The 143589-nt window shown below is 51.6% G+C and overlaps 1 protein-coding gene and 2 pseudogenes across 2 annotated transcripts; 1 reads left to right on the top strand and 2 right to left on the bottom strand.

Annotated features, from left to right (window-relative positions):
• Positions 1-59438: 59438 nt before the first annotated feature.
• On the bottom strand, positions 59439-60388 carry LOC146813636 (28S ribosomal RNA; annotated as a pseudogene; the record flags this gene model as incomplete).
• A 2049-nt stretch (positions 60389-62437) lies between these two features.
• On the bottom strand, positions 62438-63990 carry LOC146813635 (18S ribosomal RNA; annotated as a pseudogene).
• A 15541-nt stretch (positions 63991-79531) lies between these two features.
• PEX39 (peroxisomal biogenesis factor 39) lies at positions 79532-120231 on the top strand. Of its 2 annotated transcripts, none has more exons than XM_085610112.1 (2): positions 79532-79669; positions 117876-120231. In XM_085610112.1, exon 2 carries the CDS (start codon positions 117981-117983, stop codon positions 118338-118340), a length of 360 nt encoding a protein of 119 aa, XP_085466238.1. In that variant the 5' UTR covers positions 79532-79669; positions 117876-117980; the 3' UTR covers positions 118341-120231. The 2 variants fall into 2 exon arrangements, with proteins under 2 accessions (XP_085466238.1, XP_085466239.1); XM_085610113.1 differs by having other exon boundaries at positions 79578-79701.
• The last annotated feature ends 23358 nt before the right edge of the window (positions 120232-143589 follow it).

Here is a 143589-nt window from a genome sequence, read left to right as displayed (position 1 = left end):
TTTGATGCTTTTTAGGTCTCGCTGAGCCAGCGCATTCGCTGCTCTGCGAGACATTTAGTAGGTGGGTTTTGAAAGTGCCACCCCAAGCTTTGGCTGGCCTAGCACTTGCGTTTACGCGAGCGTGCACGCGCGCAGCTGCCATCTGTCTTTCACGGGTCATTAAGCGTGTGGACGCTGCAGCTGCTTTCACTTTTGCAGCCGCGCGCCCACTCGCTCCGTCCTGTCAGTGTCCATGTTGAAGACCGCTTGTTCTGTAAGCACATCTGACCTACATGATTGCTGAAGGCTGCTGCAAAAACATCAAGTTGTTGACTCCAGCAGTACCGTGAGTGGATGTTTTTATAACGAGTAATAGTGTTTACAGCAACAATTCTTCACAGCAACTCAACCGTTTGCCGTGGAAGAGTAAACGTTTTTCAGAATGGGAATGTACAACGCACGTCTTCCTAGTTGTTTACGGATTCTCCGCCTCTTTTCCATGATATTCGTCACGACAGAAAAAAATATATATTTATACGTTGGAATGTCACATGCAGCGTTATTAAAAGGGCGTGCGTTTGTGTACCGAGGCAGTGAAGAATCCTGCTCCTGTTTGCATTAATCACGCAACTTATATTTTCAGAGCCTAGAAGTAGCTAATGAAGAAATCAGCGCAGCTGTGATCGTGTAGAGTGTACCGAGGCATAAGAGTATGCCGAAAGTGTTTCACACAGTGAGCATACATATTGGCGTTGCAGATAAAAAAAAAAAAACATGCTGCATCCTACAGCTTGTGATATTGTGTTTCACTTTGTGTCGTGCTATGAAGACACACACACACACACACACACACACACACCCTCCCCCCGCCCCCCGTAATTTCAAAAGTATAATCACTCAATTACATTCAGCAACAGCCAAGGTTTCAGCAGTGTAGTTTTTGTTCGTTCTTCACTGACTTGTGTTGTAGTCTCTGTCGTGATTTTGTTCAAGCAACAGCCAATGTTTCGCCCACTGCGGCTCGCAGATCTGGAGCTTTTTCAAGGCAGGATGGTCATGGGAGGTGGTTCCTTGTAGGCATGTGAATACTGGAGGCCTCACTCCGTAAGCTGGGGGTGTCACAATTAGATTATTGTACTAAACGGATAAAATTCTCCATGAAAAGGTGCATATGCTGTTGATTAGTGGAAAAGCAGCAGTGAAGGCCTTCCTATTTCAATTGCCTCACAAGCTCTGCTTCTCAAACTGACCGCAATCCACTCAGCCCAGACCTCAGAATGCGCCCATATTTTCTGATACGTTTCAACCTTCACTGCTGCCCTTCCACTCTTCACCCGCAGATGTAACTTTTCTTAGTTACCTTTACCAAAGTCACCATCGAAAAACCCTTGAATTAATTGTTGCTTGTATGATATTGAATGTGATCTACTTGAGTGATTATCACAACTGAAATTCTGGTTGCTGCGTCGTAACCATGCCAATGCAGATGGACTCTCTAGGTATTTTCACTTAGAACATGAAGACTCAACTGCTCAAGGTTAGTTTAATGTCCCTGCGTTTGGGGGCCAGGAAGTTGTGTAGGAGAGTAGAATCTGCTTCACATGGGTACCCCCACTATTTGCTGGTGTTTCACTGTTTTCTTTACCTTAGTCTGGCTGTGCCCCTGCTAATCAGGACCCCAGCCTAGCTGCTTCCTCTCTAAAATGGTTTCCATGTACATTATGTACATTTCTAATTGGATTCTGGAGTGCCTTATAAGCCCCTAGTATATGGTATACTATGTACCTAGGGCATAGGTACCTCAGAGGCCTTCCAGGGGCTGAAGCATGTACTATGCCACCCCTGGGAAGCACTCTAAAATGACACCACAGGTCTGCTACTGCAGCCTGGGTAAGGTGGCGCTTGCACCCCTTACTGTGGTATAGGCTACCTAAATCACTACCCTTATACAGACACATATAAACCTATAGGCCACTCCTATGGCAGGCCTTGACAATCCTGAAAGCAGAGTGCTTGGTTTTATGTGAGAGGGTGCCCCTGCATGAGCAGACCCCTCTGCAGTGTTTGGAGTACCTCCTCTGATGCTGTTTGTGGTGCAGCCTGACCATATACTCTTAAGTGCATTAGAACCTCGCGGTAAATGCTAACTTTGGGATGGCTGCACGGAAACATGTTGTGTTTGGTGTCATATGCTTTGCAATACTACCCCCCACCAGTTCTAGCGGCGGGGGTAGCATTCCACCCTTCTAGAGGGAGAGACATGTTCACACTGGTCTAACCCGGTAAAGACTTTCTACAGCCGTGGCATCACAAAATGGATGCCACTGCCACAGACACGGGTCTGGCCTCCAGCAGGGGAGGCCTGGACAAAAGGTTTCCTGTCCCAGGGAGGTGTAACCACCTCCCCAGACAGGCAGATGTGTATTGGGGCTGGGTGGTAGCACTCTCTGGTGCATTGAAGTCCTGCACTGGGGGCACACTTGGTGTCCCTGTGCATAGTCCAGTTCAAACCAGTTGCAGGGGCTACCTGCCCCTGCTCTGGCATGAACATGGACAAAGGAAATGGGTGTAACCACCCCCTTTCCAAACCCTCCCATAGGTGAGTCCTTAGAGTATGTCCAACCCCCAAACTTTGTATAAGTGTGGGAACCCAGTCCTTGCGACTTTAGATTACCCTGGACGAAACTCTCCAACATATATCCTGGACCTTCGACGTTCTACTTTGACTAGAAGACTGAAGAAATCTCCCTTGGGGTCAAGGAGTGACTCCCCTGCTCGGCAGGCACCAAAGAAGCAACTGACCAGTCTGCATCGCTGAAGCTCCCGCCGGACGCCGAAGTCTTTGCATCACCAGAGGTGGATTTCCAGACTTCCCCGAGGCTACCCTGAGTCCGCAGCAAAGCTGAGCCCCGTGGCTATCATGGGTGACGTGGAACTGTGACCCCTGGACACCGTGATCTTTTGCTGATCCATCATCTTCCTGGTCTTCCTCAAAGTTGTGCTTTGGGCTCCGTGTAGCCCCAGCCTTGTGCACCTCCTGCACCGACGATTTCTGGCTTCCACTCCACGAGTGACCCGTGGGCCAGTTTCCAGTGCGACCGCTCGAGGCTCCTTTGCGATCGCTAGCCCGTTGGCTAGTGGGTCCCCATGAAGGCAACTCATCTTCTGTTTGGGCTTTCCTGGTTGCTCCAGGCGTGCCCTGACTTACCGTCGCTGGGTGAGTCCCCCAGACCTTGCTGGTCTGCACCGACGTCCTTTATCTGATTCCAAGTGACTTGCCGTTGCCAAGGCTTGTTGGGTCCAATCTGGTCGCTGACACCGCAGCACTCGACAGACTTCATGGGACAGCTCGAATCCAGCGCCTGGTCATCATCGGTGCCTCCTGGACCTCGTGGCTGAAGAGTCAAGACACCCGTCAACTCCCCTGAGGGCATTGGTCTATCGTGCCCTTGGTCACTGGTAAGTGACCCAGACTCTGTCCCCTCTGCTTTCAGGTTCCTTCCATCCTAGATCCGGGCTTGGATCTCTCCGGACACTTCTCCTCTTCACGGCAACAGCACTTCCTGAGCAGCTTCCATTGAAAACAGCGACGCGACCCGACACCATTTGACACCTATGCACCCGGCTTCCCTGGGTGAGGTAACTCGAGTACTCCGGTGCTCCCGTGGGTGTTGGCACCATCGCAGAAAGCATCTCCTCTCAGCCCCACTGCATCATGCCCTGGAAGACACCCTCCACTGCCCCCTGCAGCCCTCCACTACATTTACCTCGGACATCGATGAGGACCCCCTCAGTCCGTGTGGCCCTACCTCAGTGCACCGCAAGTCACCGTCCCGCGGTGGGTTGCCTGTTCCAGCCTCTGTGCATCCGGGGCCACTAACTCTGTGCTGGTCAGGTCCGGGACCCCTTCTTCTGAGATATTGGATGGCCTCTGAGGTGATGGCCCTGGGTCATCAACGCCATGTGTCTGTGGCCCTGCACTGTCCGCTGCCTCTGGCCTCAACTGCGGCCCACCAGGGCTCGCATATCAAATTAAGTGCTGACCGGCCCGGACGTCGCATCACCGCAGGAGGCACACGCCACCACCGCCAGGACCAACTCCAACCGCCATCTGCCAGAGTCGAAACAGTGGTACTGGCAGACTGACGGAGTTGCTCAGACCTGTCATGGATGCCATTGTCTGCCTGATCCCCTGCTCAGCACTCCAGGTGCCACTAACTCAGTGCACCACAAATCGTCGTCTATTACTGCTTTTGTTATGTGCTGTGGAGAGCTCACGCAGCAATGTCACCTCAGGCAGTGTGGGAGACCTGGGACGACGATGAGGAAGTTGATGCAGGTGTGACACCCCCCCACCCCCCACTGCGGCTGCATCAGGAATGTCCCAAAGGGACACAATCCTAGACATTTTCTTCACATGAGCGTGCTCAGCTCTAGTGCCACAACCTCAGAACACTGCAACTCATGGACACTTCTGTTTGCTCATTGTGTGACCTCTGGACTTGCTTCGGCTACCTCCTTGATGCTCTGCAGTTGTCCCTGTAATGCTGGTGTTGTCTGTTTCTGTATTCATAGTGTTCACTGTTGTATTTGTTGCCAGCACCAACAAGTCCCTGAGGGCTGGCTTGCACTCACCCCACACACATTCAGCACAGGCGTCACTGTAAGTGTGACCCTGCCAATAAAGGTGCCCGTAGCCAGTTGCAGAGACTCTCTGCGTGTGTCCGTGTTGTCATGATGTGTGCATGAGGGCCCCGGGCCCTACAACATTACATTGTGCTGTGTACAGCGGACGCAAAACATGTCATCGCAGACAGCGGATTAGAGCTTGGAGATGTAGCTTTGTCGTCAGCCACTCGATACTTAAGAGGGGTGTACTGGGCCGTCGTACGGAGGACCAGCGTGGGTGTGTGGATGGTAATTCCGGGGCTCTGGGCGTAGTTCAGTACAGGAAATGTGCAAATTCATGTGTCTCTGTCGTAGTGTAGGTCTCCTTTGTGGGGTGTAGGTGGTCCCTGATGGGACTTCGACACCCCGTATGTGATGTAGTTCGGCTTCCATGAGCTCTGAGCCCACCCGCACCTGTTCGGACACCTCCTTTTGACATTCTGACACCTGGCATTGGAATGCGATGTGTGCCTCGGTGAAGTGTTGGGAGCCAGCCGTGGTGGCGGGTGCTTCCTGCTGTGTGGTCTGTGCAGGGGCTGGGGTCTCCTCTATGTAGCTTGGCTGCCCTGCTCCTGGGGTTGGGTTGCCTGAGATGTCCATGAGCTGTTGTAGGGTGTCAGTGTCAAAGGTGTGGTGGTCGCCCCCGGCATCACTGATGGGTTGGCTGGTCTGACCTGCTGGAGGTGTTGTTTGTCCCTCTGCAATGTGAAGGGGAGATGCATGTTGACATTGTGTTGACATTTATGGTGGGGCATTGTTCTTGTAGACATGCAGACTGTGTGACAATGTACATTGTGACTCTTTGGGCGGGGCTGGCAATTTGAGGGGGGACAGTGGACATTTGGACTATGTGACGGATGTGAGGTTGTACCCGTACATATGCATCTCACAGTTCCCTGCTCTGTCAAATGTGATTGGCCTGTTTCTGCGCATGAGCGGACCCAGTTGTGTCCCCTGTTCTGCAGTGTCGGTGTTGCACTTTGTGCCACATTGTTGTCGGATGCGCTGTTATTGCAATGTGTGTGTGCTGCAGTTTGCCACAGGGATGAGGGACATGATCCTGGGTCATTGTGGGTGTGCAGTGTGCTACACATCGTTGGGCATGTGTGCCATTGTGCCCATCTCGCCCTGTCTCCCCAGTCCCTGGTCGTTACACTGTTGTTGTTGTTGTGTCAGGTCCTCTCGAGCTTTGTCCGTACTACCACCTCCTTGCACCGTCTCCACACGGATGACTGGCTTCCATTTCCTCCAGCTCCTCCTGTGGCGCAGGACTCCCAACTTCTGTCGCCGTTGCTGCCTTCCTGTTGGCAGCGGCTTTGTGCCTGGTTTAGGTTGTCACATCATGCCAGCGCCTCTTGGCCTCCTCCATTGGCCTCCTCGACACTCAGACTGCATTCAAGGTAGTCTAATTGTGAGTCAGTTGCTGGTTGTGTTCTGTCACCTCCGTGACGCTGATCTTGTTTTCCTGAGGACTGCACCCCGTCTTCCTCTTCTATTTTTCCTTGCTGGTGGTCTGTGGGGCCTGTGGGGTTCGTGTTGGCCTCTGCGCTCGGTCAGGGTGCATCCATGTTGCTACGCACTTTGGATTGTTTCTGGTGTGTTGTTTTTGTAGCTTTTATAGTGCATTTTCCCGCCAGACGCGTAGGATTTACAGGCCCGTCGCTGGTTTTCGCTGCTTTTTGTATTGCGATTGGCCTCATCGCAACTTTTTTTCCATTTGTGTTTCGCACTTTTGCGGCTTGGCATTGATTTTATTGCAGTCATTTGATGCGTTAACTGGGGACTATCGCATGGTGCCGCCGTGTTGTGAATACTTGGTTAACACGGCGTAAATTTCCCGCGATAGACTGCGATGTTGGAGATTGCGTTAAGTAACTTTTGCGATGGTTATCACACGTTCTTGAGAATATCCCCCAAAGTGTGATCATCCGTGTATGCACAAGCATTTTAGTGTCCGGTCAATAGAATAAATAAACCACAGTCCCCTCTCCCAGCAGTATGCCCCGTGGCATGCGCCCTGAAGATTGGCTGGGACAGAGAAGAGTATTGCAGCATTACTCTGTCTCTCCTCCCTGATTGCAGCGTTCCTAAATTACACCTGTTGGCGACCTAATAACGCTGTTAAAATACCAAACGGAACCAAATACTACCTCAATTATCTCAGCCCTCTGCCACAACCAATATCTCCAAAGCTCGAGCACCAAAATCATGTTGAGAAGAGGTACCCCGAAATATTGATTGTCTTGATATAACTCTTACCTACAAACAATATCTTTGGGGCTAAATTTTCTAGGGACCCTGGCCCAAGACAGACCTCCACCTTGAGAGAGCCCAGCGAGGTCCACAAGGCACACACCGGCGAAAGACAGACCTCCACCTTGAGAGATCCCAGCGAGCTCCACGAGTCACACACCGGCGCAAGACAGACCTCCACCTTGAGAGACCCCAGCGAGGTCCACGAGGCACACACTGGTGCAAGACAGACCTCCACCTTGAGAGAGCCCAGCGAGGTCCACGAGGCACACCCCAGCGCAAGACAAACCTCCACCTTGAGAGAGCCCCAGCGAGGTCCACGAGGCACACACCGGCGAAAGACAAACCTCCAGCTTGAGAGACCCCAGCGAGGTCCACGAGGCACACACTGGCGCAAGACAAACCTCCACCTTGAGAGACCCCAGCGAGGTCCACGAGGCACACCCCGGCGCAAGACAGACCTCCACCTTGAGAGACCCCAGCGAGGTCCACGAGGCACACACCGGCGCAAGACAGACCTCCACCTTGAGAGAACTCAGTGATGTCCACGAGGCACACACCGGCGCAAGACAGACCTCCACCTTGAGAGAGCCCAGCGAGGTCCACGAGACATACCCCGGCCCAAGATAAACCTCCACCTTGAGAGAGCCCAGCGAGGTCCACGAGACATACCCTGGTGCAAGACAGACCTCCACCTTGAGAGACCCCAGCGAGGTCCACGAGGCACACACCGGCGCAAGACAGACCTCCACCTTGAGAGAACCTAGTGATGTCCACGAGGCACACACCGGCGCAAGACAGACCTCCACCTTGAGAGAGCCCAGCGAGGTCCACGAGACATACCCCGGCCCAAGATAAACCTCCAACTTGAGAGAGCCCAGCGAGGTCCACGAGACATACCCTGGTGCAAGACAGACCTCCACCTTGAGAGAGCCCAGCGAGATCCACGAGGCACACGCCGGCCCAAGATAAACCTCCACCTTGAGAGACCCCCAGCGAGGTCCACGAGGCACACCCCGGCGCAAGACAAACCTCCACCTTGAGAGAGCCCAGCGAGGTCCACGAGGTACACACTGGCGAAAGACAAACCTCCACCTTGAGAGACACTAGCGAGGTCCACGAGGCACACACCGGCGCAAGACAGACCTCCACCTTGGGAGAGCCCAGCGAGGTCCACGAGGCACACCCCGGCGCAAGACAGACCTCCACCTTGAGAGAGCCCCAGCGAGGTCCACGAGGCACACACCGGCGAAAGACAGACCTCCATCTTGAAAGACCCCAGCGAGGTCCACGAGTCACACACCGGCGCAAGACAAACCTCCACCTTGAGAGACCCCAGCGAGGTCCACGAGGCACACACCGGCGAAAGACAGACCTCCACCTTGAGAGAGCCCAGCGAGGTCCACGAGGCACACACCGGCGAAAGACAGACCTCCACCTTGAAAGACCCGAACGAGGTCCACGAGGCACAAACCGGCAAAGGACAAACCTCCAGCTTGAGAGACCCCAGCGAGGTCCACAAGGCACACACCGGCGAAAGACAGACCTCCACCTTGAGAGATGCCAGCGAGCTCCATGAGTCACACACCGGCGCAAGACAGACCTCCACCTTGAGAGAGCCCAGCGAGGTCCACGAGACATACCCCGGCCCAAGATAAACCTCCACCTTGAGAGAGCCCAGCGAGGTCCACGAGACATACCCTGGTGCAAGACAGACCTCCACCTTGAGAGAGCCCAGCGAGATCCACGAGGCACACCCCGGCCCAAGATAAACCTCCACCTTGAGAGATCCCCAGCGAGGTCCACGAGGCACACCCCGGCGCAAGACAAACCTCCACCTTGAGAGAGCCCAGCGAGGTCCACGAGGTACAAACTGGCGAAAGACAAACCTCCACCTTGAGAGACACTAGCGAGGTCCACGAGGCACACACCGGCGCAAGACAGACCTCCACCTTGAGAGAGCCCAGCGAGGTCCACGAGGCACACCCCGGCGCAAGACAGACCTCCACCTTGAGAGAGCCCCAGCGAGGTCCACGAGGCACACACCGGCGAAAGACAGACCTCCACCTTGAAAGACCCCAGCGAGGTCCACGAGGCACACACCGGCGCAAGACAAACCTCCACCTTGAGAGACCCCAGCGAGGTCCACGAGGCACACACCGGCGAAAGACAGACCTCCACCTTGAGAGAGCCCAGCGAGGTCCACGAGGCACACACCGGCGAAAGACAGACCTCCACCTTGAAAGACCCGAACGAGGTCCACGAGGCACACACCGGCAAAAGACAAACCTCCAGCTTGAGAGACCCCAGCGAGGTCCACAAGGCACACACCGGCGCAAGACAGACCTCCACCTTGAGAGACACCAGCGAGGTTCACGAGGCACACACCGGCGAAAGACAAACCTCCAGCTTGAGAAACCCCAGCGAGGTCCACAAGGCACACACCGGCGAAAGACAGACCTCCACCTTGAGAGATCCCAGCGAGCTCCACGAGTCACACACCGGCGCAAGACAGACCTCCACCTTGAGAGACCCCAGCGAGGTCCACGAGGCACACACTGGTGCAAGACAGACCTCCACCTTGAGAGAGCCCAGCGAGGTCCACGAGGCACACCCCAGCGCAAGACAAACCTCCACCTTGAGAGAGCCCCAGCGAGGTCCACGAGGCACACACTGGCGAAAGACAAACCTCCAGCTTGAGAGACCCCAGCGAGGTCCACCAGGCACACACCGGCGCAAGACAAACCTCCACCTTGAGAGACCCCAGCGAGGTCCACCAGGCACACACCGGCGAAAGACAGACCTCCACCTTGAGAGAGCCCAGCGAGGTCCACGAGGCACACACCGGCGAAAGACAGACCTCCACCTTGAAAGACCCGAACGAGGTCCACGAGGCACACACCGGCAAAAGACAAACCTCCAGCTTGAGAGACCCCAGCGAGGTCCACAAGGCACACACCGGCGAAAGACAGACCTCCACCTTGAGAGATCCCAGCGAGCTCCACGAGTCACACACCGGCGCAAGACAGACCTTCACCTTGAGAGACCCCAGCGAGGTTCACGAGGCACACACCGGCGAAAGACAAACCTCCAGCTTGAGAAACCCCAGCGAGGTCCACAAGGCACACACCGGCGAAAGACAGACCTCCACCTTGAGAGATCCCAGCGAGCTCCACGAGTCACACACCGGCGCAAGACAGACCTCCACCTTGAGAGACCCCAGCGAGGTCCACGAGGCACACACCGGTGCAAGACAGACCTCCACCTTGAGAGAGCCCAGCGAGGTCCACGAGGCACACACCGGCGCAGACAAACCTCCACATTGAGAGAGCCCAGCGAGGTCCACGAGGCACACCCTGGCGCAAGACAAAACTCCACCTTGAGAGACCCCAGCGAGGTCCACGAGGCACACACCGGCGCAAGACAGACCTTCACCTTGAGAGACCCCAGCGAGGTCCACGAGGCACACACCGGCGCAAGACAGACCTCCACCTTGAGAGACCCCAGCGAGGTCCACGAGGCACACACCGGCGCAAGACAGACCTCCACCTTGAGAGACCCCAGCGAGGTTCATGAGGCACACCCCGGCGCAAGACAAACCTCCACCTTGAGAGACCCCAGCGAGGTCCACGAGGCACACACCGGCGAAAGACAGACCTCCACCTTGAGAGAGCCCAGCGAGGTCCACGAGGCACACACCGGCGAAAGACAGACCTCCACCTTGAAAGACCCGAACGAGGTCCACGAGGCACACACCGGCAAAAGACAAACCTCCAGCTTGAGAGACCCCAGCGAGGTCCACAAGGCACACACCGGCGAAAGACAGACCTCCACCTTGAGAGATCCCAGCGAGCTCCACGAGTCACACACCGGCGCAAGACAGACCTTCACCTTGAGAGACCCCAGCGAGGTTCACGAGGCACACACCGGCGAAAGACAAACCTCCAGCTTGAGAAACCCCAGCGAGGTCCACAAGGCACACACCGGCGAAAGACAGACCTCCACCTTGAGAGATCCCAGCGAGCTCCACGAGTCACACACCGGCGCAAGACAGACCTCCACCTTGAGAGACCCCAGCGAGGTCCACGAGGCACACACCGGTGCAAGACAGACCTCCACCTTGAGAGACCCCAGCGAGGTTCACGAGGCACACACCGGCGAAAGACAAACCTCCAGCTTGAGAAACCCCAGCGAGGTCCACAAGGCACACACCGGCGAAAGACAGACCTCCACCTTGAGAGATCCCAGCGAGCTCCACGAGTCACACACCGGCGCAAGACAGACCTCCACCTTGAGAGACCCCAGTGAGGTCCACGAGGCACACACCGGTGCAAGACAGACCTCCACCTTGAGAGAGCCCAGCGAGGTCCACGAGGCACACACCGGCGCAGACAAACCTCCACATTGAGAGAGCCCAGCGAGGTCCACGAGGCACACCCTGGCGCAAGACAAAACTCCACCTTGAGAGACCCCAGCGAGGTCCACGAGGCACACACCGGCGCAAGACAGACCTTCACCTTGAGAGACCCCAGCGAGGTCCACGAGGAACACACACGCGCAAGACAGACCTCCACCTTGAGAGACCCCAGCGAGGTCCACGAGGCACACACCGGCGCAAGACAGACCTCCACCTTGAGAGACCCCAGCGAGGTTCATGAGGCACACCCCGGCGCAAGACAAACCTCCACCTTGAGAGACCCCAGCGAGGTCCACGAGGCACACACCGGCGAAAGACAGACCTCCACCTTGAGAGAGCCCAGCGAGGTCCACGAGGCACACACCGGCGAAAGACAGACCTCCACCTTGAAAGACCCGAACGAGGTCCACGAGGCACACACCGGCAAAAGACAAACCTCCAGCTTGAGAGACCCCAGCGAGGTCCACAAGGCACACACCGGCGAAAGACAGACCTCCACCTTGAGAGATCCCAGCGAGCTCCACGAGTCACACACCGGCGCAAGACAGACCTTCACCTTGAGAGACCCCAGCGAGGTTCACGAGGCACACACCGGCGAAAGACTAACCTCCAGCTTGAGAAACCCCAGCGAGGTCCACAAGGCACAGACCGGCGAAAGACAGACCTCCACCTTGAGAGATCCCAGCGAGCTCCACGAGTCACACACCGGCGCAAGACAGACCTCCACCTTGAGAGACCCCAGCGAGGTCCACGAGGCACACACCGGTGCAAGACAGACCTCCACCTTGAGAGAGCCCAGCGAGGTCCACGAGGCACACACCGGCGCAGACAAACCTCCACATTGAGAGAGCCCAGCGAGGTCCACGAGGCACACCCTGGCGCAAGACAAAACTCCACCTTGAGAGACCCCAGCGAGGTCCACGAGGCACACACCGGCGCAAGACAGACCTTCACCTTGAGAGACCCCAGCGAGGTCCACGAGGCACACACCGGCGCAAGACAGACCTCCACCTTGAGAGACCCCAGCGAGGTCCACGAGGCACACACCGGCGCAAGACAGACCTCCACCTTGAGAGACCCCAGCGAGGTTCATGAGGCACACCCCGGCGCAAGACAAACCTCCACCTTGAGAGACCTCAGCGAGGTCCACGAGGCACACCCCGGCGCAAGACAAACCTCCACCTTGAGAGACCCCAGCGAGGTCCACGAGGCACACACCAGCGCAAGACAAACCTCCACATTGAGAGACACCAGCGAGGTCCACGAGGCACACCCCGGCGCAAGACAGACCTCCACCTTGAGAGACCCCAGCGAGGTTCACGAGGCACACCCCAGCGCAAGACAGACCTCCACCTTGAGAGACCCCAGCGAGCCCCACGAGGCACACACCGGCGCAAGACAGACCTCCACCTTGAGAGACCCCAGCGAGCCCCACGAGGCACACCCCGGCGCAAGACAGACCTCCACCTTGAGAGACCCCCAGCGAGCTCCACGACAGACACCCACACATTTTTCTTTTTCTGCTAATAATGCTCTGCAATTAAACCCTTTGTGTGTCAGAAAACCGGGTCCTTTCCCCAGTGTGCCAAGAAATCCCACACTTTGCACTGGGTCACAGCAAGCAAGCAGCAAGTAGTGTGCTAGCCGGGCTCAATGCTCTGCAGGGTTGGGTTGCCTGTCTTGGAAAAGACCTTGTTTGAAGAGTCTTATATCTCACGCTGGTTGGTTCAACTTTTGAGTGTGGTCAGGTGGCCTCCTTACATTATTCTGCCCGTTCTTGGCGTTTCACCACCTCTAGTCCAATCTAAATGTAAACGTCACGAAAGACCATATAAGGCTCGTCATTCACTAAGCGTCACCAGCAAACAGAGCGCTTCACCAGTCAGTCCCAGCTGCACTTTGAGGCTTATCAGATCGCACATGACTTTGTAGTCTTTCAGGCTGCGGGTTGCCCCACTTTGATCACTGTAAGCTCCAGCATGCCAAACTGTCGAGCAAACCCAGCGACTGATGTAAAGCAAACAGTGGGAGAGGGCTACCCAGTGGCCTACACACCCCATGAGGATAGATCGGTAGCATCTGCTTGGGGTTCTTACTGCCAGCATATTGCAGCCAGAAAGTGGGCTTAAACAGTGCAAACTGACCAGTGACACCAGATCCCGAGGCGCCGTGTCTGGAGCTTGAATCGAATATGCCTCCTCCCAACGCATTCCTTTTCCCCACAGGCGATTACAACGCATACCATTACCCCGCAAGTCATAACAACGACTTGCACTAGGGGGGACGATGGTTTTGGAATAGTATAATTTACTATTCCAACTCCAGTCTGTGTAACAGTAGGGAAGGTGTTGGATAAAGAATCCAACACCTTCTGCCCCCTACAGCAAGTCTTTGTTACGACTTGCGGGGTAATGGTATGTGTTGTTACAACGCGGTCGATGACAACGACTGCGTTGGAACAGCCTGCAGGGAAAAGGATTCATGGTAAACGATATTTACAGCTTGAATCCACCAAATAAGGGCAAGCCGCCCACCCCTAGCCGGCTCACACCAATTGCTCATCCCATAGCTTTGGAGCCACCGCCCTGGGCACTAGGCAAGCAGCGCAGTTTGTTCCCTGCTCATGCGCAGCCTCGTGTGCCCCTGAAATGCCCGGAAGCATTAAACCATTCAAGAAACATTGTATTGTATTGTAATTTCATTTATCCAGCACTTACTACCCCTGATGAGGCGTCAAAGCACTTTTTTGGTGAGTAGCACGCATTGTGAGGTGTATAAACCAGAACATAAATAAAAGGCACTGTCATTTACAATGCCACTAGCCCAAACTTGCATAAATGCGGCACCTATTACTTTGCAAATGCTTTTTCCAGCAAGTTGTTTAAGTTCTCAATACCTGCAGAGAGACTCAACAATGGCGGTGCCGCCTGCAGACTGAACCAAGGCTGGCGGGCATCTAGGCACTGCGTGGATGCGACAAACGTTTGTGGAGCACACTTTTCATGCAGGAGACGCCTACTGTGAGCATGAAGAGGTTTCTTCTGGTTCAGAGCCGGGAAAACTCAGGAAAATAAAGAAATGAACCTCGTGGCGAAAATCTAACAGCACCATGTGGTGTCCCGACCCTGGCTCGTGGTGACCCTGTAAATGGGTGACGGGAGGTCACCAAACAGGAGGTCCCACGTGTCAGTGGCATGCTTCATCTTCGGGTCTGCCCCTGAGGTCAGCGCCCCCCTCCCAGGTCAGCGCCCAGTGCAGCTGCACCGTTCGCACCGCCCTAAAGCCGGCCCTGCTTATATCACCGGCTGCTTCATCCTCGGGTCTGCCCCTGAGGTCAGTGCCCCTCTCCCCAGGTCAGAGCCTGGTGCACCCGCACTCGACGCACCGCCCCAAAGCTGGCCCTGCTTATGTCACCGGCTGCTTCATCCTCAGTGTGAGAAGGTGGCCTGATATATGCTGTCCACTAGTTCTAGTGGGCACCTTGTAACAGTCCAAACAACCCCTTATGGTGGTAGGTTAAAGACAACCTTTACTGAAAGCTAACCCAGTGGTAGCTATGGAGAGCAGCCTTCAGGCTAAGTCTTGAAGGAATGTAAAGCAGCTTGTTTTACCAGTCTATAATCTCTTGAATGATCAAATGAAAGGACAACCACACCAGGTATATATTCAAAATATATGTATTTAGGATAAAACACACCCCTCTAGTCTCTTTATGAGACTGGAGTTCAAAGTACTTAATTTACAAGTTAGCAATCAACAGTAATAGTACAAATACACGTTTGGGCCCTAGGGGCGTACCAAACCATATACCAGAAAAGTGGTATAAGAACCACGACTGAACTAGACACAAGGCCTAGAGCCTGTAGAATCGCTGGGACCCCAAGGAACCACCCAAGGTAGTGACACAGGGGACCCACGGGGACTGTGTGCAGTCTGTAAACACAACCGCAGGTTCCCGTTAGCTTCTATGGGCAATGTCGCAGTTGGAAATTTAAAGATTAGGGACACTTAGAATCGAGTCAGGACCAAACCCTTTTGGACGTAAGAAGTTCTAGGGCTAGCACCCACGAGAGAACCGGAGTACTCGAGTTACCTCACCCAGGGAAGATGGGTGCATAAGTGTCTTTTGGTGTAGGGTCGCATCGTCGATTACAATGGAAGCTGGTGAAGAACTGCTGCTGCCGTGAAGAGGAGAAGTGCCTGAAGAGATCTAGGATGGAAGGAACCTGAAAGCAGAGGGAACAGAGTCTGGGTCACTAGCCAGTGACCGAGGGCAGGATGGACCAATGCCCACAGATGTCGGGTGCTTCAGGAGAGTTGATGGGTGTCTTGACTCTTCATCCACGAGGTCCAGGAGGCGCCAATGACAACCAGGAGGTGGATTCGAGCTGTACCACAAAGTCTGTCGAGTGCTGCGGTGTCGGCGACCAGATTGGACTCAACAAGCCTTGGCAACGGCAAGTCACTGGAAATCAGAGAAAGGAATGCGGTGCAGACCAGCAAGGTCTGAGGGACTCACCCAGCAAGAGAAAGTCGGGGCACGTCTGGAGCCACCAGGAAAGCCCAATTAGAAGAGGAGTTGCCTTCGTGGGGACCTACTAGCCAATGGGCTAGCCATCGCGAAGGAGCCTTGAGCAGTCGCACTTGAAACTGGCCCACGGGTCACTCGTGGAATGGAGGCCAGTAATCATCGGTGCAGGAGGTGTTCAAGGCTGGGGCTACTCGCAGCCCAAAGTACAACTTCGAGGAAGTCCCAGAAGATAGTGTTGCTGCAAAAGTTCACGGTGTCCAGGGGTCACGGTTCCACGTCACCCACGATAGCCACCGGCCTCAGCTTTGCTGTGGACTCAGGGTAGCCTCGGAGTAGTCTGGAAATCCACCTCTGGTGATGCAAAGACTTCGGCGTCCGGCGGGAGCTTCAGCGATGCAGACCGGTCAGTTCCTTCTTTGGTGCCTGCCAATCAGGGGAGTCACTCCTTGACCCCAAGGGAGATTTCTTCAGTCTTCTAGTCAGGATAGAACGTCAAAGGTCCAGGATATATGTTGCAGAGTTTCGTCCAGGGTAATCTAAAGTCACAAGGACCGGGTTCCCATACTTATACTAAGTTTGGGGGTTGGACATACTATAGGGACCCACCTATGGGAGGGTTTGGAAAGAGGGGTGGTTACACCCATTTCCTTTGTCCAGTTTCACGCCAGAGCAGTGGCAGGTAGCCCCTGCAACCGGTTTGAACTGGACTATGCACAGGGACACCAAGTGTGCCGCCAGTGCAGGACTTCAAAGCACCAGAGAGTGCTCCCGCCCAGCCCCAATACACATCTGCCTGTCTGGGGAGGTGGTTACACCTCCCTTCGACAGGAAACCTATTGTCCAGGCCTCCCCTGCTGGAGTTTCGGTCAGCAGCAGGAGGCCAGCCCTGTGTCTGTGGCAGAGGCATCCATTTTGTGATGACAGGGCTCAGGAAAGTCCTACCAGGTTAGACCAGTGTGAACATGTCTCTCCCTCTAGAAGGGTGGAATGCTACCCCCGCCGCCAGGACTGGCGGGGGGGAGGTAGTATTCCAAGATGTTTGACACCAAACACGACATGTTTTGATGCAGCCATTCCAAAGTTAGCATTTACTGCGAGAATATAATGCACTTAAGAGTATATGGTATGGCTGTATCACAGAACAGCCATAAGGAAGTATTTCCGAAAGCTGCAGAAGGGCTCAGCCCATGCTTGGGCACCCTCTAACACAAAACCAAGCACTCTGCCTTCAGGATTGTCAAGGCCTGCCATAGGAGTGACTTATAGGTTTATATGGTGTCGTACGCCGACGACACCCAGTTAGTGGTGGCACTGAATGGTGAGTCCGCGTTGGACGCTGCTGCCTTTCAGGTCGCTCTGCGAGGGATCATGGAATGGATGTCTGATAACAAGTTGCAGCTAAATGCCTCAAAAACCGAGGTCTTAATCTTTGGAAAAAACACAGACCTCTGGGGCAACCAGTGGTGGCCTCCGGAGCTTGGCCCTGCCCCGACGCCCGCTGAGGAAGTCAGGAATCTTGGGGTGTGGTTTGACAATAAGTTGTCCTATATTCCCCACACCAAAAGACTGGCCGGGATCTGCTTTGGCACCTTACAGTGTCTCAGACCTATTTTTAAATTTTTTGACCCCATAACCAGGCAAATCATAGTTCAGGCTATGGTTCTAAGTAGATTGGACTATGCTAGCTCACTTCTATTGGGACTGAACAAAGCTGAGCTTCTTCGCCTTCAGCGCATCCAAAACGCGGCGGCCAGGATGCTGGTCGGCTTGCCGCGCTTCTGTTCCGCCCGTCAAACCATCCAAAATTTGCACTGGCTCCCGGTGGAACAGAGGATTAAATTTAAGGCACTTTGCATCTCTTTTAAAATCCTAAAGCTGTCTACTCCTCCTATTCTTGCCCAGACTATATCCCCTTATCTCCCTAACAGAGCTCTTCGCTCTGCAGGATCAAACTTGGCAGTTGTTCCCCGCTTCAAAAGAGCTAGAATGGGTGGACGCTCTTTTTCGGTGTTGGCTGCCTCACTCTGGAACACCCTTCCCCCTTCGCTTCGTTCTATCACCAACCTTCTTCCTTTCAGGAAATGTCTGAAAACTTTTCTGTTTGCCACGACTTAGCTCCTTCAGCGTATCCTGATTAGCATTCTCTCTCTGTTATGTTTTACCGTCTCCTTAGCGCCAGGACGCCACTTTGCTGCGGCATCTGTGCGCTATACAAAAAAGTTATAACATAACATAACATATGTGTCTGTATGTATAGGTAGATATAGGTAGCCTATACCACTGTAAGGGGTGCAAGCACCACCTTACCCAGGCTGCAGTAGCAGACCTGTGGTGTCATTTTGGAGTGCTTCCCAAGGGTGGCATAATACATGCTTCAGCCCCTGGTAGGCCTCTGAGGTACCAATGCCCTAGGTACATAGTATACCATATACTAGGGGCTTATAAGGCACTCCAGAATCCAATTAGAAATGTACCTAATGTACATGGAAACCATTTTACAGAGAAAGCAGATAGACTGGGGCCCTGAATAGCAGGATCCCAGTCCAACTAAGTCATAAACCAGCAAAACACCAGGAAAAAGTGGGGGCAACCATATAGTCAGATTCCACATTCCTACATAACCCCTCCCCCAAACGAAAGGAGATAAGGCTAACCTTGGCCAGTTGAGCCTTTATTGACTAACTAGCCATATAAGGAAGCACCTGCACTAACATAGTTGCCCCCTGTTTTATGGTCCACTGAGCTATTCCTCACCCTAAGGGCATTAGAGGATCTCCACCATGGGGAATTACTACCTGTGGTGTGTTTTGGCAAAGTGAAAGGCTGGTGAGGTGTCTGAGTAGAGAAGTGTGGCCCTAATAAAGTTGGCCCCAGCTTCCTCAGGTCACTTGTCACCATATGTGCCTCTCTTCCCATGACTGAGTTGCACTTTGCTCTAAGGGTCAACCTTTGGCTGCCTACAGCTGGCGGTTGGATCCCTTTGGGTGGAACACTGGAGGGGCTGGGCAGGTTTGGAGCCTTTTGGTCCAATGTTTGTCCTTGCCCAACAGAGTCCTTCTGGGGGAGGTCCCTACACAGTGGTAATGGGGATCCCTCAGGGGGTTGAGGAATTTTCACCTGGCATGGGGTACTAGCCTGGGAGCCCCTAACCTGCTGAGGGGGGGGGGGGGGTTCCTCTGGACAGGGGCCATTTGGGGGTCCACTGGCCTCCCTGACCTCTACAGCCCTGGGCTGGCTGAGGCAGGGTAGAGAGGGGCAGGTTACCTGCTCCAGACTGGGTACCACCTTGGAAGGTTCCACTGCCATCAGGGGTGTTGCCAGGCCAGACTACCTCTGGGGCAGTTCCTTCACAAGGGGTAGGATCAGTTCCCTGAGGAAGCTGACTCTTACCAATAGTCTGGGGAAAGAAGACTTTTCTTCAACCCTTGTGCTCTCTTGTGGAGCCCCCAGTGCAGGACTTCAAAGCACCATAGAGTGCTCCCGCCCAGCCCCAATACACATCTGCCTGTCTGGGGAGGTGGTTACACCTCCCTGGGACAGGACACCTATTGTCCAGGCCTCCCCTGCTGGAGTTTCGGTCAGCAGCAGGAGGCCAGACCCATGTCTGTGGTAGAGGCATCCATTTTGTGATGCCAGGGCTGTAGAAAGTCCTACCGGGTTAGACCAGTGTGAACATGTCTCTCCCTCTAGAAGGGTGGAATGCTGCCCCCGCCGCCAGAACTGGCAGGGGGTAGTATTCCAAAGCGTTTGACACCAAATACGACATGTTTCCGTGCAGCCATCCCAAAGTTAGCATTTACCACGAGGTTATAATGCACTTAAGAGTATATGGTCAGGCTGAACCACAAACAGCAGCAGAGGAGGTACTCCGAACACTGCAGAGGGGCTCTGGTCATGCAGGGCCACCCTCTCACATAAAAACCAAGCACTCTGCCTTCAGGATTGTTAAGGCCTTCCATAGGAGTGACTTATAGGTTTTATATGTGTGTGCAATGGTAGTGATATAGGTAGCCTATACCACTGTAAGGGGTGCAAGCACACCCTTACCCAGGCTGCAGTAGCAGATCTGTGGTGCCATTTTGGAGTGCTTCCCAGGGGTGGCATAAAACATGCTTCAGCCCCTGGTAGGCCTCTGAGGTACCTACACCCTAGGTACATAGTATGCCATATACTAGGGGCTTATAGGGCACTCCAGAATCCAATTAGATATGTACCTAATGTACATGCAAACCATTTTAGAGAGGAAGCAGCTAGGCTGCGGTCCTGATTAGCAGGGCCACAGCCAGACTAAGGTCGGAAAACAGTGAAACACCAGCAAAAAGTGGGGGTACCCATGTGAAGCAGATCCTACTTTCCTACACACAGATCCGTCGTAATCTGTTCCCACCTGTAAGAAAATATTTTTTGTCTCCCTCCTAGATCGTATGGTATTGCTTACCATTAAAACCTCCAGGAGCATTAGCTCCACCTCTGTCCACCTCTGGCATAGTTAGCTCTGCCTTTTCCGGCTCCTTGGTTGAGGTAGAAGGTACCCTGTCTGCTGTCATTCCAGCCGTTGTTACGGCAGGCTTGGCCTCTGTAGGAACCTGTCTAGAAAGCGCGGTCGGAAGTGACCCCTGCCTCCTCCAGCCCTGGTGAAAACATTCCCGGAAAAATCTTCTCAATGGAGGCCTGAACCTTATCAAGTGCTGAAAAGGTGGCTGCAAATGTATCCAACTCCTTAATGAATGGGTCATCAAACAAGTTACCTTTCACTATGGCCCTTGCTTCAGATGAGGAGAGCCCTCCTCCAGTCTCGGGTCTATTTTTAAAAAGAACAGAGCATCTGCTCTCAGCTGACAGGGCACAATTGGCATTGCCCAAAAGGCACATCGCCCGCTGTGCCCAACCAGCCACAGTATGTGTGGGGAAGGGTTTCCCTAACTGTTTAGAGTGTTCAGCCAACTCAATTTTGGTCAGAGGGCCTACCACGTCAAGTAGTTTGTCTTGACACACCCTCCCGAAGCTGTCAATACCCTTCGTGCGATGGGGGTGGAGCACCTAGAAGGTTTCAACTGGCTCAGGAAAACCATCCATAAGAGTGTGTGCATGCTTAAAACTTTACCCTACTGGGAGGATGACAAACCCAGAGAAAACTGCTATGAAGTCGCCCATAATCTTGACCCTGGTAGTGGGGTTCCCTATAAAGGGGAAGGTGAATCGGACAGGGACATCTCCTCCGAAGAGGATCAGGACTCTGGCAGACCGTGGCGCCCAGGATCCAACTCCTCTGAATCCCTGGGTGGGGACGGTGGAAACTCGTACATGTTTGACCCAACTGACATATACCATCCTAGGTCAGCCGAGTGGACCCCAGATCCGAAGGTTACCAAGTACGTGACCATCAAAATACGCCATCCCCTGGAAAAAGAGGTCATGGCAAGACACAGAGGGGAATGTCCTAGGTCATCACTGAAGGGGAAAGTAGGGGCCACCCTCAACACAGATGATAAGCTTTGCACCTTTTTTAGCAAGTACATGAGGGACCCCAAAAATGGCATTTATAGATCCTGGAGGGTGTGCCAGGATAAGCTCTTATATGTAGTGGGACCTCTCACTCAAATAATTCAGATGGTGGACAGTTCCAAAGATCAGGGGTTCCCATGTCCCTGGAGATAGTGGCTGGCTTGGCACAGAGGGCTATCTGCCCACTCTGCCAGTCCAACTGCGCTCTGGCAGCTGAAAGGAGGAGATCTCTCCTCATCGAGAGCCTCCAAAGCTGGGGGAGCTGGCTGCGTCTGAAGCAGGGCCACCGCTCAGGGCAACTTATTCGGTGAACCTTTTGGTCAAGAAATCAAATACGTTTGTGACCACCTTCTCTGCCCATGACAAGGCTAAAGCCTCTATAACAAGCATTGGCATAGCCAATAGGTCTCGCCTTTGGGAACTTATAAGTGTTTAGCCATGCAACAGTGGATGTTGTTGCACCAAGGATATTGTGCTGCATAACTAAACACTTATAAGGTTCCATAGGCGAGACCTATTGGCTATGCCAATGTATATACTGCTGGTGGGCCTTTACAGCATTATATACCTGTCAAATTCTCACAGTCCTTTAAGCAACTTAGTTTGTGGTACCGTAAAATACAGACGGCCTCACTTTAGTGCGCTGAATCCGCTCCTACACAATAGATCTGAAGGTAGGGCCTGTGGATCACCTCCACCAGTCTGCGTGAGATCCCTCAGAGAAGTCAGTCATAAACTACCGAAAAGTGCTGTGATGCCAACTACTAGCTCATTGGGTGCAATATAAATGGCAATTAATAACACAATAGCAATAGACCATTAGCAAACGCGTAATCTTTAAATAGCAGCTTAAAAACATTATGTAGTCTTGAAACTCAAGATCTGTTTTTTATTTTATTGATTTTATTTAATGGAATATTTTTAGGTCTCGGCTCGAAGGCTGCGCTTGTGCAGTCTCGATCCGAGATTTAATGACTTGGAGAAGAGGGGCTTGAACCCGCCCCTCTTCTCCCCTGTTCTCCATTGGCTGGCCTCTTGAATGCTGGCCAGCCATTGGAGAAGAGGTCCGTCATTCCGATTAGGCCACGTCCTTTTCGGATTCGGGGGCGTGTTTTTTTCAAGAAGTCTAATTATCTCCTCCAGCCAATGGCAAGAGGAGATAACAGAAAAACACGCCCCCGAATCCGGAAACGCCGCTGCCTTTCTCCGAGGCATTTCTGGCTGACCAAGGAGAAAGGCGGTGGTGTGCTTGGTAGCCGTCTTGCATGCGGTCGGGCTCATCTGCTGAGAGAGGCTCAACGTTAAGTGTGAGTCTACGGTGAGTTTCAGAAATCGGGTGGGGAAAATACACGTGTGTGGTGTGGCTGCTGTTGCAGGCAGGACACGCTCTACCGCCTCTGCAACCCATCCTGGTTCCATTTGCTTTGGTTTGTTACGCTTTATTTAGCAGCGCTTCATTACACAGCATGGGTACTTTCACTTTACATTTCAGCCCCGACGGAATGCATGGGCCCATGTTTGCTATCGTGGATGCTTTATTTGCACATACAGAGCTGCCCCGTCACGCTTCATCACAAAGCATGGGCAGATGCTTTTGTTATTTATGCAGGGCACAGCTTTCACTCTGGCAACCCTAGTGAAAAAGTGTACAAAGTGCTCGTGCTAGTGAAACAACGGCGCTAGTGACAACGTGAAAAACCACAACAGACGGCGCAAAAAGGCAATATATACAATACAAGGTCCATATAACAATTTACTCGATAGTATAATTGGTATTTTTCTTTGTTTCAATGAACCAGGTTTGTGTGCGCCAAGAACGTTTAGGCTGGTGGATAATGGTCGACGGCGTTTCGATCCTGTCAATTAAGGATCATCATCAGGACCTGGGTCGCCTAAATTGGGAGTGCTCTGTAAAAAACAATTACCGGATCAGAGCGGCGGTCAGGAGGAAAGAAGAAAGGAGAGCTGGGGCAGGAAAATGACAGGAGGGATGGGGCGTGTAAAAGGAAAGATGGTGAAAATGAGAAGGAAAGATAGGAAAAAACAAAAAGGAGGGGGGGGGTGTCGTGGGGGTGAGAAAAAGGGGGCGGGTGGGGCGGTGTGGCCGAAAAAGAAAGAAGGGAAAAAAGGGGGGGGGGGAGAGAAAGGGAGGCGGGACGGGAAAAAAGGGAAAAAAGGGGGAAGGAAAAAGCAGGGAGAAGGTAGAAGTGGAACAGGCAATGACTGGAAGCCTACCTTGTGCATGGGGAGAAGGCTGGGTGTTCAGCAATGGGTGAATGCTAGAATAAAGGGCACGGGGAGAAATACCTCCCTCGGATTTCTGTGGAAAACGAGGGATAAGAGAAATTTGAGAGGTGGAAGTGGAACAATACAAAGGAAAAGGAGGCAGCAAGGCTAAAAGGGACTCACCGAAGCAAAGAATTAAGGAACTTCGCAGGAAGGGCAACCGATGCAGGGGGAGGAACGGTATGCAGCCTAGGAAAAAAAGGGAAAGAGGGGGCAGGAAGTTACCGGCTGTACAACGGGGGTATGACTCAGAGCGAACAAGGACCATAGGAAGCTTACCCAAAGCTTAATGGAGCAGCAGTCAAGGATCTGGTCGCGCAGTCAATTGGCGATCAGCAGCAGAACAGGAATCAATACAGAGCGGGAGAAATTGACGCGGGGTCAAGAGGAGCCAACTACGTGTGCAACCCCTAGGTCGATTAGTGACAATGAGGTGAAGGACGGAGCCTCCTAAATGAAGGCGGAATGGGCGTGACGCGGAGCCGTCGTCTATAGGACGCCGGTGACGGGAGGCGGGGAATGAGTCAGCGATCTGGTAACTAGGGTTATGGGAATGCAGCCCGGTTGCTAAGGACGCTAGATACACGGGGAAAGAAAGGAAAGAAAGGGAAGAGTTGAACGGGGCTGCTGGGGATTGAACCAGCGGGGTAAATGACAGGAAAAGCAAAAGGGCAGAGAGGAGGGCAGACAAGGGGGAGAAAAGGGGTGAAAAGACTAGTTTACGGGTAAAAGGGCAGCATGGAAAAGGAGACAGGAAGGGGGCAAAAGACGAGGAAAGGGGGAGGAAACCAGGGAGAGGGGAAATCCGACCTTATGAACACTACAATTGTGGTAAACAACAGTGTTATGAAGACAAATATGCAAGAACAAACATCATGGAGAAAAAACTATTCATTAGTAGAAAAAACAAAGTTTTAAAACATGAACTACCATTCAGGGTAAGAGGGCAAAGAATTTCTGGATCTGTAAGGACATGGAGGAGACGGGACACGGGACACGGGAGTGCAGAATGGCAAGGATATGGTGTAGATGGCGCCAGGAGGGACTGCACATCAGGTGGTATAATGAATGGTACCATTCCACTCATCAATCGTGTTCAAGCCATGGTGTACAGAGTTACAACGAGTTATCCATTTGCATTCACTTTTGTCAAGGAGAGCTTGAAGGTTTCCTCCTCTGGGAGGCAGGCGAGGCTGGTCAATAACTTGCCATTTCATGTCCAGAGCATCGTGATTTTGTTCCAGATAGTGTGAGACCAAAGGTGCTGTAATGGTCTTACAGTTAATTCTGCTCTTATGTTGAATGATTCTTTTCTTAATCATCTGAGTAGTTTGTCCAATATAGACGAGATGGCAAGGGCACTCGATGGCATAGATCACATTCTGTGAGCGGCAGTTGGTAAATGTGTTCAGGGTATGTGATTGGTTGTTGAACTTAAAATCCTTGGTGTTGGTTGTTAATTCACATACGCTGCATGATTGACATTTGTAGTGGCCCAGTATGGGTGGTAAACCCCAACTCGAGGTGATGGTATTGGTTGTGGTCGATTTATTGGGCCAAGTGATGGCATGGACAAGATGGTTCGATAAATTGTTGCCACGTTTGTATGAGAAGAGTGGCGGTTCTTGGAAGGATTTGTTCGTCCGCAGCAGTGTCCAATTACGAGTAATAATTTTCTTGACCTGGTTACTACTCGGACTGAACTGGGAGACAAAAGGAATCCGGGAATTGGTTTTCTTAGGTTGAGGTGTAAGTAAGAGATCACGATGGCAGTACCATGCCCTCTTTCGAGCACGTGAAACCAATCTTCGTGGGTAACCTCTGTTTGTAAGTTTCTTGCATAGGACTTCCGATTCTCTGAAATAATCTCTGCGCCATTTGCAGTTTCTCCAAATCCGGAGGAATTGTACATAGGGTAGCCCATCTTTGAGCCCACGTGGATGATAACTAGAGTAGTGCAGCAGTGTGTTTCTCTCGGTTGGCTTCCGGTATAGTGATGTTCCGATTAGACCTTCCTCAGCGTGTATGGTCAGATCTAAAAAAGGCAAGTCATTGGTGGTTTGTTCACATGTGAATTTCAGGTGGGTTTGGGAGTTGTTCAACCATTTAACAAAGGAGGTCAAGGTGGCGGCACATCCTTTCCAGAGTAGCAAGACATCGTCGATGTATCTGCGCCACAGGGAAATTTGATGTCTGAATGGGTTGATGGGTGAGAGTATAAGGGAAGTTTTGAGTCTGTGAACAAAGAGAATGGCAAAATTCGGGGCGAAGCATGCTCCCATCGATACACCTTTGATTTGCAGGTAGAAGCATGGGTACTTTCACTTTACATTTCAGCCCCGACGGAATGCATGGGCCCATGTTTGCTATCGTGGATGCTTTATTTGCACATACAGAGCTGCCCCGTCACGCTTCATCACAAAGCATGGGCAGATGCTTTTGTTATTTATGCAGGGCACAGCTTTCACTTTAAAATTTCACCCTACCGGAACGCGTGGGCCCTCTTTTGCAGATGCTTTATTTTGCACATACAGCATGGCCGTGCAACTTTTTTTATTTATGCACAGACATAAGGCTTCTCCGGGAGTCTTCCCTCAGATCCCGGTACCAGACAACAATCTCCACAGCAAATGAAAAAGCAGTGACGACAGACTGGAGATCTGAAGGAACTATGGAGGCGGTTGACTAGGTCACGTGACCAGTTCGGTTTCTATTCCTCCCAACTAGTCTCTAAACTGCCTTCCCAGAAAATTGTGTGACTTGTGGTTCACAAGCAACAACACGTTATACAGGAGCTTCGAGTGCGAATTACAATCCCCAGGATGCAAAAGTGGCTCACTAGCTATAGCGTTTCTGCAGGTGCTGCCACAATGTGCAAGGGGTGGGCGTATTGGATGATCTTTGTACAGTGAAATCATGAACGGTAAATGTCTCCCCAGTGTTTCAAAAACGGGATGACAAAGTTTGTTTTCTCGCCATGAGAAGACAGCGGCAGAGTGGCACTACGCTGTTTTAGAGATTACTTAGAGGAATCATTGTTTGGTGTGCTTTGCTCTGAATGTTCGCTGTGGAGGTGCAGGTAATTTCTTTAATTACATGACAAAGGATTTAAGAAGAGGTTAGTGATAGAAACACGTTTTTACCCTTTTTCGAGCATTCAGATCTGTCTTCTCGCATTGCGCTGAACGCTCCTGTGTCTTCGGTTCGGATTCTTGATCGGTCCGAACTGCACCACCACTGCCCATTCAGCAAGAGAGGCGCCAGCAGTAGAAGTAGGAGCTAAAACAATATTATTCACCTCTTGTGTGTTTGTTTCAATGTTTTCGCGATATCGAATGTATTTTAAACCTCAGGCGTCGTTTGACGTTTGGAATCACTTCCTTCACAAGTACAGCTGTGCACGCCCACACAAATACAACATACCCACTCTGGATATGTAAGGGACAGTTTCAGCTCCAGGCATTTTATAGATTTGCTTTCCTCACCTTGCGCTGTATTTGCTGCTGTCGCTCGTCCCGAGAGAAAGGGATTACTTTTGATATTTTCCAATCACACTGTCAAAGAAACAAACCTATAGTAAAAGTAACCGTGACGTTTCGCGCAAATAAACGTTTGTGCAGCAGGTGCATGAACCTAAGTACGCGTCCACATTAGTGGAGAACTAACATTAACCTGCCAGTCTCTCTGATTGACAACAAATTGGTGTGTGAGCTTGTTGGATGCTATAAATATAATCTGGGGGTTGCATTGCATACAGTTACTGTTTCTAAATTCAAAACCAGCTACCAGCATGAAGATTACGTCAAACGTTCTTATTTTATGTATGGGATTATGTCATCGTAATTGGGTTTCGTGTGTGTGTAGGTGGCTCTGTGTGTGGGTGCAAATGCAATAGGTCTCGCATTTGAGAGTGATTAAGCTATTGACATTGTAAATAACAATTTCGTTTCTCTAAATGTTTTAATAACAAAAACATCAACAAAAATAATGTCATGAGCAATGCCAATAGCTCTAACTTTATCAATGCCGAGACCATTGCATTGTAAATGCTTGTTGTAGCGTGCTCGTAGCCGGGGAGCAATTTTCATCCGCCTGGGTTGTATGTGTAGGGTGCGCTTGCATAGAAGGCATTTACAGAATTCTCAACATACATAGAACAGGAGAACAGCGAACCAGCAGGCCCTCTCCGAATGCAGGAGCGCCTAGAAGGTGAAAAACGTATTCATCAAGTGATTGGTTCAATAGTGGCAGGCGCTGGATTCTTCTAGAACGTGTGAGTGCGCAGCAGCTGTTCACCAGAGCCTCTGTCGACAAAAGGATGTATGAAGGTAATGGAAAGGATTGCAAGGGCGAGAATACAGATATAAACGTGCGAACAGCTCACACTGTTGATCGTGAGAGAAAAATAATCTGTTTAAAACAATGCAACATAGAAGACATTTAAAATTGAAACATTAAAATGCAAACGCTACTGAAATGCACCAGAGAGCACAGGATACTTAAGGCGACCTTCACTAGCAATCACCAAGGAAACTATCGTACACAAAACAAACACATTAAGAACACTTTGAAGCAGGATTCCGGCTCCAATGGAAATGACACATCCTTTTAAAAAATAAAAATGCGGGATAAGTTCCGGACTCTTATTGGTAAAAGTGACACGGGTAGGTAACATAAATATTCTAATAAATGTGCGCATGGCATATGGCTGAATCAATACCAGTCCTGCTGTTCCAGGAATGGCCGGGCAGCCGACTTCAGGAGCTCCTTTGCTCCTAGCCAAATAATGTGGGTGACTTTACAGAGCCTTGGGGGTCTTTACAGAGCCTTGGGGGTCTTTACAGAGCCTTGTGGATCTTTACAGAGCCTTGTGGATCTTTACAGAGCCTTGGGTGTCTGTACAGAGCCTTGGGGGTCTTTACAGAGCCTTGGGGATCTTTACAGAGCCTTGGGGATCTTTACAGAGCCTTGGGTGTCTGTACAGAGCCTTGGGGATCTTTACAGAGCCTTGGGTGTCTGTACAGAGCCGTGGGGGTCTTTACAGACCCTTGGGGGTCTTTACAGAGCCATGGGGAACTTTACAGAGCCTTGGGGATCTTTACAGAGCCTTGGGGATTTTTACAGAGCCTTGGGGGGTCTTTACAGAGCCTTGGGTGTCTGTACAGAGCCTTGGGGGTCTTTACAGAGCCTTGGGGGTCTTTACAGAGCCTTGGGGGTCTTTACAGAGCCTTGGGGATCTTTACAGAGCCTTGGGTGTCTGTACAGAGCCTTGGGGGTCTTTACAGAGCCTTGGGGATCTTTACAGAGCCTTGGGGATCTTTACAGAACCTTGGGTGTCTGTACAGAGCCTTGGGGATATTTACAGAGCCTTGGGTGTCTGTACAGAGCCTTGGGGTCTTTACAGAGCCTTGGGGGTCTTTACAGAGCCTTGGGGATCTTTACAGAGCCTTGGGGATCTTTACAGAGCCTTGGGGATCTTTACAGAGCCTTGGGGGTCTTTACAGAGCCTTGGGGGTCTGGACAGAGCCTTGGGGGTCTTTACAGAGCCTTGGGGATCTTTACAGAGCCTTGGGGATCTTTACAGAGCCTTAGGGATCTTTACAGAGCCTTGGGGGTCTTTACAGAGCCTTGGGTGTCTGTACAGAGCCTTGGGGGTCTTTACAGAGCCTTGGGTGTCTGTACAGAGCCTTGGGGGTCTTTACAGAGCCTTGGGGGTCTTTACAGAGCCTTGGGGGTCTTTACAGAGCCTTGGGTGTCTGTACAGAGCCTTGGGGGTCTTTACAGAGCCTTGGGTGTCTGTACAGAGCCTTGGGGGTCTTTACAGAGCCTTGTGGATCTTTACAGAGCCTTGTGGATCTTTACAGAGCCTTGGGTGTCTGTACAGAGCCTTGGGGGTCTTTACAGAGCCTTGGGGATCTTTACAGAGCCTTGGGGATCTTTACAGAGCCTTGGGTGTCTGTACAGAGCCTTGGGGATCTTTACAGAGCCTTGGGTGTCTGTACAGAGCCGTGGGGGTCTTTACAGACCCTTGGGGGTCTTTACAGAGCCATGGGGAACTTTACAGAGCCTTGGGGATCTTTACAGAGCCTTGGGGATTTTTACAGAGCCTTGGGGGGTCTTTACAGAGCCTTGGGTGTCTGTACAGAGCCTTGGGGGTCTTTACAGAGCCTTGGGGGTCTTTACAGAGCCTTGGGGGTCTTTACAGAGCCTTGGGGATCTTTACAGAGCCTTGGGTGTCTGTACAGAGCCTTGGGGGTCTTTACAGAGCCTTGGGGATCTTTACAGAGCCTTGGGGATCTTTACAGAACCTTGGGTGTCTGTACAGAGCCTTGGGGATATTTACAGAGCCTTGGGTGTCTGTACAGAGCCTTGGGGTCTTTACAGAGCCTTGGGGGTCTTTACAGAGCCTTGGGGATCTTTACAGAGCCTTGGGGATCTTTACAGAGCCTTGGGGATCTTTACAGAGCCTTGGGGGTCTTTACAGAGCCTTGGGGGTCTGGACAGAGCCTTGGGGGTCTTTACAGAGCCTTGGGGATCTTTACAGAGCCTTGGGGATCTTTACAGAGCCTTGGGGATCTTTACAGAGCCTTGGGGGTCTTTACAGAGCCTTGGGTGTCTGTACAGAGCCTTGGGGGTCTTTACAGAGCCTTGGGTGTCTGTACAGAGCCTTGGGGGTCTTTACAGAGCCTTGGGGGTCTTTACAGAGCCTTGGGGGTCTTTACAGAGCCTTGGGTGTCTGTACAGAGCCTTGGGGGTCTTTACAGAGCCTTGGGTGTCTGTACAGAGCCTTGGGGGTCTTTACAGAGCCTTGGGGGTCTTTACAGAGCCTTGGGGATCTTTACAGAGCCTTGGGTGTCTGTACAGAGCCTTGGGGGTCTTTACAGAGCCTTGGGGGTCTTTACAGAGCCTTGGGGGTCTTTACAGAGCCTTGGGGATCTTTACAGAGCCTTGGGGATCTTTACAGAGCCATGGGGGTCTTTACAGAGCCTTGGGGGTCTTTACAGAGCCTTGGGGATCTTTACAGAGCCTTGGGGATCTTTACAGAGCCTTGGGTGTCTGTACAGAGCCTTGGGGGTCTTTACAGAGCCTTGTGGATCTTTACAGAGCCTTGGGGGTCTTTACAGAGCATTGGGGGTCCCTCCAAAACAACTGCAGCGTAGTTAACATATCAGGCTCATCTTTTAAAGCTGTGCTGCGAGCAGGTCCATGCCTAGGGCAGCGCCTCCCAGGAAGTAAAAGTCCTGCTGCCCTGGCACAGTGCCAACCCCTCACACACCCCTTGAACGGAGCAAGAGGAGGCAGGCGGCTCAGTCTCCCAGGAAGTAAAAGTCCTGCTGCCCTGGCACAGTGCCAACCCCTCACACACCCCTTGAACGGAGCAAGAGGAGGCAGGCGGCTCAGTCTCCCAGGAAGTAAAAGTCCTGCTGCCCTGGCACAGTGCCAACCCCTCACACACCCATTGAACGGAGCAAGAGGAGGCAGGTGGCTCAGTCTCCCAGGAAGTAAAAGTCCTGCTGCCCTGGCACAGTGCCAACCCCTCACACACCCCTTGAACGGAGCAAGAGGAGGCAGGCGCCTCAGTCTCCCAGGAAGTAAAAGTCCTGCTGCCCTGGCACAGTGCCAACCCTTCACACACCCCTTGAACGGAGCAAGAAGAGGCAGGCGCCTCAGTCCCCAGGAAGTAAAAGTCCTGCTGCCCTGGCAAACCCCTCATACACCCCTTGAACGGAGCAAGAGGAGGCAGGCGGCTCAGTCGCCCAGGAAGTAAAAGTCCTGCTGCCCTGGCACAGTGCCAACCCCTCACACACCCCTTGAACGGAGCAAGAGGAGGCAGGCAGCTCAGTCTCCCAGGAAGTAAAAGTCCTGCTGCCCTGGCACAGTGCCAACCCCTCACACATCCCTTGAACGGAGCAAGAGGAGGCAGGCACCTCAGTTTCCCAGGAAGTAAAAGTCCTGCTGCCCTGGCACAGTGCCAACCTCTCACACACCCCTCGAACGGAGCAAGAGGAGGTAGGCACCTCAGTCTACCAGGAAGTAAAAGTCCTGCTGCCCTGGCACAGTGCCAACCCCTCACACACCCCTTGAACGGAGTAAGAGGAGGCAGGCGCCTCAGTCTCCCAGGAAGTAAAAGTCCTGCTGCCCTGGCACAGTGCCAACCCCTCACACACCCCTTGAACGGAGCAAGAGGAGGCAGGCGGCTCAGTCTCCCAGGAAGTAAAAAGTCCTGCTGCCCTGGCACAGTGCCAACCCCTCACACACCCCTTGAACGGAGCATGAGGAGGCAGGCGCCCCAGTCTCCCAGGAAGCAAAAAGTCCTGCTGCCCTGGCACAGTGCCAACCCCTCACACACCCCTATAACGGAGCAAGAGGAGGCAGGCGGCTCAGTCTCCCAGGAAGTAAAAGTTCAGCTGCCCTGGCACAGTGCCAACCCCTCACACTCCCCTTGAACGGAGCAAGAGGCAGCAGGCGGCTCAGTCTCCCAGGAAGTAAAAGTCCTGCTGCCCTGGCACAGTGCCAACCCCTCACACACCCCTTGAACGGAGCAAGAGGAGGCAGGCGGCTCAGTCTCCCAGGAAGTAAAAGTCCTGCTGCCCTGGCACAGTGCCAACCCCTCACACACGCCTTGAACGGAGCAAGAGGAGGCAGGCGGCTCAGTCTCCCAGGAAGTAAAGGTCCTGCCGCCCTGGCACAGTGCCAACCCCTCACACTCCCCTTGAACAGAGCAAGAGGCAGCAGGCGGCTCAGTCTCCCAGGAAGTAAAAGTCCTGCTGCCCTGGCACAGTGCCAACCCCTCACACACCCCTTGAACGGAGCAAGAGGAGGCAGGCGGCTCAGTCTCCCAGGAAGTAAAAAGTCCTGCTGCCCTGGCAAACCCCTCATACACCCCTTGAACGGAGCAAGAGGAGGCAGGCGGCTCAGTCTCCCAGGAAGTAAAAGTCCTGCTGCCCTGGCACAGTGCCAACCCCTCACACACCCCTTGAACGGAGCAAGAGGAGGCAGGCGGCTCAGTCTCCCAGGAAGTAAAAGTCCTGCTGCCCTGGCACAGTGCCAACCCCTCACACACGCCTTGAACGGAGCAAGAGGAGGCAGGCGGCTCAGTCTCCCAGGAAGTAAAGGTCCTGCTGCCCTGGCACAGTGCCAACCCCTCACACACCCCTTGAACGGAGCAAGAGGAGGCAGGCGCCTCAGTATCCCAGGAAGTAAAAGTCCTGCTGCCCTGGCACAGGGGCAACCCTTCACACACCCCTTGAACGGAGCAAGAGGAGGCAGGCACCTCAGTCTCCCAGGAAGTAAAAGTCCTGCTGCCCTGGCAAACCCCTCATACACCCCTTGAACGGAGCAAGAGGAGGCAGGCGGCTCAGTCTCCCAGGAAGTAAAAGTCCTGCTGCCCTGGCACAGTGCCAACCCCTCACACACCCCTTGAATGGAGCAAGAGGAGGCAGGCACCTCAGTCTCCCAGGAAGTAAAAGTCCTGCTGCCCTGGCACAGTGCCAACCCCTCACACACCCCTTGAACGGAGCAAGAGGAGGCAGGCGGCTCAGTCTCCCAGGAAGTAAAAAGTCCTGCTGCCCTGGCACAGTGCCAACCCCTCACACACCCCTTGAACAGAGCATGAGGAGGCAGGCGCCTCAGTCTCCCAGGAAGCAAAAATTCCTGCTGCCCTGGCACAGTGCCAACCCCTCACACACCCCTATAATGGAGCAAGAAGAGGCAGGCGGCTCAGTCTCCCAGGAAGTAAAAGTCCTGCTGCCCTAGCACAGTGCCAACCCCTCACACTCCCCTTGAACGGAGCAAGAGGCGGCAGGCGGCTCAGTCTCCCAGGAAGTAAAAGTCCTGCTGCCCTGGCACAGTGCCAACACCTCACACACCCCTTGAACGGAGCAAGAGGAGGCAGGCGGCTCAGTCTCCCAGGAAGTAAAAAGTCCTGCTGCCCTGGCACAGTGCCAACCCCTCACACTCCCCTTGAACGGAGCAAGAGGAGGCAGGCGGCTCAGTCTCCCAGGAAGTAAAAAGTCCTGCTGCCCTGGCACAGTGCCAACCCCTCACACACCCCTATAACGGAGCAAGAGGAGGCAGGCGGCTCAGTCTCCCAGGAAGTAAAAAGTCCTGCTGCCCTGGCACAGTGCCAACCCCTCACACACCCCTATAACGGAGCAAGAGGAGGCAGGCGGCTCAGTCTCCCAGGAAGTAAAAGTCCTGCTGCCCTGGCACAGTGCCAACCCCTCACACTCCCCTTGAACGGAGCAAGAGGAGGCAGGCGGCTCAGTCTCCCAGGAAGTAAAAAGTCCTGCTGCCCTGGCACAGTGCCAACCCCTCACACACCCCTATAACGGAGAAAGAGGAGGCAGGCGGCTCAGTCTCCCAGGAAGTAAAAAGTCCTGCTGCCCTGGCACAGTGCCAACCCCTCACACACCCCTATAATGGAGCAAGAGGAGGCAGGCGGCTCAGTCTCCGAGGAAGTAAAAGTCCTGCTGCCCTGGCACAGTGCCAACCCCTCACCCTCCCCTTGAACGGAGCAAGAGGCGGCAGGCGGCTCAGCGCGCGTGGACCGAGGTCAGCTTTGGGTCTGCTTCCACCAGAACTTTAATTGTATCGTGTTGCACTTTGTAACTAGTCAGTGAGCCATCCCCTGACGTGGAGCGAAGCGCACTAGTGACAGCTAGCCTACCCTTTTCCAAGATGCGATGGCGCAGTGTTGAACATGTTCAATTTGAGTCAAATTGAAATGATGAAGATTGAGCAAATTGACATTTGACACCGATGTTTTTATAAATAAGCAGACTCTTCTTTCTAAACAGCCAGCGTGGCCAAACTGGGGGAGGCTAACAGTTGACCCTTAAGGCCTTCGAACAGTAAGGAGGTTTCACACAGAGTTTTACGGATCCCTCGTGCAGGACGCACACCCTAGACCACTGGTTTTCTCAAACAAGGATAGGCACCTAAAAGATTCAGAGGTAACAGAGCTTCTACAAAAAGGTGCCATTTACAGGTCAGGACTTCACCCGAACGAGTTTCTGAGCAATCTATTCCTCGCAGAGAAAAAGGACATGGGTTTCACACCCGTAATAACCCTGAAAGAGTTCAGTGAGTGGCTATTGTATCGCCCCTTCAAGATGGCGGGCATCCATCTACTCAGAGATTTTCTGCTGGCAACGGACTGGATCGTCAGGCTGTATCTCAAGGGCGCCTACCTGACAGTTCCCATTTACCCGCCTCACCGACGATTCCTACAATTCGCCTGGAGAGGGAAAACTTACAAGTTGCAAGCTCTTCCCTTAGCTCTTTCATCGCCCCCTGGTGCTTCACCAAGTTGCTGCAGCCGGTGGTAGACGTCCTGCGCATGAGGGGAGTACGAATGATTAATTACCAGGACGACATGCTCCTCATGGATCAGTTTCCAATACAACTCAGAAGCCATCTGAACATGACTATTCTACTACTCCAGGACCCGAGCTTCATCATTAACGAACGGAAGTCGGAACTGCGTCTTGCACAACAGTTGACGTTCCTGGAGTTACTCATTGATTCAATCTCGGCTTTCCTGAGCCTACCACCCTCCAAGGTATTCAAAGATCCGGAAGGAACTCAGAACAGTCCTACAAAGGGATAGAATCTCCTTGCAGCAATTGGCTCGGATTATGGGACTACTATCATAGTCCATACAGGCCATCATCCCGGACCCGCTTCATTACCAGGCCCTGCAGAGACTCAAAGCAACTCACATACGATGAGGTCTGACCTACTCGGAGCTTATATGTCCAACGCAGAAAGCCAGGATGGAACTCCAATTGGAGGATCGATCACATGGATGCCTGGAATGGGAGAGCGATCTTTTGGACCACAACGGACATCGCCATAGAGTCTGATACCAGCCGGCTAAGAGCCAGATGTGGAGATGTGTCGATGGGTGGAAGATTGTCGGAGGAGGAACTGCAGTTACGTATCAACTGCTTTGAACTCCTGGCCGGACCCATTGCCGTCAAATCCATGTGCCATGTTGCATTCTACTTCGGATGGACAACATCTCGGTGGTCCATCACATCAATCGATTAGGAGGCACCCGCTTGAAGACTCTTCCGAATCTGGGGAAGGATCTGGCAAAACAGATTTTGGTGCTGGCGGAGTATCTCTGGAAAAGGGGAACCCCTAAGTAAATGAAGGTAGAGCAGCAGGGGAAAATTCACAAGTAAATACAAAAATATCTGCTGTACCTATAGTTATTTTATAAATGCATTTAAGTCATTTTTTAAGACAGAAAAAACCACTCTATCTAGACCGTGTAGAGATTACAAAACACATTGAAATAGGGTATTAATCCATGTTTTAATTTTTACCTTAATTGAAAAAGACTTACTTAATGAATACGTAGAATTTATACATTACACCAACACTTCAACAAAACCAAGGACCTATTAGTCCTACAATACATTGGTACCCATGGACAATCTGTGATATAAAATTATTCACACATACTCATTCATACTAGGAAACATTCATACAATGAAACAAATGACACATACACCCTAAAAGCTAAAAGATGAACAAAATACAAGCCCAAAAGTGGTAGGCGAGTCTTCTTAAGTGTAAGGCATACACAGATGGATACAATAAAGAATGACATATGGTAAACAGGATGGAATAACAAGAAAATGTGTTCTTGTGGTATTGTAAGGTCTTAATAAATCTGTGTGATGAACAGTCCAGTTCAATACGCCGACGCGCGTTTCGGTGTAACACCCCCTTTCCCCGGGGCAACACCTTCTTCAGGGCGAGAAATTATTCAAATATAAGTTCCATGGGACCTACCAAGTGATAAATAAAAATAGTGAACCAAAAAGCTGCTTATTCTAAACATATACATTTGATAATACCGATTTTTCGTAAAGTTACAAATAACAAAATTCATCTAATCTGAACACTGGTCTAGATACATGAGTAGTTGAGCATTGGATACACTAATTATATTCTCGACGTTGCACACATGATAGAAAAAACATGTAACAAAATAACCAAAATACGAGAAAGACTGTAAAGAAAGACACAACAACGGATAGTTTTGTCACACTGACAATCAAAGAGATTCCTAGATGTATTACTTTAACTAGATACCGTTGCACAAAATCTGGTAAAAAGCATTTGGGTAGAAACAATAGATAAGAGATTAACTACGAGTTAGGCGGCCAACTGTAGTTTATACACACTGCATAATAATTTCCTTACACTGCTGGTCACTGTCACACTCACAAAGCGGCCAGGTCACTTGAAACCATGAACTGAGCACCTCTCTCTCTCACTTCATCCATCACGCTGCTAAGCGCTGTGTTTCATGACATGATAATCACACCTTGGTGGTCATCACGCACAACATGTAAACATTGTCCATATAGTTTCAAAATGAAGACAAAACACTTCCAGCGACACATCCTAGAGGGTGTAGCATGCTACCCCTGTAGGCAAGTGCTTTGGCATCCCAATGAGGGGTAGTGAGCGGTATATTATTGTTGCAATGGAATACAATTGGCAATTTGGTCCCAAAGGTCAGACCTACTAGCTTTGCTAATGCTTGTTGAAAACATTCTAGCAGTAACCTACAGTCTGTATGTATTCAATATTAATACTGTAACATTTATTGGTGTGCAATAAAGTTTGTTAAAAAAAAAACCTACAGTCTGTGTGGTATCGAGGCTCAAATACTCCTTTCAGACTAACCGGATACTTTTCAAAATCCCATATAAACCGCACTATAAGCTATAAATTGGATGAACATAACCGAATATCAAAATTAAGTTTGCAAAATGGGATTGACACGAAGCACCTGATGGGCTAAATGTTCATGGAAAATTCATAACCGGATGAATTGACACTGATTTGCAGAGGAATATTAGAGAGCCCCAGGGATGTTCTGTCCCTCCACCCCCCAGGATTACCTCGAGCATCTCCTAACCAGGCGGAGTTAAACCGAGCTAGGATTTCAGAAGCTGGCATCTGTTTGTCCCGCAGACAAAGAGCTATTCAAACACCCATGGTGTGCTCCAGCCCATCTTGAACATTTTACAAAAATTAAAGTTGAGAGATTTTCAGACGACATTTTTGTTTGCAAAAATGAAGGGAACATAGAAAAACCATTATGTTAGTGTTGTAAGTAAATAAACGGTATCTAAAAAGGTCTCACACAGAGGATGTATCCTTAGGGCTGGAGCGGTGGACCTCGAATCTGGGGAACCTGGCTCGGGTCTCGGCAACGACGCACAACATCCTGTGATTCTGGGCAAATCACTTCATCTCCCCGTGAAGAGCAAAAATGAATGTGTCCATCTGTAACGAAACTGGTGCTCATATAAAGCGCTCTGATACCTGATATCTAAGGGCCTAAACCGCTATATAAAACAAAAAAAGTAATCCCCCCTATTGCTCGGATCCCACAACCCGCCTCTATATCTCCAGGGACATGATGGCATAGAATTACATTCATTTGCAGAAGAAATATCGTAGTGCAGAACCGAAACCACTAACATTTGTGGCAAATATTCTTAGTTTTAACAACAGTACACCCGAGCTCTTCAAAGGATCCCTAGGGCAGAAACTCGAGCGTTATAAAGTAAGTTGTTTCAGGTAAGTCACGAGTGTGGCACGTGGATAATTGTGTATAGATGTTATTGAGGACGGGCACTGACTTCCCCCTCGTGCTGTCCAATATAGGGGTGCCTACTGCAAAAGGTCAGGGGCTGAATTGAGACTTGTAGGGAGTTTACACCCAGAGAGCAGCGTTTCATGGCCAGTAGGGTTTCGTGCACGGTAGAAAACAATTCAATAAAGTCCCATAAATAAACCAACAACAAAAGACAGAGTAGAGTTCACTTCTGCAGAAAAGATAACTCGCTTGGACGAAGATACATCCAGACAGTTGACTTCTGAGAGCCTGCACATCTTAGGGCTTGGACCATCCATCCTTGTAGAGATGCAATTCTGAGAGCCGCCTCAGCCAACACGCCCTTAAAAGCTCACCATGAAGGCCTTCTTCCTGGAGGTACTGACCTACTCACCTCCTTCACACGATCCGTAGATCTGTGAACCTCTAGGGCTGGAGTTTTGTGCCCTCGCCTGATTCGAGTTCTATTTCTGCTTTATGTCGTTCTACAAAACGCCGTCAGGATCGGCTCTTTCAAGAGCGAGTCACTGCAATCTCACAAGTTGTAGTGGCGCTGCCTAACATGGCCGTAAGTCGTGGATGGGGCAAGAAAGAGGAAACAGAGGGGAGGGAAGAAAGAGGGGCTACAGAATAGAGAGTGAAGAGAGGGCAGGAAACAGATGAGAAAGAGGTCACAGATGAGGAAAGGAAGAAAAGGATAGAGTGAATGTGAGGATAGAGGGAAGTGAGGAAAGAGGAAAGTGAGGAAAGAGGAAAGTGAGGATAGAGGAAAATGAGGAAAGAGGAAAGTGAGGATATAGGAAAGTGAGGAAAGAGGAAAATGAGGATAGAGGAAAGTGAGGAAAGAGGAAAGTGAGGATAGAGGAAAATGCGGAAAGAGGAAAGTGAGGATAGAGGAAAGTGAGGATAGAGGAAACTGAGGATAGAGGGAAGTGAGGAAAGAGGAAAGTGAGGATATAGGAAAGTGAGGAAAGAGGAAACTGAGGATAGAGGAAAGTGAGGAAAGAGGAAAGTGAGGATATAGGAAAGTGAGGATAGAGGAAACTGAGGATAGAGGGAAGTGAGGAAAGAGGAAAGTGAGGATATAGGAAAGTGAGGATAGAGGAAAGTGAGGATACAGGAAAGTGAGGATATAGGAAAGTGAGGAAAGAGGAAACTGAGGATAGAGGAAAGTGAGGATAGAGGAAACTGAGGATAGAGGGAAGTGAGGAAAGAGGAAAGTGGGGATATAGGAAAGTGAGGATAGAGGAAAGTGAGGATACAGGAAAGTGAGGATATAGGAAAGTGAGGAAAGAGGAAAGTGAGGATAGAGGAAAGTGAGGATACAGGAAAGTGAGGATACAGGAAAGTGAGGAAAGAGGAAAGTGAGGAAAGAGGAAAGTGAGGATAGAGGAAAGTGAGGATAGAGGAAAGTGAGGAAAGAGGAAAGTGAGGATAGAGGAAAGTGAGGATAGAGGAAACTGAGGATAGAGGGAAGTGAGGAAAGAGGAAAGTGAGGATATAGGAAAGTGAGGAAAGAGGAAAGTGAGGATAGAGGAAAGTGAGGAAAGAGGAAAGTGAGGATATAGGAAAGTGAGGATAGAGGAAACTGAGGATAGAGGGAAGTGAGGAAAGAGGAAACTGAGGATAGAGGGAAGTGAGGAAAGAGGAAAGTGAGGATAGAGGAAAGTGAGGAAAGAGGAAAGTGAGGATAGAGGAAAGTGAGGAAAGAGGAAAGTGAGGATAGAGGAAAGTGAGGAAAGAGGAAAGTGAGGATAGAGGAAAGTGAGGAAAGAGGAAAGTGAGGATAGAGGAAAGTGAGGATAGAGGAAACTGAGGATAGAGGGAAGTGAGGAAAGAGGAAAGTGAGGATAGAGGAAAGTGAGGAAAGAGGAAAGTGAGGATAGAGGAAAGTGAGGAAAGAGGAAAGTGAGGATATAGGAAAGTGAGGATAGAGGAAACTGAGGATAGAGGGAAGTGAGGAAAGAGGAAAGTGAGGATATAGGAAAGTGAGGATAGAGGAAAGTGAGGATACAGGAAAGTGAGGATATAGGAAAGTGAGGAAAGAGGAAAGTGAGGATAGAGGAAAGTGAGGATAGAGGAAACTGAGGATAGAGGGAAGTGAGGAAAGAGGAAAGTGGGGATATAGGAAAGTGAGGATAGAGGAAAGTGAGGATACAGGAAAGTGAGGATATAGGAAAGTGAGGAAAGAGGAAAGTGAGGATAGAGGAAAGTGAGGATACAGGAAAGTGAGGATACAGGAAAGTGAGGATACAGGAAAGTGAGGAAAGAGGAAAGTGAGGAAAGAGGAAAGTGAGGATAGAGGAAAGTGAGGATATAGAAAAGTGAGGATATAGGAAAGTGAGGATAGAGGAAACTGAGGATAGAGGGAAGTGAGGAAAGAGGAGAGTGAGGATATAGGAAAGTGTGGATAGAGGAAAGTGAGGATACAGGAAAGTGAGGATATAGGAGAGTGAGGAAAGAGGAAAGTGAGGATATAGGAAACTGAGGATAGAGGAAACTGAGGATAGAGGAAAGTGAGGATAGAGGAAAGTGAGGAAAGAGGAAAGTGAGGATAGAGGAAAGTGAGGAAAGAGGAAAGTGAGGATAGAGGAAAGTGAGGATAGAGGAAACTGAGGATAGAGGGAAGTGAGGAAAGAGGAAAGTGAGGAAAGAGGAAAGTGAGGATAGAGGAAAATGAAGAAAGAGGAAAGTGAGGATATAGGAAAGTGAGGAAAGAGGAAAGTGAGGATCGAGGAAAGTGAGGAAAGAGGAAAGTGAGGATAGAGGAAAGTGAGGAAAGAGGAAAGTGAGGATAGAGGAAATTGAGGATAGAGGAAACTGAGGATAGAGGGAAGTGAGGAAAGAGGAAAGTGAGGATATAGGAAAGTGAGGAAAGTGAGGAAAGAGGAAAGTGAGGATATAGGAAAGTGAGGATAGAGGAAACTGAGGATAGAGGGAAGTGAGGAAAGAGGAAAGTGAGGATATAGGAAAGTGAGGATATAGGAAAGTGAGGAAAGAGGAAACTGAGGATAGAGGAAAGTGAGGATAGAGGAAACTGAGGATAGAGGGAAGTGAGGAAAGAGGAAAGTGGGGATATAGGAAAGTGAGGATAGAGGAAAGTGAGGATACAGGAAAGTGAGGATATAGGAAAGTGAGGAAAGAGGAAAGTGAGGATAGAGGAAAGTGAGGATACAGGAAAGTGATGATACAGGAAAGTGAGGATACAGGAAAGTGAGGAAAGAGGAAAGTGAGTAAAGAGGAAAGTGAGGATAGAGGAAAGTGAGGATATAGGAAAGTGAGGATATAGGAAAGTGAGGATAGAGGAAACTGAGGATAGAGGGAAGTGAGGAAAGAGGAAAGTGAGGATATAGGAAAGTGAGGATAGAGGAAAGTGAGGATAGAGGAAAGTGAGGATATAGGAAAGTGAGGAAAGAGGAAACTGAGGATAGAGGGAAGTGAGGAAATAGGAGAGTGAGGATATAGGAAAGTGTGGATAGAGGAAAGTGAGGATACAGGAAAGTGAGGATATAGGAAAGTGAGGAAAGAGGAAAGTGAGGATATAGGAAACTGAGGATAGAGGAAACTGAGGATAGAGGAAAGTGAGGATAGAGGAAAGTGAGGATAGAGGGAAGTGAGGAAAGAGGAAAGTGAGGATATAGGAAAGTGAGGATAGAGGAAAGTGAGGATAGAGGAAAGTGAGGATAGAGGGAAGTGAGGAAAGAGGAAAGTGAGGACAGAGGAAAGTGAGGATAGAGGAAAGTGAGGATAGAGGAAAGTGAGGATACAGGAAAGTGAGGAAAGAGGAAAGTGAGGATATAGGAAAGTGAGGATAGAGGGAAGTGAGGATAGAGGAAACTGAGGATAGAGGAAAGTGAGGATACAGGAAACTGAGGATACAGGAAACTGAGGATAGAGGAAAGTGAGAAACTGAGGATAGAGGAAAGTGAAGATACAGGAAAGTGAGGATACAGGAAAGTGAGGATACAGGAAACTGAGGATACAGGAAACTGAGGATAGAGGAAAGTGAGAAACTGAGGATAGAGGAAACTGAGGATAAGTAGTGGGAGCAGGTTGGGAGCAGAGTGTGGACAGAGGTTGCAGAAAGGAGCGAGGAGGAGAGGGTGAATGACAGGGGGAGGGAGAGGAACTATCGAAAGTGTGTTGGTATGTGCGGGGGGGTATGTGAGGGAAATATCTGTTGTAGCCGCATTGGGCACCACTTGCATCACAGAGGAAGTGGAAGACACAAACCGGGCTTTTTGTGGATGCGTTATAATTTTAGATTTTCATTAATATAGCAATCATTGCTACCAGTAGCCTGATCCCGAACTGATGCTACCCCGCCCTCGTTTGTGCGCAGATGTACGTGTGTGGACAAGAAGGCTGTTGGTTGGTGTAGACTACACACAGAATCATAGCTGGTGTTTTGGGCGACTACCGAAGAGGCCTTCCAGCTGCAATGAACAGAGGATGTAGCAGCATACTGCAGACGGCCATCTAACGCCAATTATTCACAGGGACTCCAGGTGTTTCAGTCCTGGGTAGCACCGAGGAGCAGTGTTGAGGTAGCAGCACACGAAGGCTATCTTGCGATCCTGCCTGTATTTGACATGCCTGCAGGACAGAGAAACTAGCGGTGCAGAGAGAAGTGTATGCAACTAAATTGAGGTCTGACTTGTCAGGGTTTGAGGGAGCTGTAATGTGGCTCAATGTGCATTATTCAAGCCTGGTATATTAGCACCTTTATGCGCTGTTCATGATAGCAAGACACTTGCACAGGGAACAGCAAGCGCCACGCGCACATACGCTTGGTTTGTACAGCTTGTATAACAAGCATTGGCCACGAAAGTCATCGCGATCACGATCGCTGTGAAAGCGAAAGTGATCGCGATGACGCGCTAAAACACGCAAGGGATGCGCGCGCAAGCACGCGTGCTTCTTGCGCATTCTAGCAAGCTGGCTAAAAAGCTGGGGGGAAAAATGCAACCGCCGGCCACAGCTTGCGTCCCCGCGCACATGCACTGCAAGCTGTAGCCGGCGGTAGCATTTTTTGAAGCCCTCACTTACTAAAGTGTCTCCGAGCAGCGCATGCGTGCTGACTCAGAGAGACTTAAAAATGAAGTAATTCCTTTGACAATACAAGGTATTCCTGAGGACATAACTAACCATTGGTATAGAGGAAAGATGAGGAGGACTCGGGAGTAGAAATCTCTAGGAAGTATGGATGGCGTGTGGTCCACAACGTGTAGGTCGTCCGTGTGCTCACAGTCCAGTGGGAATTCTTACTCGGTATCGGGGAGCTGGTAGGTTGCACCCCTGGGCGTCTCAGAGCAAACTTCGGGACACCCGGGTATGCGCAGGGACCGGGCACACTGATGTCCATGCAGAGGCACTGCCATAACGTCAGTGAGTTTTGGACAAAACAAGTAAAAGAAATGTGGGGGGAAAAGGTCCTTCTGCCAAAATCCAGACCCTTTCATTCTACAATTGGATATTACACGGGGGAGGACAGGACAGCCAATATCAGTCGACGACTTGTGTGGGGAAATGGACGACTCCATATTTCTTGGCTGCCCGATTTTGGATGATCCAGACCCCAAGCGATAAGCTGATGGTGTATAAAAGACGCGGCCGCGGTGCACCGTGGACAGGCTGGCAGCCATCGCACATGATAACATGAGTGGTCGTGAACGGATACAGATTCGTTTTCTCGCCTGTGTGAGTGACCCCGTACCAGGACAAGTAACAAGAACGTACAGGAAAAATTTGTTCAACACACCTTGGTGGTGTGCCGCGTGCCCTGGCATAACTCAACCCAGGCAGTCGAGGTAATTACATCACGACCCTCAGAAGTGACAGGGGAGCACCCACTAGTGAACAGTAGAGGGGGCGGGGTCTGAGGGGGGCTCTTTTAAGATGATGGTAGGAAATCTATCCAGTTTCCTTCCCTTGTTCTATAACCCCAATGACTGGCATTAAAAATGCCTGTTATAGATGGTTGAGCAATATGTCCTACCCATGAAATAAATATATAATACGTGTCGTTGCAGACTTGGTTAATCAATAAATAATAAATAAAGCTGGTAAACTGTGTAAAGCTAAAGGTTTAAAAAAGTAATTAAGGAATCAGCCCCATCGCTGCTCGCGTGATTCACAACAGCCCATTAATAAATAAATGATGTGTACCCTCTCTTAGAAATCAATAGAGTCCCACGCATCATTTGGAAAACAAGTAACCAATACCCAGGCCTTGAAAGTGTGCAAACACCAATATAACACGTACTAGCTACTTCCTTCACCATTTGGAAAGTGCTTCAGTTTTCACAAGGAGTATAGAAAGTGCCTTTTAAATACCAACACCATATAATACAAATCTATTGGAAAAGATGACCCCTGTTGTCCACTGGAAAACCGAGTGTCCAGTAGACGCCTAATGGAAAACAAGGTACAGGAGTTATTTCCACAGTTATGTAAAAACAGAAATAAACAGCTACCTACAAGATGCAAACTGCTTTACAACTCTCAAACAAGCGTGGCAGCGAAGGAATGTCAGGAATGCAGCTGGCATCAGGCCGCGCTGCTGCTCGCTCCCGAGCACCCTAGGCCAGGGAAAAAAGAAGGCGGGATATGCACCCACCTTGGACCAATAGCGTTCTGTCTTTTTTAGAAAGACGCATGCACAGGTCAATTGCGGGTTAATAAAAAAAAATCACACGCACGAGCGTGTGTTCAGAGTTCAAAAGCCCTTACTAAATGCCCCACAGAGCAGCCCATGCGCGCTGGCTCAGGTGAGACCTAATCATGTAACAGTCCGTGACATCAGCCACATCATAGTTCTTCCTCTTCTTCACTGTAGGAAGTTAAGCACACGGGACCTCAATCCGCCTTTGAATCAGGACCTAAAAGAATGTAAAAATCATTAGACACCTCCAACTGAACATGTTATTTCCTATTTATAGACATTCAAAAGTCACAACTTTATCATCCTTCAGTAAATCACATGAATTGACATTAACATCCGTTAACTCTAGTCTATAAAACATTTGGGACAAATCCCTGCCTAGTCAGTACAAGAGCACATCACAATAAATAGAACTTGCAACGCCAAGTAATAACATCTAAACAACCAAAAAAGAATTACAGTTCTGTCTCTGAGTAAAGTCAACAGGACTTTCCTGTTAAACTCCGTATCCACCTCACTGTCTCAAGTTAGTAATATAGACATCCCTGTAACTCTTCCTGGGCGGGATAGCAGAGACAGCATGCTAAGGAGGGTGGGGGGGGATAATCCTCACCTGTTTTTAATAAAATTTGAAATTTTCCTTGATGTGACCTAGGAATTTTTTCATCGTATGTCAGGTGAGGATTATGCATGTTTAACCCTTTCGATGCGTGTGACGGAGCGGTTCAGTCATGCGCGTCGGTCGCGCTGTGCGGATGACAGAGCCGCTCCGTCACGGACCCACCCGCGCACGATCCCTTCAGCACAGCGCGGTAATCCACGCCGCGCTGAAGGGGTTAAAGTTTACTTACCCCCAGTGTGGCAGCGTCATAGATAGGTTTAAAATAAAACACTTTGAAGATGGAGTCCGAGGACCAATCCATCGCATTCATGATTCTTCACGTCCACTACCTACCTGAACAGCCTTGGAACCCATGCCGCCCCTAATCGAGTGAGCCCCAAAAGCAGGCATCGATGCCGGCCTTCGCCATGACCCATCTCAACCACCTGGCAATGGTCGGAGAGGACACCACTTTGAATAGTTTCTTGATGGCAATCAACAGTTGCCGTGTGTCAGGCTCTTCCCTCCAGAATCCTCGGGATTGTGCTGAAGCTCAAAGGGGTTCCACCTCTCGACGGCCCCAAGTCTGGAATGTGCACACACACAGACTATTGAGGTAGTCAAGTGAGGGAAGGAAAGGGAAGGAACAGCAGGGAGGGAGATCTGGACAAGGGAAACAATGAAACAAAAGATAAATACAAGGTTAGATTCCTGCGACACCTCTCCCCCTGTTGTAGTACGTGCACCTAAACTCACATATATCCTACCTGTAAAGGAATAAAAGGTTAGCGTTGGATGCCAGAAGAGAGTAGGGTGAAGGCAAGAAGTCCACATGGGCTAGTAAACAAAGGGAGACACTATGAGGATTACACTTAACATGAACAACATGCAGTTAATTTGATATACTGTTCTTGCTCTCTCTCGCTGACCTACCTAAGCCCTTCTGTGGTAGCTCCCGTACTTGTGTGCCAAGACAGTAGATACACCCTCGCTTCTGACTCTCTCCTGGGATAGGAAGCAAAGAACAACCAGTAGCAATTACAGGCACAAAGCAGGCGCGGTTAATGTCAGTCTTCACATTGCCCCAAAACAAATGTAGAAAAAACTGCCAGCGTTGTTCTCACTAGTCTTATTCAATCATAAGTTCCAACGTCAGTGGGACCAACGCTTGCTTCGGTTGTCCTTATGGCACTGTAAGACTTTTACGGTGGATTGCTCACCTTATATCGTCTTAGGTGTTACAAACAAGGAGAAGGGGAGAGGGAAATGTCGATCTCTCCGGAGTTATTTAGGCTGCTTCAAGTACAGCCACTGATTTAAATCGGAAAACACCTTCCCCGCAAAGAGGTGGCGGACCGCCAGCCTCGACCAACGGGAGAGATCGAGCTCGCTTCGTAAGCAGTGACCAGCAGTAAGCGAGTATAACAACAGCAGGCTCAGCACAGGAAAGCCTCTCCCGCATGAGGCTGCACTGTGCAAGCCTCGACCAACGGGAGAAACGAGCCTGCTTCACCGGGCTGATAACAAGGAGTTAGAAACACTGCCCACAAGAGACTCTAGTTTACGGACTCAACCAACGGGGAAGCAAAATGGCCAAAGAACACCTCTGGCCCTGTCAAAATCCTTTCTAGGTACCCATCGACATAACTGTGGACCCCCCACTCTTACCGCCGTAAATAGTAGCCAGCAGACACTGAAGACGAAGACTGAAAATGCTGCTACAGAATAATCGGCAGCGTTTGAGGGCTCCGCTAGTCTTTTACGTGTTCCGTGCGTACTGTTCGGAGCACGTACAACGTGCTTCTCAGGGCATGCCGGGACTTGTAGTTCATTCCAGCGTATATCGCGCGTGTGACAGTCAGCTCTTACCAGACCTTACAGATCCTGACACCGTGGCCCTGGAGGTTAAACCTCCATTGTGATGTCCTCATAAACCTTCTGCCACCTGACCACACATAACTTGGGGGCCTCTGGAAAAGCTGGATAAGATACCAACCTGGTACTCTCTTTGTCCTCCTGGACATGGTGAAGCTGACCCCCTCAGGGGTAAAGATTCTCGCTGACAGATCTAAGGCTCATCCGTCCGAAGACTTCTTACAAGATATAAGACAGAGTAACATAGCCAGCTTTGCTAAGATCTCCTTACTAGAAAGGTATTGGTGGTCTTGCCAGGAGTATAACAGGCGCAAATCAAATTGACATCCCAGAGGCCTGAATATAGAGTTATGAGATATCCTGATCTGGAGAAGCTTTCTTACCCAAGGATGTTCACCCACTTGAATACTGTTCACCGGCACATGGCCCGCTGAAATCGCTGATGTGAATGAGTTACTAATGCAATATGCCAGTCTTTCTTGGAAGAGCTCTGCAAGGAAATTCAAGAGGTCAGTAACACTGGTGCACAAGGGATCCAGGTGTCTCTCCACACACCAATGAACCATCTCCTCCATGCCGAGCTATACTTTTTGGTAGTTGCTGGAGCCCACGCCTGCTGGAGGAGGAATTCAACTCCTTGCGAAAGCCTGTCGTCTTTCCAAGTTCGCCTGAAATTCTCCATGCTATGAGAGGAAGATGGCCTTGAAGAACCAGAGGATGTGGATAGCCCAGGGGATCCGTCATAATCTCGGGAAACAATGGAAAAAGCACGGGAGCAGCCCATGCCAGCTGCAGAAGAGAAGGGAACCATGCCTAAGCTCTCTATACTAGTGTGATCAGTACCAGAGACGCCATCTGACGCCCGACTTGAGCCGCCACTCTCTGAATTAGAAGAAAGGGTGGGAAGGCGCAAGCATGATCCATCGACTAGTCCTGGATGAAGGCATCCACCGCCCCAGCTCCCGGATCTGGTCTCCAGCTGACATAACTGGGGAGCTGTGTGTTTCATCTAGAAGCAAACAAGTCCACCTGGCTTGGGACCCATCGTGCCATCAGAGCCTCAAAGACCCTTGGGTCAAGCCTCCAATCGCTGTCATCCTTGAAGTACCTGGAGTCTCCATCCACCACCAAGTTCAGAGATCCTGGAAGGTACTCACGGAAATCTGCAGTTGGAGGCAGTAGTGCCAGATGTCCTTGGCCAGATCCTCCAGAGCTTGTGAGCGGGTTTCGCCCAGCCGGTTGAGATACTGGACTGCTGTTGTGTTGTCTATTCTCAGGAGTACACAGCAGAATACATTGTCCCTCGAGAGGGACTACACAACAATCCTAGTAATTCTTGGCAATTGATATGAAGGCTCAATTCCTCATCTGTCCAGCTGCCTCCCATGGAGATCGTGCCACATCTGGCACTCAAGCCAAGGGGACTGGTATTCGATTCTATCACTAGATTCAGGCAGGAAACGAAAACCACCCGTCCGTTCCATGCCTCAATGTGGTCTATCCATCACTGAAGCTCCATCTCGGACCCTGGTGTCAGTGACACCAATTCCGAATACGTACAACCCCTCCGAAGATGGGCCGCCTTTAGTCGTTGAAGGGGCCTGTAATGGAAAGGCCCTGGAAAAATGGCTTGTATCGAAAAAGATAACCCAATGATCATGGCAATTGCCACAGGGAGATCCTATCCCTCCTGAGAACTTTCCTCAGCTCCTTCTTGATCTTTTGGTCTAGTAAGCTCAGAGTTGCCACTTTGAAGTCTATGTGAAAGCCCAGGAATGTCATGCCCTGCTGGGGATCTGAATCAGACTTCTGTTGGTTGATTACAAAACCCAAGTTCTGGAGCAAGGTAATGGTGGTATCCATGTGAGACACCAGAAGATCGTGTCATTGATTCATCAGAAGGATATTGTCGAGGTAGATGATCAACCTGATGCCCAGAGTCCGGAGATCTTTCACCATAGGTTTGAAGAGCTTCTTAAAGCACCATGGTGCCAATGACAGACTGGACGGGACGAAACCCGAAGATTCACCCTTTCTATTTGAATTGGAGAAACCTGTAATGTGGAGGAAAAAAGTAGTACAGTTAGGTAGGCGTCCTTGAGGTCTAGACACCCTAACCAATTGTCTTGAAGTAGAAGGTCCCTGAGGAGATGGATCCGCTCCATCTTGAAATGGCGGTATACCAGCAATTTGTTGAAGGATCTGAGGTTGATCACAGGACAGAAGCCCTTGTCTTGTTTCCCTGCCAGAAACAGATTGCCTAGGAAGCATCTGGGGTGGAGAGTGGATGATCGTATCGCGTCCTTGGCCAGTAGTTCCTGTACCTCTTGATCTATCAGAAACAAGTCCTGTGCAGTAAAATACAGTGGGCGGGGCTCTACTGACTGGACAGGAGTTCCGTAAAACTTTATGTGGTACCCCTGCACAGTCTTTAAGCACCCGACGTGATGTCTGCCCACTTGTGCGTGCACAAACACAGTATCCCCCCCAGCTGGAGAGGCAAAGAGAGGATGGGGCTTACTGTTGTAACTGCCACTGTTGCAGCCCCTTCAAGGGCTTGGTTGCTCTTTCCTCGCCCATCGCTGCGGGTGGGGTAGAATGTTCCTTGACGCCCATAATGCCAACCTTTGTTTCTCCTGGCCTGGGCTCTGTTAGGGCCTTGAAAGGACTGGTGGCCAAGGGAGTGACCCTTGCCTCTTCCGGCCCCTTCAAAAGCCTTCCCCAGGAAGATCTCCTACATTGATGACTGGGCCTTGTCAAGGGCAGAAAAGGTTGGGACAAACATCCCCAACTCCTTGACGAAAAGCTCCCCGTACAGTTTGCCCTGCGCTCCAGGACCCGCCTTCGTCAATGAGAGCTCTCCCAGCTTGGGGTTCAGTAATCGCGGTTCCATCAATCGAGAGCATGAAAGAGTGCCACATATCGTACCCGTGCGTTATCAAAAAGACGGGCTTGGGCGATAGCCTACCGTGTGTAAAGTAATACCTGCAGAATGAGAGCGTTTTAACCAGTGTTACAAGCGCTTGTATACCCACACAAAACGCAGAGTCAATAAGCTCCTGTACTACTTTTAGTCAGGATAAGGAAAACAAGCATTGGCAAAGCCAATAGGTCTCACAATGGCTTTGTTTTTTTTATTTCCTAATAAGAGTTGGCTTTGTAAATGATATACAAAAGTTGGCGCTGCGCTCGGCTTGACCTAAAAATGTAGGTGCACTGCTGTGTGCGAAAGGTAAAAGGTAAAATTAAATAACTCTATTTGAAATAAATGTAGTAGTAGGCTAGGACACATCCCCACAGGTCTATAGTTGATTTTCTCGCTCTCATTTTCCAGCACATGAGTATGTTACAAATACTAAAATTGTCCTTGTCAGAACTACCACTAGAACCCGGGCAGCTAAGGGAGCGCTGCCCTGCCTCAGTGTTCGACCGGGCTTCACCGAGCTACAAAGGTGCCACGTGCATAGCGGTGACAAAGCATCAAGGCACAGAACCGCGCTACTATCACTGAGTGACACCATAAATGAAATGTGCTTGTAATGAAAATGCCATTTAACCTTACTTATAGCACTGCTGCTGGCTTTCACACTGCTATATGCTCTATAAATATTCATGTTAACATCAGCCGAGCCAATATCGCGGCTTTCAGAATATCGACTGAATTTATGCGCTCGCTTTGACTTGTATTAACAATCCAGCAACAGCGGACCAGTGCAGTATTACACTCGCATTGCTCGAGGTATACAATGAAACAAAAAGCCATTCCTTGCAGTTTCTTTCTTAAATAAACAAGGATCATTTCTGGAAAGTTCCAGGATAGAATTTTAAATGGTAGCCTTATCGGTGCGGCTGGAGACTACACCATTCATATTTCATGAACTCCACTTTGGGTGAGTCAAGACTTCGAAGAAAAAAATAAAATACTAATGCCAACATGCTTTTCAGGGACTGCAAAAGCAAGTCTCTCGCGGAGGCAGATCTTTAGTGATGAAGAGAGAGGGAAACTCAGCAAAATAACCTCCCACTCTATTAGAGCGCAGTTAAACGCAATTTCACGTCTGTACCCACCTGTTTGTTTTTTTTTTGTTTTTTTTTTTACGTTTCTCATACATTTTTGTCTTTGGTAGGAAGCGTCAAATAAAAATTCCACTACTGTGAGAAGTTGATTTATGCTGTCCACTAGTTCTAGTGGGCACCTTGTATCAGTCCAAACAACCCCTTATGGTGATAGGTTAAAGACAACCTTTATTGAAAGCTATCCTAGTGGTAGCTATGGAGAGCAGCCTTCAGGCTAAGTATTGAAGAAATGTAAAGCAGCTTGTTTTACCAGTCTATAATCTCTTGAATGATCAAATGAAAAGACAACCATGTGAGAAGTTGGCCTGATATATGATGTCACTAGTTCTAGTGTACACCTTGTATCAGTCCAAGCAACCCTTATGGTGATTGGTTGTAAAGTCAACCTTATAGACCAGCTATCTTAGTGGTAGCATGGACAAGAGCAGTCTTAGGCTAAACTCTGTATGGCATGTGAAGCCAGCTGTGATACCATATATAATCCCTTGAATACCAAATGAAAGGACACCACAAACAGATATATATAAAATTAGAATGTATTTATTCCAACATATACCCTCAGCACTCTTTATGAGTTCAGAGGTCTAAGCACAACAATCTCTTAAGTAGCATACGTTAAGTTACACAGGAAAAATACAGTTAGGCCCAGGGGCCACGCAAACCATATACTAAGAAAGTGGTATGAGTACCACGTCACAAACAGGGAGTAGGCCTAGGGCCTAGGGAATCGCTGGGGCTACACTACCCTATCAATAGTTAGGAAGTGGGAGGCCCACGGGAGGCGTGTGCGGTGTGGAAACACACACGCGGGTTACATTAAAGTCAATGGGAATGTAGCAATTAGAAATAGGAAGAATAAGGACACTTCCGAAGTAACTAGGAGGAAGCAACTAAAGACTTAGACACTTGGATAGTCAATATCCACTGGAGCACCGGAGTACTCGCGTTACCTCACCCACAGGAGACGGGTGCATAGGTGTGAAGATGTGTCGGGTGTCGTCGCTGGATCCTATGGATGCCTGAAGAACAGATGCTGGCAGGCGGCCAGGAGGAAGCTGTCCGGTGGATCCAAGGATGGATCTTGAAGGAAGAACACCTGCAAGCAGAGGGGACAAAGTCTGGGTCACTAGCCAGTGACCGTGTGGAACCAGGAAGGAACCAGGTGATGTCTTGCAGAACACAGGTGATGTCTTGAAGCTTGTCTCTGCAGCTGCGTGGACCAGGAGGCGTCGAGGATGACCAGAACCAGGGTACGAGCTGTCCCACAAAGGATCTTGCTGCTGGCGGAGCCGACGTCCCGATTGGAGTTAACAAGCCTTGGCAAAGGCAACCCACACGGAAATGGAAATTCACTTCAGGTGCAGACCAGGAAGGTCTGAGGTGCTTCTCTTTCACAGGGAAGCAAGGGCCAGTCTGGAGGAGCCAAACCAGTGGTGGAAAGTCAAGGATTCGTTGTCACTGAGGCTACTAGCCAACGGGCAAGCAACCGGACAGACACGTCGAGCAGGAAAATGCAGAAGGGCCCCACGCAAACCTCGTAGAGTGTGGAGGGCTGATCTTCGGTGCAGATGGTGCTCGGGGCTGGGGCTTCTCAATCCCCAGAGCACAACTTCGAGGATGCCTTAGAAGCTGCGCTGGAAGATACTCGCCAATTTTCAAAGGTAGCCGGTCCCACGTCTCTCGTCGCCTCCACGGATCTCAGCTTTGCTGTGGATGTGGATCAGGGTCGGAGAAGTCTGGAGGTCAAGGCGCTGTCGGGCTCTGCAGTCGGTTCCTCATAGAACTTTGGGCAAAGCAAACGGCAGGTCGCTTGTTGGTGCCTGTTTGCACAGGGTGGCCGCTCCTTGGCCACAAGGGAGATTCTTCAGTCTTCTTGTTGTCGAATGTCGAAGGTCCAGAGTTTTGTGTCTAGTTTCAGTTCAGGATAATCCAAAGTCCTAGGGACTCAGCTCCCACTCTTATACTAATCTGGGGGGCTGGGTTACCTGCTAGGTCACGCCTTATGGGTGGGACCTGGGAGGGGGGTGGTTACACCCCCTTCCCTTTGTCCAGTTTCGCGCCAGGACTGGGGCTGGAGTGCCCCGGCACCGGTTTGAACCGGACTATGCATGGGACACCTTGTGTGCCCCAGGCAGTGTCTCGTTTCTTTCATCCCTCCCTGCCCCAATACACTAAGCCCTGTCTAGGGTGGTGCTAGCACCTCCCAAGGCAGGAAACCTATTGTCCAGGCCTCCCTCGCTGGAAGGACTCCCAGCAGCAGGAGGTCAGACTTGTGTCCTTGGCAGCAGCATCCATTTTGTGATGCTGGGGCTCTGGTTAACTTTAACCGGGTAGTAGGTTTTTAACATGTCTTCTCCCTCTAGCAGGGGGGAATACTATCCTCATCACCAGCAATGGTGTGGGGGTAGTATTCCAAAGTGTTAGACACCTTACACGACATGTTTTGATAAAGCCAAACCATAGTTACCATAACCGCAAGGATTATAAGGCACTTTAAGAGTATATGGTAGGCGATATCATAGAACAGCTATAAGGACATGGTTCCGAAAGCTGCAGACAGGCTCAGCTCATGCTAGAGCACCATCTCACATGTTACCAAGCACTCTGCCTTCAGGATTGTTAAGGCCTGCCATAGGAGTGACTGAAAGGTTACCCATGTGTCTATATATAAGGTAGGTATAGGAATACTATACCTAAGCAAGGGGTGATTACACAACCTTGCCCCAGCTGAGTGATCAGCCAGTTGTGTCATAATGGGAGGCCAGCCAGGGGTGGCATAATACATGCTGCAGCCCCTGGTAGGCTTAGGGTACATCCATGGTGGAGGAGTGTGGCTCAATGGTTAGAGCGGCAGACCCTGAAGCAGAGTTCTGGCCAGGGACCAGGGTTCGATTCCCGCCTCGGCGGGGCTCGGGCTCAATTTCCTCGGACCTGTCTATTCTTGCCTCGGTGCCTATTCTAATCACGGGCCCCACGCTGCAACTCTGGGCAATAGCTTGCTTAGCCTCCACACCGGCCCCAACAGCGCTAAGGATGCCTGGCTTCACCCTGGGGGTGCCCAGGAGTGGACACTTCACAGGGAAAGCCAGGAGGGGTTCCACAGCGGTATGAGTATCAGCGCCAGGAAACCGCAAAGGCGTCACCGCAAGGTGGCCGTCTGGTGACAGTGCGCTCTATAAGTACCTTGACATTTACATTTACATAACAATATTAGCACAAATACACGTTTGGGCCCTAGGGGCGTACCAAACCACAGAGCAAAAAAATGGTATAAGAACCACGACTGAACTAGACACAAGGCCTAGAGCCTGTAGAATCGCTGGGACCCCAAGGAACCACCCAAAGTAGTCACACAAGGGACCCACGGGGGCCGTGTGCAGTGTGTAAACACAACCGCGGGTTCCCGTTATCTTCTATGGGCAATGTCGAGGTTGGAAAATTAAAGATTAGGGACACTTAAAATCGAGTCAGGACCAAACCCTTTTGGACTTAGGAAGTTCTAGGGCTAGCACCCATGGGAGCACCGGAGCACTCGTGTTACCTCACCCGGGGAAGCCGGGTGCATAGGTGTCTTTTGGTGTCGGATCGCGTCGTCGATTACAATGGAAGCTGGCGAAGAACTGCTTCTGCCGTGAAGAGGAGAAGTGTCTGAAGAGATCCAAGCCTGGATCTGGGATGGAAGAAACCTGAAAGCAGACAGGACAGAGTATGGGTCACTTGCCAGTGACCGAGGGCAGGATGGACCAATGCCCACAGATTTAGGGTGCTTCAGGTGAGTTGACGTGTGTCTTGACTCTTCAGCCACGAGGTCCAGGAGGCGTCGACGAAGTCCATGAGCCGGATTCGAGCTATCCCACGAAGTCTGTCGAGTGCTGAGGTGCCGGCGACCAGAATGGACCCGACAAGCCTTGGCAACGGCAAGTCTCGTAAAATGAGAAGAAGGACGTCGGTGCAGACCAGCAAGGTCTGAGGGACTCACCCAGCGAGGGTAAGTTGGGGCACGTCTGGAGCAACCAGGAAAGCCCAAGCAGAAGAGGAGTTGCCTTCGTGGGGACCCACTAGCCAACGGGCTAGCGATCGTGAAGGAGCCTCAGGTGGTCGCACTGGAACCTGGCCCACAGGTCACTCGTGGAGTGGAGGCCAGAGATCTTCGATGCAGTCAGTGCTCAAGGCTGGGGCTACTCGGAGCCCAAAGCAGAACTTCAGGAATACACAAGAAGTCGATGTAACAGCAATAGTACGCGGTGCCCAGGGGTCACGGTTCCTCATCACCCACGATAGCCATGGGCGTCAGCTTTGCTGTGGACTCAGGGTAGCCTTGGGGAAGTCAGGAAATCCACCTCTGGTGATGCAGAGACTTCAGCGTCCAACGGGAGCTTCGCAATTGCAGACCGGACAGTTGCTTCTTTGGTGCCTGCCAAGCAGGGGAGTCACTCCTTGACCCCAAGGGAGATTGCTTCAGTCTTCTAGTCAGGATAGAACGTCGAAGGTCCAGGATATATGTTGCAGAGTTTCGTCCAGGGTAATCTAAAGTCGCAAGGACAGGGTTCCCATACTTATACTAAGTTTGGGGGTTGGACATACTCTAGGGACCCATCTCTGGGAGGGTTTGGAAAGAGGGGTGGTTACACTAATTTCCTTTGTCCAGTTTTGCGCCAGAGCAGGGGCAGGTAGCCCATGCAACCGGTTTGAACTGGACTATGCACAGGGACACCAAGCGTGCCCCCAGTGCAGGACTTCAAAGCACCAGAGAGTGCTCCCGCCCAGCCCCAATACACATCTGCCTGTCTGGGGAGGTGGTTACACCTCCCTGGGACAGGAAACCTATTGTCCCTGCCTCCCCTGCTGGAGTTTCGGTCAGCAGCAGGAGGCCAGACCCATGTCTGTGGTAGAGGCATCCATTTTGTGGTGCCAGGGCTGTAGAAAGTCCTACCGGGTTAGACCAGTGTGAACATGTCTCTCCCTCTAGAAGGGTGGAATGCTGTCCACGCTGCCAGAACTGGCAGGGGGTAGTATTCCAAAGCGTTTGACACCAAATACGACATGTTTCCGTGCAGCCATCCCAAAGTTTGCATTTACCGCGAGGTTATAATGCACTTAAGAGTATATGGTCAGGCTGCACCACAAACAGCATCAGAGGAGGTACTCCGAACACTGCAGAGGGGCTCTGCTCATGCAGGGGCACCCTCTCACATGAAAACCAAGCACTCTGCCTTCAGGATTGTTAAGGCCTGCCATAGGAGTGACTTATATGTGTGTGCAACGGTAGTGATATAGGTAGCCTATACTACAGTAAGGGGTGCAATCACACCCTTACCCAGGCTGCAGTAGCAGACCTGCGGTGCCATTTTGGAGTGCTTCCCAGGGGTGGCATAATACATGCTTCAGCCCCTGGTAGGCCTCTGAGGTACCTATGCCCTAGGTACATAGTATACCATATACTAGGGTCTTATAAGGCATTCCAGACTCCAATTAGATATGTACCTAATGTACATGGAAACCATTTTAGAGAGGAAGCAGCTAGGCTGGGGTCCTGTTTAGCAGGGCCATAGCCAGACTAAGGTCGGAAAACAGTGAAACACCAGAAAAAAGTGGGGGTACCCAGGTGAAGCAGATCCTACTCTCCTACAACTACCTTTTTTTGATCAAGAGATAAAAAAATGTTGCTTTCCGTTCACAATGACACTATTTGGCGTTGCTGTTTAAAAATGTGCATGTCATCAATTACTTGGGCACCGAACATTGGTTGTGTAGTTTGACGAATATAAATCAGAACAGAAAGTTTCTTGTGCACACTTAAACCACAAATATGTGCCTGCTCTAACCTCGTGAGGCACGGAAAAAAAGATTTTAACATTTTGCAGAAAAGCAATGAAACCATAGCTCCACACACCCGTTCTTTAATAGCAACAACGACTAAAACTAAACGCAGCTGTTAATGGTTCAAACATTTAGCACAGGCGCCTTGACGACGCTGTCCTGATTGGAAACCAGGTCTTCCAGAAAGTTGTTTAATTGATAATGCGAGTGTACACAGTAACCTGACCCACGAGGAATGCAGCTGCCATCCTGCGCGCCGCTGCTCGCTCCCAAGAGCAAGCCGCCGTGGGAGTCAACATTACAAAATAGGTAGGACAAGCGCCCGCCTTTAGCCATTCGTGTGCTTTCATTCTTGTAAGACAAGCAAAAGCCAATCCTATACATGGGGGAGGTCAGACCCACACGGAGTAGTTTAGAGTAGTTACAAGAAGCCTTGCAGGCAGCGCATGCGCGCTGGTTCAGGCTCGACCTAAAAAGTGACTTAACTGACACGAACCAGTGAAGAAAGAGGAAGGGCTGATGTTATATGGACTGGACTGTTACATGATTGGCTTATGGTCGCCATGGTTACTCTTATGATTCATGGGAGTTGTAGTGTTCGTGTAGTGGTGCTTTTACCTTTGAACGTTGAACCTGCTGTGTTAATAAAGGTGAAGAAAGTGCTGCATATCCCCTTGCCTCCTGTCCTGACATAGAATTGTAGAGTGTTCAGCTTCGAGGTCAACCGCTCTAGTCTTTAGGCTACCTCTCTAGTGGTAAGATGGCCGCCTGCCGGTGCTCACAGATCAGTCCTTCTTCAGTGTCGGCTGCTTTCTTGCCTCTCTATAGTGGTAAGATGGCCGCCTGCTGATGCTCACTGATCAGTCCCTCTTCAGTGTCGGCTGCTCCTTCGCCTCTATATAGTGGTAAGATGGCCTCCTGCCGGTGCAAACGGATCAGTCCCTCTTCATTGTCGGCTGCTCCCTCGACTCTCTATTAGGGGTGGGCAGAAAACTCCGCTCCACCAGCGGAGCGGCTAAAGCCAGCCACCTCGCTCCCCGGGCCGGTCCCTGCTTCTGAAAGCAGCCAGGCCGGGGAGAGCCTCCCCAGGCCCCGGTAGGCCCCGTCTCCATCGCCCGGACCCTCGGCTGGCTTGCAGGAAGGGGAGCTCCCGCACCCTGGGACCCTGGGATGGAGCACGAGCCCCGGGCCCAGTCCCAGCATCCAAACCCTAGCCAGGCCGGGGAAAGCCTCCCCGGGCCCTGGTGGACCCCCATCCCCAGTGCCTGGATCCTCAGCTGGCTTGCAGGATGGGGGGCTCCCGCATCCTGGGACCCTGGGACGGAGCACGAGCCCTGGGCCTGGTCCCAGCCTCCGAACCCTAGCCAGGCCGGGGAAAGCCTCCCCAGGCCCCAGTGGACCCCCGTCCCCAGCGCCTGGACCCTCGGCTGGCTTGCAGGACGGGGGGCTTCCGCACCCTGGGACAGAGCACGAGCCCCGGGCCTAGCTTCTGAACCCTAGCCAGGCCAGGGAGAGCCTCCCTGGGACCCGGTGGACCCCCGTCCCCAGTGCCCGGGTCCTCGGCTGGAACCAAGGAGGGTTAAGCCCAGGCCATGTCCTCTCTCCGCCGGCCTGCCTGGGGAGCCCATTTTACTTGACTATTAAGCCCTCTGGTGAAGGACAAAAATTGGAGCTAGCCTGGCCGGCCATCTGGCCACCCAGCCCGCAGGGCCATCTGGTCAGCTGGCCCGCAGGGCCATCTGGTCACGAAGCCAGGTGAACAGATGGCCCGGGATGGCCCTTGCAGTCCGGCCGAGGGTAGACAGGCGCTCCAAGGCAGCCGCTCGGGAGGCTCCTTCCCCGGGGCTGCCACTGCTCGCCTCCCTGCTCGCCTTGCCCGGGAGCAGCGGGAAGGGGAGGCCCGGCCGGCCCAGGCCATCTGGTCACCCTGCCGACCCACAAGCGATGGTGGTCCCCGTCCCCGCACCCTAGTGGTGCAGGGACGGGAGGGGGAGGCCCTCCTGCAGGCCCGCGTTACCCCCTCCGCATCCATCCAGCCGGCCCGGCGGCAGAGGGACACACCCCTGGATGTGGTGGAGGAGGGCTTCTGCGGGCGCCCATGCACAGCGAGACAAAAGCTTGGCTCAGAGGGTGACTTTCAATAGATCGCAGCGAGGTAGCTACTCTGCTACTTACGAAACCCTGACCCAGAATAAGGTCGTCTACGAATGATTTAGCACCGGGTGCCCCACGAACATGCGGTGCACTAAGGGCGATGGAGGCGGCCCCCTTCCGTCCGCTCTCCGGTCCCCAAGCGAGCGGCTCTACGCACCGGCCCCCCGAGAGAGGCCGGCTATCCCAGGCCAAGTGAGGCTCCACGGCACTGCGGTATTGTTACGGTTTAGGGGGGATTCTGACTTAGAGGCGTTCAGCCCCATTGGCTCCTCAGCTAAACACATACACCAAATGTCTGAACCTGCGGTTCCTCTCGTACTGAGCAGGATTACTAACCTGTCTCACGACGGTCGAAACCCAGCTCACGTTCCCTATTAGTGGGTGAACAATCCAACGCTTGGTGAATTCTGCTTCACAATGATAGGAAGAGCCGACATCGAAGGATCAAAAAGCGACGTCGCTATGAACGCTTGGCCGCCACAATCCCTGTGGTAACTTTTCTGATACCTCCTGTTTGAAACCCAAAAAGTCAGAAGGATCGGAGGCCCCGTTTTCACGGTCTGTATTCATACTGAAAATCGAGATCAAGCGAGCTTTTACCCTTCTGCTCCACGGGAGGTTTCTGTCCTCCCTGAGCTCGCCTTAGGACACCTGTGTTATCGTTTGACAGGTGTACATCCCCAGTCAAACTCCCCACTTGCCACTGTCCCCAGAGCGGGTCGCGCCCAGCAGGCACCGGGCCCTTGGAGCCAGAAGCGAGAGCCCCATGTGGCTCACCCCCCTGCCTCACCGGGTATGTGAAAAAACAATAAGAGTAGTGATATTTCACCAGCGGCCCGAGGGCCTCCCACTTATCCTACACCTCTCATGTCTCTTCACAGTGCCAGACTAGAGTCAAGCTCAATGGTCCCTTGGCTGTGGTTTCGCTAGATAGTAGGTAGGGACAATGGGAATCTCGTTCATCTATTCATGCCCGTCACTAATTAGATGACGAGGCATTTGGCTATCTGTACCACCTCGCGGTGGCTCATTCTGGGTTACTATGCTGCCCATCAGCGTCAAATCGGTTTTGCTTCCAACAATACAACATTTGTTCGCTCCGGAGTACAGCCACACTTTAAGCTGTCCTCACTGGAACTGGGGTCACATATAGGCCAGAGACAGTACACCCTCCAGTACTATTCCAACAATATAAAATTGTCTACGAACAGTCCTGTTTAGCAGGACATCAATAATCAATGCAATATGTAGTGACTATGTGTATGTAGTTATTTGAGACCTATTTTTATTCAAGACGTTTCAATAGTCTTGATGTACACATTTGTATCTAAATTTTTATAATATAAGCACACAACTATAAAAATACACATCTATAAATTGCACATCTAGTTGGAAAATACATCTCTGTAAAAATTCACATCTATAAATTCTTGTGTCAACTATTAACTATTATGTGACTGTTGAACCACATGTAAATATTAGTGAATCAACATTTAGGATAATACGTTTTTTATAAGAGTGACATGTGTGCTGTACGATAGTGTACGTCTCAGTGTTTGGCTTGAAATTTAATTGTCCATGAATACTTGGCACATTTTGAGAGTGTCCATTAAAGTAGTCAGGCAAACATTCTTCTTGAATGGGAACGACATTTGCAGACCAAGATCAGCCAGAGCAACATCATTACATTGAGGACTAATACCCCGACATCCGACAATAAAGCCATGAAATTTTACAGTTTTACAGTTGGTAAGATCTTTGATTTGCTGTGATAGATCCTGATAGTATTTAACTTTACTCTCATACGCTAATTCAAGGGAGTTCTGTGAGTTTTCATACCGAATTGAAACATCAACCACAACAGCAGTACCATTTTTGGTGAACACTACATCTGGTTTTCTTAGTTCACCTTGACTATTTTAGACATGAGGTTCCCTGTATGTCATCCACCCACACCTTTTTGCTCTATCAATTAGCAATTCCAACACTTTGTTATGCCTTTTTAGGTCTCGCCTGACCCAGCGCATGCGCTGGTTTGTTGAGACTTGTTGAGAGGGCTCCAAAAAGTGCTCCCAGGCCAGCATAGAGCTACAGTGCATGTGCGCGGGCCGCTTTGATGTTTGATCGCGATCACTTTCGCGGCCGCAAGGCCGCTTGGCATAGCCAATAGGTCTCACTTTTGGGACCTTATAAATATAAGTATTTAGTTATGCAACTGTTGCATGGCTAAACATTTATAAGGTCCCAAAGGCGAGACCTATTGGCTATGCCAATGCTTGTTATCCTTATGTCCTTGGTTTTAGGACATGCACCTAAAATATGTGAAATTGTTTCGCACCATCTTTGCAGTATCTACAAGTTGCAAATGTACGATTTCTTCCCCTAGTGATGGTTTCTCTAGTATATAGAACATTTGCTCTCAACATCAGCACAGCTATGTATTGATTTTCTTTTATTTTATTATGTTTGCTGATCCTAAAATTTGAGGCTGGATTACTTGCTAAGTATTTTATACCATCACCTTGGACAGGGAGATTTGCCCATTTCTCAAATTCCTCTTTCCTCCAATCATATGTTGCTACCAAATTTATTTCATGACTCAGAAATCTACTGTCTAAAATGTTGAGTTTGTGTGTTTTGATGATGCTATCAATTTTTTCATTGATTACTTCTCATGCATACATGAATGAATGAGTTATGTACAGATCTGGAGCTTCCATGAGATATAATAAGTTATTAACTTTGTTCAGACCAATTGTCGTACATAACTTTGGTATACTGAGGCCCCCAAAGAATCTTTTCGAATACAGGAGACCATCACATGTGTATGCAGGTAGGTGTAGAAAATGTTTGACATACTTTTTAATTGTTTGATCCAGAATGTTTAAAGTTTTAGCTTCTGTTCCTGTAATTTCCAGTTTAAATGACAGTTTAGGGATCAAATATTGACACCATATATCTATTTTCTGTGTGGGCTTAAGTGGTAGATTGTCGAGTTTTTGAGCCCAGTCAACAAGAACCTCATTAATTGTGTAGCGCGCGTGCAGCCCCGGACATTTAAGGGCATCACAGACCTGTTATTGCTCGATCTCGTGTGGCTGAACGCCACTTGTCCCTCTAAGAAGTTGGACGCAAACCGCTGGGGGTCGCGTAACTAGTTAACATGGAGGAGTCTCATTCGTTATCGGAATTAACCAGACAAATCGTTCCACCAATTAAAAACGGCCATGCACCACCACCCACAGAATCGAGAAAGAGCTATCAATCTGTCAATCCTTTCCGTGTCCGGGCCGGGTGAGGTTTCCCGTGTTGAGTCAAATTAAGCCACATGCTCCACTCCTGGTGGTGCCCTTCCGTCAATTCCTTTAAGTTTCAGCTTTGCAACCATACTCCCCCGGAACCCAAAGACTTTGGTTTCCCGGAAGCTGCTCGGCGGGTAATGGGAATAACACCGTCAGATCGCTAGTCGGCATCGTTTATGGTCGGAACTAAGACGGTATCTGATCATCTTCGAACCTCCGACTTTCGTTCTTGATGAATGAAAACATTCTTGGCAAATGCTTTCGCTTTGGTTCGTCTTGCGCCGGTCTAAGAATTTTACCTCTAGCGGCACAATACGAATGCCCCCAGCCGTCCCTCTTAATCATGGCCCCAGTTCCGAAAACCAACAAAATAGAACCGGAGTCCTATTCCATTATTCCTAGCTGAAGTATTCAGGCGACCGGCCTGCTTTGAACACTCTAATTTTCTCAAAGTAAACGCTTCGGACCGAAGGACACTCAGTCAAGAGCATCAAGGGGGCGCCGAGAGGCAGGGGCTGGGACATGCGGTAGCTCGCCTCGCGGCGGACCGCCAGCTCGATCTCAAGATCCAACTACAAGCTTTTTAACTGCAGCAACTTTAATATATGCTATTGGAGCTGGAATTACCGCGGCTGCTAGCACCAGACTTGCCCTTCAATTGATCCTCGTTAAAGGATTTAAAGTGTACTCATTCCAATTACAGGGCCTCGAAAAAGTCCTGTATTGCTATTTTTCGTCACCACCTCCCCGAGTCGGGAGTGGGTAATTTGCGCGCCTGCTGCCTTCCTTGGATGTGGTAGCCGTTTCTCAGGTTCCCTCTTCGGAATCGAACCCTGATTCCCCGTTACCCGTGGTCACCATAGTAGGCACAGAAAGTACCATCGAAAGTTGATAGGACAGACATCCGAATGTATCGTCGCCATCACGGGGACTTGCGATCGGCCCGAGGTTATCTAGAGTCACCAAAGCAGCCGGGCGAGCCCGGATTGGTCTTGGTCTGATAAATGCACGCATCCCGGGAGGTCAGCGCTCGTCGACATGTATTAGCTCTAGAATTACCACAGTTATCCAAGTAACAGATGGAGCGATCAAAGGAACCATAACTGATTTAATGAGCCATTCGCAGTTTCACTGTACCGGCCGTGTGTACTTACATGTGCATGGCTTAATCTTTGAGACAAGCATATTCTTCTGGCAGGATCGACCAGGTAGCCGCACCTGCTGACGGGGTGGGTTCGGGGGGCCGCGTGCCTATCTCCCCGACCGGACAACCTTCGCGCACACCTCCCTCTTGGGAGCCTGCTGGGAGAAGGAGCCCACCCGCCTGAGCGAGAGGGCTCGCTGAAGGGGTGGAGAGGTGCAGTCACATGGGTACCGGCAGTCCCAGCCATCTTCCCCGGAAGGGAGAGGCGAGCCGAGGCGCAGCCTGAGCGAGACACAGGGGTACCGGAGCCTGGCAGCAGTGGCACCCCTCGAAATGGTCGTTCTGAGCTGCTATGGAAATGTGCAGGACGGAGAGGAGTGACAGCGTGGCACACGGGGCCCACGAACCTGCTGGGCAGCAGCATCCGAGGGCCTGGCGCCACCCGACCCCTTCCGCTCGGGTCAGACCACTGGGGGCACGAGCTGCCGTGGCCACTCGGCCTTCGCTCTGCTGGGTAGGGTGAACGGCCTCCCGCCAGGCAGCAGGCCCTCGAGTCAGACGGTCGATGTGGGGAGGAAGCTCCTTGCTTGAAACAACAGCCAAGGATGGCCAAGCAGTCCATCCCTAAAACGGACCGAGAGGTCTGACTGACCCTCTCCCTAGTAATCCGGAGGAAAATGACCCCCCTTTCTTGTAATCCGTGCACACGAGGTGACAGAGGGGATCAAAGGTGCGAATGTACCCGACCTCCTGGAGCCCTCGCTGGGATCAGGGAGGCAAATGATCCCTCATCGGGACTTCCAGGCAATCTGGTCGCCCCATTGGAAAGCATTGCGTGCGACCAAATGGCCGAGGGGAAAGGTGCGACAAGATGGCTGGGACCGAAAGGACTCCCATCTGCCCGCCCCGAGTCTTCGCGGTAGGGCTCCCGCCTGCCCACGCAGGGTTCGGGGGCTCTGCTTCACATGAGTACCCCCACTTTTTGCTGGTGTTTCACTGTTTTTCGACCTTAGTCTCGCTGTGGCCCTGCTAATCAGGACCCCAGCCTAGCTGCTTCCTCTCTAAAATGGTTTCCATGTACATTAGGTACATTTCTAATTGTATTCTGGAGTGCATTATAAGTCCCTAGTATATGGTATACTATGCACCCAGGGCATAGGTACCTCAGAGGCCTACCAGGGGCTGAAGCATGTATTATGCCACCCCTGGGAAGCACTTCAAAATGACACCACAGGTCTGCTACTGCAGCCTGGGTAAGGTGGTGCATGAACCCCTTACTGTAGTATAGGCTAACTATATCACTACCATTGCACACACATATAAAACCTATAAGTCACTCCTGAAGGCAGAGTGCTTGGTTTTTATGTGAGAGGGTGCCCCTGCATGAGCAGATCCCCTCTGCAGCATTCGGAGTACCTCCTCTGATGCTGTTTGTGGTGCAGCCTGACCATATACTCTTAAGTGCATTATAACCTCACGGTAAATGCTAACTTTGGACTGGCTGCACAGAAACATGCTGTGTTTGGTATCAAACACTTTGGAATACTACCCCCCCCGCGCCAGTTCTGGCGGCGGGGGTAGTATTCCACACTTCTAGAGGGAGAGACATGTACACACTGGTATGACCGGTAAAGACTTTCTACAGCACTGGTATCACAAAATGGATGCCACTGCCACAGACACGGGTCTGGCCTCCTGCTGCTGACCGAAACTCCGGCAGGGGAGGCCTGAACAATAGATTTCCTGTCACAGGGAGGTGTAACCACCTCCCCAGACAGGCAGATGTGTATTGGGGCTGGGCGGGAGCACTCTCTGGTGCTTTGAAGTCCTTCACTGGGGGCACACTTGGTGTCCCTGTGCATAGTCCAGTTCAAACCGGTTGCAGGGGCTACCTGCCCCTGCTCTGGCCCAAACCCTCCCATAGGTGGGTCCCCAGAGTATGTCCAACCCCCTATCTTAGTATAAGTATATGAACCCAGTCCTTGAGACTTAAGATTACCCTGGATGAAACTCTGCAACATATATCCTGGACCTTCGACTTTCTATTTCAACTAGAAGACGGGAGAAATCTCCCTTGGGGTCAAGGAGTGACACCCCTGCTTGGCAGGCACCAAAGAAGCAACTGTCCGGTCTGCAACTCTGAAGCTCCCGCCGGACGCCGAAGTCTTTGAATCACCAGAGGTGGATTTCCAGACTTCCCTGAGGCTACCCTGAGTCCACAGCAAAGCTGAGGCCCATGGCTATCGTGGGTGATGTGGAAATGTGACCCCTAGACACGGTGAACTTTTGCCGGTACACCATCTTCCTGGTCCTCCTCGAAGTTGTGCTTTGGGCTCCGAGTAGCCCCAGCCTTGGGCACCTACTGCACTGAAGATCTCTGGCCTCCACTCCAGTTTCCAGTGGGACTGCTCGAGGCTCCTTCGCGATCGCAAGCCCGTTGGCTAGTGGATCCCCACGAAGGCAACTCCTTTTTTGCTTGGGCTTTCCTGGTTGCTCCAGACGTGCCCTGACTTACCCTTGCTGGGTGAGTCCCCCAGACCTTGCTGGTCTGCACCGATGTCTTTTTTCTATTTCCACTTGACTTGCCGTTGCCAAGGCTTGTTGAATCCATTCTGGTCGCCGACACTGCAGCACTCGACAGACTTCGTGGGACAGCTCGAATCCAGCTCCTAGTCATCGTCGACGCCTCTTGGACCCTGTGGCTAAAGAGTCAAGACACCCGTCAACTCACCTGAAGCACCCGACATCTGTGGGGATTGGACTATCGTGCCCCTGGTCACTGGTAAGTGACCCAGACTCTGTCCCCTCTGCTTTCAGGTTCCTTCCATCCTCAATCCAGGCTTGGATCTCTTCGGACACTTCTCCTCTTCACGGCAGCAGCACTTCTTTGCCAGCTTCCATTGAAAATGACGCCGCGACCCGACACCAAAAGACACCTATGCACCCGGCTTCCCTGGGTGGGGTAACACGAGTACTCCAGTGCTCCCATGGGTGTTGGTCCTAGACACCTCTAAGTCCAAAAGGGTTCGCTTGTAGTCATCCTCTAAGTGCCCTTAACTTGTAATTTTCCAACCGCGACTTTCCCCATAGAAGTCAACGGCGATTCGCGCCTGTGTACTAACACCGCACGCGTCCCCCGTGGTTCCCCTACGTCACTACCTTGGGTGGTTCCTTGGGGCCCAAACGCTTCTAGAGGCTCTAGGCCTTGTGTTTAGTTCAGTCGTGGTTCTTATACCACTTTATTTTAAATTGTTTCATCTTCATACATATATTTTGAATATATACCTGGTTTGGTTGTCCTTTCATTTGGTTAGTCAAGAAATTATAGACTGGTAAAACAAGCTGCTTTACATTCCTTCAAGACTTAGCCTGAAGGCTGCTCTCCATAGCTACCACTAGGATAGCTTTCAATTAAGGTTGTCTTTAACCTATCACCATAAGGGGTTGTTTGGACTGGTACAGGGTGCCCATTTTAATTAGTGGACAGCATATACCAGGCCAACTTCTCACAGGGACCCTGGCTGGGCTTCAGGCACGGAGAGGACCACCGGAGCTCTCGGGCCCAGACGCCCAGCAAAGACTGCCCGGGACCCATGGAGTCCGTCCCTGGCACTTTGCCACGCCGTGGGCCAGAGGAGGAAGCCCCCGGACGGAGGGGAGGTGTTGTCCGGGCATAGCCCATCTGGTCCCCGGCAAAGAACCGCCAGCCCGGGAGGGGTGTTCCGGCATACCCTACCCCTACTAATCCAGAGGAAAGCTACCCCTCTTTCTGGGAATCCGTGCTCACCGCGAGACTCAGGGGACCCTGGGTGCCAACGTGCCCGACCTCCTGGAGCCCTGGCTGGGATCCAGGAGGCAAACGAGCCCTCATCGGGACTTCCGGGGCAGCCCGGCCATCTGGTCGCCCCATTGAAAAGCATTGCGTGCAACCAGATGGCCGAGGGGAAAGGAGCAACCAGATGGCCGGGACTGAAAGGACTCCCATCTGCCCGCCCCGAGCCTTCGCGGTAGGTCTCCCGTCCGCCCACTCAGGGCTCGGGGTCTCCGGTTCCCGGGGGGGGCTCGGGGACCCTGGCTGGGCCTCAGGCACGGGGAGGACCGCTGGAGCTCTCAGGCCCGGACGCCCGGAGAAGGACTGCCCGGGACCCATGGAGCCCATCCTGGGCACTTTGCCATGCCGTGGGCCGTAGGAGGGAGCCTCCGGACGGAGGGGAGGTTTTGTCTGGGCATAGCCCATCTGGTCCCCGGCAGAGACCCTGGGCGCGAACGTGCCCGACCTCCTGCAGCCCTCGCTGGGATCCGGGAGGCAAATGAGCCCTCATCTGGACTTCCGGGGCAGCCCAGCCATCTGGTCGCCCCATTGGAAAGCATTGCGTGCGACCATGTGGCCAAGGGGCAAGGTGCGACCAGATTGCCAGGACTGAAAGGACTCCCACGCAGGGCTCGGGGGCTCCGCGGCCCGGGGACCCCGGCTGGGCCTCAGGCATGGGGAGGACCACCGAAGCTCTTGGGCCCGGATGCCCGGGGGGGACTGCCAGGGACCCAGGAGCCCATCCCAGGAACCTTGCCACGCCATGGGCTGGAGGAGGGAGCCCCCGGACGAAGTGGAGGTGTTGTCCGGGTATAGCCCATCTGGTGCCCGGCAGAGAACCGCCAGCCCGGGAGGGGTGTTCCGGCATACCCTACCCCTACTAATCCGGAGGAAAAGCTACCCCTCTTTCTGGGAACCTGTGCGCACCGCAAGACTCAGGGGACCCTGGGCACGAACGTGCCCGACCTCCTGGAGCCCTGGCTGGGATCCAAAAACAAATGAGACCTAATCGGGACTTCCGGGGCAGCCCGGCCATCTGGTCGCCCTATTGGAAAGCATTGTGTGCAAGCAGATGGCCGAGGGGAAAGGTGCGACCAGATGGCCGGGACCGAAAGGACTCCCATCTGCCCGCCCGAGCTTTCGCGGTAGGGCTCCCGCCTGCCCACGCAGGGCTCGGTGGCTCTGCGTCCCGGGGACCCCGGCTGGGCCTCAGGCACGGGGAGGGCCACCGGAGCTCTCGGGCCCGGACGCCTGGGGGAGGACTGACAGGGATCCATGGAGCCCGTCCCAGGAACTTTGCCACGCCATCGGCCGGAGGAGGGAGCCCCCGGACGGAGAGGATAGCTCATCTGGTCCCCAGCAAAGAACCGCCAGCCAGGGAGGGGTGTTGCGGCATACCCTGCTCCTACTAATCCAGAGGAAGGCTACTCCCCTGTCTGGGAACCTGTGCGCACAGCTAGACTCAGGGGACCCTAGGCCCGACCTCCTGGAGCCCTGGCTGGGATCCGAGAGGCAAATGAGCCCCCATCGGGACTTCCAGGGCAGCCCCATTGGAAAGCATTGTGTGCGACCAAATGGCCGAGGGGAAAGGTGCAACCAGATGGTCGGGACCGAAAGGACACCCATCTGCCCACCCCGAGCAATAGCGGTAGGGCTCCCACCTGCCCGTGCAGTTCTCCGAGGCTCTGCACCAGGGACCCTTGTCCCGGGCAGATGGACATTTGGCAGGCCGCAGGATGGGGGCTCCCACACCCCAGGCCCTGGCCGAAACCCAGGCCCCAAGGCCGGTCCCTGCTTCTCAACCCAGCCAGGCCAGGGAGATCGGGGAGCCTGCCCGGACACGAGGGACTCCTTTCCTGGGCACACGGACCCTCGGGACGTGCGCTCGTTTTCCACACATTTTTTCCGTAATTACGCGTAGAGGCCTTACGCCAATTCTATGTCCGGACCGGAGGCTCCGATTATGCTTCTCATTTTCCTTGCTTTATTACGGTAGCCAATAAAAAACAATCTTTTTTATTCAACATATTATGGTAAACCACAAATCCCATGAGCACCTTGTACTCCATAACCATAGAGACTGATCCCATATAATGTCCAACCGAGGCACACACGTCCTCTTTCTTTGCTGCTCCGCAGCCAGTTAAGTGCCTCTCCCTTACTACTTTTGTCTGCTCTAATGGTGTATGGGTTGCGGGACACCGCGTTGTATTTAGCACATTTATGCGTATGTTAGATGCTCGCTGATGGTGTATTACTATCGTTGTCCTGCTGTGTTGTGCGTTTGATGGTGGGCATGGGATCGCGCGTTAGCGCTCTTGCGAGCTTGCTGCTGATGCGTACCTGAAGCTTGTGGTAGTCGCAGCTCCGAACCCGCTCGTCCGCTTCCCCTGCAGTGCCGCCTCCGTTCGAGGGCGCGATCGGGAGGGAGCGCGTCAACCTCCCCGACCGGGCGCGAGTCGCCCGCGTCTTTGACTAAGTGGAGCGGGAGTTTGGGATTTCAAGGACCGCGCGTTAGGATCACGCTAGGTCCTGTTTCTATTGCTGACGGGCGGCCGACACCGCGCATGCGCGGCGGCCATCTTTACTTTCAAATCTTTCACCGCGATCGTTTCAATACCGATTAGAGCGGGAAACAAGCATTTTTGAATCCTAAAGCCCGTACATTTGTGACCCGGTGATGCCCAAAGCTTGTTGGTGCTGCGGGCTGTATAGCTCTGCATAGGCACTGCCTAGAGAGGTTTTGATACAGGCAGGCCCTCCCTTCACTCCTGAATTCATTTGTTTGGCTGTATAGCCTGGCTTGCCTGGGGTTGTGCCTCTCTCCCTTTACGCCTCAGTAATATTTAAAGCAATTAACTGGTATCATCCACCCTACCATGACGGATTACTGCTATGAGGATGATGATTACCATAAAGAGCCGTCTGGCTCCTTCGAACAGGACCTTGTGGAGGCCCTGGATGCTGGTGTGCAGCAGTCTCTGAATTCTGCCCTGGTGCGGGCTATTGCTCCCCTTAAGCGGCACCTAAATAAGTATGCCATTCAGCAAGGATGGATCCCGGCCTCGTCCGGGCGAAAGAAGGCTAAAGAGGCCAAAGCGGCCAACCCTCACGCTGAGGATTTTGCAAGACTCTCCAAGGCTTTCGCCAATGATCATGCGTATGTCTCAAGAGCAGACCCATCGGAGTCTACAACAGCGATCAAGGTGACACCTCACCCTCTCCCAACACTGATACGGAATCGGTGAGGAAGTGAGCCCTAAGCCGGCGAAGAGGCTCAGGAAGGAGCATCATACTGAACCGTCATAACCCAAGGTGTTGACCTTTGAGCCAACGGACAATGTCCACCCCAACTCTACGGCGTGGCTCCCGCCGTAGGAAGTGGCGGACTACGTCCAGTCCCACCTCCGCCAACCTTTTAATAAAGACGTCAGGGCCCGGCTGCGGTCGGAGTGTCCCAGACTGGATCTGGCGGCGCGAGTCGCAGAAACACCTGAGGTGGATCCGACGATGCTCACGTACCTCAAAAAATACGCAAAGGACCCTAAAAAAGGCATAGACCGCGCTTGGCGGTCATGCCAAGATAAGTTACTAGATCTCTCAGGGCCTCTAACAAAAATCGTGGAGATGGGATACCAGGCTAAGGAATCCGGAACACCGATAAGCCCGGATGCCCTCATTGGTTGGGCGCAAAGGGCGGTGTGCCTGTTAGGCAACGCCAATTGCGCCATGTCCAGCGAGAGGAGGAGGTCAATTCTCCTCAAGCTGGACCCTAAATTGGCTGAACTATTCTCATCAGAGGCAGGTCCTGTGGCCTAAGGTCTCCTCTTCTGCCAGCCTTAACCAAATTTGTAGCCACTTTTAGTGGCCTGGACAAGGCTCAGGAGTCTCTTCGTTGAGCCTTCAAACCGGTTTTCACCAGGGCCGGACAAAGTCGAGGGTGGTCGTTCGGCCGAGGAAACAACCAAGGCGCCCACGTGGCCAGCATCACCACAAAGGTGGTTACCACGATAACTCCGCCGGCAACCCAAACTTCTACCCTTCACGAAGGGCCAGAAATCGGTTCCGCAGGGGACGTTTCGGGGGCAACCGTGGAAATCATCAGGATGCAGGATCTACAGATGAGAATCATTCCATGTTCAGAAGTGGTATTGGGGGGTCGTTTTCAGTTATTTCAACAACAATGGTGCGCCCTCTCGCAAGATCCTTGGGTCTTGGAGACGGTGCAGGGATACAAGCTGGAGATGCACGAGACTCCCTCCCAAACACTCCGCCCCGCTCCCAACTAGCTAGTTTTTCCCAACTAGATAAGACTTTTATCTCAGAAGAGATAAATGCCCTCCTGCAAAAAGGGGCGATCACGGTCACTCAATGTCACCCTCAGGGTTTCCTCAGCAATGTATTCCTGGTCGAGAAGAAAGGGGGCGGGTCCAGGTTGGTCCTGAATCTCAAGGAGTTCAATGGGTGGATCGTCTACCGCCATTTCAAAATGGAAGGCGTCCACCTGCTATGTGATCTTCTACAAGAAGTGGACTGGATGGTCCGGTTGGACCTGAAAGACGCGTATTTATCCGTTCCATCTACGCCCCGCATCGGCGTTTCCTCCAGTTTCTCTGGCAAGGCGTGTATTACGAATATACGGTCCTTCCCTTCGGACTTTCGTCAGCACCCTGGTGCTTCACGAAACTCCTTCGCCCAGTAATAGAATCCCAGCGCGCGCGAGGGGTGCGACTGATCGTCTATCTAGACGACATCATTCTCATGGCACAGTCCTCTCAACTGGCAGTCACGCATCTGGAGTGGTCCATTCTTCTTCTTCAGAGCCTGGGATTTGTGAATTCCCAGAAATCAGTCCTGACCCCTACGCAATCCATAGAGTTTCAAGAGTTTCAAGTGGATTCCCGTAGCTGCCAGCTTCTCCTGCCCTCATACAAGATCAGAGCAATCAAGAGAGAGTTGAAATCGATTGAGAGCAGGCAGATTGTGACCTTGAGGTCCATTGCCCGAGTAGTGGGGTTACTGGCCTCTTCGATTCAGGCAATCTTCCCAGGCCCCCTTCACTACCGCGCGCTGAAACGCTTGAAGATCCAGCATCTCCGCAAAGGCCTCGGTTATGCCGAACAGATTCCTCTTTCAGAGGACGCGAGGTAGGAGATGTTATGGTGGTTAGATCACATGGAGTCATGGAATGGGAGAGCCATCTTCGGCTCGAAACCCGAGGTGGTGATCGAATCGGACGCCAGCCGTTGGGGCTGGGGGGCTCGCTGCGGTCCAATCTCGACAGGGGTCCGCTGGTCTTCGGAGGAGCTCTCTCTCCATATCAATTGCCTGGAGTTGCTGGCAGGGTCGTTCGCCATCCGCAGTCTTTCTCCACAGAAGACAGACTGTTGCATCCTGTTGCGGATGGACAACGTATCGGTGGTTCGATAAGTGAACAAGCTGGGAGGTACGAGGTCCCGTATTCTAGCGGAAATTGCCAAGGATTTTTGGCACTACTGTCTGCAACACAGACTGTCGGTAGTGGCGGAGTATCTCCTGGGGCGCAAGAACGAGTTGGCCGATAGGCACTCCCGTTACCTACGGGATTACAGCGACTGGCGGTTACACCCTTGAGTTTTCCAGATGCTGAACCTCCTCTGGGGTTCTTGTCAGTTGGATCTATTTGCGTCACGTCTGAACAAACAGCTTTCAGAGTTCTACAGCTGGCGCCCGGACCCGGAGGCTCTGGCCTCGGATGCGTTTCTCCAGACATGGCCCCAAGTCCTTTGTTATGCGTTCCCGCCTTTTGTCATGATCACCAGGGTCCTGGCCCAAACCAGGCGACAACGGGCGGAACTGGTGTTAGTAACACCTTTGTGGAGAGCACAGGCATGGTTTCCGATGGTGTTGGGAATGTCTTGTGCTGTACCGGTCCTCCTCCCTCAGAGATGGAATCTGTTGCTGGATCCTCACAAGACCCCTCACCCTCTAATAGATGCAGGTCAGCTGCCACTAGTGGCGTGGCGAGTTTCCGGGACAGATGGGGCGTCCCTGGCCTTTTGGCAGACGCTGCTGAATTCATCAAACAAGCATGGTCATCTAATACCCACAAGCTGTATTCGTCAGCATGGAACAAATGGTGTAGCTGGTGTGTTCGACGGGATATCGATCCCACTACAGCAGATGTCTCCATGGTCATGAATTTCCTAGCCTCTTTCGCTTCCTCGGGCTCTGTGTATAGGACAGTCAATAACTTTCGGTCAGCGATTTCGGCAGGGCATGCTCAGCTTGAGGGCAAGCCTGTGGGGGAGCAGCCCTTGGTTTGTAAATTACTTAAGAGGTATTAGGATGGTCAAACCACCATGTCCAAAATATTAATTCCTGTGGGATGTGTCAGTAGTTCTCCGGTTCTTAGAAACTTGGCCGGCGAACAAGTATCTATCGCGTAAGCAGCTTTCAGCCAAGTCAGCTATGCTTTTATGTCTAGTCTCTTGCAAAAGAGTTTCTGACATCAGAGCTTTAGACCTGGTTGATCGTCGATTCTCCCCGGAAGGGGTCACTTTTAATATTTCTAGACACACCAAGTGTAACTCTACCTTGATGTCTTATCCAATGTTTCCAGAGAACCCCAAGTTATGTGTGGTGCAATGCCTAAAAGCGTACGAGGTAAGTAACTCTGAATTTTGTTCTGATATGCAAGGTCAACTGTTTATTGCATTGCAAAAGCCTTTCAGGCCAGTGGCTTCAGCCACCTTAGCAAGATGGGTGCGTTGGCTCATGAATGAGGCAGGCATTGATATATCTAAATTTAGTGCCCCTTCTGTTCGAGGCGCAATGGCCTCTAAATCCTTTTCATTGGGAGTAAGCCTCTCTGACATCATGAATACCGTTGACTGGTCAACGGAATCTACATTCAAATCTTTCTATTACAAACCGATTGTGGATGTTGCATCAGTGGTGGTGGCTCAGCTTTAAACAAGCATAATCGGAGCCTCCGGTCCTGACATAGAATTACAAATTTGCGAACATTCGTGACAAGAATTTTCAATTCTATTAAGGACAACGGAGGCGAGGATTATCCCACCCAGCAGTTATGGTTTTACTTATGTGACTCATAAATGTCAAAGTACGATTAATGTATGTTTTACGCTCTAATGACATTATGTTGGTTATTTCCCCCCCCCCCTATTGCATGATTTGCTGTTGGCACATAGTTCGGGGTGACCGTTATTACGGGTTTTTTCTTCTTTTGTTTCAGATTCAAATGGCAAGTGAGGTTCGCTCATGTTGGCTTTGGTCTATCTCGGAGAGTGATCCTTTTCCACGAAGGTGGTGTATCCTCTTCAGAGTTATCGAACAGAAGCATCTCAAGATTTACTGTTGGTCTTCGGGATCTTTGGTCCTTCTAAAGTGTTTCATCACGGTCTGCGTGCAAGAAAGTGCTAAGTGGACAATGTTGGACTTACCTGTTGCAGTTTCGCAAAGAAAGAGGACGTGTGTGCCTCGGTTAAACATTATATGGGATCAGTCTCTATGGTTATGGAGTACAAGGTGCTCATGGGATTTGTGGTTTACTACAATATGTTGAATAAAAAAAGATCTTTTTTTATTGGCTGCTGTAATAAAGCAAGGAAAATGAGAAGCATAATCCTTGCCTCTGTTGTCCTTAATAGAATTGAAAATTCTTGTCAAGAATGTTCGCAAATTTTTTATTCCGCCCAGCCCTACTCTGTATTACCTAACTGTAGTGGTAAGATGACCGCCTGCCGGTGCTCGCAGAGCAGTCCCTCTTCAGTGTTGTGTGCTCCCTCGCCTCTGTAGCAATGTTGCCAGATTGGGCTATTTCCCGCACAATTGGGCGACAGCAGGGAGACTTTCTCCGGACCTCGACCTCTCTGTGGTCTGTTTGGCCTGGTGCCCTGTCCAGTCACCACACCACCTCACCTGTCGTCCAGCACCCTCAGCTTGCCCTCAGTCGGGACCGTCAGTCAGCTCTGGCAGGCTCATAGCCTAGGCTATACTTGCTGCCTGCGCTGCTGCGCAGTGCACCTCGATGGGCCTGGGCCCTGCGGCTGCCTGGTAGGAAAATCACAGGTCAGGCTAAGGCTTTAGTTTCAAGTTGTGCCTTGCGCGCTGGCTAAGGCTGTAATCAGACCGGCCGCAGCCGCAATCCGCATTGATCCCGCGGCTGAAGGAGGCCAAACAAGAGCTTGGTGAGTGAGAGTCCCGGTCTGAGTGCTCCCCCCCACCCCCCAGGCAAAGCAGTGGTCCGGAGTGGACTCTGTTGTCTCAATCACACTGTCACACATGAGGTCGAACTCGGCACTGAGAGAGACTCAATGAGTCTCTAGTGTTTGACACAATAGTGTGACAGCACAGTGAGGGAGTGTTGGTTTACCACCACCACACCACTTGGTTAATCCTCGGCTCTCGTCTGGATTATGGAGCCTTCATCACCAGTTCGCACTTTGCACAACACGCGTGTACCGGGCTGGCTGGCCTGCCTGTGTGAATGAATGAATGAATGAAAGGAAACTTATAAACGCGCTACTTAGCCCGGAGGCATCAAGGCGCCTAACCAAAACAGTTCAATAGTAAGGCAGATCATGTCTAAGCGTAGGCCTTGGCGAAAAGCCATGTCTTAAGGGCCTTCCTAAAAGCCAGCGCCGAGGGGAGAGATCTTATCTCCAAGGGCAAGGAGTTCCACTGCTTGGGAGCAAGAGTTGAAAAGGCTCTACCTCCCCACTTAGCTTTGCGTATCCTGGGCACTAAAAGCAAGAACTTGTTGGACGACCGGAGAGTTCTAGAGGGTGTGTAGGGGACCAGCAGATCCTTCACGCCTCCGGACCGATTAGTTGCCAGGGCTCTGTAAATCAGAGTCAGGGACTTGAAGGATATCCTGGCCTCAATTGGGAGCCAGTGTAGGGTCCTTCTTGCCGTATGAGCTGAGGCCCGTTTGGGCAGGTCCAAGACCAGTCTAGCGGCAGCATTCTGCACTATTTGGAGACGGGTTACCAGGCCGTTGTTAATGCCTAAATAAAGAGCATTACAATAGTCGAGTCTGGAACCTATCAGTGCCAGGACAATTTGTTTCCTGGCCTGGAAAGACAAATAGTGCCTGATCCTCCGTAAGGTGTTTATGAGGCCCCAGCAGGTGGAGATGGTCCTCTTTACCTGTTGATCCATCCTCAAGAGGGGATCGATCAAAACACCTAGGTTTTTGGCCAGAGTCGTCGGTATGGGGCACACCCCCATAGTGGAAGGCCACCAATCAGCCGACCAAAGATCCTCCTTTCCCCCGAACACCAGAATCTCTGTCTTTTCTCCATTGAGCTTCAATGAATTACAAACCATCCATTGAGCGACTGCCTTCATACAGTTTTTAAAATTAGAGGCAGCCAAGATAGCAGGTTGGGTAAAAGACAGCAGAATCTGTGTATCGTCGGCATAAGAAATTACCTCCATCCCAAAAGATCTAATGAGCCTGGCAAGTGGGGTGTGTCTGTGTGCAGTGCACCTCCACAGTCTGCTGCCTGCCACAAGAAGTCGCGACCCGGCCCCAGCCTTCAATCCTTGAGTAGCTGGCCTGGCTGGCAGCTGCCTTCAACTTCAGGAATCCGGACGCCTGTAGTGGCCCAGGACGCCCAGTTCAGTTGACTGACTGTGTCCTGCTGCCCGGCCCCTAATCTAAGTAAGTGACACTTCATTTTGTACCTTGCCTAGGTTGAGATTCATGATGCCACAGAGCAGAGGGTGTGTGTGCACTGACCGATGTGCGTCGTTCCCAGAATTCCAGGTCATAACTCTGTTCCCATATTATCCTCTGCCAAACAATTTTTCCAGTTGTCTTTGTCCTTTCACTTTCCCTCCCTGCAGTCTCAATACACCTACCTCACAGCCCCTGGCCCCCTGTGCACATCTGCTGTTACAAACTCTCCTCACAGAGATATGCTATACATGGAGTCAGTCAGAAACTCCACCTGCAAGCATAACTCATTTTCGAGTAGTCTTGCTTCAGTCTCTCGCTGTTGTCAACATACACACTCTTCTGCCCTTCCCACTCCACGAGTGGCACTCTCTCCTGTAATTCACGTGCAATGCTCAGGAATCTAGGCACTGGGCCTCTGCTCCTGCATTGCTGCTCAAGTCCTCAGTCCACAGACGTGCCCGTGCTGCCTCTGCCTACTCTCAGGGAACCATGTCTATTTCTTTTCAGTGGTGTAAATGGGAAGGTGAGGGGCAGGCATGTGGAATGCATGTGTGGATGTGAAAGCATGGAACTGCCTTCGATGTGTTTTTAGTGCCTTTTTCCATGGGACACGTGTGTTAATTGTGCCAAATCATTAAAGGGAAAATATGTTAATTGCATTTTTTTTTAAATTGAAAATAATGGTTGGTAGTTTTTTGAAACAGTTGAAAAGCAGGTGTTGTGTTTTGGTAAAATTATTCCTTCCTAAAATAGAAGGCATTGAAGTTACAGCTTTAGCACGTGGGGGGGAATAACCTACTTAGTCAGTAACCTAGTTAGTCAGTATGCAAGTGACCTCATGGTGCGTGCCGTCACAGCCCATGATGTCACAATGTGTGGCATCACAGTAATTGACATCACGCGCAGTAACATCAGATAAGATCCCACACATTTGGTTTTAGTAGGTATATCATGAGTACATTAAGCACATTACGAGATTTAACAAATTGTGCTTTAGGCGTGTGGTGCAAAAGTGGCACAATCCCAATGCAAAATGTGGGGCTCAACAAATAGGACTACAATTGTTTTTCAAAACCTGCCATAAAGAAATTGGCAACAAGAAGCATGGTACTACATCTGTTATGCGTAATTGGTTGCAAAGTCTGCGTATTCTAATATTTTATGGGGCTAAGACATCTGTAGAGGTGCCCAGTAAATATCAGTGAATAATACTTGGTGAGAACTTTGGAGGTTAAAGTATTTGTCACAGAAATCTCTGCTTTGTGTAGTCCCAGATCTGAATCAATGTAGTGTAGGTTAATGTGTCTCTGGCAAAGCACATCATGTAATATGCAGATGACAGATTTTAATGTAGCTAGGTTAGTGAGCTAGTCACTGTGAGGACTGATCTTACAAGTGAGTAGCATTAAGGCAGGTGCCCAGTTAACTCCCTCCCACTAGCTGTATATTGAATAGAACGTTTATTTGTCCTTAAAATTGTTTCTGATGACTATTTCTGCATAATTTGAGACTTGCTACTTTGGGCTGGAACTGGTCTGCGTTGGGCTGGATTTGGGCTTATATTTGAGCGGCGTTGGGCTTGGGATGGGTCTCAAAATCTGGCAACACTGCTCTGTAGTGGTAAGATGGCCGCCTGCGGGTGCTCGCAGAGCAGTCCCTCTTTAGTGTCAGCTGCTCCCTCGGTTCTCTGCAGTGGTAAGATGGCCGCCTGTCGGTTCTCGCAGAGCAGTCCCTCATTAGTGTCAACTGCTCCCTCGGTTCTCTGTGACCTCTTTCCTAGTGTCCGGTGCTCATGGAGCAGTCCACCTTTAGTGTCAGCTGCTCCCTCGGTGCTCTGCAGTGGTAGGATGGCCGCCTGCCGGTGCTCACGGACGGTCCATCTTTAGTGTCAACTGCTCCCTCGGTTCTCTTTGACCTCATCCCTAGTGGTAAAGGTGGCCGCCTGCCGGTGCTCGCCGAGCAGTCCCTCTTTAGTGTCAGCTGCTCCCTCGGTTCTCTGTGACCTCTCTCTAGTGGTAAGATGGCAGCCTGCCGGTGCTCCCGGAGCGGTCCCTCTTCAGTGTCGGCAGCGCAGTGACTCACGCCGCCGCAGACCCATGCCTCTTGGTACGGTCCGCGCCCCCCTCCCCGGCCGCGGTGGTCTCTCCCTGGTGCTCCTCCATCTCTGCCTCCATTGTCTGCTGGACGCGGTGCGGGGCGAGGAGCTGCGGAGCCGGGGCCTGGGGCGGACACGGACCGAGCCAGGTGGGCACGGCCGAGGGGCGGGGCTCTGGAGGGTGAGAGCCAGGACGGGCGAGAGGGCGGAAGGGAGGGGTGCTGGGGAGATGAGGGTTGTGGGGTGAAAGGGCTGAAGGGAGGGATGATGAGGGATGGAGGGGGAGGGTGAAGAGGGATGGAGGGGGAGGGTGAAGAGGGATGGAGGGGGAGGGTGAAGAGGGATGGAGGGGGAGGGTGAAGAGAGATGGAGGAGGAGGGTGAAGAGAGATGGAGGAGGAGGAGGGTGAAGAGAGATGGAGGAGGAGGGTGAAGAGAGATGGAGGAGGAGGGTGAAGAGAGATGGAGGAGGGGGAGGGTGACGATGGATGGAGGAGGGTTGTGGGGTGAAAGGGCTGAAGGGAGGGATGATGAGGGGAGGGTTTAGAGGGATGGAGGAGGAGTGTGATGGGGATGAAGGGTGAAGAGGGATGGAGGAGGAGTGTCATGAAGAGGAAGGGTAATGAGGGATGGAGGAGTGTGATGGGGACGAAGGGTGATGAGGGATGGAGGAGTGTGATGGGATGGAGGAGTGTGATGGGAGGAGTGTGATGGGATGGAGGAGTGTGATGGGATGAAGGGTGATGAGTGATGGAGATGGGGTGTGTTGAGGGATGGAGGAGGAGTGTGATGGGATGAAGGGTGTGATGGGATGGAGGAGTGTGATGGGATGGAGGAGTGTGATGGGATGGAGGAGTGTGATGGGATGAAGGGTGTTGAGGGATGGAGGAGTGTGATGGGATGAAGGGTGATGAGTGATGGAGATGGGGTGTGTTGAGGGATGGAGGAGGAGTGTGATGGGATGAAGGGTGTTGAGGGATGGAGGAGTGTGATGGGATGAAGGGTGTTGAGGGATGGAGGAGTGTGATGGGATGAAGGGTGTTGAGGGATGGAGGAGTGTGATGGGATGAAGGGTGTTGAGAGATGGAGGAGTGTGATGGGATGAAGGGTGTTGAGAGATGGAGGAGTGTGATGGGATGAAGGGTGTTGAGAGATGGAGGAGTGTGATGGGAAGAAGGGTGATGAGGGATGGAGGAGTGTGATGTGGATGAAGGGTGATGAGGGATGGAGGAGGAGGAGTGTGATAGGGTGATGAGGGATGGAGGAGGAGCGTGATGGGATGAAGGGTGATGAGGGATGTAGATGGGGGTGATGAGGGATGGAGGAGGAGCGTGATGGGATGAAGGGTGATGAGGGATGTAGATGGGGGTGATGAGGGATGGAGGAGTGTGATAGGGATGAAGGGTTATGAGGGAAGTAGATGGGGTGATGAGGGATGGAGGAGTGTGATTGGGATGAAGGGTGATGAGGGATGGAGGAGGAGTGTGATGGGGTGAAGGGTGATGAGGGTTGGAGATGGGGTGATGAGGGATGGAGGAGTGTGATGGGAATGAAGGGTGATGAGGGATGGGGGAGGAGTGTGATGGGGGTGAAGGGTGATGGAGATGGGGTGATTAGGGATGGAGGAGAAGTGTGATGGGGATGGAGGGTGCTGTAGATGGGGTGATGAGGGATGGAGGAGTGTGATGGGAATGAAGGGTGATGGAGATGGGGTGATTAGGGATGGAGGAGGAGGGTGATTAGGGATGGTGATGGGGTTGATGAGGGATGGAGATGGGGTGATGAAGGGTGAGGTATGAAGATGGGGGGATGAGGGGTGATGGAGATGGGGTGATGAGGGAGATGAGAGAGGAGGGTGAGGACAGGCGATAGGACTGAAGGAGGAGGGATGGGGATTGAGGGTGGAGAGGTGGTGAGGGGATAAAGGAGGAGGCTCGATGGGTGTGAGGGGGGGGGAGTATGGGGAGGTGTGAACGCTTCTCGAGGAGGGGAGGGCGCGCTGAAGGCTGGGGTGGGACAGTAGGTGAGGGAGGGGGCGTGGGTGGCGGGAGATCAGCAGAGATGTCAGAGGAGGGAGGCTGGATTTGTGGAGGGGGTGGGCTGGTAAAGAGGAGGGGGTGGATTAGAGGTGTGAGATACGAGAGGGTTTAGATAAGTGGACGCGCGGGGAGACCAGAGGTTGATGGGGGGGGGGGGGAGGAGGGGTCTCAAATGTACGAGAATAACACCGGGGGGGGGCGGAGGATCAATCGCCCGAGGGGGCGGCATCCGTAAGGGAGGGTTGGGAATGAGATGGGTAACGGGTCCGAGGAGGGAGGCAGGTTTGCAGGCCCCAGCGAGGGGGGCGGTAGTTGGGTGAAGGTGCCAGCGGAGGGGTAGGAAGCATGGGTGGAGGGGCGGGAGGGTAGGTAGCATGGTTTTAGGGGTAGGAAGCATCGGTGCAGGGGTGGGAGGGTAGAGGCATCGGTGCAGGGGTGGCAGGGTAGGAAGCATGGTTTGAGGGGTAGGCAGCATCGGTGGGAGGGTAGGAAGCATCAGTGGGGGGTAGAAAGCATGGTTGGAGGGTAGGAAACATGGGTGGAGGGGTGGGAGGGCCTCGTACCGCGGGAAGGGGCTGGGGGGATGCACAGACAGCAGGCTCCAAGGTAACGGGCTCGGCAGTGGCGGCGCCGCTGATCCCAGGCGCCTCTGCAGCGACGCAGGCGGCGCTTTGTTTCACTCTATAAATACCAACGCTCCGGGGTTAACTTCTATTGCACCGCCTTGGTTCCAGTTAGTCCGTTATTGGATGTTAAAGCCTGCAGTGGTCGCATCTCCCTACACACTAGCACTGTAGCGGCCTGCTCAGCCCCTCACACCCCCCTTGCATCCATCCATGCATGCCCTGCACCTCCAGCCCACGCATCCCCTGTGTCCAAGGCCCATCCACCCCACCCCTGCATCCATGCATGCCCTGCACGGCACCTCCAGCCCACGTATCCCCTGTGTCCAAGGCCCATTCACCCCTGCATCCACGCCTTGCACTGTACCTCCAGCCCACGCATCCCCTGCCCAAGGCCCATCCACAGTCTGCACTGTACCTCCAGCCCACGCATCCCCTGTGTCCAAGGCCCATCCACCCCTGCATCCACGCCCTGCACTGTACCTCCAGCCCACGCATCCCCTGTGTCCAAGGCCCATCCACCCCTGCATCCACGCCCTGCACTGTACCTCCAGCCCACGCATCCCCTGTGTCCAAGGCCCATCCACCCCTGCATCCACCCCCTGCACTGTACCTCCAGCCCACGCATCCCCTGTGTCCAAGGCCCATCCACCCCTGCATCCACGCCCTGCACTGTACCTCCAGCCCACGCATCCCCTGTGTCCAAGGCCCATCCACCCCTGCATCCACGCCCTGCACTTTACCTCCAGCCCACGCATCCCCTGTGTCCAAGGCCCATCCACCCCTGCATCCACGCCCTGCACTTTACCTCCAGCCCACGCGTCCCCTGTGTCCAAGGCCCATCCACCCCTGCATCCACGCCCTGCACTGTACCTCCAGCCCACGCATCCCCTGTGTCCAAGGCCCATCCACCCCTGCCTCCACGCCCTGCACTGTACCTCCAGCCCACGCATCCCCTGGGTCCAAGGCCCATCCACCCCTGCATCCACGCCCTGCACTGTACCTCCAGCCCACGCATCCCCTGGGTCCAAGGCCCATCCACCCCTGCATCCACACCCAGCACTATGCCTCCAGCCCACGCATCCCCTGTGTCCACGGCCCAGCCACCCCTGCATCCACGCCCTGCACGGTACCTCCAGCCCACGCATCCCCTGTGTCCAAGGCCCATCCACGCCCTGCACTATACCTCCAGCCCACGCATCCCCTGTGTCCAAGGCCCATCCACCCCACCATCCTCTGCCCTGCACCTCCAGCCCACGCATCCCGTGTGTCCAAGGCCCATCCACCCCACCCCTACATCCATGCATTCTCTGCCCTGCACCTCCAGCCCACGCATCCCCTGTGTCCAAGGCCCATCCACCCCCGCATCCACATCTATGCATTCCCTGCACTGTACCTCCAGCCCTCGCAACTCCCGTGTTCAAGGCCCATCCACCCCCACATCCACACCCACATCCACACCCAGCACTGTACCTCCAGCCCACGCATCCCCTGTGTCCAAGGCCCATCCACCCCTGCATCCACGCCCTGCACAGTACCTCCAGCCCACGCATCCCCTGTGTCCAAGGCCCATCCACCCCTGCATCCACGCCCTGCACTGTACCTCCAGCCCACGCATCCCCTGTGTCCAAGGCCCATCCACCCCTGCCTCCACGCCCTGCACTGTACCTCCAGCCCACGCATCCCCTGGGTCCAAGGCCCATCCACCCCTGCATCCACGCCCTGCACTGTACCTCCAGCCCACGCATCCCCTGGGTCCAAGGCCCATCCACCCCTGCATCCACGCCCTGCACTGTACCTCCAGCCCACGCATCCCCTGTGTCCAAGGCCCATCCACCCCTGCATCCACGCCCTGCACTTTACCTCCAGCCCACGCATCCCCTGGCCAAGGCCCATCCACACTCTGCACTGTACCTCCAGCTCACGCATCCCCTGTGTCCAAGGCCCATCTACCCCTGCATCCACGCCCTGCACCGTACCTCCAGCCCACGCATCCCCTGTGTCCAAGGCCCATCCACCCCTGCATCCACGCCCTGCACTGTACCTCCAGCCCACGCATCCCCTGCCCAAGGCCCATCCACCCCTGCATCCACGCCCTGCACCGTACCTCCAGCCCACGCATCCCCTGTGTCTCCAAGGCCCATCCACCCCTGCATCCACACCCTGCACTATGCCTCCAGCCCACGCATCCCCTGTGTCCACGGCCCATCCACCCCTGCATCCACGCCCTGCACGGTACCTCCAGCCCACGCATCCCCTGTGTCCAAGGCCCATCCACGCCCTGCACTGTACCTCCAGCCCACGCATCCCCTGTGTCCAAGGCCCATCCACCCCACCATCCTCTGCCCTGCTCCTCCAGCCCACGCATCCCGTGTGTCCAAGGCCCATCCACCCCCGCATCCACATCTATGCATTCCCTGCACTGTACCTCCAGCCCTCGCAACTCCCGTGTTCAAGGCCCATCCACCCCCAGCACTGTACCTCCAGCCCACGCATCCCCTGTGTCCAAGGCCCATCCACCCCTGCATCCACGCCCTGCACTGTACCTCCAGCCCACGCATCCCCTGTGTCCAAGGCACATCCACCCCCGCATCCACATCTATGCATTCCCTGCACTGTACCTCCAGCCCTCGCAACTCCCGTGTTCAAGGCCCATCCACCCCCAGCACTGTACCTCCAGCCCACGCATCCCCTGTGTCCAAGGCCCATCCACCCCTGCATCCACGCCCTGCACTGTACCTCCAGCCCACGCATCCCCTGTGTCCAAGGCCCATCCACCCCTGCATCCACGCCCTGCACTGTACCTCCAGCCCACGCATCCCCTGTGTCCAAGGCCCATCCACCCCTGCATCCACGCCCTGCACTGTACCTCCAGCCCACGCATCCCCTGGGTCCAAGGCCCATCCACCCCTGCATCCACACCCTGCACTGTACCTCCAGCCCATGCATCCCCTGGGTCCAAGGCCCATCCACCCCTGCATCCACGCCCTGCACTGTACCTCCAGCCCACGCATCCCCTGTGTCCAAGGCCCATCCACCCCTGCATCCACGCCCTGCACTGTACCTCCAGCCCACGCATCCCCTGTGTCCAAGGCCCATCCACCCCTGCATCCACGCCCTGCACTTTACCTCCAGCCCACGCATCCCCTGGCCAAGGCCCATCCACGCCCTGCACTGTACCTCCAGCCCACGCATCCCCTGTGTCCAAGGCCCATCCACCCCTGCATCCACGCCCTGCACTGTACCTCCAGCCCACGCATCCCCTGTGTCCAAGGCCCATCCACCCCCACATCCAGCACTATGCCTCCAGCCCACGCATCCCCTGTGTCCAAGGCCCATCCACCCCTGCATCCACGCCCTGCACTGTACCTCCAGCCCACGCATCCCCTGCCCAAGGCCCATCCACGCTCTGCACTGTACCTCCAGCCCACGCATCCCCTGTGTCCAAGGCCCATCCACCCCTGCATCCACGCCTTGCACTGTACCTCCAGCCCACGCATCCCCTGCCCAAGGCCCATCCACAGTCTGCACTGTACCTCCAGCCCACGCATCCCCTGTGTCCAAGGCCCATCCACCCCTGAATCCACGCCCTGCACTGTACCTCCAGCCCACGCATCCCCTGCCCAAGGCCCATCCACCCCTGCATCCACGCCCTGCACCGTACCTCCAGCCCACGCATCCCCTGTGTCCAAGGCCCATCCACCCCTGCATCCACGCCCTGCACTGTACCTCCAGCCCACGCATCCCCTGCCCAAGGCCCATCCACCCCTGCATCCACGCCCTGCACTGTACCTCCAGCCCACGCATCCCCTGTGTCCAAGGCCCATCCACCCCTGCATCCACGCCCTGCACTGTACCTCCAGCCCACGCATCCCGTGTCCAAGGCCCATCCACCCCTGCATCCACGCCCTGCACCGTACCTCCAGCCCACGCATCCCCTGTGTCCAAGGCCCATCCACCCCTGCATCCACGCCCTGCACTGTACCTCCAGCCCACGCATCCCCTGTGTCCAAGGCCCATCCACCCCCGCATCCACGCCCTGCACTGTACCTCCAGCCCACGCATCCCCTGTGTCCAAGGCCCATCCACGCTCTGCACTGTACCTCCAGCCCACGCATCCCCTGTGTCCAAGGCCCATTCACCCCTGCATCCACGCCTTGCACTGTACCTCCAGCCCACGCATCCCCTGCCCAAGGCCCATCCACAGTCTGCACTGTACCTCCAGCTCACGCATCCCCTGTGTCCAAGGCCCATCCACGCCCTGCACTTCCAGCCCACGCATCCCTGCCCAAGGCCCATCCACCCCTGCATCCACGCCCTGCACTGTACCTCCAGCCCACGCATCCCCTGTGTCCAAGGCCCATCCACCCCTGCATTCACGCCCTGCACTGTACCTCCAGCCCACTCATCCCCTGTCCAAGGCCCATCCACGCTCTGCACTGTACCTCCAGCCCACGCATCCCCTGTGTCCAAGGCCCATCCACACCGTGCACTATACCTCCAGCCCACGCATCCCCTGTGTCCAAGGCCCATCCACACCGTGCACTGTACCTCCAGCCCACGCATCCCCTGTGTCCAAGGCCCATCCACCCCTGCATCCACGCCCTGCACTGTACCTCCAGCCCACGCATCCCCTGTGTCCAAGGCCCATCCACCCCTGCATCCATGCCCTGCACTGTACCTCCAGCCCACGCATCCCCTGTCCAAGGACCATTCCCTGTACTCCTCCACTGTACCCAGCAGCCTCCTCGGCCACTTGTGCTGTCCCAAGTTCTTGTAGCCCATGTTCCCAACCTCAGCTGTCTGTGGAACTTTGCAATGTAAACACTGCAAACTTTGCATCTTTGGGCTCTGTTGATTGGCGATGAATCTTAGACTGCGGCTTTGACTAGTAATCATCATAATCTTAAAAGAGGAGAAAGCTTTCTATAAATCACTACGGCCGGCCGTTCCTCCAAAGAACTCTTTAAAGCTCTAAACGACTGTATTAATTCCAGCTTGTACTCCAAGCATACAGGCATCTCAAGCCTTATGCAGTTCGATAGCCAACTATTTAGATGAGAAAATTAACTTGGTGTATGACAGATCTTCAGACAACTGAGGGACCGGATTCGAAAACTAATGCCAGAGGTGCTTCCAGTCTGGAGCGTTTTACTATTTTTATGACAGAACCCATCCAGACGGCTCTTGCGTGGGGAAATCTGGGTCTCCTATAGATATCTGTCCACCTAGGATATCAGCCTCTCTCTCCAAATTCGCGCACCTGTACTTTGCACGTTGTTTAATCTATCGATAACTATTGGGCAAACCCCCATAGCTTGGAAAGCTGCACAGGTGATCCCCATACAAAAGAACCCTAATGTGGGGTCTAATGATTTCAATAGCTATCGCCCTATTTCGCTGCTTCCCATATTGAGTGAGTTGCTGGAAGGCCAGATAAACGGGCAACGTAGGGTCTTTTAGAAGCAAATGACCTTTTAGATTCTTCACAATGACGGTTTCGACCATTTCATAGCACCCTTTTACCCTTACAAGCGAGTAGCCGCGTTATATAAATTCCTTATTGATTTGATATCACCAGAACTACTTAAGGGGCTGTTACTGATCATATTAGATGTTCTTTAGATACGAACAGTCCGATTATGTTAGTATTGCTCGATCTATCTGCAGCTTTCGCCACGGTCACTCTCTCGTCTGCTGCTGAGGCTAAGGGAGTGTGGCATTTGTGGTCTAGCTCTGTGATGGTTCAAGGACTCTCTGGCTCATAGAACAAGTACTATACGTTTGGGTTCTTTTAGATCTCGCACTGCACTTTTGGACGAGGGTGTCCCTCGGGGCTTGTGTTTGCGCCTTACGTTATTTATTATCTGTGGCACCAATGGCCACGGTGTGAAATCATATGGTCTGGAATCGTACTCTTGTGTGGACGAGACACAGCTTCTGATTTCCTTGGACTGTGAATCTAGCCACTAAAAGAACGTTTTGTAGGTGGTCTGGCAGCCACAGTGGCCTGCCTGACAGAGAACTGTCTCCTGCTTAATGCAGGCAAAACAGTGATTATGCTATTCGGAATGGCCCCTAACATATGGGCTTCTGGTTGGTGGCCAGCTGAACTCTGCACTGCTCCAACTCCAAAAATGGTTGTTGAGAATCTTGGAGTGTATCCATTCTAGACCAACCTCTTTCTATGAAAGAACAGGTCCATATCACCACGGGGCTCTGTTTCCATCTGTTCCGCCTGATATTTTCCCTCTTCTTCCTCCGTCAGCAAGGAAAATATTATTCCAGGCCTTGGTGTGTAGTGGTTTCGATTCCAGCAATGCTTTATTTGCCTCCATAAACGAGTCCTTGTTGATGAGAGTACAGGTGATGCAGAATACGGCAGCGCACCTTATTTGCAATGCTTCTGCGAGGTCTTCATCTGCGCCCCTTCTACGCTCCTTACACTGGCTACCTGTTCGCAAGAGGATTATTTTTAAAATTTGTTATATAACCAACAAGGCCATTATGGGGAAAGGGCTTTATCTGGCTTCGAAGCTCACCTTTTACAGTCCTGGAAAAGCTCTATGATCACGAGACAAAATGTTGCTTACAGTCCCCCAGATTAAAAAGTCTTGATCAGGGGTAGAGCATTCTCTTATCTGGCCCCCTTTTATTGAAGTGCCCTTCTGGGTTCACGTGTGTGTGCCTCGATCACCTCAAATTCTGGAAGTTACTCAAAATGTTAGTGTTTTAATAAATATTCTGTGACTGCTGACTGTTGTCTGTAGGCTCCTGCGCCAACATACCCCTTCTAGGGTGTGTCAGTACAATATAAATACCTGTAGCATAACATGCAGACATGAGGAAACATCAAAGCCCAAGCTGTGCATCTTTGGGCTCTCTTGAGGCAGACACCAGCAGGAATCGAGGACACGACGAGGCATCCAGGCCTAATCCGTGCATCTTTAGTCTCTCTTGAGACAGACATAAGGATCAATCAACCAATCAAAACATTTGTAAAGCGCACTACTTACCCGTGAGCGTCTCAAGGTGCTGGTGGTAGGGGACGGGGGGGTTAGAGTGCAGCTACTGCTCAAATAGCCAGGTCTTGAGGAGTCTTCTGAAGGTTAGCCGTCCTGGGTCTACCGTAGGAGGATGGGGAGGGTGTTCCAGGTCTTGGCGGCAAGGTGGGAGAACGATCTGCTGCCGGAGGTCGCTCTTCGGATGCGGGGGACTGTGACTAGGTCGGCGGAGCTGGCGGTTGGGGGTGTAGAAGCTGAGTCTGTTGAGGTATGCTGGTCCAGTGTTGTGGAGTGCCTTGTGTGCATGGATGAGGAGCTTGAAGGTGATCCTCTTGTTGACGGGGAGCCAGTGCAGGTCTCTCAGGTGTGGTGTGATGTGGCTGCGGTGAGGGATGTCGAGGATCAGGCGTGCAGAGGCGTTCCGGATGCGTTAAAGTCGTTTCAGGAGTTTGGCCGAGGCTCCTGCGTAGAGGGCGTTTCCGTAGTCCAACCTGCTGCTGACGAGGGCCTGGGTGACTGTTCTTCTGGTTTCGGTGGTGATCCACCTGTACATCTTGTGGAGCATGCAGAGGGTGTTGAAGCAGGAGGATGAGATGGCGTTCACCTGCTTTGTCATGGAGAGGGTGGAGTCTAGGATGAACCCTAGGTTGCGTGCGTGGTTGGTGGGTGTTGGAGCTGTTCCCAGCGCGGTCGGCCACCAGAAGTTGTCCCAGGCCAAGGGGGTGGGTCCGAGGATGAGGACTTGCGTCTTGTCCGAATTTAGCTTCAGTTGGCTGGTCTTCATCCACTCGGCGATGGCTTTCATTCCTTCGCGGAGGTTGGTTTTGGCGGTGTGGGGGTCCTTGGTGAGGGAGAGGATCAGCTGGGTGTCGTCGGCGTAGGAGATAATGTTGAGGTAGTGCAGTCGGGTGACGTGGGCGATTGGTGCCATGTAGATGTTGAACAGTGTTGGGCTGAGAGATGAGCCCTGGGGTACGCCGCCGATGATCTCTGTGGCTTCAGAGTGGAAAGGGGGAGGCGGACACTCTGGGTTCTGCCAGAGAGGAAGAAGGTGGTCCAGTTCAGGGCCTTCTCTTGGATCCCAGTGGAGGTGTGTGCGTAGAGTGCGGTGGCAGACGGTGTCGAAGGCGGCTGACCGGTCCAGGAGGATGAGAGCCGCGGTTTCCCCGTTGTCTAGCAGGGCTCTGATGTCATCGGTGGCAGCGATGAGGGCAGTTTCGGTGCTGTGGTTGCTGCGGAACCCGGACTGGGACAGGTCCAGGATGCTGTTTTCCTCAAGGTAGTGGGTCAGTTGTCTGTTGGCGGTCTTCTTGATGACCTTTGCCGGGAACGGGAGCAGGAAGATGGGCCGGAAAATTCTTGAGGTCCTTAGGGTCAGCCTTGGGTTTTTTGTGTAAGGCGTTGATCTCAGTTTGTTTCCAGCTCTCCGGGAAGGTCGCTGTCTCGAAGGAGATGTTGATGGCTTTCCGGAGATGGGGAGCGATGGTGGTGCTGGCTTTGTTGAAGATGTGATGTGGGCAGGGGTCTGACGGAGATCCGGAGTGGATGGTGTTCATGATTTTGATGGTGTCGTTAATGTTGGTTCAGGAGAGCAGGGGGTCGTTGCGGGTGGTGGCCGTTGGGGGCAGAGGTCTCAGTGGTTGTCGGGGCGGTCGTGGTGTTGAAGCTGTCGTGGATGTCTGCGATCTTGCGATGGAAGAAGGTGGCAAGGGAGTCGCACAGGTCTTGCGAGGGTGGGATGTCGTTGGTGTTGGAGCTGGGGTTGGAGAGTTCCTGAAGAGCTCTTTGCCTTTGTGTGCGTTGTTGTCTAGGCGGTGTTTGAATGAGGCCCTTTTGGCAGATCTGATGGTGTCTGCGGGTGGAGTTCTTGTGGGCTGCGTAGCTGTCCGGTGTCTGTTCACGGTGCCATTTCTTCTCAAGCTTTCGGCAGGTTTGCTTGGAGGCCTGGAGGTCTTCAGTGAACCAGCTGGCTTTCTTGCTGGTGTGACTGTTGGAGGGTTTCTTGAACGGGACGAGGGTGTTGGCGCAGTCATCGATCCACTGTCTGAGGTTGCAGGCGGCGGTGTCCGGGTCGGCGGGTGGGCTCCGGGCGAGGGTGGTTGTTAGCTGGTCTTCGGTGACTTTGCTCCAGCAGCGGCGGGGAATCTGCTGGGTGCGGTGGTGTGTGGTGGGTTTCCAGAAGGTGAAGTGGATGCAGCGATGGTCGGTCCAGTGGAGTTCGTGGTGTGGTTGAAGGAGACGTGGGAGCTTGCGGAGAAGATGGGGTCAAGCGTGTGGCCGATGGAGTGGGTCGGTGTTGTGACAAGTTGTCTGAGTCCGAGGTTGTCGATCAGGTTGGTGTCGTTGTTCTCGAGGTGGAAGTTCAGGTCCCCGAGGAGGATGTAGTCTGTGCAGGCGAGGGCGTGTGTGCTGACGAAGTTGGCGATGGAGTCGCTGAACTGTGGTCAGGGTCCGGGGGTGTGTAGACGAGGGCTCATCTGGGGGTGGTGTTGGGATCAGTGTGGATCTGGAAGTGTAGGTGTTCGACGGTGCTGAGGGTGTCGTCGGAGTTGGTCGAGACTGAGCGTGTTCCTTTGCACGATGGCGATTCCTACTCCGTTGGTGCGGTCCCTGCGGGAGATCTTGTAGCCGTCCGGGATCGAGGTCTAAGCTGTGTATCTTTGGTCCCTCGTGAGACAGACATGAGAATCGAGGTCTAAGTTGTGCATCTTTGGTCCCTCTTGAGGCATCAAGGCCTAAGCTATGCATCTATGGTACATGTTGAGGCAGACATGACCAGGCATCAAGGCCTAAGCTGTGCATCTTTAGACCCTCTTGAGACGGACATGATGAGGCATCAAGGCCTAAGCTGTGCATCTTTAGTCCCTCTTGAGACAGACATGACGAGGCATCAAGGCCTAAGCTGTGCATCTTTGGACCCTCTTGAAACAGACATGACGAGGCATCAAGGCCTAAGCTGTGCATGTTTGGACCCTCTTGAAACAGACATGACGAGGCATCAAGGCCTAAGCTGTGCATCTTTGGTCCCTCTTGAGACAGACATGACGAGGCATCAAGGCCTAAGCTGTGCATCTTTGGTCCCTCTTGAGACAGACCGGAGGAGGCATCAAGGCCAAGGCTGTGCATCTTTGGTCCCTCTTGAGACAGACCGGAGGAGGCATCAAGGCCAAGGCTGTGCATCTTTGGTCCCTCTTGAGACAGACATGAGGATTGAGGTCCAAGCTGTGTATCTTTAGTCCCTCTTGGGACAGACATGAGGATTGAGGTCCAAGCTGTGTATCTTTAGTCCCTCTTGAGACAGACATGAGGATCGAGGTATAAGCTGCGCATCTTTCGTTCCTTTTGAGACAGACATGAGGATCGAGGTCTAAGCTGTGTATCTTTAGTCCCTCTTGAGACAGTCATGAGGATCGAGGTCTAAGCTGTGTACCTTTGGTCCCTCTTGAGACATACATAAGGAGGCATCAAGGCCTATGCTGTGCATCTTTGGTCCCTCTTGAGACAGACATGACGAGGCATCAAGGCCTAAGCTGTGCATCTTTAGTCCCTCTTGAGACAGACCCGAGGAGGCATCGAGGCCTAAGCTGTGCATCTTTAGTCCCTCTTGAGACCGACATGAGAATCGAGGCATTAGCTGTGCATCTTTAGTCCCTCTTGAAACAGACATGAGGATCGAGGTCTAAGCTGTGTATCTTTAGTCCCTCTTGGGACAGTCATGAGGATCGAGGTCTAAGCTGTGTATCTTTGGTCCCTCTTGAGACAGTCATGAGGATCGAGGTCTAAGCTGTGTATCTTTGGTCCCTCTTGAGGCAGACATGGGGATCGAGGTCTAAGCTGTGCATCTTTGGTCCCTCTTGAGACAGACATGACGAGGCATCAAGGCCTAAGCTGTGCATCTTTGGTCCCTCTTGAGACCAACATGAGAATCGAGGCCTAAGCTGTGTATCTTTAGTCCCTCTTGAGACAGTCATGAGGATCGAGGCCTAAGCTGTGCATCTTTGGTCCCTCTTGAGACAGACATGAGGATCGAGGTCTAAGCTGTGTATCTTTAGTCCCTCTTGGGACAGACATGAGGATTGAGGTCCAAGCTGTGTATCTTTGGTCCCTCTTGAGGCAGACATGAGGATCGAGGTCTAAGCTGTGTATCTTTAGTCCCTCTTGAGACAGTCATGAGGATCAAGGTCTAAGCTGTGTATCTTTGGTCCCTCTTGAGGCAGACATGGGGATCGAGGTCTAAGCTGTGCATCTTTGGTCCCTCTTGAGGCAGACATGGGGATCGAGGTCTAAGCTGTGCATCTTTGGTCCCTCTTGAGACAGACATGACGAGGCATCAAGGCCTAAGCTGTGCATCTTTGGTCCCTCTTGAGACCAACATGAGAATCGAGGCCTAAGCTGTGTATCTTTGGTCCCTCTTGAGGCAGACATGAGGATCGAGGCCTAAGCTGTTCATCTTGGGTCCCTCTTGAGACAGACATAAGGATCGAGGTCTAAGCTGTGCATCTTTCGTCCCTCTTGACAGTCATGGGGATCGAGGTCTAAGCTGTGCATCTTTAGTCCCTCTTGAGACAGACACGACGAGGCATCAAGGCCTAAGCTGTGCATCTTTGGTCCCTCTTGGGCCAGACACGACGAGGCATCAAGGCCTAAGCTGTGCATCTTTGGTCCCTCTTGGGACAGACATGAGGATCGAGGTCTAAGCTGTGCATCTTTAGTCCCTCTTGAGGCAGACATGAGGATCGAGGTCTAAGCTGTGCATCTTTAGTCCCTCTTGAGACAGACATGACGAGGCATCAAGGCCTAAGCTGTGCATCTTTGGTCCCTCTTGAGACAGACATGACGAGGCATCAAGGCCTAAGCTGTGCATCTTGGGTCCCTCTTGAGACAGACATGAGAATCGAGGCCTAAGCTGTGTATCTTTGGTCCCTCTTGAGGCAGACATGAGGATCGAGGTCTAAGCTGTGCATCTTTGGTCCCTCTTGAGACAGACATGACGAGGCATCAAGGCCTAAGCTGTGCATCTTGGGTCCCTCTTGAGACAGACATGACGAGGCATCAAGGCCTAAGCTGTGCATCTTTGGTCCCTCTTGAGACAGACATGAGGATCGAGGTCTAAGCTGTGCATCTTTGGTCCCTCTTGAGACAGACATGAGGATCGAGGTCTAAGCTGTGCATCTTTGGTCCCTCTTGAGACAGACATGAGGATCGAGGCCTAAGCTGTTCATCTTGGGTCCCTCTTGAGACAGACACAAGGATCGAGGCCTAAGCTGTGCATCTTTGGTCCCTCTTGACAGACATGACATCAAGGCGTAAGCTGTGCATTTTTGGTCCCTCTTAAGACAGACATGACGAGGCATCAAGGCCAAGCTGTGTATCTTTGATCCCTCTTGAGACAGACCTGATGAGGCATCAAGGCCTAAGCTGTGCATCTTTGGTCCCTCTTGACAGACCTGAGGATCGAGGTCTAAGCTGTGTATCTTTGGTCCCACTTGAGACACATGAGGATCGAGGTCTAAGCTGTGCATCTTGGGTCCCTCTTGAGACAGACACGACGAGGCATCAAGGCCTAAGCTGTGCATCTTTGGTCCCTCTTGGGCCAGACACGACGAGGCAGCAAGGCCTAAGCTGTGCATCTTTGGTCCCTCTTGGGACAGACATGAGGATCGAGGTCTAAGCTGTGCATCTTTAGTCCCTCTTGAGGCAGACATGAGGATCGAGGTCTAAGCTGTGCATCTTTAGTCCCTCTTGAGACAGACATGACGAGGCATCAAGGCCTAAGCTGTGCATCTTTGGTCCCTCTTGAAACAGACATGAGGATCGAGGTCTAAGCTGTGTATCTTTAGTCCCTCTTGGGACAGACATGAGGATTGAGGTCCAAGCTGTGTATCTTTGGTCCCTCTTGAGGCAGACATGAGGATCGAGGTCTAAGCTGTGTATCTTTAGTCCCTCTTGAGACAGTCATGAGGATCGAGGTCTAAGCTGTGTATCTTTGGTCCCTCTTGAGGCAGACATGGGGATCGAGGTCTAAGCTGTGCATCTTTGGTCCCTCTTGAGGCAGACATGGGGATCGAGGTCTAAGCTGTGCATCTTTGGTCCCTCTTGAGACAGACATGACGAGGCATCAAGGCCTAAGCTGTGCATCTTTGGTCCCTCTTGAGACCAACATGAGAATCGAGGCCTAAGCTGTGTATCTTTGGTCCCTCTTGAGGCAGACATGAGGATCGAGGCCTAAGCTGTTCATCTTGGGTCCCTCTTGAGACAGACATAAGGATCGAGGTCTAAGCTGTGCATCTTTCGTCCCTCTTGACAGTCATGGGGATCGAGGTCTAAGCTGTGCATCTTTAGTCCCTCTTGAGACAGACACGACGAGGCATCAAGGCCTAAGCTGTGCATCTTTGGTCCCTCTTGGGCCAGACACGACGAGGCATCAAGGCCTAAGCTGTGCATCTTTGGTCCCTCTTGGGACAGACATGAGGATCGAGGTCTAAGCTGTGCATCTTTAGTCCCTCTTGAGGCAGACATGAGGATCGAGGTCTAAGCTGTGCATCTTTAGTCCCTCTTGAGACAGACATGACGAGGCATCAAGGCCTAAGCTGTGCATCTTTGGTCCCTCTTGAGACAGACATGACGAGGCATCAAGGCCTAAGCTGTGCATCTTGGGTCCCTCTTGAGACAGACATGAGAATCGAGGCCTAAGCTGTGTATCTTTGGTCCCTCTTGAGGCAGACATGAGGATCGAGGTCTAAGCTGTGCATCTTTGGTCCCTCTTGAGACAGACATGACGAGGCATCAAGGCCTAAGCTGTGCATCTTGGGTCCCTCTTGAGACAGACATGACGAGGCATCAAGGCCTAAGCTGTGCATCTTTGGTCCCTCTTGAGACAGACATGAGGATCGAGGTCTAAGCTGTGCATCTTTGGTCCCTCTTGAGACAGACATGAGGATCGAGGTCTAAGCTGTGCATCTTTGGTCCCTCTTGAGACAGACATGAGGATCGAGGCCTAAGCTGTTCATCTTGGGTCCCTCTTGAGACAGACACAAGGATCGAGGCCTAAGCTGTGCATCTTTGGTCCCTCTTGACAGACATGACATCAAGGCGTAAGCTGTGCATTTTTGGTCCCTCTTAAGACAGACATGACGAGGCATCAAGGCCAAGCTGTGTATCTTTGATCCCTCTTGAGACAGACCTGATGAGGCATCAAGGCCTAAGCTGTGCATCTTTGGTCCCTCTTGACAGACCTGAGGATCGAGGTCTAAGCTGTGTATCTTTGGTCCCACTTGAGACACATGAGGATCGAGGTCTAAGCTGTGCATCTTGGGTCCCTCTTGAGACAGACATGACGAGGCATCAAGGCCTAAGCTGTGCATCTTTGGTCCCTCTTGAGACAGACATGAGGAGGCATCAAGGCCTAAGCTGTGCATCTTTGGTCCCTCTTGAGACAGACATGAGGAGGCATCAAGGCCTAAGCTGTGCATCTTTGGTCCCTCTTGAGACGGACATGACGAGGCATCAAGGCCTAAGCTGTGCATTTTGGTCCCTCTTGAGACAGACATGAGGAGGCATCAAGGCCTAAGCTGTGTGAATCTTTAGTCCCTCTTGAGATAGACCTGAGGAAGCATCAAGGCCTAAGCTGTGTACCTTTGGTCCCTCTTGAGACTCCGTGTGGCCCTCTGTTGTGTTGTAGCCCTCCAGCTGCGTGTGGCCCTCTGTTGTGTTGTAGCCCGCCAGCTGCCTGTGGCCCTCTGTTGTGATGCAGCCCTCCAGCTGCATGTGGCTTTGTGTTGTGACGTAGCCCCATAAGTATGTGGCCCTGTCTCTTGTAGCCCGCCAGCTGCGCGTGGCCCTGTCTCTTGTAGCCTGCCAGCTGTGTGTTGTAATAGTCCTCCGTCAGTGTGTGGCCCCTTATTGTGATGTAGTCTTTCAGCCGTGTGTTGCCCTGTGTTGTGTTGTAGCCCGCCAGCTGCCTGTGGCCCTCTGTTGTGATGCAGCCCTCCAGCTGCATGTGGCTTTGTGTTGTGACGTAGCCCCATAAGTATGTGGCCCTGTCCCTTGTAGCCCGCCAGCTGCGCGTGGCCCTGTCTCTTGTTGCCTGCCAGCTGTGTGTTGTAATAGTCCTCCGTCAGTGTGTGGCCCCTTATTGTGATGTAGTCTTTCAGCCGTGTGTTGCCCTGTGTTGTGATGTAGTTCTCCAGCAGTGTGGTCTTGTGTTGTAGAGTAGCCCCCGTCAGTATCTTGCCTTGTTTCGTAGCCCTCCAGCTGCGCGTGGCCCTGTGTTGTGGCCCTCCAGCTGCGCGTGGCCCTGTGTTGTAGCCCTCCGGCTGCATGTGGCATTGTGCTGTGATGAAGCCCCCCAGCTGCATGTTACCTTATGTTGTGGCCATCCAGCTCTGTGTTGTTGTAATGGAGCTCTCCATCATGTTGTGGTCCTTTGTGTTGTAGCCCTCCAGCTGCGTGTGCCCTTAGGTTGTAGCCCTCCAGCTGTGTGTGTTGTAATGGAGCTCTCCATCAGGTTGAGACCCTTTATTGTGATGTAGCCCTCCAGCTGCGCGTGGCCCTGTGTTGTGGCCCTCCAGCTGCGCGTGGCCCTGTGTTGTGGCCCTCCAGCTGCGCGTGGCCCTGTGTTGTGGCCCTCCAGCTGCGCGTGGCCCTGTGTTGTGGCCCTCCAGCTGCGCGTGGCCCTGTGTTGTAGCCCTCCAGCTGCATGCAGCCTTACGATGTTATGTTCTGGGGTGCACGAATCACCCCGGAAGGGGTATCTCGGCGCAGCCCAGATCATAAACAGAATCAAAACTACTACGCCTCAAGCAGCTCTGTCTCTATAAGTTTTCAAAACTTATAATGATCTGTACAATTACATAAGTAGAGTGGAAGCTTATAACAATACAAAGGGGCTGAATAAGAAAAAGACCCGTCTCCTGAACGAAGAAGGGCTTCATCAATAGATCTTAACGATCTACCTGGCCGGTAGGGGAAAAGCCTTGCAGACGGATTACTTATGCCTTTGCTATTTAAGTATTTGTCAAACAACAAATTTTAGAAATGATTCTTTTATGAATTGGCAGCCAATGAAGAGTGCAAAAAAGGAGAAGAAGCCGGTTGGAAGGTTAGCTATGAGACCTGCTACAGTATTCTGGATCACAGGCAGTTTATTAATCGTTGTCTCTTTGATGGAAGTCAATAAGGCATTACTATAATCTAGGCGGCTGATAACTTGAGTCAAGGTCTTCCTTGTAGAAGGCGGAAGGAGAGAAAAACCGCCTGTAACAAGTGCAACACATTAAAACAAGTTCCTGCAATGGTCCCAACCTGCTCTTTCGTAGTGAGTGCCTAATCTAGAGGAACACCCACATTTTTTACAACCAATTTAGGAGTTGGTGCAGTGCCCAATTCCAAGGGCGACTATTCAGGTGCCCAGAGCTGTTGGGCCGTGCCCAAGAGCATAAACTTGGTTTCATTTGCGTTCAACTGTAGACAGGTGTCTGTCATCCAAGTTGCGATAGCTGTCATACCGGCAGCAAAGCGTGCTTTTACATTATTCAAATCTTTACCAAGTGTTACAATTAACTGTGTATCGTCTGCGTAAGACAGTGCTTCAAAAGCAAAGGCTCTGGAAATCTTAACAATGTTGTAGCCCTCCACCAGTGTGTGGCCCTCTATTGTGATGTGGCCTTTCAGCTGTGTGCGACTCTGGCCCTGCCCCTGGTTCGCCAGAGTCGGTTGTTCCATGAATAGTGTCTTCCACAAGCAGGGTTTGTGCATGTTATTTATGGTATGTGGTGTTATTTTAGTGGCAACTACGAGTGATGTCGAATGGCCATCATTGAACTACAGGGGTTCCCAGAACTGAAGACCTAGTTGGTTGGATCTCTCCCAGAGGATCCTTTGAGTGAAATGTAGCCCAATCCTGGAGCAGCTACAGCTCCTTTGGCTTCACACAAACCATTAAGTTGTGCCCACAGTTACACCTGCCCAGATTGTTGGTGGACCGAACTAGCAATGGCCCCCCTCCCGGTCTGTAACTCGCAATCTTTGCATTCATTCATGTTCGTCTAGGCTTTCCCTCCACCGACCCACCCATCTCCGGAACCCCCATCTCTGAAATGTCTATTCTTGCACCTCCAAGCCCACTCCGCAGTCTCCTACTTTCATTCACATCTTTTACCCCCTACCTACTTTCCACCACTCTCTTCCACCCCTGCTTCCTGTTGAACCCTTTAACACCCCTCACTTTATTCTCCCTATAAATGTTTCCACTTGCTCCTCCCAATTACTGGTACCCACTCACTGCTGTATCAGCCAGAGTTACCTACCCAGTCACTCCTCTGCTTCCTCAGCCCCTCTATCCATCCTTTCGTCATTGCATCTTTTTGAGCATCCACCTACTCAGTCCTCTCTGCCCACACGTTCCCCTCTCCTGAAGCAGTCTACCTCTATGTCATCACTCAATGATCAGTCGCTCCCTATTCCTCTTCCAGGCTACGTTCCTTCCTTCTTTCCTCCATCAGCCTTTCTGACAAGTACCCCATGCACACTTCGTGGTGGTGATACCAAGCCCTGGCCCTAATGGCTCCTACCAATCCGCTTGTGCACACTTATCCCTCCTGTCCACCAGTAGCTACTCCCTCTTCTGTTTTCTCTACATGCTCATGTTCCCTGGTCTACCACGGCCCTTGAACCTGTTAGCCTCTCTTCCGAACTTGTGAATACATCTGCTGCTCAATCATCCAGTGTACCATCCAGTCTTCAAACCCACACCCACTTACTCGCATAGGCGAGTCTTATTGGCTTTGCCAGTGCTTGTTTAATCTGAGCACCCTGTCCAGCCAAGTGCTCGGTTGGGAAAACTCAGTAAATTAACCTGAAGTATGACAGGTGCTCTCCTGCTGATGCCGCGGCTTGAATGCTGTAGGTACTATAACCCTAGCATTACCTGTGTCCGTCGGGATGAAACCATGTAGCGCTATGAAGCGCAGCGCTGCTATTTGGCACAAGTGCTTCAAGAAAGCTGATTATTTTTATGGAGTATCCTTACTGCCTGCAAAAATGTTTCAAGGAGGAGGCTTGGATATGTTCATCTGTAGTGCAAGGCTTCTAAATAACTGGCAAACTGCTACTGCTAGAATGTAGGGCTTTGCTGGTGATCCCTGCAGGTTTTAGCCACCATCTGGGCCTTTAAAATCCTCTCCGAAGCCATGCCTAACCCAGGGATAGTTCACGACGGAGCTTTGCATGCTGTTCAGTGTTCCATTTGACCAGGTGGGACTCGAGGATACACATCTAGAGGATACACCTCGGCTCCCAAGCTGACCTGGTCGAAGTACAGTTACTCACCTATTCCTACAACTCTACCATCTCCAACATCAGGGATGACACTGTACCACTCCAACAAAAAATGCCTCTTCAAAAATATTTAAACCGTGGTACAACGACAACTTAAATACGGAACGCTGCAACCTCAGGGCTGCTGAACGCGCCTGAAGATCCAAACCCTCCGCGGAACAACTAAAACTCCTTAGAGATGTCAGGAGCTTCTACAACAAACAAATCAAGAGCGCCGAGGCAGAATATTTCAGACACAACCTGGATCAAGCTGCAAACCGCCCCAAGAAACTCTTCAAATTGGTCAAGCAGCAATCAGTGGTAGCTCCAAATAACTCTGCTTCTGAAGGCAGCCCGCCCTCTTGTGACGAACTGGTGGTCTCCTTCACTGAGAAATCAACTCCTCTTCATTGAGCTCTCCTCTAAGAAGGCTCTACTGCCATCCTCTGGGTCCGCATCACCCTCTGATCTCTGGAAACTGCAAACCTATCCGCATGAACACCAAGAACAATGCATCATGGGACACCTTTACCCCATTCAGTGAACAAGACATCAACAAGATTCTATAAAATATCAGCCCTTCTAACCACTTCATCGACCCCCCCCCTGCTCCCAGCCATCTTCAAAGAAATCAAGAATGCCCTCATCCCCACCTTGACAAGGATTGTAAACGCTTCACTGTCACAAGGCACGATCCCAGACTGCTTAAAGGCGGCTCAGATATCACCTATACTAAAAAAACGAACGCAGATAAAGCCGACCTCAATAACTTTCGCCCTATCTCCAACATCCACACCCTAGCCAAACTACTAGAAAAATGCGTACAATCCCAACTTTGTGCACACATTGAGAATTTCCAACTCCTTGACTAGCATCAATCTGGTTCTCGGAAGGGGCACAGTACCGAATCAGCGCTGACTCATGTTATGGGTGACATTTTAAAAAATGCTTGACCAAAACAAATCCTGCCTCCTAATCCTCCTTGACCTTTCTTCCGCGTTCGACACGGTCAATCACGACAACCTCCTATCCATTCTGAAAAACAGGATGGGTTTCTATGGTCAAGTATTACAATGGTTCTCATCCTTCCTCCACCCCAGATCACAAAGAGTCAAGGCGCACCACTCTGTCTCACAACCCTCCCCAGTTCTCATGGGGGTACCCCAAGGGTCCTCCCTATCTCCCAAACTCTTCAACCTTTTCCTGGAACCATTAGCTAACTCATTAAATTCCATGAACATTCTCTTCCATATGTATGCATACGATACGCAAATTTATTTAAAAATCTCCGCCCCGTATAACATCTCACTCCACACTACCCAAACATCTGCTCAAAATTGGTTAACTGAGAACCATCTCCTGCTCAACACCTCCAAAACTGAATTCCTTCTCATCTCGCCTCCAAACCACATCCCTAAGCGAAACCTCTGGTTGAATCGCCTCATGGCTTTCAACTGCACCCCCCACATTATAGACGCAGCCAAATCTCTCAGAATCACCCTGGACAAGCACCTGATCATTAAGAATCATATCAGCAATGTGTGTTAGGTAACAAATCACTTGATGAGGGCACTTAGAAATATCAAACCATTCCTTCCGCAAATTGATTTCAAGCATGTGGTCCAAGCACTTGACTTACCAAGATTAGACGATGGCAGCACTACACTCTGTGGCCTCCCCAAACACACCCTGGCTCCTCTAAGGGCATCACTGAACGCTGCAGCTAGACTGGTTACAGGTACCAAACGAAATGTGCATATATCCCCAGTCCTAAAATCTCTCAAATGGATACCTTTCAAAGCTCGAATCCAGTTAAAGATTGCGGTTCTGGCGCTCAAAGCCCTTCACTTCAAAACCCCCAGGTACCTAGCGCAAAAGCTTGAATTATCATGTGGTGGGAGAGCCTCAAGCAGCGCCGACACTTTCCTCCTGAAACCGCAAATCTTAAACAAAAAGAGAACTTGCCACCGAGCCTTCTCCGGCGCTGCTCCAAAGATTTGGAACTCTCCTACCGCCAAAAGTACGCAGAATCTCCTCAACGACTGACTTCAAACTGGAAGTCAAAAGATTCCTAATGAACAAATTCCTACCCTAATGTTCCTAGGCTCACCTGCTCGAAGCCATTGCCCCTACAACCACTTGGCCATCATTGGATATTGCTCTTCTTTACCGTATAATATTTCCCCCCTGTAGTCTGATATGTACCTGTTTATTGTATTACTCTCCTTTGACCCATTCGTAGTGCAATTATGCGATTATTCTGGTTTCTACTCGTACCTGATGTTGTATTTATTACGTTCCTTCAATCCATTTGTAAAGCGCTCTGATATCCTTCGGGATCTTGTTCACGCTATATAAAACTTTATAAATAAATAAATCTGCTCTGGATAATAGAATCTTGAGCCGCAGCTCTCGTACCGCCTGGGCGGCCACCAGCCTATGTCTGCAGTCTACTGTTTTGTGAGTGTCCCATCTGTTGTGTGCACATCTGAACCCAACTTTTGGTTCCTGTTGTTCTGGTGGGGCCTTTGGTTGAACTGTGGCTCACATCTACCTTTTGATTTCCCTCCCTCGGTCTTGTAGAAGGGTTTGTTCAGTGCGCCCTGTCCGCTGCTCGGTCTGCAATGCACTTTTTCACCCAATACAAATTTATGAAGAACTTTTCTGCCCAGAAAACCTCCAATTGCTTGGGATGTCTAACCTTCTGGGACTTATGCTGGTCAGTGGTAGAAAAGGGTTACAACAAACAAATGATGGACGGAATGCTGACAATGCAGACATTCTCCCCCAGTCAAGAGATCTGGGTTAAATCCAATCGTTCTTTTGCCCACTACACCACCCCAGTTTAGACATGGCCATATGCAAATCAGTCTTGACCCTGTGCCTCATGGGAACAGTCCAGCCCGAACTGCCAAGCCATGTCTTCCCTGGACCGGAATCAAGCATCCTAGGACCGGTTTCTGGCTATCAGCCGTCATCAGCCAGGATAGCTTGACTCCAGTGGCGTAGTGAGCACGGGTCCCACGTCTGGGAATACCCATCCCACTTAGGGCGAAAAGCGTTACAACAAACAAATGATGGACGGAATGCTGACAATGCAGACATTCTCCCCCAGTCAAGAGATCTGGGTTACATCCATCGTTCTTTTGCCCACTACACCACCCCAGTTTAGACATGGCCATATGCAAATCAGTCTTGACCCTGTGCCTCATGGGAACAGTCCAGCCCGAACTGCCAAGCCATGTCTTCCCTGGACCGGAATCAAGCATCCTAGGACCGGTTTCTGGCTATCAGCCGTCATCAGCCAGGATAGCTTGACTCCAGTGGCGTAGTGAGCACGGGTCCCACGTCTGGGAATACCCATACCACTTAGGGCGAAAAGCGTTACAACAAACAAATGATGGACGGAATGCTGACAATGCAGACATTCTCCCCCAGTCAAGAGATCTGGGTTAAATCCATCGTTCTTTTGCCCACTACACCACCCCAGTTTAGACATGGCCGTGGGACCCGGTCCAGGGAAGACATGGCTTGGCAGTTCGGGCTGGACTGTTCCCATGAGGCACAGGGTCAAGACTGATTTGCATATGGCCATGTCTAAACTGGGGTGGCGTAGTGGGCAAAAGAACGATGGATTTAACCCAGAGCTCTTGACTGGGGGAGAATGTCTGCATTGTCAGCATTCCGTCCATCATTTGTTTGTTGTAAAGGTCAGTGGTAGAAGTCAGGTGACAGACAGCCGTTTAAATCTTTTTGCCTCCTTAAATTTTGATACTCCGTGTTGGTTTAGCCTTTAGCGCTTTTCTGCCAGTAGCTACCAAGGTAGGTAGGTATACGTTTATTATTTTAAGTTATTTAAAAAACCATAACCATGTATATAAACTTACATTTGATAAAAACCATAAAAGAACGTAATGTCGCAGTTGATCAATTCATGCCGGTGACCTGCAAATAACATTAGGACAGAATCAGAAAACATTCCCGGTCTGTCCATTCGTGCATCGTGCCTCACAATAGGTTCATCCAAGGCGTAGAATTTGGAATCGGTGACTGGTCTGCATAAGGTCATCACTGGAGAGCACTGGTCGTATAAGGGTTTTCAGCTATCCTGCTTCTTCTCCAGCCCTGCCAGATATACATGCAATTCTTAATATAAAATCTTCCAGTAGGGTTCAGCTAAAAAATATTAAAAGGTTAAAAAGAAAGAAAAGAGCGGAGCACTCGGGGAACCATCTTGATGGCTCTTTAGGGGCTTCTGGCCAGTATGTTTTGTAAAATGCCCTATAGAGTGGCTTCTGATAATAGTAATAATTGCATGTGCGACGGACTGTGTACAACCTGATGGGATTTATAAACTGCTTCATTAGTGGAGTGCAATAAACAGTGGCTTGTAGCCAAACAGTGCTAAAACATGCAAATCCGAGCTTGCCTTGTGGAGGGGCTCTTAGCCTGCTTGGAGACTGGCCCACATGAATCTGGTAAAACAACTGGGTCTCAAGGACTTCCGGCCTTATCGTGGAATGCTGAGTTATAATAGAGTGGGGCCTTCCACCTCATCTCCACTCCGCTTAACTCGCTGCTTTGGTTGAATGTGATACGAAGCTATGACTCAGAGTCCGATGGGCCGCCCATCCCTTCAGCTGTCTAGGGTTTTTAACTTCAAGACCATAAACACTGAAGAGATGTCCTGCACCTGAGCATGGAATGCTGAGTTATAATAGGGTGGGGCCTTCCACCTCATCCCTACTTTTGGACCCTGGATTGTCTCACACCGTGACTGACGGTGCTCTGCTGACCTTGTTACCCTATATCTCATCCCTACTTTTGGACCCTGGATTGCCTCACACCGTGACTGACGGTGTTCTTCTGGCCTTCTTACCCTATACCTCATCCCTACTTTTGGACCCTGGATCACCTCACACCATGACTGACTGTGCTCCGCTGGCCTTCTTACCCTATACCTCATCCCTACTTTTGGACCCTGAATTGCCTCACACTTGGGACCCCATGGTCCGTTCAGCATAATACCTCTGTAACCTGGTCCTGAAGATGACCTGAACTTGTAACAGGTCGAAACGTCGTCAACTGTCCCTCCAGAGCAAATACTGCCGCATTTCCACAGTTCACCTAAGTTGCCTAAACTGTTGCATCTCTGTAAATCGATAATTGTGAACCTTAAGCTTTTGTAAATATTGTCACTATTGTTTAACTTTTGCACCGCCTCTCGCTGTTACACTTGTGCCGTTCACCCTTTCACGAGCATTTATGTGCACAAGTACTCTCGGGTTACTTAACTTACTGTAAAGAGTGCCGATACTGTTCTTCTGGCCTGAATTGGCTTTAAATATAAACCACTCGCAATTTTTCTCAAAAACTTCCTCTGTCTTCCCTTTTTGCAACTCTTTGTGCATGTTTTATTAACTGTCTTTCCATTATTACCTGTTGAGACATTGTTGTTTGTTACATACTAATCACACCCGGTCTCAACTGAGTTTACAGGGGGCCTCCTGTTGTTTGTTCCAGTGAAGTAGCATAGTCGGCAGCCGGAGTTGAAGGTGACTTATAAATGTCCTAATTTGTGTGTTTTTAATGGAATTAGACCAGATTGCATCCTCGAAAGTGTCATTTTAAGGGCCAGGTTCATAGAGTTGGATAAACATCAGGCGTTTTCCTGGTCCTGATAAAATGACTTTCATATGTCTGCGTGGGCCTTTTGCGCTAGTTCCTGACGGTCTTCTTCCCACGATATTCGTTTTGCATTCTTGGCTAGAATCTTGGCTATTATTTTTGGCAGCAGTGTTTGTGTAAATATATTCTGAGCCTCTAAACGTTCAGTTGCTGTTGTCTCAAAAGGATCCGAATGGAATTTCTTTTCTAGCAGGCCCTGCTTTCAGTTCTTTGAGGACTCCTTTAGGGGCTACTATGAGCTTCACAAAGTCGCGCAAGAATCGAGCTTTCATCATAACTGCTTGTTTGTTCACTCCAAATTCGAGTCGTATTTGTGACGAGGGCGTGGTACTGGGGTGGGGGAACAGGTTTCTGTAGCGTTGAGTTGGCACTTTATCCAGCTAGACGACGTGATGGTCAATATGGTATGTTCAAAAACAGAAGCAAAGGAAACTTGTAACAATGTGCAATGGTTCTGTGGGATTTCCTTTCATAGGTGCTCTGCGCTTATCCATCCAGTATATATTAGTCGATTTTAACAATGTTATATAAATGTACACATGAGCCTCTCTCGGTAAGCAAAAGGATTCTCTATTTTCTATGTCCAATGGTTAGGTAATAGAGAATCAACAATAGTGCAGACAGCACAGTGCTCGGCAGTAGTAAACGTTAATCCGATACACAAATCCAGCAAGGGTTTTCTAATCAATGATAGAAGTCCAACACACATTTGTCGCCAGTCCTTATGTGTAGTCAGTGGGTAGCCCTTGATAAAATGTAGATTTTGACCCAGTAATGTCAGTCTGTGCGCCTCTTCAGAACAAATGCCAACTGTAGAGGGTCGGTAAGAACTATTGTTCTGCAGATACTGTGTTGTTAATGTCGCCATAACTCATTGTGGGCAGAAATCCACAAACATCAAGAGAACATCATCTATTGCCAGAGCAGACCATTGGTCATCAGTGATTTATCTAGTATGTAATAACCGAATGGTTTACATCCACTCATGGCATAGACCATGCATGACATTCCCAGTTATATGGTTCAGAGGAACCTACGTCCAATTATACTAGAGCGCCATCCATGGGCCCAGGTCCAGTCTGCAGGTACGCTAATCCCAAATGGTACTGTTTCCCCATTGTAAGGCAACAGGTTTTTTGCAGGTTCGTCCTCGCTTTTTTTCCCCCCATTTTGACTGCCAGTACTGGTGGAATGGCTCTGAAATGCCCAGAGTCCTGCTAAACAGGACTCCGTTCATGTGCTCTCACCCTTAAAATTGTGCATGTTTAATTGGCTTGTTCCCAAATGGCATAGCCTAACTTACTTTTAAGTCCTTAGTATATGGTACCAGAAGTACCCAGGGCCTCGGAGTTAGTGTCCCTGTCCGGACTGCAGTACTTGTTGTGCCATCTTGAGTGGGACAAGTTAAAACCTGGCTCCCAGGCTGCGATTGCCGACTGGAACGGCAGTTTAAAGTTGCTAATTCGACTTTGCCATTTAAGGTAATCACACAACCCAAACACCCACTTTTAATATATGTAAGTCACAACTATAGCAGCCTAATGAGCTGTAAGGCAGGGTGCTGTACGTCAGGCAGGGTGCTGTACGTCAGGCAGGGTGCTGTACGTCAGGCTGGGTGCTGTACGTCAGGCTGGGTGCTGTACGTCAGGCTGGGTGCTGTACATCAGGCTGGGTGCTGTACGTCAGGCTGGGTGCTGTATGTTAAAGTGGAACATGTACCTTTACATATTCTAGCAGTAAAAATCCCAAATTGTGTATTTTTCTGTGGAAAGACTAGTAGCCCCGTTGGCAAGTACAGAGTTGCAGCCTGGCACCCCAGCCCTGATAACTTCTGAATGAGAATACCAAGGTTGGTACTGTTTGGAGCTCTGAGTGTCGATAGGGGGGGTCTCGCCATGTTGAGAGTGTGCAGAATGGTGCATCCTGGGATAGCCAGATGCCATATTTCCTAGGAACTGGTCATCAAGAGGTAATGAACCCTGTAGCTCATGGGCTACCAACCGCATCCTGACCTGGGTGCATTTTCCGAAGATAAATAGGGCACTCGGATCTCAACTGAGTTGGAAGGACTGCCTTGCTGCCCCAAGGGACAAGCAAAGAGAGGCTGCACTGACGAGGACTGCACCTGCTGCATCTGGTGGCTAGCAAAGAGAGGGACTGTGCCTGCCGTGTTCTGCTTAAGGAGGACATGTCCCCAGAGACCACTCAGGCCAAGAGCACTCCAATGGCCACCTGACTGGCCTGGTGTTCGCAGCACAAGGACAACAGCTGAAGAAGCCTGCTGGGGCAAGTTGGTAGCCCAAAGTTTTCAAGCTGCTACCACCGCCGCCAAGCAGCATCAAGGACCAAGACACAGAGTTGCATCCGAGTTCGCTGAGCCCGGGAGAGCTGTCTGAGAGTTGCTGGTGTCATCCGAAGGTGAGTTATCGGCCCAGGAAGGATTGGTCTGTGACCGCAACACCCGGCACCTGGGTGTCCAGTGGTGACCGGACTTCGGCCAAACTGGAGAGGGCCCTGTGGGACATCAGCCCTGCTACCAGCACCCCCTTACCATCTTCGTGGACCGCTTCGCACCCAAAACCTCCTTAGCGCATCTTCAGCATCCTTCATCCCTTGCATCAATCCTTAGGAATCCATTGCAATACGGATAAAGTGCCCGGCACTGGTGAAGCACTGCTTCCGTGGCGGTAACTTGAGGGACTTGCTGGGTCCCCCTGACTAGCCCCATTCCAGAGTTAGTCGCCCCAAGTTCTTCTACCCGATCACATTAACACTTACCAAAGTTTCTTTGAAAAACGTTCTAAGTGTCAAATTTGTTGATTTTGCCCTTGGTTGTGTTATATTGCGGATTTATTATTTCTTGTGAAATCCTTATCTCTGGAACGTATGCAGTTATCTTTATCTTACTCCAGAAAGAGCAGGTCTACCCAACCCGCCAAGCCAGAACATCTCTGAGCTGTAAGACAACCAGCCCAAGATCGGTTTGCCCTAGTTGGGGTTCTTAAGTGGGGTGCAGCTTTGTTCCAGTGACAGTGAGCATGGGGCCCATATCTGGGCAAATTAGTTGCACTAAGGGCGTCACATTGAAGTAAGTAAAGTAATGGTTGGGAAACTTCAATTAATCTAAGTCCCATCGACGTTTGTGTGGTTAATGTTATGCCCCAGCTGGCCAACAGTATGCTCCAACATGGATCCTTAGTTCATAGGGCCACAGGATTCAAGCTTCGCATCACTGATGAGGCCAAAATCGCTCCCTACTGGAGGGCCCATGTCTGGCACTTCAGGATGGGTTGTTCCCATGAGGAGCCGGGTCAGTACTGATTTGCAAAAGACAGGCCTTTGTCTAGAGTCATGGAGTAGGAGAAAAACGATGGGTCGTAATGCAAGCTTTTTGCAAACCTTTCTCCGGTCACCTTATGTGTGATTGTTTTTACATTTTAGATCCAATCATTGACGGCGAATGGTCTGCTCTGGCGACAGATCTTGCTCTTCTGCTGAAGCTTACAAATCTTTGCTTACAGTGTGGTGTGGAGAGATTTAGGACTCTGTATTTGTATGACTTGTTAGCCAGTTAAAATAATTCTTAGGACCCTCTTTTGTTTATTCTGTAGGTTAATAAATGGATGGCTTTTCTACTATTGAGACCCACAGATTGGCATTATTGGTTCAAAACCTCCAACCTTTATCAAGGGTTGTCCACTGGTTACATTAGGGAGATCAACAGATGTTTTGTTGGACTTCTGCTGATCATTGATTTGACAAACCTGGTTTGATTTGTGTATCGGATTGTTTAAATTGGTGCTCAGCACTGTTTATTCTCTTTATTATTTAAACATTAGGACCAGTAAAATACAGAATTATTTACCAAGAAAGGCTCGTGTACATTTATATGAATTGATTAAGATTGTTTGACTGATGTCTACAGGTTGGATAGAAGCATTATATGAGTATTTGTAAAGCCACTATCCCTCTCGAGGGTATCCTAGTGAAAAGAAATCTCACGGAACCGCTGTATGTTGTATAAAATATAAAATCCGTATTTTTAAAGCGCAAACTACTCACCCTTACGGGTCTCAATGCGCTGGGGGCCGTTGTGGAAATTAAGTGAGCTATTGCCCAGAGTCACATGGTGCTGAGCTGAGCTGCCACCGGAGCCGGGGATCGAACCGTGAACCCCGTGCTCCGAAGTCAGCTGCCCTGGCCGCTGCAGCACACCTCTCTAGTTGTAACACGTAGTCTCACAATAGCCAATCCATTTTCTGGCTAGGCCTTCGAGTAGTGGTCTAGCATCTAAACTATGGACAGGTGGGCAAATTTCGAAAAAATAGTGACATTTCACATATTGTACAAAATGAACAGTGTGCCTCTTGTAAAAGTTGAATCCGAGGACTTACCTGGCGCACATAAGATATTGAGACAAACTTGTTTGAGGAGATGCCTGGGCTGCCGTTTTACTGTCCCGGAAGGCATTTTCTGTTCAGCCCAGTGTCCCACTGAACAAACGTACAGAAAACTGCACTATGTGGTGGGACAGTCCTGTTGTGTAAAGTTGTAAGATTTTATTTGTTTAAAAACAAAAAATTGCCCATATCAGTTTGCTTCCAGATGATATGGGTTCTAACTGAAAATCATGCGCTACTAAGTAAATCACGCAGTCTATCAGTGTCTAGAACTGCAAATATGTGAAACGCAATGCAATTATGAATGTGCAAACTATAATGTGATGGTGTTATTTAGAGATGTAATTAAAGCCCTTGATATATATTCATTCTTGATTGGTCTCTCATCCCCTCCTGAATGAACAGTGCTGTGTTGCTCCCCAGCTGGGGTTGTGCTTTATAAATGTCTATGTGGTATTTGTACGGCACAGCCTGGCCGAAAGACAGCGGAGCTCTGTACAGGGTCAAAGGTGGATGACGATTGGAGCCGAAGCTGGATTCTTAGACAGTGCTTAGATGTCCATCTAAGACTATGTCCATGCGATTTGTCCCAGCCAAAGGGGAATCGTTTCAGGTGCAAAGCGCTTTTGAAGCCAGGCACAAAATGTCACTTGTCACGTGAAGATCGAATGCAGCTGTTAGATGGCACATGTCCACTCCTCACCTGTCCAGTTCGGCCCCTGACCTGGTCCGCATCAGTTTCTAAACATTTGCTTGTTTTTGATGATGCTCCCCCAAGTCTGGGGTTTGACCTATGGTTTGATCTTCTTATCAGCTGCCTGTGGCAGCTTGTCCTGCAGGAAGTGAGGATTCCTGCAGATTCCCCATGTTAGACCAGGAGAGTTTCCTCCTCTGGTGCAAGAAGTTCTGTACCCTCTCAACCCAGCTGTTTCTCCGGTGAGTCTGCATGGATTCAGCAGGGAGCACCACATGTTGGACTCCACTGCCTTGCAGGGTACCGCAGCCGCTGGGTCTCTGACTGGAGCGTCAGGTGGTGGAACCGAGCCACATCGATGAGGAGGACAAAGTATCTCCATGTCTTCTGGGTGGTGTGCCCCCCTCCTCTCTCCCGAGGCCCAAAAACCTCCTGTTTCCCTTCACAAAAGGGAATTTGAAACTAGTCTTAAGAATCTCCTCAAGGGACCATCAACGCCAGTGTTGAACTCCCTGGCAGCGTTACATGTGTCCTTGCCCAGGGTTTTATGGAAATTTGTGTCTGTCTTTGACTCCCTCCATTGGAAACTTTCCAGTATGTTTTATCTGGCCTTACAATTTTGAGCATCTACAGGGCCATTGAAACTTTAATTGTTTGTACACTTGACAGCCTGGTATGTTGCTGTTTCCTATATATTAGAGAATGTGACGTGTTTTATTCTGACACGTTTAAATCCAACCAAAATATGTGGTTGGGGGAGGAGTATGTAGGAGAAGGTAAGAGTCTAACTAAAATGTATCTGTCTAGGAGAGGTTTTATTCGCCTGAATGAAATCGCACGGTCCCGCCACCTGTGGTCTGTCTGGGTTTCTGGATTACTCGGCTCTGTTGAAGGGGTTGCCCAGCTTCTGTTATGCTGTAGCTTATAGTGTCTGTTACCCCCAGTCTTTTGTAGGGGGTGCTTCGCTACGTCATGCCATTAATAAGGGTGCCTTACTTCCCCCGTTTATCGCTTGGTGGGGCTGCTGTAGTCTAATGTAGGGTGTGCCTCGCTCCTTATGGTTAGCAAGAGCCTTGTTTTCCCTGATATATTCAAGGTAGCCTTTGCTACCCCTCTGGTGTATTATAAGAGACGCTTCTGCCCCCACGAGTGTTTGTTGGTGGCATGCTTCCTCTCATTCTGTCATGATGTAAGATATAATTATCCCCAAGTCTAGAAGATGCACCAGAAAGGATCTAGAATAGTCTAACTTTATTTCCATTTAGGAAGGCTGGAGCAGAAGACACGAAAGAGATTCGAGGAGCGTCAATTTCCTTTCCTGGACAGCACTTTTCCTCATCTGGCCTAGTGTGGCTCCGCTCTCTTCCTCAGCTGGCCCGAAGAGGCTCCGCTCCCTTCCTCAGCTGTCCCAGAGAGGCTGCGCTCTCTTCCTCAGTTGTCCCGGAGAGGCTCTGCGCTCTTGCTCAGCTGGCCCGGAGAGGCTCTGCTCTCTTTCTCTCTTGCTCAGCTGGACCGGAGAGGCTCTGCTCTCTTCCTCTCTTGCTCAGCTGACCCGGAGCGGCTCTGCTCTCTTCCTCAGCTGGCCCGGAGCGGCTCTGCTCTCTTCCTCAGCTGGCCCGGAGCGGCTCTGCTCTCTTCCTCAGCTGGCCCGGAGCGGCTCTGCTCTCTTCCTCAGCTGGCCTGGAGAGACTCTGCTCTCTTCCTCAGCTGGCCCGGAGAGGCTCCGCGCTCTTCCTCGGCTGGCCCGGAGAGGCTCCGCGCTCTTCCTCAGCTGGCCCGGAGAGGCTCCGCGCTCTTCCTCAGCTGGCCCGGAGAGGCTCCGCGCTCTTCCTCAGCTGGCCCGGAGAGGCTCCGCGCTCTTCCTCAGCTGGCCCGGAGAGGCTCCGCGCTCTTCCTCAGCTGGCCCGGAGAGGCTCCGCGCTCTTCCTCAGCTGGCCCGGAGAGGCTCCGCGCTCTTCCTCAGCTGGCCCGGAGAGGCTCCGCGCTCTTCCTCAGCTGGCCCGGAGAGGCTCCGCGCTCTTCCTCAGCTGGCCCAGAGAGGCTCCGCGCTCTTCCTCAGCTGGCCCGGAGAGGCTCCGCGCTCTTCCTCAGCTGGCCCGGAGAGGCTCCGCTCTCTTGGTCAGCTGGCCCGGAGAGGCTCCGCTCTCTTGTTCAGCTGGCCCGGAGAGGCTCCGCTCTCTTGTTCAGCTGGCCCGGAGAGGCTCTGCTCTCTTGTTCAGCTGGCCCGGAGAGGCTCCGCTCTCTTGTTCAGCTGGCCCGGAGAGGCTCCGCTCTCTTGTTCAGCTGGCCCGGAGAGGCTCCGCTCTCTTGTTCAGCTGGCCCGGAGAGGCTCCTCTCTCTTGTTCAGCTGGCCCGGAGAGGCTCCTCTCTCTTGTTCAGCTGGCCCGGAGAGGCTCCGCTCTCTTGTTCAGCTGGCCCGGAGAGGCTCCGCTCTCTTGTTCAGCTGGCCCGGAGAGGCTCCGCTCTCTTGTTCAGCTGGCCCGGAGAGGCTCCGCTCTCTTGTTCAGCTGGCCCGGAGAGGCTCCGCTCTCTTGTTCAGCTGGCCCGGAGAGGCTCCGCTCTCTTGTTCAGCTGGCCCGGAGAGGCTCCGCTCTCTTGTTCAGCTGGCCCGGAGAGGCTCCGCTCTCTTGTTCAGCTGGCCCGGAGAGGCTCCGCTCTCTTGTTCAGCTGGCCCGGAGAGGCTCCGCTCTCTTGTTCAGCTGGCCCGGAGAGGCTCCGCTCTCTTGTTCAGCTGGCCCGGAGAGGCTCCGCTCTCTTGTTCAGCTGGCCCGGAGAGGCTCCGCTCTCTCGTTCAGCTGGCCCGGAGAGGCTCCGCTCTCTCGTTCAGCTGGCCCGGCGAGGCTCCGCTCTCTCGTTCAGCTGGCCCGGCGAGGCTCCGCTCTCTCGTTCAGCTGGCCCGGCGAGGCTCCGCTCTCTCGTTCAGCTGGCCCGGAGAGGCTCCGCTCTCTCGTTCAGCTGGCCCGGAGACGCTCTGCTCTCTCGTTCAGCTGGCCCGGAGAGGCTCTGCTCTCTCGCTCAGCTGGCCCGGAGAGGCTCCGCTCTCTTGCTCAGCTGTTCAGCTGGCCCGGAGAGGCTCCGCTCTCTTGTTCAGCTGGCCCGGAGAGGCTCCGCTCTCTTGTTCAGCTGGCCCGGAGAGGCTCCGCTCTCTTGTTCAGCTGGCCCGGAGAGGCTCCGCTCTCTTGTTCAGCTGGCCCGGAGAGGCTCCGCTCTCTTGTTCAGCTGGCCCGGAGAGGCTCCGCTCTCTTGTTCAGCTGGCCCGGAGAGGCTCCGCTCTCTTGTTCAGCTGGCCCGGAGAGGCTCCGCTCTCTTGTTCAGCTGGCCCGGAGAGGCTCCGCTCTCTTGTTCAGCTGGCCCGGAGAGGCTCCGCTCTCTTGTTCAGCTGGCCCGGAGAGGCTCCGCTCTCTTGTTCAGCTGGCCCGGAGAGGCTCCGCTCTCTTGTTCAGCTGGCCCGGAGAGGCTCCGCTCTCTTGTTCAGCTGGCCCGGAGAGGCTCCGCTCTCTTGTTCAGCTGGCCCGGCGAGGCTCTGCTCTCTTGATCAGCTGGCCCGGAGAGGCTCTGCTCTCTCGTTCAGCTGGCCCGGAGAGGCTCTGCTCTCTCGTTCAGCTGGCCCGGAGACGCTCTGCTCTCTTGTTCAGCTGGCCCGGAGAGGCTCTGCTCTCTTGTTCAGCTGGCCCGGAGAGGCTCTGCTCTCTTGTTCAGCTGGCCCGGAGAGGCTCTGCTCTCTTGTTCAGCTGGCCCGGAGAGGCTCTGCTCTCTTGTTCAGCTGGCCCGGAGAGGCTCTGCTCTCTTGTTCAGCTGGCCCGGAGAGGCTCTGCTCTCTCGTTCAGCTGGCCCGGAGAGGCTCTGCTCTCTCGTTCAGCTGGCCCGGAGAGGCTCTGCTCTCTTGCTCAGCTGGCCCGGAGAGGCTCTGCTCTCTTGCTCAGCTGGCCCGGAGAGGATCCGCTCTCTTCCTCAGCTGGCCCGGAGAGGATCCGCTCTCTTCCTCAGCTGGCCCGGAGAGGATCCGCTCTCTTCCTCAGCTGGCCCGGAGAGGATCCGCTCTCTTCCTCAGCTGGCCCGGAGAGGATCCGCTCTCTTCCTCAGCTGGCCCGGAGAGGATCCGCTCTCTACCTCAGCTGGCCCGGAGAGGATCCGCTCTCTCGTTCAGCTGGCCCGGAGACGCTCTGCTCTCTCGTTCAGCTGGCCCGGAGACGCTCTGCTCTCTCGTTCAGCTGGCCCGGAGACGCTCTGCTCTCTCGTTCAGCTGGCCCGGAGAGGCTCCGCACTCAGCTGGCCTGGAGAGGCTCCTTCAGAGAGCTGTCAAACACTGGCTCCTGGGCCACAGGACTCCCACGGATCTGAGGGAGCTGATGAGAAGCAGAGCCCAAACTAGTGAGACGTTTCTTTTGATTTCAGAGCAACTTTTCTAACTGTATTCCTGTGAGCCATTTTTTGTGGGCAAATACAGACTCCATACCCTAGGCTAGCAGGGCCCGAGGATGCAAGGTCACTGCTGGAAAACTCACTGGATAATCCCAAACACTGACATACAGGCAGGATGTTTCTGTTTAGCACTGTTAACCACAAAACGCAGACACTTTAGTCTCCCCACACAAGCCCCCTGTGCTGTGTTCCAAGATATAGTCTTCCATCCTTAGTCACCCTTCACAGTGCACAACACATTGTGTGCACACGAAAGTGATCCTCCGTGGTGTTTGTACCTAGAGAAATGTGTGTGGCAGGTTTATAGTTACAGCTGGTAAATCTGAGATTTTGAATCCTAACCTATCTGAGCCCCAAGTCGGCTCACAGAATTCTTGTTCATTCTGATAGTTATCAGGGGCCATTCAATATCTGGCAGTCAACCTTCCAAACTCCCTCTTCACTTGTTTCCATGCGAGCAGATGTGAGCTGAATGACACTTCTGTTCACATGCCTGGGTAGACTTGATGTGGTATGGATGAATGTTTTACACTTTCAAGCGCTGTCCGTTCCCATCCCAGAGACAGGTTCTTGAGTTTGTAGAAAAAGGTTGGATGCTTCTGTCCATGACGGCAGAGCGCCAGAGTGTCTAGGACGGCAGAGCGCTAGAGTGTCTAGGACGGCAGAGTGCTAGAGTGTCTAGGACGGCAGAGCGCCAGAGTGTCTAGGACGGCAGAGCGCCAGAGTGTCTAGGACGGCAGAGCGCCAGAGTGTCTAGGACGGCAGAGCGCCAGAGTGTCTAGGACGGCAGAGCGCCAGAGTGTCTAGGACGGCAGAGCGCCAGAGTGTCTAGGACGGCAGAGCGCCAGAGTGTCTAGGACGGCAGAGCGCCAGAGTGTCTAGGACGGCAGAGCGCCAGAGTGTCTAGGACGGCAGAGCGCCAGAGTGTCTAGGACAGCAGAGCGCCAGAGTGTCTAGGACGGCAGAGCGCCAGAGTGTCCAGGACGGCAGCTCTGCAGCAAATGATCAAGAGGAGGATTGGCGGACCAGGGGTTTGGCGCGATTACCAGGCAGCGTGCTTGCTCCCGTTGTGGACGGCACAGGAGACATACAAGACATTGGTCTATAGTGACTAGGCAGTTGTGGGGAAGACTCTCTGGGATGTGCTATGATTCCCTAAACACCTATGGCCTCAAATGCATAGGTTAGTTCTATGGACAGCATCTTACTCCACACATGGGATTGCACAGCCAAAAAGCTTGGCATGACCAAGTGTTTTACTTCCCACAACCTAATTTACTATAACCCTGAATTTACGCCCGTGCTACAGACCCAGTATTTCTGAGATGGAGAAAGTTGCCTGATGAGGCTCGAGGAACTTGTTTACCAGAGGGAAGATCAAGTCTTTTGTCCAACGTAAGTAGGGATTCGGTCTTGATGCGTCAACCTGTCCTGTGTGCAGACACAGCACTGGGTGTTAAAAACTGAAGACAAGTCAGCAGCCTCTAGGCACCTTACTAAGTGCAAGTCATTCTTGAGAGCCTGCACCTCTTTGAGTCACTTCTAACATATAAAAGCCCCTGAAAGAGGAAGAAGGGATGCACAAGTGGCCTTATCAGAGTCTGGAAGAAGAGGCTAAGGTTTAAGGATGGAAGCCACATTTGAGGGTTATTCTATGTTCATTTTTTAGCAACGCACAGTGAACCCTGGGTTATAAATTGATGTATAATTGGTAAACTGCGCTCTGTGCATCCTGGAGTGCATGGGACGTGCTTTGTATGTGGGATGGAGGCATGAGGGATCTGATTTGCATGGGAGAAGGGCCCTTTGGCTGCATTTGCTTGTTATCAATACTTCAATAAATTGCTTTAAAAAATAAAAACAGCCCAAGTCTGTCCTCATTGTGTCATTGTGTTTCCACTCCCCGTCACATCCAATATTCTGTAATCCAGTACAAGTCGGAGCCCAATGCACAGTTCTGTTGTACACGCAGCACCTTGTTTTAAGCACTAGAATCGTTTTCTGTAGAGTGCGCGGCTACTCCTTGGAGCAAGGACCCTGCTACATTAAGTACTTAAATAATCACTACCCGTAGTCTGATGTCATCTGACCTGCTAGTTAACGTTTCACCATTTACAGAAATTGATGGTTATACAAGTGAAGTAATGAAACTGATTTTTTTTGCTTTTAGGTGTATTCCTAGCACTGGAGAGTGTCAGTAGCTTGGTCTTCCTCTCTGAGCACTCAACGGAAATCCGGAGCCCGCAAGGATTTCTGAGCCTCTGAATCAGGAAGCATGGATGCCCAAGAGAAGGGAGCTGGGGAGGAGGAGGTGGTGCAGATTTGGGACAAGAGGCAAGATATAAAGCCACGTGAAGAGGATCCTACATCTCCGAGGTGTGGGGAGAATGGAGGTGAAGAAGACCCAGCCGGCGATGGGCTGAAGGATGGCGAAACCGCTGGCACCAAGGAGCTGGGAAGCAATGTTGAGGAAGGGGATGAGGACTCTTCTGTGCCTTTCTCAGAAATCCTGCACTTGGTCCAGACTGGACAGGAAATTCCTGGACTGCAGAAGTTGAACATCAGCGCCACCCAAGAGAATCCAACTGCCTCTCAGATGCCACGTCGATCAAAGCCCTGGGAGACAACAGTCTGAGTAGACACTGCTGTCTCTGGGAGGTCCCTCCCCACCCCTGTTGTACCTAAACCCCATTAGCCCTCTGAAGAACCTCTGCCTTGGGGAAATCATAATTATTCCTCAGGTTTCCTAAATTTCAGTAGTCCATAAAGGTGTTGAAACTTTTCAAAGAACTAAGGCCAAAGGAACATGCATCTTTAGTAAGTGGATTCTCCCTTCCCACATTGCGAAGTTGAAGCCTTTGCCTTCAAGTTTGACCAACACCCATGATCTCTTTCCTTGTGTTCCCAGCACCTCCCAATTTGATTCTGGGCGTCCCTCTCGCAGGGAACTGCTGAATTCAGCCCCACCTCTCTAGGCCAACTAGCAGTTGAGGCGTAAGGACTGCCCACGTTGGCTTCAGTGATATAGCTGCCACTTTCTGAGCCAATTGATGGTTATGTGCTGAATTTAAGACCAGTTACTTTGTTGCCGGCACCCTAACAGGGATTTATGTTCTTGAGCCTTGTTGCTCTGAGGACGAGTGCCTAGTATGTGCTTTGAAAGCCATATTGAGTCTGAATAACGGGGAAGTACGTACTGACATGGCCACTGTTTGTGAGTAGACATAGTGAATTCTGTCGATTACTCTTTTTAATTGTCAGGATTCTAGAACCAGATTAACTTCTTCGGTTTTTGTAAGGAGGTTTGCCTTTATCTGTTGGTAAACTTCTGTTTTCGATCCAAAGCTTGCCCATTCTTCCTCCTTCACAGATTCCTCTGCCATCTCATAAGATGGGCCCAATTTTCCTGATCGCATACCTACCCAAGCTGTACATTCATTGTGTAACAATACCTGGTGCCTTGAGATGGCGTACAGTTGTCTCTTGTCTGCTCCAGAGATACCAGAATGCCGCACTAGCTAAATACATGCATCCAATATCATGTCAACGTGGAGCTATAGGATACATTGTTCACTATTGCCATAAGGACACCATCTTATCCAGTCCTGGTCGAATTGTCTTGTAACAGTGGTTCTCCATCCTTAGCGCCTCAGTTCGGCCACACCTTCAGTTAGGTTGAGAGGGGGGGTAGCACAGTGTTCTTGATGGCCGACAATCAACCTACTCTCTTAAAAAGCCAGCCCTCCTAAAAAGAGAAGTCCATGCACAGATATTGGCTCAATACCTGTCACAGGCACTAAGACTTCTAAGTTATCCTTTGTTTGATAAACCATCTCTTCCGACTCCAATGGGAAGCTCTTCTTTGGTTCCTCCATTCACTGGGCTGGTGCAACTGTGTACATTGCATGCATTGTCCGTTCACTAGGCAGGTTTACTTCTACTTAAGGTTGGAAGCTCATCGTTTCTTCCTCCGTCCGATGAACGGGTCCAGCCATGTACATTTGTTACTCTCCAGTCTTCAGCCAGGCTTAATCAGAAGAGGAATGACCAGGACTTGATCATGTACTGTCCCATTTTCTCCCTCCTTTCTATCTCCATTTGGACTCCTCAGTCGATATCCTCCTTATACGCCTCTCCCTTCCTTTATCCTGCCCTCCCTGGCTGTACCGCCCCTTTTCCCCATTACCTGTGGTGTTGCCTTTTCCAGGGGATCCTCACACCACCTTTTGCCTGGTCTGTGCCTCCCTGGTTAGTAGCCCTCCCACTCCCCTGCGCTGTGATCTTACCTTTTCCAAGGGATCTTCATGCCATATTTATCCTCCATGCCTCGCTTGCTGTTCCACCCCCTTGTGCCGTCCTGTGGGCCCTCACTCGACTTGTCGCCCCTGCTTTGCCTCCTGCGTTATTGATTTCTCAGACTCACATTGTAACATTGTGCTGTGTCTTTTTTTTATTGTGCCAGTAAACTGTATCGGGATATATTTGTATGAAGCTGCTGTATAAAATAAAACAGTATTGTATTGTAAGAGTGGGACCTCACAGTGATTTAAAAGCTATACAATGGCAAGATAGAGATTGATTTATTACAATATTAATGAACACGCTGTTTAGTGCTGGTGTAGAGAAGATGCAAAAGCCAAATCTATCTAAAAAGATGCAACTTTTTTAGGACCAAGTTCCTACATTTAACAAAAATAGGATGAAAGCTGACCCGTAACAGTAAACTATATCAGCGGCACACCTTCTTAAGAGAGACTTGGTGAACAAAGGTTGCTAAGAGAAAGGCCATTGATTCCAGAAGTCTTAGTTACGCACCTTACAATTCCAACTTTTCAATCAATGGGCTCACCCACCCTTAAAACAGATATCGTGGGAGTTCTTTTTTCTGGCACCAAATATTTTTGTGTAGAGTGAGTAATGTGAGCTATATATTTTGTCCCTCAGGAGCCTTATTTAGCAGGCTATGAAAATGACGATTCTCCAATTATCATACAGAGAGAATCTTGATTTCATTAAAGACAACGGAGGCTGACATTATGCAATAACTTTTATTTGCTGCCCAAGACATGCAGCCCTTTAAAGTGTAACAAGTACATCATAGATAAAACATTCCAAATAACAATAACAAAGCCCCACGGCAACCAACTATGTTCCTCTTGGAGCTGCGAAAGGATAGACAACTTCTTCCAAGATAAACGTCATTATGACTTCATTACAAAGATGTAGAGTCTAGAATAGAAAAAAGGAATATTGGTAGAGACTATTTCCATAAATCCATATAAGTAACATTTGATATAAATTAACATTGATAAAACATCCACCAGGGAGTGGCGGGAGGGATAATGTCAGCCTCCGTTGTCTTTAATGAAATCAAGATTCTCTCTGTATGATAATTGGAGAATCGTCATTTCATTACAAGACCGGAGGCTACATTATGCCAGTTTAAAGCTCTGCAATGCTACGTGGCTTACATGTTCTACAGGCTAAGATAAAATCTAAAAGTGGAAGCATTTGACCAATCTGCTGCTTTGAGGATATCTGAAAGGGAACCTCCTCCCCAGAAAACCTTACTGGCCATAGCCCCTCTGGAAGAATGAGCGCCATATTTGGATAAGTCAATACCTGCTTCCAACATCACCGTTCTAAGCCATCTCAAGATAGTAGCAGAAGAGATTGCCTTGTAGGGTTTAACAAAAGAAATCAGTAGTTGATTTTTATTCATAGGTCTAAAAACACTCATTTTCTCTTCATACGCTTTCATGCAACTTACCACACGAAGTTTGGGACAGTCAAAAAAAGAACGGGTAGAAAATGTTTTCCGACATTGTTTTGGTCCTTTTCCATATCACAAATAATACACCATCAGGTGAATAAATCCTTTTAGAAATGCCTAATGCTTTAACGTCTGAAACTCGTCTAAAAGATATTAAGCAAAGTAGTGTAGCTAACTTAATGGAAAGTTGTTTCCTTGTAAGAAGGAAAAGGTGATCAGGCCAGGATGTAAAAGGTCGAAGAGAAGATTTACGTTCCATAATGAATCATATTTGGCTTTAAGAGGACGTTTCAGTCTTATTCCTTTCATCACTCTACGAACTAGGGGGGCAGTACCGATAGAGAAGTCATTTAACAAGGAATGTCCTGCAGAAATCGCTGATCTGTAACAATTTACTGTTCTATAGGAAAGTCCTGATTCAAAAAGGTCTCCTAAGTAGTTTGCTCCCTCTACAACAGGTGCATCCACGGGATCCATACCCGTTCCATGCACCAACTACACCATTTTTTGCAAGCACCGATGTATCTTCTCCTTGTTCCCGGAGCCCATGACTCATCCAATAGGTTTTTAGCCTCTCCTGAAAGGCTCGAGTATCTTCTTGAACCCCTGAAATCTTCCAGGCAAGAAGGTTCATCTTTCCTTCTAAGAGAAGAGGATGTGCCTCTCCATCTGGGCCCTGACGGAGGTGCAAACTCCCTGGGATAAGGCGTGGAGTTGCTACTGCCAGTGCCATCACGCCTGGGAACCATATTTGAGAATTCCAAAAAGGAGAAATTAGAACAATGCGGCAACGCTCCCTTCGAACTTTCAAGAGAACTCTCTGGATTAGTGCGAAAGGAGGGAAGGTATAACAATTCAGTATGTCCCAAGGTTGGAGAAGAGCGTCCACTGCAGTTGCTAGTGGGTCTGGCCTCCAACTGTAAAAAAGATTTATCTGATAGGTCAGTCTGCTGACAAAGAGATCTATCTCGAAGGGCCCCTACAGATCTTGAACTCTCTGGAAAACCGAAGGATTCAGTTTCCAGTCACTAGAGTCTCTTAGGAACCTTGAGTGCCAATCTGCCCTTGTGTTTAGATGGCCTGGGAAGAATTCTGTCCTCATAATTATTTTGTGATTCCAACAGAGATACCAAATCTTCTTGGCTAGATCTGCTAGAAGCTTTGACCTTGCTCCCCCTAATCGGTTGATGTAGAAGACGGCTGTGAAATTGTCTAATTAGATTAGAACTACACTGTTTTTCAGGGTAGACTTGAAGCTCATTAGTGTGTTCAGGCTGGCTAACATCTCCAAGCAATTTATGTGTAGAGTTAGTTCCTCCAGGGACCATTTCCCCCCATTTTCTATTTTTCCTAGTCTGGCACCCCAGCCTAGATTGCTTGCATCGGATTCCAGTGTGTGATTTGGAGTATTCCCGAATATTGCTTTCCCATTCCAACTGTCTAGGTTGTTACGCCAGCATAGGAGATCCTCTCGAGCTTCCAGAGACAGGGGAACAATGTTCGAGTACCAAAGACCTTTCTTCAGTCCTGAAGATTTTAGTCTCTGTAAGGCCCTGTAGTGAAGGGGCCCTGGGTAAATTGCTTGAATGGATGAAAATAAGAGCCTTACTATCCTTGCTAGTTCCCTTAGGCTCACTGTGTCTTTGGACAAAACATAGGAAACTTCTTTCTTTATTTTTGATAATTTCTTTGAGGAAAGTTGGAAATGAGTTAGAGGTGTGTTCCTCTGAAAACCTAGAAACTCAAGGTTTTGTGAAGGGGTCATAATGGATTTCTCCACATTGATAATGAAACCTAGACTCTCTAGAAGATCCACAGTCCATTTCATGTGAGTCAGTAATTCTTCCTAGCTTTGAGACATCAATAAGATGTCATCTAGGTAGATAATCAGACATACTCCTCTTCTCCTTAAAGAGGTGACTACTGGCCTCAGGACCTTGGTGAAGCACCAAGGAGCTGAGGATAGGCCGAAGGGGAGACAGCGAAACTGGTAGGTTGTATTCCTCCATACAAACCTTAGGTATTTCTGAGAATCAGGATCCATAGGGATTGTAAACTAGACGTCATTGAGGTCTAGTTTTATGAGCCAATCTCCCTCTTGGAGAATATCTCTCAGAAGATGTATAAAACAGTTTTTTTTTGTTTTTTTTTTAAATAAAGGGAAAAGAAGGGAACCCAACCATAAATTGGAAGGGTGTCAATGAACAGAAAGTTAAACTTACCAGATAAGGATAATATTGTCTAAAGTACAGCCTACGTGGATAGGCTTACTTACCAGTCCAATGAATCTGTGAAAATAATCAAGTTTAATCCTATACAATTACATCAAAAGACATTAAGCATAGGAGATAGGAAGAAGTTGTACTTAACTGTCCTGCAGCAGCGAATAAAAGAGGAACATAGTTGGTTGCCATGGCGCTTTGTTATTGTTATTTGGAATGTGTTATCTATGATGTACTTGTTACACTTTGAAGGGCTGCATGTCTTGGGCAGCAAATAAAAGTTATTGCATAATGTAGCCTCCGGTCTTGTAATGAAATTGAGTTATTGTGTGTACAAATCCCAGTTTTTTGACTAAGTTGGTATCACCGTTTCATATTAATCAATTCACTTAACCAGGGTGTTTTTCTTAGTAATCCACAGTGCTGCCAAGCGATTCCTAATTATTCTAGCTGTTTGAAGTGCTCTTATGTTTCTAAGGTTTTCCCTTCTGACGTTAGTCCTTTCAGTCCCAATCCACCACAGGAGTAGACTTCTAATGCCCCCAGGGCCTCAAGGGAGGCACTCAGAACCTCACAGGGTGTCAGGCAGAGGCAAACGGCAGGGTCCAGCCCAAGTCCAGTTGCTGCTGGGCAGTTGCAGGAAAAGGCCCCTTACAGTTTGTTGTGTTGCTGTAACTTTAAAAGAGGTCAGCCTTATGACCCTTAGGGTCCGCTTTTCCCCCAATACAAGAGGGAGCAGGTCCAGTCCTTTAGGGCTCCTCTCGGCTCACGGACGGCAGGTTCAGTCCTTCAGGGCCCCTCTCAGGTCACAGACGGCAGGTCCAGTCCCTCAGGCCTCCTCTCAGGTCACAGACAGCAGGTCCAGTCCCTCAGGGCTCCTCTCAGGTCACAGGCAGCAGGTCTAGTCCTTCAGAGCTCCTCTCAGGTCACATACAGCAGGTCCAGTCCTTCAGGGCCCCTCTCAGGTCACAGACCGCAGGTCCAGTCCCTCAGGCCTCCTCTCAGGTCACAGACAGCAGGTCCAGTCCTTCAGGGCTCCTCTCAGGTCACAGACGGCAGGTCCAGTCCTTCAGGGCTCCACTCAGGTCACAGACCGCAGGTCCAGTCCCTCAGGCCTCCTCTCAGGTCACAGACAGCAGGTCCAGTCCTTCAGGGCTCCTCTCAGGTCACAGACAGCAGGTCCAGTCCCTCAGGGCTCCTCTCAGGTCACAGACCGCCGGTCCAGTCCCTCAGGGCTCCTCTCAGATGGCAGGTCCAGTCCTTCAGGGCTCCTCTCCGGTCAGGGACGGCAGGTCCAGTCCTTCAGGGCTCCTCTCCGGTCACAGACGGCAGGTCCAGTCCCTCAGGGCTCCTCTCAGGTCACGGACGGCAGGTCCAGTCCTTCAGGGCTCCTCTCAGGTCACAGACGGCAGGTCCAGTCCTTCAGGGCTCCACTCGGGTCACAGACGGCAGGTCCAGTCCCTCAGGGCTCCTCTCAGGTCACAGACGGCAGGTCCAGTCCCTCAGGGCTCCTCTCAGGTCACAGACGGCAGGTCCAGTCCTTCAGGGCTCCACTCGGGTCACAGACAGCAGGTCCAGTCCCTCAGGGCTTCTCTCAGGTCACAGACCGCCGGTCCAGTCCCTCAGGGCTCCTCTCAGATGGCAGGTCCAGTCCTTCAGGGCTCCTCTCCGGTCACAGACGGCAGGTCCAGTCCCTCAGGGCTCCTCTCAGGTCACAGACGGCAGGTCCAGTCCTTCAGGGCCCCTCTCAGGTCACAGACGGCAGGTCCAGTCCTTCAGGGCCCCTCTCGGGTCACTGACAGCAGGTCCAGTCCTTCAGGGCTCCTCTCAGGTCACAGACGGCAGGTCCAGTCCTTCAGGGCTCCTCTCAGGTCACAGACGGCAGGTCCAGTCCTTCAGGGCTCCTCTCAGGTCACAGACGGCAGGTCCAGTCCTTCAGGGCTCCTCTCAGGTCACAGACGGCAGGTCCAGTCCTTCAGGGCCCGCTCAGGTCACAGAGAGCAGGTCCAGTCCTTCAGGGCCCCTCTCCGGTCAGGGTCGGCAGGTCCAGTCCTTCAGGGCTCCTCTCAGGTCACAGGCAGCAGGTCCAGTCCTTCAGGGCTCCTCTCAGGTCACGTACGGCAGGTCCAGTCCTTCAGGGCTCCTCTCAGGTCACAGACGGCAGGTCCAGTCCTTCAGAGCTTCTCTCAGGTCACGTACGGCAGGTCCAGTCCTTCAGGGCTCCTCTCCGGTCACGTACGGCAGGTCCAGTCCTTCAGGGCTCCTCTCAGGTCACGGACGGCAGGTCCAGTCCTTCAGGGCTCCTCTCCGGTCATGTACGGCAGGTCCAGTCCTTCAGAGCGTCTCTCAGGTCACGGACGGCAGGTCCAGTCCTTCAGGGCTCCTCTCAGGTCATGTACGGCAGGTCCAGTCCTTCAGAGCGTCTCTCAGGTCACGGACGGCAGGTCCAGTCCTTCAGGGCTTTTCTCCGGTCACAGACGGCAGGTCCAGTCCTTCAGGGCTCCTCTCAGGTCATGTACGGCAGGTCCAGTCCTTCAGAGCGTCTCTCAGGTCACGTACGGCAGGTCCAGTCCTTCAGGGCTCCTCTCCGGTCACAGACGGCAGGTCCAGTCCTTCATGGCTCCTCTCAGGTCACAGACGGCAGGTCCAGTCCTTCAGGGCTCCTCTCAGGTCACAGACGGCAGGTCCAGTCCTTCAGGGCTCCTCTCGGGTCACTGACGGCAGGTCCAGTCCTTCAGGGCTCCTCGCAGGTCCAGTCCTTCAGGGCTCCTCTCAGGTCACAGACGGCAGGTCCAGTCCTTCAGGGCTCTTCTCGGGTAACTGACGGCAGGTCCAGTCCTTCAGGGCTCCTCGCAGGTCCAGTCCTTCAGAGCGTCTCTCCGGTCACGGACGGCAGGTCCAGTCCTTCCGGGCTCCTCTCAGGTCACGGACGGCAGGTCCAGTCCTTCAGGGCTCCTCTCCGGTCATGTACGGCAGGTCCAGTCCTTCAGAGCGTCTCTCAGGTCACGGACGGCAGGTCCAGTCCTTCATGGCTCCTCTCAGGTCACAGACGGCAGGTCCAGTCCTTCATGGCTCCTCTCAGGTCACAGACGGCAGGTCCAGTCCTTCAGGGCTCCTCTCAGGTCACAGACGGCAGGTCCAGTCCTTCAGGGCTCCTCTCGGGTCACTGACGGCAGGTGCAGTCCTTCAGGGCTCCTCTCGGGTCACTGACAGCAGGTCCAGTCCTTCAGGGCTCCTCTCCGGTCACAGACGGCAGGTCCAGTCCTTCAGGGCTCCTCTCAGGTCACAGACCGCAGGTCCAGTCCTTCAGGGCTCCTCTCAGGTCACAAACGGCAGGTCCAGTCCTTCAGGGCCCCTCTCAGGTCACAGAGAGCAGGTCCAGTCCTTCAGGGCCCCTCTCCGGTCAGGGTCGGCAGGTCCAGTCCTTCAGGGCTCCTCTCAGGTCACAGGCAGCAGGTCCAGTCCTTCAGGGCTCCTCTCAGGTCACGTACGGCAGGTCCAGTCCTTCAGGGCTCCTCTCAGGTCACAGACGGCAGGTCCAGTCCTTCAGAGCTTCTCTCAGGTCACGTACGGCAGGTCCAGTCCTTCAGGGCTCCTCTCCGGTCACGTACGGCAGGTCCAGTCCTTCAGGGCTCCTCTCAGGTCACGTACGGCAGGTCCAGTCCTTCAGGGCTCCTCTCAGGTCACGGACGGCAGGTCCAGTCCTTCAGGGCTCCTCTCAGGTCACGGACGGCAGGTCCAGTCCTTCAGGGCTCCTCTCAGGTCATGTACGGCAGGTCCAGTCCTTCAGAGCGTCTCTCAGGTCACGGACGGCAGGTCCAGTCCTTCAGGGCTCCTCTCCGGTCACAGACGGCAGGTCCAGTCCTTCATGGCTCCACTCAGGTCACAGACGGCAGGTCCAGTCCTTCAGGGCTCCTCTCAGGTCACAGACGGCAGGTCCAGTCCTTCAGGGCTCCTCTCGGGTCACAGACGGCAGGTCCAGTCCTTCCGGGCTCCTCTCAGGTCACGGACGGCAGGTCCAGTCCTTCCGGGCTCCTCTCAGGTCACGGACGGCAGGTCCAGTCCTTCAGGGCTCCTCTCCGGTCATGTACGGCAGGTCCAGTCCTTCAGAGCGTCTCTCAGGTCACGGACGGCAGGTCCAGTCCTTCATGGCTCCTCTCCGGTCACAGACGGCAGGTCCAGTCCTTCATGGCTCCTCTCAGGTCACAGACGGCAGGTCCAGTCCTTCAGGGCTCCTCTCAGGTCACAGACGGCAGGTCCAGTCCTTCAGGGCTCCTCTCGGGTCACTGACGGCAGGTCCAGTCCTTCAGGGCTCCTCTCGGCTCACGGACGGCAGGTCCAGTCCTTCAGGGCTCCTCGCAGGTCCAGTCCTTCAGGGCTCCTCTCAGGTCACAGACTGCAGGTCCAGTCCTTCAGGGCTCCTCTCGGGTCACTGACGGCAGGTCCAGTCCTTCAGGGCTCCTCGCAGGTCCAGTCCTTCAGAGCGTCTCTCCGGTCACGGACGGCAGGTCCAGTCCTTCAGGGCTCCTCTCAGGTCACGGACAGCAGGTCCAGTCCCTCAGGGCTCCTCTCGGGTCACGGATGGCAGGTCCAGTCCTTCAGAGCGTCTCTCAGGTCACGGACGGCAGGTCCAGTCCTTCAGGGCTCCTCTCAGGTCACAGACACAAGGTCCAGTCCCTCAGGGCTCTTCTCAGGTCACAGACGGCAGGTCCAGTCCTTCAGGGCTCCTCTCAGGTCACAGGCGGCAGGTCCAGTCCTTCAGAGCGTCTCTCAGGTCACAGGCGGCAGGTTCAGTCCCTCAGGGCCCCTCTCAGGTCACAGGCGGCAGGTCCAGTCTTTCCGGGCTCTTGTCAGGTCACGGACAGCAGGTCTAGTCTGTCATGGCTCCTCTCAGGTCACAGACGGCAGGTCCAGTCCTCTTCTGTTCTTCCTCAGGTGCAGTTGTATTGTGGGTGCCCGTATATGCCACATGTATGCCTGTGTATGAATGACGTCTGGGCACATCCTATCCGAAGGGATACCAGTTCCTGGGCCCAACCTTACCCACTTTTGGGCATTTTCAAGATGGCAAAAGTCTTTCGCCACACTAAACTTGGGGCTGTATGCAGGAAGTGTACTATGGTAATCAGTGTCCTCCACCTGTAATAAACTAAGAGACCAAAGTCTACTAAAACAATAGTAGGCCAGCCTCGAAAAATCTACTTGCCCACTCGCAAGTAAAATCTCATCAGGTTGAGCTATTTTTAGCACCTACTAGTCACATCTGGGGAGTGAATTTAGGCTGGAAAGAAGCAGGTGTTTTGTTATTCAGAAAGTGAATGGGCAATAAAGATGCCATTAAATCTTGGTTTTATCTTCACACGTGCTGTCTGTTCAAGGACAGAGGTCTAATGTGAGTGTCTTTTTGCCAACGGCTGCTTCAAAAATTGAGTTTATCTCTCTCTTACTAGAGTTAGAGGTTTTTGTCAAGTGGGCTGTCTGAAGATGTCCGTTATTTTTCTCCAATACAACATTTAAATAAATAGCATGTTAATCAATATTACAAATATTCCTATAGATATAGATATATGAATTATGAAAGCACATTTTTTTGTAATTAAGAAGTGTGATGCAAACAAAAAGTTAAATAGGAGCAAAACAAACCAGAGCACTTAACTTGGAGACGTGCAAATGACACATATTTGCACAAACTCAATTTCCAAACATTGTTTGTACACTATATAATTTTATCAGTAAAGCCGCTTGTCAGTGGGAAGGTTTGTGGCCATTTCAAGGTTAAATCTGCTGATTTACAAATGAGTGTGCTACCACTTCATGCTTTAATTATGTATTTATTAAAAATGATAGTTTTCAAACTGGATTTGAGAAACATTGCTGCCCCTGTCCTGATGACAATGTTAATGAACGAAGAGGCAACTCGGGTCGTGTGCATCCTGTGGCTAGATTTGTATTCTATATGGAAGAAAAGTTTAGTCTATTAAATCAAACAAGAGTTTTTTGTACAGCAGACATGCTGAACTCACACATTTGAAGGTACTCTCATATAATAATGATAATGAAGAAAATGGCGGCTCAATGAATTAAAATAGTTGCCCACGTTCACATCATTTGAAACCAGTTTATGGGTCCTGAGTATTAAAAAAGGTCGAGTAGATTATTTAAGTCACAAGACCTGCAGGTCTAGTAGCATTTTTATGGTTTTTCGAGGTCTGGTAGGGTTCTCCAACAACCAGACAGTGGATCTATAAGAATTGTTTCGGCATCCTTTTTCCGTTCCTTTCAAGTGTGCTCCTAGTGTTATATGTAAAACCCAATGACAGAAGTCTGGTGGAACAAAGCATGTACTTCAGCAACCAGACAGTGGCTACACAGAATTATCTTGGCATCCTGTTCTTGGGCTCTCAAGTGCACCCATGAGTATTTTATGTAAACCCAGCAGACCTGTCAAGCGAGCTTTGACACTCCAGGAGGATATGACATTGTAATGTCAAAAAGGAAGCTCGCAGCCCCCACCCTGCATCTTCGATCCAGTTCAGAGGGGTCATCTCTGCCCTTTCAGGTAAGCTTTCTTGCTCCTGTGAAGCATTTCACTCCTATTTAAATTGCTAATTACTGGGTGGCAGAAGCGGGAGAGCAAATGCTAATTTCGCCTCCAGGAACTTCAGTCCGGGAAAAGGTAATTTCCTAACAGCTTCTTTATCTTATTTATTAAAAATCTGACTTTACCATTGAATTGGATTTTTAATAACTATTAAAAATGTTACATTTTTACATGTTCTACCTATTTTTATCAATTTTTTTTTAATGTTCATTTTTTTTACCTTTCCATCATTACATTCCCCCAATGCAGTGATCCAATGTACATACATTCTTCTATAAGGCTATATTCCGATAAGCACATACATTCTGAGGGTATCACAACATGATGATGATAGTACAGTGAGAAAGTTCCCGATGCAGCTTGGGGCACGACAGCGGATTAACAAATCTAGCAAGACTGAGACCTGAACATGGATAGGCAGGTTCAAGTCAGGGTCGTACAGTTCCTGGGCTCGGATCTACAAGCCCAACCCTAGGGCAGTATCCATGTCCATAGCCAATAGCACCTCATGACGGCCGCTGTGCATAATCCGCTTCCGCACCATGAAGTTGCAAATACAATCTGAGGGGTCCCCAAATGTCCTGCGGCCTAGATGCCTTGGAGAGTAGGTCTGCTTGAAGTTCCAGCTGTACATTGCTGTAGATCAGATTGCATAGCCAGTGCTTAAATGTAGGTGCCCAGCCTCTACCCAATCTGCTTCTATGCCAACAGAAGGGCCAAAGTCAGAAATGGTTTATAAAGGGTATCCCGATCCCTCACATCGCCCGCAGCGTGATGACTGGGTCAGCAGGCACAGTGCTGTCTACCATGTCAGACGGGGCAAAGAGCACCTCATTCCAGTATGCATACGCAGCACCACAGGACCATGCAGCTGAACAAACCTGTGTCCGGAGAGCCGCACCTAGCGCAGTTAGCATCATCCCTAGACCAAACCTGTGAAGGCTAACCGGGTGTAGAATGCTCATTGAAATATTTTATAGTGAAAAATGCGGAGCCGACTGATTTAAGAGACAATACCAGTTTGGGTGCAAACATATGTCCACGTTTCGTCTCCGAGCTCAGGTCCCAACAGCCCCCTCCCAACCAGTGTGCCACATGAGCACGTACTGCTCTCTCTCTACCTCGTCGGGCATGATATAATACTGGTATTAAGTGCATGGGTGGTTGGGTAGACCACTCTGCTGGGAACTTGGGAAGGGAGAGTTTAGAGCTACCTCGTAACCGGTAATAGAAAAACACGTCCAGAGGAGGGATACCTGACTGGTTTCAGAGCGGTGTTCAATGCTTGCCAGGACTAGCGCTTTATAACTGGACTCGCTAGGACTAGCGCTTTACAACTGGGTCTCCTACCTCATTTTAAGCAGATTTTTAAATCGCCACTGTTTTTAAACATTGAGTGTTATTAATGTGTTGCCACTTACTTGCTCTGCACTGTTGCACTGAGCCGGAGGGAATCGAGAGTAACAAGCGTGGCCGCCATTTTGAGGGTTAGCGGACCAGTTCTTCTAACGCTGGGGGGTTAAAAGGCACGCTGATGCGGCCGCACCGAAGACGCGCCTAAGGCAAGCCCGTCTGCGACCGGGCCCAGGGCTTGTCCCCCTGGTCGTTTCACTCTGAACATTTCAGTCTACACCAGAGAGGACCTTTTCAGACTGGACCCTGGAGGGGGAATCGGAAGGTGCCCCTGTATCCCCTTTGAGGCAGTGTCCAACCGCCTTAGAAGTATTTGCCCTAAATGTAGTTTACATTTGCCACACTTTCTAGATCTTCCAGCCACTGGCCCTAATTGAAGGCCAGGAAGGAGGGATAATATAGTGGACTCACCTCCCCTTAGATGTGTGCTGCTGAATGCCAGATCTTGGATTAAACATAGCATTGAGTGTGCGCTGCTTAGTGAGGAACAAGATATTAAATTGGCCTTCATAACCAAGTCCTGGGCAGATAAGGCCTCTGGACCTGATTTAGCGAAAGCAACCCCCCCCCAGGATTCTACTCTTATCCTTTGGACAGACCTCTTAGGAGGGGTAGGGGGGGGGGGGGGGGGGCTGGCAGTCATTTACCATGACTCATTGAAGCCCATTTTTCATAATGCATTAAATGCATCGTGCGAGGCTCTTTCATTTTGCCTACGCACTTCGCATCATAGCACCTTCAAGGGGGTACTTCTCTAACGCCCTCCAGGCCCCAGGGGTGGCCTTTTAGAGCTGTTGGGGACGCTACTCGAAGAAGGGCTACGTTCAGACTCCTTTATGGTTCTTGGGAATTTTAATTTCCATCTTGAGATTCAATCCGACTCCGATACTATCACACTGGAGCAAGTGATGGAGGCAGGTGAACTCAAGCAGCTGGTTGGAGTGCCAACACCTGGCAAAGGGCACACACTGGATGGGATTTACTCCAACAATCCAAATCTGGCGTACACCTCGGTACCCCCATTGGTGTGGTCCGATCATAGCGCCATTCTCTTCGAGTTGAAAGAGTCAAAGGACCATAAACCTAGATCTGAACCCACAAGGAAGATTGGAAAGAGAGCTTGGAAAAATGTAGACTGCGATGAGTTAGAGGAGGCATAAGGAATACCATGCGCCCTCTTCCTTTAGAGGTAGACAAAGCTACCTCTGCGTACACGGAATGGATAGAAGCAGCATGTAATAAACTTGCCCATGTTAAAAAGTGGACCCCTAAACGGGCTCAACCGTCAGCCCCTTGGTTTTCGGACGACAAAAAACCCAGGCCTGCAAGCGTTTAGAAAGGGTATGGAGGAGAGGCTATAAAAGCTTGGATAAAGAAAGCTATAAGAAAAGTCTTAGACAGTATAAGGAAATACTGTTGGAAACCAAACAGAAGTTATTTGCAGAACATATCTCTCAGGTTAAATCTAATCCCAAAGAACTCTTCAAAACCATTACTAAACTAGCCCCCCCAACTGCCCCCAAGAGCCATAGTAGCCCAGAACTCTGTGAAAAAGTGGCCAATTTCTTTCAAGGAAAAGTGGAATCCATCTTTTCCTCATTTAGCCTAGCTCACAGGGAGCTAAGGGTGGTGCCACAAACAATGGAACCAAACACACCGGTTTTAGACAAATTATCTCCGCTAGAGACTCCAGATGTGATCAAACTTCTGAGTTCTATTCGATACGGATCTCCGATGGATCCATGTCCGGCATCGGTATTGAAACAAATACCAGAAGTAATAGGTTCGGCCCTCACACCATTGTTTAAAGCCATACTTACAACAGGTGAATTCCCCAGCAACTGGAATAAGGCCTCTATTCTTCCCCTATTAAACGAGCATTAAAAATGCAATAGGTCTCGCCTTTGATTGTTAAAGCCATTTGCTTTGCTAATGGTATTGTATAGCAAAGCAAATGGCTTTAACTTAATCAAAGGCGAGACCTATTGCATTTTCAATGCTTGTTCTTCTAGCAGTCCGTGAGACTAAGGTATATTGTTGCTCTCCCACTTATGTACTGCTTCCACCTTTGAATTCACCCTCCCACTGTCTGAGTTGCTCCTCACGCCAGATGTTTTTAACCCTCGCTCTTCCTTTCCTGGCCAAACACCTACTGCTCACATTGATCAGTGGCATTTACATCCTCTTTCCACCCGATCCACCATTGCTCCTCCACCACCCCTCTAATTTGTTTTGTTTCTTTGGGAGGTATGAAAGCTGCAATTTGCTGCCAGGCCACAGTTTTCTGCACTTCTGCACACATTGTATTCATTTTTATTCAGTACTCTTAGATAGGCGTCCATCTGCCATCTTGGAAAGGTAAATATATACATGACAGTCGTGTAATGTTGTTCGCACTTTTAAAACTTTTGTGCACAATAAGCCTGTGCCAAAAGGAAAAGTCACATGAGTATATTCTGTTGAGTGTGATGCACCCATTGGAAATATGCCATGTGTAGATTTCAAATAATACAATTTATAGAATTTTTAAAAAATGTTTTGACAATCGGTCCACGGGAATCTGTGATCTGCCATTACAAATTGCCCTGAGCAGGGGGCGTGGCTTGGCTGCCGAGCGGAATGGCTGCCTGAAACCGCAGCTCCGCTGATCGAGCACATAAATCCTTCATTTCTTGGCTTCATAGGTGTGGGACCTCGGACCTCCTGACCCAAGAAGGGTGCCTAGGGTGTCCGCCCCGTGCGTTGGTGCTCCTGACCCGGTCTGCGGAACTGTAGCGGAGAGCGGCCTGCTGGAGGCGGAGAGCCGCGGCGGCCTGCGGCGCTCGCGAGAGCCGGGGGCTTGCGTGGGGAGTGGCCCGAACGCAGAACGAGCAGTGAGGCAGCGGTCGACGGATCAGCCCGGCCGTAGGGGGCGCGGCCCGCCAGGCGCATACCCCCTGCAGCTGAAGCAGCGGAGCTGGGGCGGCGACGATCGGTGCGGTGGACCGCTGCTGGCAGTGTGGAGGTGAGCCGAGGGAGGTGACCTGGGCGAGTCGCCGCGCTCCGAGAGCTGGACGACGGCTGCGGGGCTGAGCGGAGGGCACCTGTGCTGGAGCTAGGCGGAAGCTGCTGAGGTCCCGCTCAGAAGGGCAGCATTGCCGAACCTCGTGGGGAGAGTCTCCGATCCGCGCCAACGGGTCACTTGTCCCTGGATTGAACGGAGCAGTGGCAGGCCCAGAGGTGGAGGCGGAATGGCGGCCATTTCCTTTGAGGGCGGCTGCGTGACGGTCTCCTGTCGTCGGAGGCCCCGGAGCGGTGACCAGAGGGACGTGGTCAGATGATGTGCCTGCCCCTAGCCATAAGCTGGTGCCGTAGAGATCGCGCTATGGGCCGGTGATCACGGACGCAGGAGTGGGTCTGTGCGAGGAGCCGGTAGTCGGCTGGCTCTGGCGCCGGGTCGCGTGACCTGCGCTCCTCTCCGGGCGGAAGACGTGCCGGGTGGGCGCCTGGACGAGGGACGAGCGCGCTACTGTGGACGTCCATGTGAGCTGTGCTGCATTGACCGGGGGAACAGGAGGGGACCTGCTGCACGAGTGTTGGCCTGGGCCTGGGGGGCCGTGCTCCGTCTGCCCCCGCTTGGTTCGTTGCACCACGGGTATACCCCGATCCGGAGAACACGGCGTCATTGGTTGCTAGTGAGGCCTGAACTACCCGCTGCCTTTTGCGAGACCCTGATGGGGGGTGACCGGTGCTGTGTGAGGAGAGTGCGGTCCGGCTCCCCACGCCGGCCGACCGCGCTAGGAGGCAACCAGGGGCAAGCCAGACACGCGGCAGCCGAAAATTACTTTTGATAAGTCCAAACAGAAACCACCAGACCAGGACCCCCGAGATGCCGAGTCTGCTCGAGAAGACCGGAGTGGCTCACAGGACGCGGACATCAAAACCATGTTTCAAGAACTGAAAACAAGCTTGCATGACATAGATGGCAAAATGGACGCGCTGGCGGCCCGCATGGACGGTATCACGTCTCGCATGGACAAACAAGAAGGAAGAGTGGAGTCGCTTGAAGCGCGAGTGGCCGATACGGAAGAAAGTCAAACCGACCTTGGCAAACAACTGCAGGGCATGGACAAGGTTCTGGCGCTCATACAACAAAAAAATGAGGACTTGGAAGCGCGCTCGAGGCGCAACAACGTACGCATCACGGGAGTGGCGGAAACGACGGACATCACTAATATGGAGCAATATGTCGAACGGATGTTGAAAGAACTGTTTGGGTCGGGCCTATCGTCGATGTTCTTTGTCGAACGGGCTCATAGATCATTGGGGCCCAGGCCTAAACCGGGAGCACCGCCCCGGCCTATCATTGCACGTGTCTTAAACTATAGGGACCGGGACACGGTATTGCGTATGGCCAGAGACATGACCGACGTGCAATACAAAGGCAATCACATCGCGCTATACCCAGATTATACGATGCAGGTACAGGCCGCTCGGAGGGAATTTTTGCCGGCGAAAAAACTTTTCCAACAGACGGGCACCAAGTACTCCCTCATATACCCTGCAAAGCTCCGGGTACAAGGTCCCGGAAAACCATCCTTCTTTTTGGACGCGAAAGCAGCTCTGCAATATGCCAAACAACTGGCGAAGGACCAAAAGGCTCAGGCAACTGCAGGCGGACCGGACCAGCGAGACAGGCTAAGTGATGTTGAATGACTGTCACCATTTGATTATTGATATGCCGCTGGGTGTGGCCTGTACGTGCCGGGTAGGGTCCTAGTGAATGTTTGGTGCTCTGGAAGGTTCATTTCAGGTGCTGGAAGGGTGTTGTGTAGAATTGCGGGGCTGGGGGGGAGGTCCTTGAGCTGCCACACTGGGTCAGCGCTCGATCACCCTGTCATGAGTACAGGGTTAGTGGGTGGCCAACCTGCGTACCTCAGGGGATGATTCCCATTCATCGGTTACGACCAATGACTGTAGTTACAGCTTCTACGGTGGGGAGGGGGACTTGGGAGGACATTGCACAACCTAATTGGGGGGTTGGAGCGGGTGGGGTTGGGGTTCGATTGAATTTGGGGGATTCTGTTGGGGTTTGTTTATGTTTTAAAGTTGGGTCAGAGGAAGCGAGATTTGATGCTGCATTGTATATCGTACACTGTTCACTACTCTGTCGACAGTCGCTTAGCATGTGGTGCTCTGGCCTTTGCCGGGCATGGTGGCCAGCTGGGCAGTTAGGTTATTTGATGTCTCTTAGAGCTGGGAGGCCGGGCGGAGTGCAACATGGAACAGGTCTGTGGCCTGAACGAGTTCTATTCATATGCCTGTTGCCGTGCAGAAAATAAAATGCATTACTTGGAATGTGAGAGGTATGAATGACAGACGCAAAGCGAGACTGGTGCAGGCCTTCCTACTCAGAAAAGAAGTGGACCTCTGCCTCCTGCAGGAGACGCATTTGACAGCCAATGCTGCGCAGCTGCTCAGACACCATAGATGGGGAGAGATAATCCACGCCTCCCATTCTAACTACTCCAGAGGGGTGGCGATACTAATCAGGAAGGGGCCTCACTGGAAGACGCATGAAGTACTCAGGGATACGGGGGGCAGATATATTATACTAGCGGGTACACTGTGCGGTATGAGAGTGACACTGGTGAATGTGTATGGTCCGAATGACGATAACCCAGAGTTTTACGGGGACCTATGGCATAAGGTGCAGGCCCGTGGCCCGGCGGCGATTTTGTGGGGTGGGGACTATAATGTCGTAATATCGGACACCATGGATAGACAGGGCACGACTAGAGAGCACCACCCCAGGGCGTCGGAAGAGCTCGGCTACATTATGCAGGATGCGGGGCTGGTGGACTCCTGGAGGACGCTGCACCCTGGGATACGCGCGGGCACATGCATAACGGCCCATAGGGCGGCCTGGTCCAGACTGGATTACTGGCTGCTATCCAGAGACTTGCACTCGACGGTGCTAGAGGTGATACACTTGCCGAGATCTCTGTCCGATCATGCCCCGGTGTCCCTTACCATCTCCACACCGCCCCAATACGTTCAGCCGTTCAGCTGGCGGTTTCCCTCCCGAGCGTTGCGCGATCAGGTATTTCAGCAGGGTCTGCGGGACAAACTGGAGGAATACTTTGTAATAAACGAGGGCACTGTGGATTCGCCAGGCACGCTGTGGGAGGCTTGTAAGGTGGTGACCAAAGGGCACTGCATGTCGCTGAAAACGGGTGTACTGAGATCCATTAGAGAGACATTGAGCAAATTAGAAACTGAACTTGCGCAACTGGAGACCGCGTTGATAGATGCCCCGACGGATAAGCTGCGGGCAGACTTCAGGTCGAAGCTTACCAGGTATCAAGAGGAAGCGGACAGGGAGGTTGCATTTCTGTCTAAAGATCATCAGGCCAGACGGTATGGGGAGGGTGACCGGGCCGGACGTACACTAGCGAATCTGCTGCGCGCGCCGCGTGGGTCGGATCATATCATGGAACTACAGGGGGTGGGGGGTGGTGTGGTGCGTGAGCCCCCGGCCATACTGGCAACCATGACGGACTATTACAGGGACTTATACACCTCTAGGGTGACACCGGCGGACACGGTGCTCAATGACTATCTGGACACTATTGCCCTAGCATGGTTCAGTGATAGGGCTAGACAATATATGGACTTACCGTTCACGCAAGAAGACATACGTTCGGTAATAGCCGCTCTGCCACTTAGTAAGGCGCCTGGCCCTGACGGGCTGACAGCGGCCTTCTATAAAGAATATGCTGACATCCTTGTCCCGAGACTGCACGGGGTCTTTGAGGAGGCGGTAGAAAAGGGAATCCTTCCCCAGTCGCTGCGCGAGGCTCTAATTATTACGCTGCTTAAACCGGGCAAAGACCCGATATGCCCAGACTCATATCGTCCACTGTCACTAATTAACCTTGATGCAAAAATCTACGCGAAGTTGCTTGCCGACCGCTTGAAATATATGCTGCCACAGATTGCGCGGTCTGATCAGTCGGGCTTTGTGATGGGGAGGTCGACTTCCCATAACTTGAGAGTACTGTTCGGGCTCCTGCATTATCTGGATCCCAAGCTACAGGCCGCAGCTGCACTGTTGGATGCCACTAAGGCATTCGACTCCCTGGAGTGGAAATTCCTACGAACATTATTTACTCGCATGGGATTCAGCCCATCCTTTTCCAGGCGTATTGGCATACTTTATAACGATCCGACGGCCAGGGTGCGGGTGAATGGGCAGATGTCCGCCCCAATCTCTATAACCAGGGGGACTCGACAGGGTTGCCCGCTGTCGCCGTTGCTGTTTGCTATTGCTACGGAGCCGCTCGCGGCTCGCTTGAGACAACATCATACTCAGCGCAGCATCGGATTCACGTCGCGTGGTCTACTCGTATCTATGTACGCCGACGACATCACCATATACATGTTGAACCCGTCGGAGAATTTTGACCCGCTGATGAGAGAGGTGACGCATTACAGTGGCCTCACAGGCATTGATATTAACTGGTCAAAATCAACAATGTTTCCACTGACCGATGGTACAAACAAGTGCCACATGGAATTTCCGATAGACTGGGTGACGGACGAGGTCAAATATTTGGGCATTCAGCTGAGCCGTTCGGTTCAGGATATAGTGCTCGCCAACCTTGGTGTGGCTGTGGAGTGGCTGGAGAGTAAAATTCAGAGATGGAAGAAGCTGCCGCTGTCTTTGACGGGCCGTATAGCTATTGCGAAAATGGTGGTGGTGCCTAAATTTCTTGATTTGTTCGCGAATATCCCTGTGCCACTAACAAAGGCGTTTTTTCTCCGAGTACGCTCAGCCATGATAGAATTGGTTTGGGCGGGTAAGCAGCCCAGAGTGGCCTGGAGCCTTCTCACGCTTCCCTTTCGACAGGGCGGCCTTGCGGCCCCGGATTTTGAACTATATGCGTACAGTGCGCAGGCCCAATACTTACATTACTGGCATCATCCAATCCCTTACCAGCCCCATGTGGCAATAGAAATGGACGTGGCGGCTCCCTGCCCGCTTCGGACAGCGGTGTACCAGAGATACAAACGCCCCCAGGAAGACGTTGACACCGTTGAAATGGTACGCTGGGCCTGGACGAACATTGCTAAACGCGCGGGCATAGCGGACCTATATGCGCCGAGTATGCCACTTGCGGCTAACCCGCTGCTGGGTCCATTGACGGATGCGGCGGTGGCGCGCCGGGCGCAGGCCTGCGGCCTGAGGGTGGCGGGAGACTTGTATCCGGACGATACTTTCCTGACAGTGCAGGCTATGGTAGAAGCGCCGGAACTGACGGCATCGGAGCTACTTCTGTATTACCAACTGCGGTCGGCTTGTAAACACAGGTACACTATGTTCCCGAACGCTCCGCCGACGCTGGCGGCTCTGGAGGACATACTCTCAAACTCCTCCTCGTGCAAACTGATTACACGCATCTATAGGACTACTCAAAACGCTACGCCTGTTGCGCACGTGGATTCCAGATCGCTGTGGGAGGGCGAAGCGGGCATAAGTATCACAGAGAAACAATGGGAGTTTTGCTGCACCCAACTCGAAAACCTGTCGCCTAATTACAGACTGCGGCTGATACACTTCAACTACCTGCATAGCACTTACCGCACGCCCATACAGCTGTTTAAGATGGAGCTGCGGGCCGATACGAACTGTTGGAGATGTGGCGAAAGGGAGGCTACGTTCTATCACCTTGTTTGGTTGTGTGTACCAGTGCAGAGGTACTGGGATACGATCTTCCATGCTATTGGTAAGATCGTGGGCACGAATATGGAGCCAGATCTGCTCGTGGCCCTCCTGGGGTTTGTGTTGAAGGTGCCTCGTGGGGCACGTAAACTTGTTGCCCTTTTGCTACTGCTTGCCAAGCGCCAAATAGCGATACACTGGAAGAAAAAGGCACCGCCGAAGGCCTCGGCCTGGGTAGGATCAGCGGTGTACTGTAAGGAGCAACTTACTGCTTACTGGGACCAGATGCCGCAGCGATCGAAGCCTGTAGACATCTGGCAGCCGTTGGTGGATTGGTTGGCAGGGGCGGAAGTAGTGGAAGATGGCTGAGAGGGTGGATTGTAAGTCTGGCGTGTTGGGGCTACTGGGATGCGGCTGTGGCGAGGGGTATGCATGTGAGAAGCTGGGTGTCATCGGTCTGGAGGCGGCAATGTGTCTCGCATGAGTGGGTTCTCTAGTGTCTGCACAGGCATGGCAACACATGGACCCAGAGTGGTGGCAGTTGTGTTCTTTATCATCGACATTGCTCGCTTCCCTATGGCTCTCGCTTTTTGTTGATGTTGTTGACTATAGAATAATGTACTATTACTGGTGTGCTGCTCAAATGTACGGCTAGAACCTGCTAAGGCGGTATACCGCTACATAACCAGGCTGCCTGCCTCCGGGTTGTTGGCTGAATAGCAGTGTACAATCTATTGGAACAATAAAGGTTTTTGTAAAAACAAAAAAATGCCCTGAGCAGTCTTAAAATGTACGAGGTGCATCATCAAAATGTAGGGGGTGGGCAAAATCATCTATACAAATTCATAAGCTTCTTGGTTATCGGGAGACGCAACAAAAGCTGTGAAGAATAATCAATGAAATGTCTTCCTTAATACTGCACTTCTTAAAAAAAGAACATGTGCTGAAAAGAAACCAACCAGCAATTGTCAAAGGCTTCATTCAAGCTAGTTGCCATGGCTGATGCCCTATTCGTCTCATGTTGTCCACAACACCAGATGAAAGATCAGCCAATTAAAAAAGCCTCTGAAGTAATGGATTTGGTTCAGGAAAGACCAAAATGCGCAGCTTCTTTGAGGATATAAATCTTGCACAAATCACCCTCCTTGAGAGCAGTCCTCCTGTGCTTCTGGATGCAAAAATACAACTGCAGGGAAACGCCTCACATCGAAGCTTGTTGTATTTGCACGTTTACATTGGCACAGTGACGCATACACATACATGCACTCGCAAAAATACACCACCTACCAACTTACAGACACATCCTATATACAAACAACTCCATATGTACTTATTTGTACACATTTATACAACAAGAAATACACAGATACACAAGTACTTATGCACATGTCAAAACACACAAATGTGCACATACAGACTTGTACTCAAAGACTTACACACTTAACCACGGGCAAACACAAGCATAGACGTGTACGCAGGCGCAAATACACACAGACTCACAGGCACACAGACTCACATACACACACACACTCACAGATCCAGACACACACACACAGACCCACACAGGTGCACGCACACACACAAATACAGATCCAGACAAATCAGACAGGCCCACTGGCGCCCACACACGTGCATACACGAAAGCGCACACATGTAATCACGCACACACTAAGATGCAGAGAAGAGAGCCAGGATGAAGTGTGCAGATTGGAGGAGGATAGGCAGCACCCCTTCCCACCCTCACCCAGTCCCTATAAATTATTCAAACATGGACCCACTCTCTGGGCTGAGACCCCAGATGACCCCATAAAAGGAGCAGCAGGAAAGGGGCGCCTGGTGCCTCCAAATACCAACTTGGGGGCACTCCTCTGTGCCAGCCCACGCAGACACAGGGGCCGCTGGCACCGCAGAGTTCAGATGAGCCATGCAGGGGTAACCCAAGGCTGATGCAGTGAATGTATGATCGAGTGGTACTCTGAGGCTGGTACACAGTGAATGTATGGCTGTGTCAACACTGGGGGCACCACACAGGGGCTGCTGGGTGTCAGTGCTACAGGGGTGCGCACTCTATGCACGCGGAGGTGGGGGCAGCAGACTGGGGCTGCTGCTGTCCCGCGGAGGTGAGGGTGTCCTGCACTTAGCGGTAGCTGTGGACGGTAGCAGCAGCCCAGCTCCTGTCCCTATGTGCCGGGCCCAGAGTAGCATCAGGCAGAGCCCCGGACGGCAGCTTGGCGTCCAGGTCGTAGCCATGCGCACAGCCCCCGTGCCCCGGCTACAGCAGCAGGAAGCCCCCGGCGTCCTCGCGTTACCGCCTCTTGTGCAGCTTCAGCAGCAGAGCCCGGCGCACACTGCCTTCCCCTCCGCTGCACACACGCATTTTTCACATGCTCCTGTCACCTGCTTTGACGGAGGTTTGTGGAGAAGAGAAAAACAAGACCTCGGCAGGCATTACACACTGGTAACACAAGCCCAACTTCCCTGATTGCCTTGTGGCAGCCCACAGCTTTCCTTCGGAAAACACACGCGTAAACCAAGCGCGTCTGCTAAAGTTCGCGGACCGCGCTCCAGCAAAGTGTGTGATAAGAGCCTAGATGTTGTATTTCCAAACATAATTGGGGGCCACTCGTAATAAAGCCCAGCCGCAGCCACTGCATGCTTCTGTTAACCATCATGCATCCTTTTTTTTTTTTTCTTATCCTCATACCACCAACATTCTTGTTAGGGTTCACTCTGATTGCTCGGGGTCTTATATAGGGATACCAACTGGTGAGCCAGGAGCCACTCAAGAGTTCTATCCCTCAAGCATTCTGCTGCGTCCACCTCACTTCTCCTCTACCCGATGATACCGCCACTAAGAGGAGGATGTTACCGTCAGCAGGTTTTGGCTGAATCATAGGATTCACAGTTCTTTATTTCTCCATCTTAATAATGGTGCCCATATTCTCGACTCACTAATAGGGTCACATGCCAGATCAGACTCACTGATATAAATTATATTTCTGAGACAATCACTAAACAAAGGTGGATTTCCTGATTTCCATAACCTGCATATCTCCCATCTGGCCAAAAGAATCCCAAAGAACAAAAATTTCGCGTTACGCAAAGATATCTGCACATTTTCCTCCACACATACACCAAAGAAAATTAACCGAGGGCAGATTGTAATCTGTA

The sequence above is a fragment of the Triturus cristatus genome, chromosome 6 (genome assembly GCF_964204655.1).
Source record: "Triturus cristatus chromosome 6, aTriCri1.1, whole genome shotgun sequence".
In the NCBI taxonomy this organism is placed as follows: Eukaryota; Metazoa; Chordata; class Amphibia; order Caudata; family Salamandridae; genus Triturus; species Triturus cristatus.
Note: the sequence above shows the minus strand (reverse complement) of the source record. Positions and strands in the feature narration are given on the sequence as shown.

Bases quoted from the DNA above. Each gene is read 5' to 3' on its own strand.
- PEX39 (XM_085610112.1), top strand. From the start codon at position 117,981: ATGGATGCCCAAGAGAAGGGAGCTGGGGAGGAGGAGGTGGTGCAGATT.